This window comes from Delphinapterus leucas, chromosome X (genome assembly GCF_059928025.1).
Source record: "Delphinapterus leucas isolate spDelLeu-1000000601 "Yukka" chromosome X, BTC_Dleu_Yukka2, whole genome shotgun sequence".
NCBI lineage: Eukaryota > Metazoa > Chordata > Mammalia > Artiodactyla > Monodontidae > Delphinapterus > Delphinapterus leucas.
The window spans coordinates 13,257,866-13,402,044 of record NC_143150.1 but is presented as its reverse complement, the minus strand read 5'-3'; the positions used below and the strand labels follow the sequence as shown (position 1 = coordinate 13,402,044).

At 39.8% G+C, this 144,179-nt stretch overlaps 2 protein-coding genes, 2 non-coding genes and 1 pseudogene across 5 annotated transcripts; 3 read left to right on the top strand and 2 right to left on the bottom strand.

Moving 5' to 3' along the window:
* The first annotated feature begins 31,345 nt into the window (after nt 1–31,345).
* Nucleotides 31,346–59,515, top strand: F9 (coagulation factor IX). 2 transcript variants are annotated; one of them, XM_022554284.3, is made up of 8 exons: nt 31,346–31,433; nt 36,314–36,477; nt 36,680–36,704; nt 41,358–41,471; nt 47,759–47,887; nt 50,341–50,546; nt 57,881–57,995; nt 58,662–59,515. In XM_022554284.3, the coding sequence occupies exons 1-8, from the start codon at nt 31,346–31,348 to the stop codon at nt 59,207–59,209; spliced, it is 1,389 nt and encodes a 462-aa protein (XP_022409992.1). In that variant the 3' UTR covers nt 59,210–59,515. The 2 variants fall into 2 exon arrangements, with proteins under 2 accessions (XP_022409992.1, XP_089760176.1); XM_089904050.1 differs by lacking the exon at nt 41,358–41,471.
* Nucleotides 49,773–49,845, top strand: TRNAK-CUU (transfer RNA lysine (anticodon CUU)). The gene has a single exon. It is a non-coding gene; the product is annotated as a tRNA-Lys (tRNA).
* An 11,513-nt stretch (nt 59,516–71,028) lies between the features above and the next one.
* MCF2 (MCF.2 cell line derived transforming sequence) lies at nt 71,029–142,943 on the bottom strand. The gene is given in 33 exon segments (XM_089904049.1): nt 71,029–71,645; nt 71,648–71,659; nt 76,463–76,512; nt 76,858–76,917; nt 77,829–77,904; nt 77,907–77,940; nt 80,811–80,920; nt 82,495–82,604; nt 85,521–85,581; nt 86,144–86,222; nt 87,710–87,802; nt 94,480–94,701; nt 95,354–95,479; nt 96,217–96,309; nt 100,316–100,408; nt 102,221–102,290; nt 102,406–102,521; nt 103,158–103,224; nt 104,450–104,538; nt 105,810–105,847; nt 108,650–108,697; nt 110,206–110,377; nt 111,670–111,861; nt 113,674–113,865; nt 115,622–115,741; nt 118,652–118,766; nt 119,073–119,206; nt 121,852–122,001; nt 123,480–123,596; nt 124,396–124,515; nt 136,904–136,994; nt 138,331–138,445; nt 142,904–142,943. Coding segments are annotated over 33 exon segments (3,222 nt in total). The 5' UTR covers nt 142,929–142,943; the 3' UTR covers nt 71,029–71,613.
* LOC115803315 (U4 spliceosomal RNA) lies at nt 103,504–103,630 on the bottom strand (annotated as a pseudogene).
* On the top strand, nt 111,301–111,373 carry TRNAA-UGC (transfer RNA alanine (anticodon UGC)). Its single transcript has one exon. It is a non-coding gene; the product is annotated as a tRNA-Ala (tRNA).
* Nucleotides 142,944–144,179: the final 1,236 nt, after the last annotated feature.

The window sequence follows — 144,179 nt, the reverse complement described above, 5'->3', positions numbered from 1 at the left end:
CTATGAGGTCAGAGAGTTTTTTCCTATCTTGTTCTCTGCTTCATCCATAGGACACAGAACAGTACCTAGCACACAGTGGGTGCTCGATAAATATTCTCTGAATAAAGAATTAAAATCCCAAGGCAACCAGTCAATTCAGAATAAAAATAAGGCAAATGTATTGAAGTAGCTATACACTGAATAAAATGTTCACTCCAGCCAATTATTTGGGGACTGTGCGCATGTGTGTATAGACAGAGACAGAGAACCTACACCAGTTACCGATGAAGCAGTAGACACAGGAATTGGGGTGGGGTGGCTGAGCAGAGGTGCTCCCAGCCCCTAGGGCACGGCCAAGGCCTAATGCTTTATAAAAATACCTTGCAAAGCTTATGATGAAGTACTACTGACAATTCAATTAGCCACACAAAAAAGGCAGATTCACCTAACCCCTGGCAGAAAACTTTTCATTTTGCTACATAAAATGGCCATACTCGGTTATAGACGTAAACAGAATTACCGAGTCTGATTATTTTTTTATCTGATAGTTCATCATCAATAGAAAAACAGACTAGGCTCAATAGAAGGGAAAGGACAGATGCTACAGGAGGAAAACGCGGTTTACTAATGAATTAATAAGCATGTTTGTCCTCTCTACTATAAAGTCTTCCCTGTCTCACCACTCATTTCTGTCATTTGAACGGGAAAGCTGTCTTTGCAAGAATTTTTTTTCAAGTCAGGCACTTCATCTCAACCTGCATTTTTTTTTTTTTACCTTTTGATATTTTTCTTCCCAGATATATTTTACTGTGACAGGATCTCTCAGATGAAAGCAGAGTTCAAGGTAGGTTACTATATACAAGTCTAATAAAATATTTGAGAAAATAGGCCTTTTGATCCAGCAAGAATTCAAAACTTTATTCATTTCCCTTCTAGTATACTAAAAACTGAAATATGGGGGGTTTAAGATGGCTGAACAAATAATAACTAAGCTAGTCCCAACATAAACTTAGCTTCTGGGGTGGCAGAGTGAAATAAAGGCAAGAACAGTGGCCAGGAACAGAGTCTTGGTTTCCTACCTATAAGACAGATATTAACTCTTTTCCCTGCCTAGTTCAAAGGATTACTGTGAGACCCAAATACGAAAATGAGTGGGAGTGGGCTCTGTCAATTTTAAAATGCTGTCCCTGTGGAAGTCAAATGACTGGGAGAACTAGGAGGAAGCTGCTTCTACCTTATGCCCAAGATGGGAGAGCAAATGGAATTGTTAACATGTAGAAACTTTTGGCTCCAAAAGAAAATGAAATGCTTTAAAAAGCAAAAGAACACTGTTGTGTTGAACCACTCAAAAATTCCTTTTATGTTTCATCTGGTATGGTGTATTATCTTTGGAGGCAATATGATGCTCCTCTTCTAAAAATGTCACAGCTTTGAGGATAATAATTTAAGAATTTCAGACAAGCCAATGAATTTCTCTTAGAACATCCTTTTTGAAAAATGACCAAGTATAAATCCTCTACTCTCAATCCGTGTCATGACAATCGATAACCAAAGCGGCTGTCTGATGTATAATTGGCTATATCCTACCAATATGGCTCTTGATTGCAGAATGCAGGGGAGCAGCAACTACTTTTACAAGAACCTGAGATACATACTGAAAGCCAGATCCTTATATAACACTATTTTCTCTTTTTGTTCTCCCTCCCCACCCTCCCACCACCCCCCAGCCCTCACCCCGGCCAGGACCTGTGCCATGCGGGATCTTAATTCCCTGACCAGGGACCAAACCCGTGCTGCCCCCTGCAGTGGAAGTGCGGAGTCTTAACCACTGGATCGCCAGGAAAGTCCCTAACACTATTTTCTTATATGTCAAAAACCTTATTAATCTAACTTGGGTAGAATGGTGTCCTCCCTGCTGCCTTGTATCCATGTGGTCACATTATGTTGTACGATTGCACCTCATTTTCCCTGGGCTCCTTTGCTCATTTGCAGATTCTTACACAGAGAGGATGCTAAGTAATTATCATGGCATTCTCCAGATGAATTCATAAATAGATTAAGTACAGCTTAACACACTTCTGCCACTGAAATATGACAGTGGTTACTTTACAAATCATTCACTGGTGTAACCCAAATCTCAAAATCATAGAATGAAAAAAGTCTAATCTTCATGCTGTCAACTACAAGCCTGAGCTCTAGTAAACCTGTATAAGTAGGTCAGCCAGTTGTGCCTCAACATCTCAGCTCTGTAGCCTTCCCTGATGCTTTCTCCTACTCCCTCTATTAAAAGGCAGGCAAAAATGTCTGATAATAGGTACAGATTTTAGCCTCCACCCTAGAATGATACAGAGTTGACAGGAATCAAAGAGTCAAGAGGTAAATGTACCATTAATTTTATCAAGGACCTACAATGTGACCAGCTATTTAGAGATATTATCTCCCTTAATCATTCATTCATTTATTCACAAATAACCTATAAATGTCAGACAACCCAAAATCAGCAAAGCAGATAATGTTCCTACTTTCATGTAGCTTACAAATGAGCTCAAGAAAGAGACATTTAAAAATAATCACACAGGGGCTTCCCTGGTGGCACAGTGGTTAAGAATCGGCCTGCCAATGCAGGGGACACAGGTTCAAGCCCTGGTCCGGGAAGATCCCACATGCCATGGAGCAACTAAGCCTGTGTGCCACAACTACGGAGCCTGCGCTCTAGAGCCCATGAGTCACAACTACTGAAGCCCGCAAGCCTAGAGCCCGTGCTTCGCAACAAGAGAAGCCACCACAGTGAGAAGCCCGTGCACTGGAATGAAGAGCAGCCCCCACTTGACACAACTAGAGAAAGCCCTAGCACAGCAACGAAGACCCAACACAGCCAAAAATAAATAAATAAATAAAATAAATTTAAAACAATAATAATAATAATCACACAACTTCTACTTCCAGGTAAAATGTAACAGACTGCAGCAAATAAATACTCCTGCTGTAATAACTAATTAAATATGGATACATTATTAAAAATCATATTTTAAATGTCTGAGAGAGCTTCAGTAACAATTAGGACTAGATGACCTAATATTCTAGAGAGTATACAAACATTCCAAGACCTGCACTACAAGAAGAATAGGGGGAGTCCCTGCGACAGAAGAAAAGGATCCCAGACAGAAGCATACAAATGCAGGAAGGAATGAAGAACCCAAGAATGAACTAATATGTGGGTAAATGTAAATAAATATTGACTTCACAAAGTAATAATAACACTGTCTTGTAGAATTCACATTAAATGACAAAAATAACAAAATAATAATAACAGAGAGGTGAATGAAGTTTATAGGTTCTAAGGGTCTATTGGTTATGAGGCCACGGCAAAACAATAATTTGTATTATAATAAAATAATTCATGAATGAATGTTATAATCTCTACAGTAACAACTAAAAGAGCAAAAAGTGTATGTAACTAACAAATTATCAGAAGAAAAAACCCAGCACAATATATTTTTATATTAATCCAAACGAAAGTATCAATAAGAAAAGGTAATAAAAGGAATATAAAATGGATGGACCAGGAAAGAAATAAATAACATGATATATCAGTAATTACAATAAATGTAAAGGAACTAACTACTCCAAGTAAAAGACCAAGATTATAAAGCCAGACAAAAACAAAACATGGCTATATACATTATAAAACCAGACAAAGACTTCACAAGAAAATAAACCAACAGATCAATATATCTTATGAATGAATATAGGTGCCAAAATTCTCAATGATATACTAGTAAAGTAAATTCAGCAACATATAAAAAGGACTATACACCATAAGAGATTTATCTCAGGAGTTCTGGCTGATTTAACATATGCAAGCCAATGTAATGTACCATATTAATATAATAAAGGAAAAAAAATTACATGATCATCTCAACAGATGCAAAAACAAAAAGCACCTGACAAAATTCAATACTCTTTTCTGATTAAAAACACTCAGTATACTAGGAATAGAAAAGAGCTTTATCAACCTGAAAAAGGACATCTATGAATAACCTACTCATCATGCTACTGAAAAAAATTAATGTTTTCTCCCTAACATCAGGAACAAGACAAGGATGTATATATACTCTCATTGCTTCTATTCAGCATTTTACTATCAATTCTAGCCATAGCAATTAGGCAAGAAAATGAAATGAAAGTCATCAAGTTGAAAAGGAAGAAATAAAACTATATATATTCACCGATGACACAATCATATACAAGAAATCCTATGGGATCCCCACCAAAAAAATATTAGAACTAATAAGAGGGTTCAGCAAAGTTGCAGGTTAAAGATCAATTTACAGTAATCAATTGTAATTCTACACTAATGCACATCCTAAAATTATGAGCACAATTCCATTTATAATAGTATGAGAAAGAATGCTTATGAAAGAATTTTTCAAGAGGAGTGCAAATGATACATTAAACAAGATGGACTTAATTGATATTTATAGGACATTCCATCCAAAACCAACAGAATACACTTTCTTCTCAAGTGCTCATGGAACATTCTCTAGGATAGATCATATCTTCGTTCACAAATCAAGCCTTGGTAAATTTAAGAAAATTGAAATCACATCAAGTATCTTTTCCGACCACAACGCTATGAGACTAGATATCAATTACAGGAAAAGATCTGTAAAAAATACTAATACATGGAGGCTAAACAATACACTACAAATTAAACAAGAGATCCCCGAGGAAATCAAAAAATACTTAGAAACAAATGACAATAAAAACACGATGACCCAAAACCTATGGGATGCAGCAAAAGCAGTTCTAAGAGGGAAGTTTATAGCAATACAATCCTACTTCAAGAAACAAGAAACACCTCAAATAAACAACTGAACCTTACACCTAAAGCAATCAGAGAAAGAACAAAAAAACCCCAAAGTTAGCAGAAGGAAAGAAATCATAAAGATCAGATCAGAAATAAATGAAAAAGAAATGACAGAAATAATAGCAAAGATCAATAAAACTATAAGCTGCTTCTTTGAGAAGATAAATAAAATTGATAAACCATTAGCCAGACTCATCAAGAAAAAAAGGGAGAAGACTCAAATCAATAGAATTAGAAACCAAACAGGAGAAGTAACAACTGACACTGCAGAAATACAAAAGATCATGAGAGATTACCACAAGCAACTTGATGCCAATAAAATGGACAACCTGGAAGATATGGACAAATTCTTAGAAAAGCACACCTTCTGAGAATGAACTACGAAGAAATAGAAAATATAAACAGACCAATCACATGCACTGAAATTGAGACTGTGATTAAAAATCTTCCAACAAACAAAAGCCCAGGACCAGAGGGCTTCACAGGCGAGCTCTATCAAACATTTAGAGAAGAGAGCTAACATCTATCCTTCTCAAACTCTTCCAAAATATAGCAGAGGGAGGAACACTCCCAAACTCATTCTACGAGGACACCATCACCCTGATACCAAAACCAGACAAAGATGTCACAAAGAAAGAAAACTACAGGCCAATATCACTGATGAACATAGATGCAAAAATCCTCAACAAAATACTAGCAAACAGAATCCAACAGCACATTAAAAGGTTCACACACCATGATCAAGTGGCGTTTACCCCAGGAATGCAAGGATTCTTCAATATATGCAAATCAATCAATGTGATACACCATATTAACAAATTGAAGAATAAAAACCATATGATCATCTCAATAGATGTAGAAAAAGCTTTCAACAAAATTCAACACCCATTTATGATAAAAATCCTCCAGAAAGTAAGCAAAGAGGGAACTTACCTCAACATAATAAAGGCCATATATGACAAATCCACAGCCAACATCGTTCTCAATGGTGAAAAACTGAAACCATTTCCTCTAAGATCAAAACAAGACAAGGTTATCCACTCTCACCACTATGATTCAACATAGTTTTGGAAGTTTTAGCCACAGCAATCAAAGAAACAGAAATAAAAGGAATCCATATCAGAAAAGAAGAAGTAAAACTGTCACTGTTTGCAGATGACATTATACTATACACAGGGAATCCTAAAGATGCTACCAAAAAACATCTAGAGCTGACCAATGAATCTGGTAAAGTAGCAGGGTACAAAATTAATGCACAGAAATCTCTTGCATTCCTATACACTAACGGTGAAAAATCTGAAAGAGAACTTAAGGAAACGCTCCCATTTACCACTGCAACAAAAAGAATAAAATGCCTAGGAATACACCTACCTAAGGAGACAAAAGACCTGTATGCAGAAAACTATAAGACACTGATGAAAGAAATTAAAGATGATACCAACAGATGGAGAGATATACCATGTTCTTGGATTGGAAGAATCAACATTGTGAAAATGAATCTACTACCCAAAGCAATCTACAGATTCAGTGCAATCCCTATCAAACTACCAATGGCATTTTTCACAGAACTAGAACAAAAATTTTCACAATTTGCATGGAAACATAAAAGACCCCAAATCGCCAAAGCAATCTTGAGAAAGAAAAACGGAGGTGGAGGAATCAGGCTCCCTGACATCAGACTATACTACAAAGCTACAGTAATCAAGACAGTATGGTACTGGCACAAAAACAGAAAGATCAATGGAACAGAGTAGAAAGCCCAGAGGTAAACCCACACACGTATGGTCCCCTTATTTTTGATAAAGGAGGCCAGAATATACAGTGGAGAAAAGACAGCCTCTTCAATAAGTGGTGCTGGGTAAACTGGACAGCTACATGTAAAAGAATGAAAGTAGAACACTCCCTAACACCATACACAAAAATAAACCCAAAATGAATTAAAGACCTAAATGTGAGGCCAGATACCATAAAACTCTTAGAGGAAAACATAGGCAGAACACTCTATGAGGTAAATCACAGCAAGATCCTTTTTGACCCACCTCCTAGAGAAATGGAAATAAAAACAAAAATAAACAAATGGGACCTAATGAAACTTCAAAGCTTTTGCACAGCAAAGGAAACCATAAACAAGACGAAAAGACAACCCTCAGAATGGGAGAAAATATTTGCAAACTAATCAACGGACAAAGGATTAATCTCCAAAATATATAAACAGCTCATGCAGCTCAATATTAAAAAAACAAACAACCTAATCCAAAAATGGGCAGAAGACCTAAACAGACATTTGTCCAAAGAAGACATACAGATGGCCAACAAACACATGAAAGAACGCTCAACGTCACTAATCATTAGCGAAATGCAAATCAAAACTACAATGAGGTATCACTTCACACCGGTCAGAATGGCCAGCATCAAAAAATCTACAAACAATAAATGCTGGAGAGGGTGTGGAGAAGAGGGAACCCTCTTGCACTGTTGGTGGGAATGTAAATTTATACAGCCACTATGGAGAACAGTATGGAGGTTCCTTAAAAAACTAAAAGTAGAACTACCATACAAGCCAGCAATCCCACTACTGGGCATACACCCTGAGAAAACCATAATTCAAAAAGAGTCATGTATCACAATGTTCATTGCAGCTCCATTTACAATAGCCAGGACATGGAAGCAACCTAAGTGTCCATCGACAGATGAATGGATAAAGAATATGGGGCACATATATACAATGGAATATTACTCAGTCATAAAAAGAAACAAAATTGAGTTATTTGTAGTGAGGTGGATGGACCTAGAGACTGTCATACAGAGTGAAGTAAGTCAGAAGGAGAAAAACAAATACCGTATGCTAACACATATATATGGAATCTAAAAAAAAAAAGAAAAAATAGTTCTGAAGAACCTAGGGACAGGACTGGAAGAAAGACGCAGACGTAGAGAATGGACTTGAGGACACGGGGAGGGGGAAGGGTAAGATGGGACGAAGTGAGAGAGTGGCATGGACATATATACACTACCAAATGTAAAATGGATGGCTAGTGGGAAGCAGCCGCATAGCACAGGGAGATCAGCTCGGTGCTTTGTGACACCTAGAGGGGTGGGATAGGGAGGATGGGAGGGAGACGCAAGAGGGAGGAGATATGGGGATATATGTATATGTGTAGCTGTTTCACTTTGTTATAAAGCAGAAACTAACACACCATTGTAAAGCAATTATACTCCAATAAAGATGTTAAAAAAAAAAAGTGCAAAAGCTGTATACTGAAAACTATAAGACATTTTGAAAGAAATTTTAAAAGACCTAAATAAATGGGAATACATCCCATGTTCTTGGATTGGACAATTAATATTGTTGAAATGGCAATATTCCCCAAATTTATCTATAGATTCAATGCAATTCCTGTCAATCACAGCCAGTTTTTGTGCAACAATTGACAAGTTCATCCCAAAATTCATATGGAAATGCAAGGGACCTAGAATAACCACAACACTCACAAAAAAGAACAAAGATGGACGACTCATTCTTCTTGATTTCAAATTTTACTACAAAGCTACAAGAATTAAGACACTGTGATACTGACATATGGATAGACATATAGATCAATGGAACAGAATTGCAAGCTCAACAGTTTTGACAGTTCCTGAAAGTATTAAACATAGAATTACCATATAACCCACCAATCCCACTCCTAAGTGTATACCAAAAGAACTGAATACATATGCCCATATAAAGCCCTTACATGAATGTCCACAGCAGCATCACTCACGATAACCAAAAAGTGGCAACAACCCAAATGTCCATCACCTAATAAGTGGGTAAACAAAATATTGTATATACATACATTGGGATATTTTTCAGCCATAAAAAGGAATAAAGGATTGATAAATGCTACAACATGGATGACCTTATAAACATTATGCTAAGTGAAAGAGGCCAAACATGAAAGACCATATTTTATATGATTATGTTTATATAAAATGTTCCCATTAGTCAAACCCATAGATACAGAAAGAGGATTATATTTTCTAGGGTCTTGGGGTGAAAAAGAATTCGAAGAGACTAATGGATGCAAAGTTTCTTTTGGGGGTGATGAAAATGTTTTAAAATTAGTGGTAATGGTTTCACAACTCTGTGGATATGCGAAAAACCACTGAGTTGTACACTTATACACAAGAATATTATAGTATGTAAATTATATATTAGTAAAGCTGTTATAATTTTTTTTTTTTTTTTTTTGCGGTACACAGGCCTCTCACCGTTGTGGCCTCTCCCGTTGCAGAGCACAGGCTCCGGACGCGCAGGCCCAGCGGCCATGGCTCACGGGCCCAGCCGCTCCGCAGCACGTGGGATCCTCCCGAACCGGGGCACGAACCCGCGTCCCCTGCATCGGCAGGCGGACTCTCAACCACTGCGCCACCAGGGAAGCCCTGTTATAATTTTTTAAAGATAACTATAATACACTTATAGAAACACTTTTAAAAAATATAAAGACACAGAAAGGTCTAAATTAAAAGGATAGATAAAATACATCATTCAAACATTAACCAAAAGAAGTCTGGCATAACTACAGTAATATCAGGCAAAGTAAATTTTAAGGTAGTAAGCATTATTAGAGATAAAGAGCAACATCTTGTAGCGATAAAGAGGTCAATAACCAGGAGTGGAACTGCTGGGTCACATGGTAGTTCTATTTTTAGTTTTTTTGAGAAACCTCCATACTGTCTTCCACAGTGGCTGCACCAATTCACATTCCCACCAACAGTGCACAAGGGTTCCCTTTTCTCCACACCCTCGCCAACACTTGTTATTTGTGGTCTTTTTGATGACAGCAATTCTGACAGGTGTGAGGTGATATTGCACTGTGGTTTTGATTTGCATTTCCTGATGATTAGATGTTCAGCATCTTTTCATGTGCCTGTTGGCCATCTGCATTTCTTCTTTGGAAAAACGTCTATTCAGGTGTTTTGCCCATTTTTCAATCAAGTTATTTTTTTTTCTGATGTTGAGTAGTATGAACTGTTTATATACGTTGGATATTAATCCCTTATTGGTCATATCATTTACAAATATTGTCTCCCATTCAATAGGTTGTCTTTTTGTTTTGTCAATGGTTTCTTTTGTTGTGCAAAAGCTTTTAAGTTTAATTAGGTCCTATTTGTTTACCCAGCAATTCCACTCCTGGATATATATCTGAAAAAAACTAAAACACAAATTTGAAAAGACAAATACACTCCAATGTTCACAGCAGCATTATTTACCATTGCCAAAATTTGGGAGAAACCTAAGTGTCCATCAACAGATGAATGGACAAAGAAGATGTGGTGTGTGTGTGTGTGTGTGTGTATATACATATACACACACACACACAATGGAATATTACCCAGCCATAAAAAAGAACAAAATAATGCTATTTGCAGCAACATGGATAGGCTTGGAGGGCATTGTGTTAAGTGAAATAAGTCAGAGAAAGACAAATACTGTATGATATCACTTATATGTGGAATCTAAAAACTACAACAAACTAGTGAATATAACAAAAAAGAAGCAGACTCACAGATGCAGAGAACAAACTAGTGGTTACCAGTGGGGAGAGGGGGGAGGGGCAATGTAGGAGTGGCGGAGTGGAAACTACAACCTATTGGGTGTAAGACAGGCTCAAGAATGTATTGTACAGCATGGGGAATATAGCCAATGTTTTGTAATAACTGTAAATGGAAAGTAACCTTTAAAACTGTATAAAAATTTTAAAAATTAAAAAATAAATAAAATTTTAAAAAAATTTAAAAGAGGTCAATACCTCTTCAATATCTTTATAATGATAAAGAGCTCAATACCATCAGTAAAAAGATATCACTATCCTAAAACTGTATACACATAATAATATAGCTTCTAAGTATATTATATATATCAAAAATCCTGAGAAAACTAAAGAGAAATAGACAGCACAATCATAAAGGAATACTTAGCCATCAATATTTTTTAATTGAGGTATAGTTGATTTACATGTTAATTTCTGCTGTACAGAAAAGTGACTCAGTTATACATATATATACATTCTTTTTTATATTATTTTCCCTTATGGTTTATCCCAGGATATTGAATATAGTTCCCTGTGCTACACAGTGGAACCTCACTGTCCATCTCCATCAATCTTCATAGCTAATAAAACAGGCAGACAAAACTATCAGTATATACATAAAAGTTCTGAAGAGCACAATTAACAAACTCGATGTAATATTCATTTATAGAGCTCTGCATCCAAAAAAGCCAGAATTCACATTTTTTTCAAGGGCACATGGAGCAGTTATTAAAATCCACTATATGCTGAGCCATGAAAAAAACCTCAACACATTATAAAATATTAAAACCATTCAGAATATGTTTTCTAACCAAAATAGAAATTAATAACAAAAATATAAATAGAAATTAATAACAGAAATAAAATAATAGAAATTTAAAACAGGCAAAAACCCCAACTGAGCAGAAATTATATAATACAAACAAAATAAACATGGCCCATGCATGACTGTGGTTTAACCATCAATCAGTTCAAGTCTTTAAGCCTTTGCTCTGCTCCTTTGAGTCTGCTCTGTAACTATATGGTTCGAGGGTCAGCTTGAGACTTTCCTGGTGTTCATACACAGAATTAGGAGATCCCTTTCTCCAGCTCTCCCCTCTGGGAATTATACCTCACTCTCTAGTCATGGATGCCTGGATTTCTTTCCCTGGTTCTCCTAGCCAGAAAGCACCATTTCTTTTTTTTTTTTTTTTTTTTTTTTTTGCTGTACGCGGGCCTCCCACTGCTGTGGCCTCTCCCGCTGCGGAGCACAGGCTCCGGACGCGCAGGCTCAGCGGCCATGGCTCACGGGCCCAGCCGCTCTGCGGCACGCGGGATCTTCCCGGACTGGGGCACGAACCCCTGTCCCTCGCATCAGCAGGCGGACTCTCAACCACTGCGCCACCAGGGAAGCCCACCATTTCTTTTTTTATTTATTTTTATTTTGGGCTGCGTTGGATCTTCATTGCTGCGCGCAGGCTCTCTCCAGCTGCGGCGAGCGAAGCCCACTCCTCGCTGCAGTGCACAGGCCTCTCACCGCGGCGGCCTCTCCCGCTGCGGAGCACGGGCTCCAGGCATGCGGGCTCAGCAGTTGTGGCGCACGGGCCCAGCCGCTCCGTGGCCCGCGGGACCCTCCTGGACCAGGGCCCGAACCCGTGTCCCCTATATCGGCAGGTGGACTCCCAACCACTGTGCCACCAGGGAAGCCCCCAGAAAGCACCATTTCTATCAGAATTGAAGCCGCTTTTGCTGCCCTGTCTCACTGAACAACTGATGCCTGCCCTTGGGGCAAAGCCACAAAGACAAAAATAAATAGCACAAAACTGATGCCCATGCACATTGCTTCTGCGAATTTCAGCTCTTCTCCGCAGTTTGTCTGCCTATATTTTAAAATCAGAATCCTCAGGTAGCTGTTTTTTGTATTTTGTCAAGTAAATATTTACCTCTATAACTCCTCTATCGAGGGGTTATACCACTACTTCAGAAGTTACAGGTCCCACTCTGGGATTTTAATTTGCATTTATCTGATGACAGTGAAGCAGGATGACCATAGATTTCTCATCAGAAAATATGAAGACTATAGACAGTGGAGTAGCATACTGAAAGTGATAAAAGAAAAAAAGACAGGTCACCCACAATTCTATATCCAGTGAAAATATCCCTTAGGAATGAAGGTAAAATAAACAAATTTTTAGAAAAAGGAGAACTAAGAAGACACATTGCAGTGTTCTTTAGACTGAAGGGAAATAGTACTGGAAGGAAGCTTGGATCTTCAAGAACAAATGAGAAGCATTAGAAATGGTTTACTTCTTGGGGCTTCCCTGGTGGCGCAGTGGTTAAGAATCCGCCTGCCAATGCAGGAGACACGGGTTCGAGCCCTGGTCCGGGAAGATCCCACATGCCGCGGAGCAACTAAGCCCACACGCCACAACTACTGAGCCTGCGCTCTAGAGCCCCCGAGCCACAACTACTGAAGGCCACTGCAATGAGACGCCCGCACGCCTTAACGAAGAGTAGCCCCCACTCACCGCAACTAGGGAAAGCCCACGCCCAGCAACGAAGACCCAATGCAGCCAAAAATTAAGTAAAGAAATAAATTTATTAAAAAAAAAGAAATGGTTTACTTCTTAAATTCTTTAAAACATATATGATTGTTTAAAGAAAAAGTATAATATTTTCTTGTGTGATTTTGAAAGTAGGTAGATGTAATACATAGGTAATTATAACATAAAGGATGAGAATGGGGATTAAGGGGACCTATATGGTTAAAAAGTTTCTACATTTTACATGAAATGGTATGATATTAATTCTAAATAGATTGGTAAAGTTTAGGAATTTATATTTTAACTGCTAGTACAACCACTAAAAACTAACACATTACTATAGCTAAAAAGCCAATAGATAAAATAGAATACTAAAATACATTCAAATAATCAAAATGAAAGCAGAAAACAGGATAGGAACAACAACAAAAAAGAAACAAGAGACAAACAGGAAACAAAAAATAAAATGGCAAACCTAAATCCAACCATATCAATAGTTACATTAAACCGTAATGGTATAAGCATTTCAATTAAAGGAACAGATTCTCAGAATGGATAAAAAAGCAAAACTGAACCATATGCTGGCAACAAGAGACAACCTAAAAATAAAAACACTGACAGGTCAAAAGTAAATGACTGGGAAAAAAATATACCGTGTAAACAGTAAGCATAAGATGGCTGGAGGGACGGAGGTATAGTGACCATATATATCCTGTTTGCTTGGGAGGCTCTGGGTCCTAACCACTGGACCGCCAGGGAATTCCCCCCAAGTAACTATTAACCTAGAATTCTATAGCCTACAGAAATACTTTTTCTGAATCAATGCAAAACAGAGACAACTACAGGCAATTATAATAATAATATTAATAATAATTGCCATTATTAGCCTATACTTTTACTAAAAAGTATTCACTAATAAAGACTTATTTAAAGCCAAAAATATATACACCAGATGGAATATCTGAGGTGTAAAAAAGAATGAAGAATAAAGTAATAAAAATGTGGGCAAATATAAATGAACACTGACTAAAAAGCAATAATAATAATGTCTAGTGGTATTAAAAAGAGAAATGAAACATGATAGATTTTAATACCAGGCAATAAAATATATAAGCTTGAGGTGGGGAGGAGAGGGCAAAATATGAGTTCCAAAATTCCTGCAGTATCTGGGAGTAGGAGAAAGGTTTTGACTCACTTTAGACTTTCATGTTATTTATCCATGTTATAATTTACAGGCTAACAGCTAAATAAATAGAAAGTATATAACTTTCTAAATGGTAAAGAGAAAATAATAGAATGATTAAAAATAATTAACTGAAAGAAAGGCAAGGAAGAAAACAAAGAACACAATAAAAATAAATTTAATCCCAAATATATCTGTAAATACATTAAATATAAGTGGGCCAAATGTTCCAATAATAGACAAAGACAGTCAGATTGGGGTTTTTAAAAATCAGTAGTTTGGGGGTGGTGTTATTGCGATGAAGCTGAGATTCAAAAAGGTTAATTAATTTGCCCAAGTTCACCTAGCCATTAAGTGGCTAAACTGAGATCTGAACCCAGGTTGTCTAACTAAAGTCCATGCTCTTTTCACTACTACACGCTGCCTCCTCATGCATGGATTTGGCTGTAATCACATGTGTAATGTTTGATTTTCTATACACTAAGTCACAGAGCCACAGCTTAACCTAGCATATGAAACTCCACTATTTGTCTTAAAAGCAACGATCAGTTGGTGGTCAGACTTTTTGGCCACCAGATGTCCTGATGCCCTGATGCATTTTTTCACACATGAGAAACAGAACATAAAATTCTATTCATAAAATTTCATAACTCACAAGGTTCTCCCCTACAGGATAAAGAGCAGTTCACAAAACATTTTCACATCCATTCTTTCATTTAATCTTCTCACCACTATCGTGAGGTATATAGCCATTATCACCCCCATTTTTATAGATGAGGAAACTAGGATCCAGCAAGGTGAGGCATCTTACCCAAGGTCCCACACAATTAATAACAGATCTGCAACTTGAACCCATGTCTTCTGTCCCAACAGTCTGCCCTGAGTTCACTACTACACCGAAAGTTATGAGACCTGTCACTACATGGCATGTAAAAGAGAAGCTGTTCCAACTCACATAAAAGGTGTGAAGAAAAAGACAGTTGCTAGCTGTGATTAGACAAATCCATTTCTTCCTGTTGTCTCCATGATACCACAACACCTCCATCACAGCACAGAGATGGCTGAATACCTGTCTATGCAACATGACCTATAAGCAGTGCAAGTTCAGACAGGAGCCATACAGGACCTCTACAGTGAGCTAGTTGAGGGGAGAAGAAAGCTGTGAACAGGCAAAAGTCTGGTCTCTGAACAGAGTGGTGGACAGTCCACCACACATAGCCCAAAGGCTCATGGGGAGATATGATTCTCAAGTACAGCCAGCCTCCACAGGCCAATGCAGCTGCAGCACACATCAGCACCTCAGAAGTAGAAACTGTGAGCACCTGAGATTAAAAGGGCCAGGGCCAGGCTCCGGGGAAAGAGTGGGTAAAGGACTACAGACTGGTAGAAGATGGATTAGAGGAGCATGGAGAACTGGTGGGCCAGGTGGAGGGAAATGAGGCAACAGCCCAGTCACATGGCCTGGTTGGATGGGTTCACCTCAGGCATAGTGGATATAAGCCTGGTAACAAAAGTAGGTCCAGACCTCACCTGATGGTAGGGATGGGACGACTTAATATCCTTTCTGCCTCATAGTGGACTGAGGCTGAGTCCATGGGCTGGAGGCTGGAGAAGGCAGAGGCTGACAATCAGAGCTGTCTTTGGGCAGAAAGAATGCTCAGCGGTTTACTGAACAGAAGGAAATAATATGGTTTCCCTGCAGAGTTTGATATATGGGGTTGGAACAATTCTGTGACCTACTGTTTTGCCCCTGTAACATAAACTCACCTCTAAAAACCAGTGCAATGACTTCTAAGACATTCCTCCATCGTTTCTTATGGCTGCTTCTCTTGGAGAAACGCAGGAGAGTGTTCTAGGGGACACCAACAGAGACAGAATGCTGGAGGCTTTGTCTCCCTGAGCGAGGCAAGACCCAGAGAGAAGTAAAAAGGATGAGATTAAATTCTGCCAGCGAAGCCTCTGGAGAGCATCCTTGGCATGAGATTCCCTTGCCCAGCTGCGCAGGCCCACTCTTTGGGCTTTCACCTTCCAAGTACACTGGTTTGTCTTGCTAACCAGGAGGCCATTTGACAGCAATAATTATTTCCCAGGTATATTGCAGCATGCGGCTTATTTTGTGGATGGCTAAGCGAATTTGGGAGGATAAACCCAGCACCATTTTTTCTTCTTAGTAACTCAGTTGTTCCAACACCATTTTCAGTAATTGTTTTTTCAACCTCCAAATACAGGGTACTTTCATTTATTTTAGTATTCTTTGTATATTTAACCATCATTCCCATTCCATACACTTTGGTGAAGAAAAGTAACTATAGTTATCAACTGTTTCTATTCAAAAACTCTTCTTTATGAGTTGATTATAACTGCTTCCCTTTTACAGGCCTCACTGTTCAGGACTCTGAGTTATTTAGATCATGAAAGTGTAATGTGGGAATTTCTCAGGGTCACACTTTGATGTATCCCCCTTTGAACTCTGAGCATGCTCCTGAGAGCTGTGTCTACATTAAATTCGGAAGCAACTTCTGATCCCATTTTGCAGCCAGAGATCAGAACTGGTGGTTGACAAAGACTTAGAGCATTTAATAACCCCAGATTTCCTCCAATTGATTATGCCACTCTATGGAAAAACTGAACAAATCAGTTTCAATAAAAGTTACTACGGTCCTTGGAGATTTGTGGTCGCAGCCAAAACTCTTTAGCAGGAACTCTGGATGGATCCATTTAAATTATGGCCTAGTGCATGGAGAGTATTATTTCTACAGTACAACATGTGGGTGAGGTACAGAAATAACCGCAGGAATTTGGTCTTACAGGGAGGCAAAAAGGTGGAGTGCAAAAAGCTTAGGTTTTGGAAATCATCCAAAACTAGATGCAAGTTTCTACTTCTGCTATGTCCTAACTGTGACTTTAAACAATTTACCTCATCTCTCTGAGGCTCAGTCTCATCTGTAAATTGGGGAGAGCAAAAATACCAACTTTATACAGCCACCATGGAGAACAGTATGGAGGTTCCTTAAAAAAACTAAAAATAGAGCTACCATATGATCCTACAATCCCACTCCTGAGCATATATCCAGGGAAAACCATAATTTGAAAAAATACATGCACCCCAATGTTCATAGCAGCACTATTTATAATAGCCAAGACATGGAAGCAACCTAAGTGTCCATCAACAGATGAATGGATAAAGAAGATGTGGTATATATACACAATGGAATATTACTCAGCCATAAAAAGGAATGAAATAATGCCATTTGCAGCAACATGGATGGACCTAGAGATTATCATACTAAGTGAAGTAAGTCAGACAAAGACAAATACCATGTGATATCACTTACACGTGGAATCTAAAAAAACGATACAAATGAACTTATTTACAAAACAGAAATGGACTCATAGACATAGAAAACAAACTTGTGGTTACCAAAGGGGAAAGAGGGGGAGGGATAAATTAGGAGTTTGGGATTAACAGATACACACTACTATATATGAAATAGATCCTACTGTATAGCACAGGGAGCTATATTCAATATACTGTAATAACATAATGGAAGAGAATGTAAAAAAGAATATATTTATATATACATATAATTAAATCACTTTGCTGTATATCTGAAACTAACACAATATTGTAAATATTGTAAATATTTCAATAAATTTTTTTTAAAATACCAACTTTACAATGTTCTCAGATAAAAAGAGAATAAATCAGAACACTTGAGAAAAGACTCTGACATATGGTTCACATTCAATAAATGAGCATCACTAATACAGTTAAAACTATCTTACTTATTCATAGGTCCTGCAGGGAGTTGTTCACACATCCTGTATTCCAGTCAACCTCAACTACTTGGAAAGCAGAATAGTAGTGGTGGTGGTGATGCTGGTTATAGCAGTTGCCCTTTATTGAGCTATTTATGTTTAGCACTCTGCTAAGTACCTTACATGTATTATCTTATTTAATCTTGACAACAACTCTAAGAGGTAGGTGTCAACATAGAGGTTAACCCAAAGGGTTCTGAAATCAGAAAGTGCTGGATTTGAATTGTGGGACCCCCACTTAATATCTGTGTGGCCTTGGACAAGCTATAGAGCCTGTCTAACTATGGAGTGTCAATTTCCACATCTGTAAAACATATCATTCCTACTTCACGGGTTGCCAAGGTTTAAGGAGACAGCGTATATAAAGTTCCTGGCACATAACAGGTGTTTAATGTTACACTTCCTTTAAATTTAATAAGAAAAGGACAAATGAGTGAGTTTGTATATTATCTCATCACTCCTTAAATCTGAAAATTAAACCAAGATTTGTAGGAAGCAATATAGTAGAGAAAAAAATAATAAAAAACCAAGCCATCTTGGAAGAAGTGTTGGAGGGGGGGGATGGAAAGAAAGCTGAAAGGAGGTTTTTATTTTAGCTTTTTCCAGTACTAGTCCTGAAAATAGTGCTATTTGTATTTGAATTATGTGTTATTTCTCAATTTTACTCACTTGACAACTGCTTCAATAGTTCTTCATTGGGGTCATGGTTACTGGAAGAAAGCATACTGTGACATTTGAATAAACCATTTTTAGCGGCTCCATTTTGGCCAAATGGAGACAATGTAGATGTCAGGCAGAGTCAGAAATCAATCCAGTGGCTAACTCCATCTTAATGGTAACAAGCCACGACTGCCAATTCCCAGAGATTCTCTACCTGGCCTTTTCCCAGGAGGATGCAGGGTGCAGCCCTGTATAGAACTTTAACAAGCTGCCCCTGCCACAATCTGCCACATGTCCAGTGTGCACAAACCCATTTCCTCAACACTCCATCCTCCCTCACTCCATACCTTGTTCCTCACTCTGACTTCTTTCATCCACTGGCCCCTGACCATTCCAATTTCAAATCACCCCCTCAGCTGGACAGATAATCTAGTCCATCCAAACTTTCAGCCTTGGCTTCCCTCCTGGCCAAATGTTTCTATCATCTCTCCCTCTGGCACATGCTGATAACTCGTAGGGTAGCGCCCTTTTTGGACGAATCTGGTTCCACAGAAAATTCTATCCACACACTGACCTTGCACACAGCTTTGCAAACCTCTCTGCCACAGCTTGTGCACAGCCCTGGCTTGACAGGGATGATTAAGAGAGGGAACCCAAGGGACTTCCCTGGTGGCCCAGTGGGTAAGACTCTGTGCTCCCAATGCAGGGGGCCCAGGTTCAATCCCTTGTCAGGGAACGAGATCCCACATGCAGGCTGCAACTAAGAAGCCCGCATGCCACAACAAAGAAGTCCTCACGCCACAACTAAAGATCCCATGTGCTGCAACGAAGATCCCGTGTGCCACAACGAAGACCTGGCACAGCATAAACAAACAAACAGATAAATAAAACTTAAAATAAAAAAGAGAGAGGAAACCCAAGAATGATTCTCAGCAACCCAAGAATCATCCCCGCAGAAAGGCTGAACCTGAGGACAAACAGGATTCTTATGAAATAACCCTTCCTCCCAGGGCCCCTCCATCTCTGTTTTCCCTCCTCCTCCTGTGTTGTACCAGTTCTAGTTCCTTTTAAGAGCAATCCCCACCACCACCCAAACTTCATGCCTCCTCTCTAACTCTTATTGTCAGCACCTAGCCATGTGGCCTGCTATTCCCATGAGCCAAGGCAGGTGACAGCCACAAAAGAACTACCTTTGAGTCACTACTGAACACACCATCTCTTCAGTAGGTTCAAATGGTTCAGCACAACACCTACCTTTCCATCCAAGAAAAATGCTTTGACTTCTACGGGCACAGCTACAAGGCTCACTTTGAGACTCCCGTAGCATTCAAACAAGTTATTTATACTCCTCCTTGCTACCAAAAGGATTTAAGGTAGCTTATTATATGATACGATATATTTTTATTTATTTTATTTCATGATAAAATTGAAAGTGTAAATAAGAAGGTAAAAGGTCAGGAAATCAACGTAAGGTGAAAAAAATGGTAGAGGGCTTCCCTGGTGGCGCAGTGGTTAAGAATCACCTACCAATGCAGGGGACACGGGTTCAAGCCCTGGTCCAGGAAGATCCCATATGTGGCAGAGCAACTAAGCCCATGCACCACAACTACTGAGCCTGCGAGCCACAACTACTGAGCCCACACACCACAACTACTGAAGCCCGCATGCCTAGAGCCCATGCTCCGCAACAAGAGAAGCCACCACAATGAGAAGCCGGAGCACCACAACGAAGAGTAGCCCCCGCTCGCCGCAACTAGAGAAAGCCCGTGTGCAGCAACGAAGACCCAACGCAGCCAAAAATAAATAAATTAAATAAATAAATTTATACTTTAAAAAATGGTATAAAGGTAAAAACAGGGTTAGGAGTAAAGTTAATACACAAAACATCTACTGAAAGTACGGAACACTTGCATAAAATCAGCCCGTGTGAAGGAAGAAAAGCAGTGACATGGTGCCTCCAGGAAATAAGCCAAACAAGAGAAGCAGGTATTTCTGGTACCGAGACCAGACATTACATTACATGATCCACAAGCAACACGCTTCATAGCGCTGTTTCCTATAGGATCACTCGCTGTACGCTGATGACTTCAGGTCAAAGCACTTCTACAGGGAGCCAGAGAGATGGGAGCCGGGTAACCAGCTCTACCAAGGTCTGGCTTACAGAGAGGTTTTAGCATTTCTTTAGGAATGGATAGATGACATAACTTATAGGCCATTCTCCATAAATATGTTACCAACAACTGAGTTTTGGGTTTTGGCATCAGCAATTCCTAGGAAATGTTCCCTGACAAGTCACTGAAATGGAGCTCTTTTAGACAACCAGCTAAGCATGTGCTTTAGCAGTGAGTTCAGCTACAGTAAGTCAAATACTCATGTTAGTTATTTTAAAAACATGAAACAATCATGAAATGTCTAATCTAGGACAGTATAAATGTCTGGTATATAATTTAAAATAAATCACAAGTGTGGCTGATAAATAAATCATAAAGTTCCCCGTGATGCCCTCCTCCGAGTAGCCACCTTCTTATATAATCCCTTCACCCTGAGTGTGGGTTGGGCCTGTGACTTGTTTCTGAATAATACAAGGGGCCAAAGTGATGGGAGGTTGCGCCTGTGATTAGGTTTCATTGTAGAAGACTTCATTCTGTCAGCAGTTGGGCTTTAGAGACTCCTTACTAGCTTGAAGAAGTAAGTAGCCATTTGGGGGAAACCCACAGAGCAAGAAACTATGAGCAGCCCCTAGGAGCTGAGGGCGGCCGACATAAAGCCAGGGGACCTTCTGTCCTCACATCCCAAAGGGAATGAACTTTGACAACCACCTGCATGAGCTGCTTGGAAGCAGATTCTTCCCCAGTTAAGTCTCCACATGCCTACACGGTCTGGCTGGGACCTGTTCCTGACTGTAACCTGGTAAGACCCTAAGCAGAGGATTCAGCTTAGGTATGCCTAGACTTCTGACCCACAAAAACGGTGAGATAGTAAATGTGTGTTGTTTTAAGCCATTAAGTTTGTGGCAATTTGTGGTGCAGAAAAAGGCACTCAATATAAAAAGATAGACTTGTTTTAAAATATGTGGCAAAATAGCAGTTCATTTCTTAATTATAAAACAGTTAAATGGTGGGGGCCGCCTGCCAAAGATAAAACCTTTGGTTTTAGAATAAAATACAGAATATCTTTCTGGCTACCAATAGATAGCAGGGCTAGCTGATGATTCAAGTCTCTCCTGGATTCTGCCAATTCAACCGTTTCATCCACACTGGCTGTGTCCTTGCTGTGTGCAAAGCACTGTTACTGAGCTCTGGGAGAGCATGAACAGGAAGAAAAGCCAAGATCCCATACCCGGGGGTGGGGGGGGAGGGGCGGGGGGCGGCTCACAAGGGGCTCCAGGAGAGCAAACATATACAAATGAAACAACTTGTGAACAAATGCAAAACAACAAGTCACTTGTACTAATGCAAATTAACAAGGATGTAGGGAATTCAATGAGACAAATAATAGGCATTGTTAAGTGCATTTCCATTCAGCTTTAGGTGTTTGGGATGATTTTACATTTGATCGTGGATATGCCCGCTGTTCTGAGAGTTCACCTAAAAACAAAAAGAAGCGCCACCACGCTGTGCCTGTTACCCGTCCCCCACCCGCTTTCCCCCACTCCAACTCCGGACAAAGAGTAGGCTCATTCTTTCCTATCAATGATGCAAGCTCTGTCTACCCTCACACTGGTCCTGGAACAGAGGACACAGATATTCAGGGGAAAAGCTGAAGTTTGATGGACTTTTTCTCCTTCCTCAGTGCCACTGTATTTGAGTACAGAAGTGTTAGCAATTTTCTTAATTTAAGAAAATTATATGCTCATTACAAAAAAAAAAAAAGAAAAGAAAAGAATTATAAACGAGGAAAAAAGGAAAATAAAAACCTGTAATCGAGCCCCAGGAAAAAAACACTGAAAATTCTGGAGTAATCTACTGTGACTATAAGTGTGCATGCATGTGTTAACATCGTTTACACACACAGGAACACATACATGAGAATACAATCACACTACCGTGCTGCTGTTTTCTCCTCACGTAAGAATTGACAACATCTGTCCATGTCAAACACACTTCCCCATCATTGTTTTTAAAACCCTAACCCCAAGCTTTGTTTATTTTAAGCTTTGGTGAAAAGAAAACAAATATTCCAGTTTAAAAATCACTGTAAACCGTATTATTTTTTAGATCTAGTTCACTTGTTTTCATAAGCTGACTGAGATATAATTCACATGCCATACTATTCACCAGTTTAAAGTGTACAATTTAAGTTTTTAGTATATTCACAGAGTTGTGGAACCATCACTACAATCAATTTTTTGGAACATTTTTTATCACTACAATCAGTTTTAAAACATTTTGATCACCCTAAAAAGAAACCCTGTACCTATTAGTAGTAACTCTCCATTTTCCCTTTACCAAAGCCCTCAGCAACCTGGATTTACCTATTCTCATTTCATATAAATAGCATCATATAATATGTGGTCTTTTTTTTTTTCTTTTTGGCCACACCACATGGCATGTGGATCTTCCCTGACCAGGGATCGAACCCATGCCCCCTGTGGTGGAAGTGCAGAGTCTTAACCACTGGACCACCAGGGAAGTCCTAATACATGGCCTTTTATGATTGGCTTCTGTCAGTTAGCTTAATGTTTTCAAGGTTTATCCATATTGTAGCATGTATGGATGCTATATTCATTCCTTTTCATGGCTGAATAATATTCCAGTGTGTGGATATACCACATTGTGCTTAGGCATTCATCTGCCAATAGCATTTTTTGGCTATCATGAATAATGCTATTAACATTCATGTACAAATTTTTGTGTGGACATATATTTTCATTTCTCCTGAGTATATACCTAGGAGTAGAATTCTTGGGTCACATGGTAACTCTGTGTTTAACTTTTTAAGGAACAAAAAAATTGTTTTCCATAAAGGCTGTACCAAGAGCAATGTACGAGGGTCCCAATTTCTCCACATCCTCACCAGACTTATCTTCTGTTTTGTTGATTATACCCATCCTATTGGGTTTGAAGTTGTCTCTAACTGTTAATTTGATTTGTATTTCCCTAATGACTAATGAAGCTGAGCATCTTTTCATGTCCTTATTGGTCATTTGTATACATTCTTCAGAGAAATCTCTACTCAGCTCTTCTGCCAATTTTTAATTGGGCTATTTGTGTTTTTTATGTTGAGCTGCAAGAGTTCTTTATATATCCTATTAAAAATCCCTTATCAGATATGATTGGCAATTTTTTTCTCCTATTCTGTGGGTTATCCTTTCACTATTTTAATAGCACCTTCTGATGCAGAAGAGTTTTTAATTTTGATGAGATTCAATTTATTCTTTTTTTCCTTTGGTTGTTTGAGCTTTAGGTGTCATATTTAAGAAACCATTGCCTAATCCAAGATCATGAAGATTTACACCTATGTTTTCTTCTAAGAGTTTTATAGTTTTAGTTCTGTGGTCGATTTCTGAGTTAATTTTTGTGTATGATGTGAGGTAGGGATTCAACTTCATTCTTTTTCACACGGGTATCCAATTGTCCCAAAACCAATTCTTGAAAAGACTGTTCTTTGCCCCATCAAATTTTCTCAATACCCTTGTCAAAATCAATGACCATAAAATTGAGGATTTATCTATGGACACTCAATTCTAATCTATTGATATATATGGTAGGCTTAATACTGGCCCCCAAATATGCCCACATCCAGAAATGATGAATATGTTACCTTACATTTGGCAAAAAAGACTGCAGATGTGATTGAGGATCTTAAGATGTGGAGATTTTCCAGGATTAGTCAGTGTGCCCAATGTAATTACAAGAACCCTTATAAGAGAGAGGCAGTAGGATCACAGTCAGTAGGAGATACGATGATGGAAGCAAGAGCTTGGAGTAATATAAGGAAGGGGCTATGAGCCAGAAATTCAGGTGGCATCTAGAAGCTGAAAAAGACAGGGAACTGGACTGTTCTCTCTGAACTTCCATAAATAACCAGATCTGACAACACCCTGACTTTGACCCAGTGAGATCGATTTTGAACTTCTGACCCCTTCAGAAGCATAAGATAATAAATTTTTTATTTTAAGCCACTGAATTTGTAGCAACTTGTTACAGCAGTAATAGGAAACTAATTCAATCTGTCTATCCACGTGCCAGTACTACACTTTCTTGATTACTATGGCTTTGTAGCAATTTTATTTATTATTTATTATTATAGGCATAATGATGTACGGCTGAACTCTAGAACCTATTTTTCAGGCATAACTGAAATTTTATACCCATTGAACAACAATTCCCCACTGTTTTGGCTATTCTGGCAAGCTGTATCATGTTATAGTTCAACATACCATTATTTAATTGCTACCATAATTCTTACTGTTGGATATTTGGGTTATTTTCAGTATTTTACTACTATAATAAGTGCAAAAACTATAGTTTGAGGTAAATTCTTTGTTCATTTATAATTATCAACTTAATTTCTATGTCAAAAGAATGAATTTTTGAGGCTTTTGATAAGACATAAATGACCTCCAGAACTCTGTACACACACAACAGTAAATGTGAGTACTCTTCCCCCACACTCTCATCAACCTTGTTATCAAATTTTAGACACAGATTAGACTATAAATTTAGATGTGAAAGATAAAGCTATAAAGTTAGTATAAAAAATATAAGAGAGGGGCTTCCCTGGTGGAGCAGTGGTTGAGGGTCCACCTGCCGATGCAGGGGACATGGGTTCGTGCTCCGGTCTGGGATGATCCCACATGCCGCGGAGCGGCTGGGCCCGTGAGCCATGGCCGCTGGGCCTGCGCGTCCAGAGCCTGTGCTCCACAACGGGAGAGGCGACAGCAGTGAGAGGCCCACGTACCGCAAAAAATTAATTAATTAATTAATTAATTAAAATATATATATATATATATGAGAATATTTTTTTGACCTGGGGCAGGGAAATATTTCTCAAACAAAACTTTAAAAACACAGATTATAAAAGAAAAAACTGATGAATTTAATAAATTCAAATTGAGGATGTCTATTCAACAAGGTATAAGAAAATCACAAAGTTAGTTGACATATGACAGAATGGGAAAAATTAATTATTTACAATGTCTAAAATTGATAATGGATTAATATCTAGAATATTCAGGGAAAGCCTTCAAATTAACAACCCCAGAAGAAAAATGGGCAATGGTCATAAGCAGGCAATTTATAAAAGGGGAAATTCAGAAGTCTGAAAAGTATACAGAGACATGTTCTAACTCATAACAATAAGGCAAACATCAATTAAAACAAGATAGCACTTTAACTCTTTTAAATTATTAAAAATTATAAAGGGATAATTCCAAGAATTGGCATGAATGTGCAGATATAGAAATCTATACGCACTGCTGGTGGGAGTGTAGATTGGTGCAGCCAACCTGGAGAACAATCTGTCGGTGCTTAGACAAATCAGGAATAAGAATACCCTAAGACCCAGACATTCTGCTCCTGAGTATATATCCTAAGTAAATTACCACATTATTCCATAAGGGTACTCAAAAGAAGGTGTCCACTGTGGCAATATCTGTGGAATCAGAGTATTTTAAGCAATCTAGATGTCAATCACTGGGAGAAAAGCTAGGAAAAAATGTGGTACATATACACCAGGCAGCAGTTAGAAAAGCATTAGACTAGATGTGTGCATAGCAATAAAAATGGATCTTAAAATGATGGGTTTGAATTTAAAAATTAAAGAAACACAAAATTTATAATATACTCCCATTCATATAAATTAAAACGTATGCAAACTGAACAGAATAGAGAGTTCAGCAATAAACTCACATGTACAGAGCCAACTGATTTCTGACAAAGGTAGCAAGGTAATATGATGGGAAAGAATAGTCTTATCAATCAATAGTGCTGGAGAAATCCATATTCATAAAGAACAAAAACTTAACCTCAAATGTTAACCTCACTTCATATACAAGATTTATCCAAGATATATCACAGACTAAAACATAAAAGCTAAAACTATAAAGCTTTTATAATCTCAAATTAGTGTTCTCAAGACGGTATTTGTTTACCCTCCCAGAGGCACCAACAGTTCAAACAGAACTTCAAGAAGAAAGCAATGCTTAGCACAAACGAAAACACTAATGATGGAGTGTTAGTTTTCTACTGTCACATAACAAATTTCCACAACCACAGTGGCTTAAAACAATACCCATTTATTATGTCTCAGTTTGGTAAACAGAAGAGCAAGTGATCTCAAGTGAGATCTCAGCTTAGTGTCTCCCAAGGCTGCAGTCAAGATGTCAGCCAGCTAGGCTCCTATCTGGGGGCTCTGGGGGATAACCCATTTTCAGACTCATTAAGGTTGTTGATAGGATTAAATCCCATTTGGCTATAGGTCTGAAATCTTTGATTTATTGCTGGCTCTCAGCCAGGAATGGCTCTCAGCCTCTAGAGACCACTCTTTCCACATGCCCCACCACCTCCCATGCAACTTCAAAGCCACCAATGCTTCATCAAATCTGTCATGTACTTTGAACATCTCTGACTTCTCCTTTTGCTATCAGTTGGAGAAAACTCTCTGTTTTTAAAGGATATGCCTGACAGGCCCACCCAGATAGTCTCCATATCATAATATCAACTGACTTGGAACTTTAATTACCAAAATAATCCCACAAAGGATCTAAAAGTTAAATTGGAATTGGAATCACAGCCCAGAAAAATAGGCCAGGACCTGTGTGATAGGTCTAACAGAGTGACTGCCTGCTAAATAGGACCCAGAGTCTACTAACATAATAGACAAAATGTCCAGAATACAACTGAAAACCACTCATCATGCTAAGAACCAAAAAAATCACAATTTGAATGAGAAAAGATGATCAAGTGACACTAATACTGAAATGAATCAGATGTTGGAATTATCTGAGAGGGATATTAAAGCTGGCATCATAAAAATGTTTCAATAATCAATTACAGATTATCTCAGAAAAAAATTTAAAAAGTAGAAAACCTCAGCAAAAATGTAAAAGCTATTTTTTAAAAAAGAAGAAAATGGAAAATATAAAGCTGAAAAGAATAACTTTAAAAAAAAAAAAACCTCTCTGGAGAGGCTCAATAGCAGAGTGCAGATGACAGAAGATCAACTCAGTAAACTTAAAAGAGAACTCAACAGAAATCACCAAACAATAGTGAATTCACAGAATTTACTTAATAAGAGAGAAAATAGACTAATATAAATGAAAAGAGACTCAGAGACCTGTGGGACAATAAAATACATGCAACACTGGTGTCATTAGAATCCCAGATGGAGAGGAAAAAGAAAGTGGGGCCAAAGATATAATAGCTGAAAATTTCCCAATTTTGGCAAAACACACAAATTTACAGATTCAAGAAGCTGAGTGAACCCCAAACAGTATAATGCCAAAGGAATCCATGCCAAAGCACATCATAACTAAACTTGTGAAAACTAAAGACAAAGAAAAAAAACTTGATAGCTGCCAGAGAAATCTGACACAATACCTGTAGAGGAGGACCAATTTGAATGACAGATTTCTCATCTGAAAACATGGAGGCCAGAAGGAAGTGGTACATTTTTCAAGTACTGGGGGGAAAAAAACAGTCCAATACAAATTCTATATCCAGTAAAACTATCCTTCAAGCATGAATGGGAAACAGAGGCATTTTCAGACCTATCTTAAAAGAATGGCTAAGGGACGTTCTTCAATGAGAAGCAAATGATAAAAGAATTGGATAGGAAGATCTAGCAATGCAAAGAGAAGACTATGGATATATTCATTAGACTACGCTTCTCCTCATGAGTTTTATAAATGATATTTGATAATTAAAACAAAAAATAGCACTATCTGGTTATCACAACAATGATATTTAAAAGTGGAGAAGGTTAATGGACCAAAATCAAAGTAAGGCTTCATATTTCACTTGAAGTGTTAAAATACTGATACCAGTAGACTGTGACAAGTCACATGTGTACATGGTAAAACCCGGAGCAAAAGCTACAATAATTATACAATAAGATACACTTTTTTAAAAACCCTATAAATAAATCAAGAGGGAATTCTAAAAATTTTTTCAAGTAACCCACCAACAGGCATGTAAAGAGAACAGAGAAATGAGAACAAGAGGAGGGAAAAAGAGACAAATAATAAAATGGCAGACTCTTATAAAGCAGAAACTAACACACCATTGTAAAGCAATTATACTCCAATAAAGATGTTAAAAAAATGGCAGACTAAACCACTAACATATTAATAGCTATCTTCAATATAAATGGTCTAAATACATACCTATCAGAATGTCTAAAATAAAAAGCAGTGATAACACCAAACGCTTGCAAGGATGCAGAGAAACTAGACCACTCATCCATCGCGGTCGGAATGTAAAGTGGTACAGCCGTCTTGGAATATAGTTTGGCGGTTTATTTAAAAACCAAATATTCAACTCTCACATGACCCAGAAAATGCATTCCTGTGCATTTATCCCAGAGAAATGAAAAAGTTACATCCACATAGAAACCTGTACATGAATGTTGAAAGCACATTATTGCAATAGCAAAAAACTGGAAACAATCAAAATGTCCCTCAGTAAGTGAATAGTTAAACAAACTGGCATATCCATACTCCTCAGCGATAAAAAGCAACTACTAAAACATGTGGTAATCTAGATGGACCTCAAAGGCATTGTGCTGAATGAAGAGAGCCAATCTCAAAAGGTCACATACTCTATGATTCCATTTATACCACATTCTCACTATAGAGACCAAAAACTGATCAGTAGCGCCAGGCGTTAGGAATAATTGGAAGGAGGGGGAGGGGTGTGATTATAAAATAGCAGCACAAGGGAGACCTTTGTGGTGACATAATTGTTAATTATAATTGTTCTGTATATTAATTATAGTGGTGGTCACATAAATCTATGCATGTGATAAAATCACTCAGAATTATACACATACAATAGACCAATGTCCACTACCTGGTTTTGATATTATATTACTATATTTATGTAAGATATAAACATTGTGAAAGGTATATGGGACTTCTCTGTATTGTTTTTGCAATTTCCCATAACTGTAATTATTTTAAAACAAAATTTTGAAAAATAAGATCCAAGAATTTTCCTAGTTTTAATGCCACAGATCCAAGAATCTCAATGAACCCCAAGAATACCTTGGCTCATTGTAGTCCAACTGCTGAAAAGAAATGATAAGAATATTCACTGCCTTCTCATCAGAAACAATGCATGCCAAAAGGCAACAGGATGACTTCTTTAATGTGCTGAAAGAAAAAAAATGTCAACCTAGAATTGTATATACAGCCAAATTACTTTTTTTAAATGAAGGTAAAATGGAGACATTTTCAAATAAACGAAAGTTGAGAAAATTCATCAAAAGATGACCTACGCTATCAAAATTATTAAAGAAAATTCTTCACAATAATGAAAAACTGTAACAGACTGAAATTTGGGTCCTCACAAAGAAATGAAGAAAATGTGACTAAATATAAAATCTTTCCCCATTTTAAAATTTCTTTGAAAGACTGTTGACTGCTTGAGGCAGAATAAGGTAATATAGGGTTTACTGGGAGATCAGGATGGACATATATACACTACCATGCATAAAATAGATAGCTAGGGGCTTCCCTGGTGGCGCAGTGGTTGAGAGTCCGCCTGCCGATGCAGGGGACACGGGTTCGTGCCCCGGTCCGGAAAGATCCCACATGCCGCGGAGGGGCTGGGCCCGTGAGCCATGGCCACTGAGCCTGCGCGTCCGGAGCCTGTGCTCCGCAACAGGAGAGCCGTGGGAGTGAGAGGCCCGCGTACCGAAAAAAAAAAAAAAAAAGCTAGCTAGTGGGAACATGCTATAAAGCACAGATGGGTGGGATGGGAGGGGGAGGTCCAAGAGGGAGGGGATATAGGTATACATATAGCTGATTCACTTCATTGTACAGCAGAAACTAACACAACATTGTAAAGCAATCATACTCCAATAAAAAATTTTTTTTAATTTAGAAATAAAATGTATCACAACAACAGCACAAAGAATGGTAGGTAAATGTTGGTATGCTATTATGAGTTTTTTATAGTACATGTGAAGTGGTATATCAATATGAACTATTACATAATAATATTTATAACATTTATTTTCTATACATAAGTATATATGCATATACATACATGTGTTCTGAGACAGGGCCCATATGTTTCACCATATGGGTACACAGCACAACAAAGTTTATAAGCTCCTTGTTACGAGGAGGAACATAAAGGATCCACCAGGTGACTCGAGATTATCAGCAGTGGAGACGTTTTAAGGTGGGTGACAAAATGACTTCATTCTTTCCATCTCTTTACCTTTCAACTATAAGACATTAATGCTCCCTGACAAGGATAAGATGGATCCTATGATGAATTTTGCTGCCACAGCAACTGCAGCCACATTATACCTCCCCCTATTCTAATGATGGGTCACTTCCTGTTTCAGCCTCAGATCAGCCACAGTGACAGAAGCCCATGGAATCAGAGGTGAAGTTTAACAATGGCCACTGCCTCCTCTCTTCATTTAACCCAAGAGGACATCGGAAACAGCCCAAAGACCCACTGAGGGAGATGGACATTGTTTCCCAGAAGTAAATACAGCTCAGCTTGTACTTTGGAACAATTGTGAACCTTGCTACTTGCACAATCTACTAGCAAAGGTTATGCGGTGCCTGAACATGATCATGGCAGAATCACCGGGCCTCGTCACCATCTGCCTTTTAGGATATCTACTCAGTGCTGAATGTACAGGTTTGTTTCCTTTATAAAGATACATTCAATGTGCTTGGCTTTTAGATATAGAAACGTCTGGGGCTGTCTTCTTCATTAAATAATGATCACAGGATTTGACCACAATGTTTAAGATTCTACTAGTTAGCATGTAACCGGGTTGGTGAGTACTAGTTCTCTGGTGCTGGTTCTTCCTCATTTTTAAAACTAAATAGATTTACAATGTTTATAGTACATTTTTTTAATGGACACTGTTGGGCTTATGATTTGACAATGTAATTCCTTGGAAAAGTCATCTCCTTGGTTAAAAAAATAAATAAAAGGGGGAAATGTTTTAACAAGGAAACAGCCGAATGTGGAGAAAAAATTAACTGTCATTTTGTGGGGTTTTAACTCATTATTTTGAAATCAAAATGGGAAACATTAAAGCAAAAACAATGGTTTTATTTACACACAAAGTTTGATTTTAAGACATGATGTGATTCAAAATTTTATAACTATTTAATGAGTCATGCCTCTAATTTTTAGTCTATAAAATTATATACCTTCAATTGAAAGTTTTAGTTAAAATACAAACCTTTCATTAGTAAGTTGTTATTTATCACTGAAGTTTTCCATGGGTGAGGAAGAAACTATTTTGTCTGATTCTAAACATCTCGGAGTTAATAGAGGGGGAAACTCAGTACTCACTTGAGCTCTTAGGACAGCAAAGCAAGTACAAGAATTGATGTCAAGTAGGAACTTAGTTAAAGCGATTTACATCACTTGGTTTTTTTTCACAACTTTACTGACTTTATGCATTCCCCAAAGGCAGGCACATAGGGAAGAAATTACCCCATTTAGACAAACAGCATGTTCTCACAGGAAGCATTTATCACACTTACTTGTCAACCTATTATGATCAAATCTAGTAGCTGACAGTGGAGGATCAGGGGTGCCAACCCTAAGCATCCCCAGAAAGCAGACTGGCCCGAGGTTCCCACTCCAGACATGATGTCACACTGAAATGCAGAAATAATGGTGCGAGAATGCAGAGGTTAAATCAAGCCAGCAAACTGGCTAGAGTCAAACAATAAAGAAATTCAGCATGAACACTCACAAAGTAGGACAGAATGCTAACTCTTTACACACATCTCATCAGTGTGAAATCTAGGAGGACAAAGGATCCAAACCCTTCCTTCAAGATAAGTGCTGAGATGATGGAGTAAATTTTAAGAGGACTGCTGCCCCCTTGAAGACCTCAGATGTAGGAAAAAGGATAGATCCAGAGAAAAAAAGAAGGACTAGGATTTCAGAGCTTGGGAAATAATGACTAGAAGAGATAAGCCCGAAGGGAGGTGAAATATATGACCCTCAGACAATGGTGAGGAGAAAGGCAGTGTGATTCCAGAGTCACCTTAGTCAGAGATAATAGGTCCTTGAGCAGAGCACCAAGGCGCCTTCCCTAAGGACGGACAGTGTTGATGCAGTGCTCTCCTCTACTGTTGAACCACCACTGGCTTCTAAAAGCAGTTTCTATGAATGATTTTCTGAGATGTTGCATTTTCATGGCTGCTGCCCTTAGATATTATTGTATCAATTTAGAATTTTGAAATCAAATGTGTTCCATAAAACCAATTCAGTTTTGTAAAGCATATGGACCCAACCTGTCTTTCATTTAGAATGAATGAATGAAATAAATGAAAGACAGCTTCAGTCCACACGCTTTACAAAACTTTACAAAACTAGGTGACTACTACGGTGCCAGGTACTGTGGCAAGGTACTAGGGGCTTGGGGATAAACCAGATTCCCTCTTTGACCTAAAGCACCATGAGGTCAGCTGAGAGATTTCAACATAACACGAGGAGATGTATACCAGCTGCTAAAGGGGCACAGAGAAAGGAACACATTAACTGGGGAGACACTGACAGAGAGACCATATTTTGAGCTGGGTCTTAAAAAATAAGTAGGTACTCTCTCCTTAAATGACTGATCTAGGTCATCCTGTGAAGAGAGGATCACTCACGTGCAGAGATCCAGATCCACAAAGAATGTGAGGTCTTTCAGGAACTAAGTATGTTTTCAATATTGAATATGACAGGTGAGGCAGGGTCAGGTCATCAGATGAGGAAGGCCCTAAATGAAGGAGTTTGGACAACGGAATGCAATGTGGAGTCATCAGAAGTGTAAACATGAATACCACTGATGGCTGACTCGGGCTGCTCAGCCTGGCAACGTTCTCATGAACTGTGTGAGGAAGGGGCGGCCAGACAAGGGGAGAGCAGTCTTGAGGCTACTGTAATCATCCAGGGAAGGCATGAGGGCCTGAACCTGGACATTAGCTGCACAGACAGAGAAGAGGGAATGGAATGCAAGTGACACTGAGGAAGTAGAAATGATATGACTTAACCACCTGGGTATGGAAGGGGAACGGGTTTAGAGGAAGTGGAAAGACCATGTCTTGAGCATTTAGGATACAGCACAGTGCCTAAGAGCATGGACTGTGCGGTCTGACTGCCAATGTCTAAATTCTGGCTCTGACACTTTAATATATCACTTGGGGCAAATCACTTAACCTCTCTGAACCTCCGTGTTTTTGATTTACGAAAATGAGACGACAGCACCTCTCTCATGGGACTGCCGTGAGAAGGGAATGAAATAATGGATGCGAAGCACCAAGCACATTGTTCAGCACATCAGAAGCATTAAATAAACATCAGCTGTTATCAGCCACATGACAATGGACAGTTACAAAGTTGGAAAGACAATCTGGAATTCCGAAGATATATCTGACTGGAGATGGATATTCGGAACTCACTGTCCTATAGACAGTAGTTACAACCACGTGTGTGAGGATCCAGGGAGTGAGCATGGATCTTGTGGCACCTAGTACAGTGCCTGGCAGTAGTGAGCGCTCAGAAAATTGTGTTGAGTCGGGGCTGGACTAGGGTGAGGCAAGCAGGGCATAAACATACTTGCACACACTGAGAGAGAGAGTGACTCCGTAGATTCTGTGCCCTAGGGGCCTTGTTTACCTCACCCCAGCCCTGGCCCTAGCAAGGATGTATGGAGTGAAGAGGGACAAGGCTGAAGCTGGAGGCTGGAGCCTGGGAGAACTCTGAACATATAAGGGGCAAGCAGAAGAAGGGGAATGAATGGATGCAAGTGGTGGATGAATAACAAGAATCAGAGCGAAGAGGAGAACCAGGAGAGAGTGATTTCATGAAAAGAGCACCCTGAAGAGGGAAAGATCAACAATTAGAAATGTTTCAGAGCAGGCAGGAGATACAGAAGCTCAAAATTACCCTTAGGGAGGCAGACCAGACAGAGGAGTAGAAAGGAAGAGAGAAAACCAACATACACCAGCCTGTACACATGATCTCACTGATCCTGTCAGCAACGCTGGGAGGTAGGCAGTCTGATGATACTACTGTTATACCCATTTACACTTGACAAAGTTAAGCTGCAGAGATTACGTGACCTGCCTGAGGTCTCACTGCCAATAGCTGGTAGACATGTGACTCAAATCCAGGTGTGTCTGCTCTGACTCCAAACCCCTATTTTTCCACTAGACCACACTGTAAATGGATACAGGCACAGATGCTACTGTAGGAGCGCCCAGGGCCAAGCACATGAACTGGCAAGCAGAGAGGAGGGCCTGGTGGAGGCTGGAAGGTGTCGATATGCCATGGCACCCAATTGCAGCTTGTGGCTTTCTCCCAGGGCGCCTGGCTGCCTGGGAAGGGAAGGAAGAGGCAGCTGGCGGCACTAACCTAGTGGTTGGGATTGCGGGGTATTGCAGCACTGAAGAAGGGGTGAAGGGAACTGAGAAGGTTGGCAAGGGAAGAGTTGAAGAGAAAAAGTCTAAGCTAAATTCAGGGAAAAAGTAAAGCCCAAGGGGACTTGAAGAGCAAGAGAAAAGTGAGAGGCCGTTAAGGGACTAGAAGGCTCCATAAAGTGAACAGCTGCAATGGAAATAAGGAACTTCGGTTTGTTTCTTTTCCTTTTTTTTTTTTTTTTTTTTTTGGCGCTAATGAGAAAACAGTCCCAAAATGCCCTGGAGAGTTCACGTTATAAACACCTGGTCCTGTTGAGATGGTATCAGACAGTCTCTAGAAGAAAGGAATAACTCCAGGCAGCTTCTTGAGTTCCTGTTATTAGTTATAGATATAGATACTACATCTATATCTGTCTATCTAGAGAGAAATACGCACAGAGACAGAGAGTGAAACAGAAAGAAGAGGCTGAGGTATGCAGAGTGGCGGGGAGGGGCTGGGGTGGAGAATTAGGTTAGGGACCTCAATCCCAGAGTTCAGGAGTGCGTTCCTAACAGGCTAGACAGTCAGAGCTAAAATAAACCACATCCTGAATCCCAGAGAAAGACTTATGTCACTGGTATTCCTAGAACACGTGCCAACTTAAGGTGCTGTGAGTCTGAAGGTTAAAAAAACATGAATGCAGTGGTTTTTCTTTAATATCTAGTGAGAGACAGCAGGGTTGCATTTAGGCTTCTGCTCTTCCAAGGGAAATGTGCTCCGAAGTCATTTGGGCAACTGCGTCCTGTAAACACAGCCCGGCCAGCGTGATGGATCACCTTGCAAGGATCTGCAATTAGTTATTTTCAAATGATGACAAAGTGTGAAGTTAACTGCTTTTATCTCAGAACTTTCCTTTTCATCCAGAGCAAATTCAAATATGATTGAAAATCTGACCTTTCATTACCAGAGTTCTCTTGACTAAGAGTAAAATTGAATTTTAATTCCTAAATCTCCATGTGTATACAGTGCCATGAGAACATCATAGATTTTGGCTCCGTGCCCCAAAGATAAATTGGCTTTGGGATTACTTGGATTAAAAAGAAAGCCTTTCTTAAGAGATGTATTTAATTTTCATGATGTTTTCTTTTTCTTTTAAATTTCAGTTTTTCTTGATCGTGAAAATGCCACCAAAATTCTGAATCGGCCAAAGAGGTATAATTCAGGTAAATTGGAAGAGTTTGTTCGAGGGAACCTTGAGAGAGAATGTATAGAAGAAAAGTGTAGTTTTGAAGAAGCCCGAGAAGTTTTTGAAAACACTGAGAAAACTGTGAGTATTTCCACATAACATCCTTCAGATGCAGAGCAAAGAATAGAAAACCTTTAAAAAGAAAAGGTGGGGGGACCATACTTCTCTTTGGAACTTTAAAATATCTATACATACACGTGTTTTACAAATGTTATAATAGAGAAGGAATCAAATCGAAAACATTTTAAATAGTACCATTAACTTGTCTTCTTTTTCGTTATAGACTGAATTTTGGAAGCAATATGTTGGTAAGCAATTCATTTTATCCTCTAGTATACGAAACATTTGAGAATTATGTATTTTTTTCTTCTGTGTAAACAGATAATATATTAAACTGTGTCAAAAGGGCTCAGAAAAATAAGTCCAACTCTTTTTACCCAAAATTGAACGGTGAGAGACTCCAGGTTTATGCCAGCGTGGGAGGTATCCTCTGGCAGATACGCTTACTTCTTCCTAGGGCTTCAAAAGGAACATCGTTCCACCCCAGGAATCTGGAAGGGAGAGACCAAAGAGAATTGCATCTGGGACTGAATGAGAGTTTGCCATCCTCAGCAGAGAATCAGAGAATGCTGACTGACTTACATGTCTACTGCTTAAAAGTGCTCCTCCTTCTGGCGGCCTGCAAGGCCCTCCTGATTGCCCAGCCCCTCCCTCCCCGCTGCCCCTCTGACCTCCTCTCCTCCTCACACATCCTGGGCTGCTGCGGCTCCTTGCATGCTCTAGGAGTGCTTCCATTTCAAAGTCTTAGACCTGATTGTTCCTTTACTGTGGAAGGTTCCTCTGCCAGGTTCCCCTAGGCTCACTCACTCACCTCCTTCAGGTCTTTACCCAAATGTCACCCTCTCAATGAAGCCTGCCTTGATCATCTATTAATACTTCGACCTGCCCCCCCATAACCCCATCACTTTAGACACAGTATCCTGCTCTATTATTTTTCATAGCACTTTTCACCACTGAGGTATCAATATAATGGTCTTACGTATACTATTTATGTCTCCCACCTCACTAGAATGCAAGCTTCATGTTGGCAGGGGTATTCAACTGTTTTGTTTATTGATGTAGTCCTAGTACCTCGAGCAGTATCTGGTACAGAAGCACTGAGTAAATATTTGTTGAATGAATTGACCAAAAGGAGGAAAAGTCAAAACTTTAATGACAACTAAGTTTTAAAACTAATTTAAAATCCAGCAGCAGGATTTTGAGGCAGTGTAACTTTCCCAGCTTGATTTACCTAAGACCATTTGCATGGACAGAAACTAACCTGGACAGCCAATTCACTGAATTCCATCAGTTCTACTTTCCCAGATTCTATTCTGTAGACACTAATGGACTTATTCATACTCTTGTAACTCATAATTTCTCCACTTTGTTTTTAAATCATGAGGGAAGAAGAGGTCCATTCTGTTACATTTGCTTTATCTGCCTTTCCTCGTTCTTAGTAATGAATGCCACCACGCCAACTCTCTACTAAGGTACTGCCCTACAGTTAGTCCAAACAAGTCTTTTTATTCTCTATTTCTAATCTATTTAAAATTTTGAATCTTGTATTTTAAAGCAAATCAATTTCTACCTTTCCTCCCCAAATATTCCTGGCTGCATTTAAACTCTCATGGTCCCTTCATTGCCCACCCCCCCACCCAGTTGGCCCCCCACCTGTGAGTAGAGGTTCATCAGTACCTCTTAAACACCATATTTTGAAGTTGGCTGCCTACCTTCTAGGTCATAGGCTGTGTTGTTTACTGTAACTCAGGTAAAGATACCTGGAAAACATCAAGGGCATGATTCTGTTGTTGACCTGAAACAAACAGACTCCAGCAAAGATGGGTTTATTCAGGATCAGCAGAGAATTGCAATTCAGGGTCTACAACAACCATGAGCCACGTGCAAGTCCCTGCATGGTAGGGGACAGACAACTCCTTTAGAGAGGGGAAAAGGAAGTAAGGAGGGCTACAGTAAACAAAGAGTCCCTGGCTTTTCATTGGCTGAGTCCTTGCCAGGAAAGGAGCCTGTCTTCTTCCTGTTGGGCTCTGCTATTGTCATAGAGCATGAGAGCTCTGCCCTCCAGTCTCTTGACTCTTTTTTTTTAAAATAAATTTATTTATTTATTTTTTGCTGCGTTGGGTCTTCGTTGCTGCAGGCGGGCTTTCTCCAGTTGCGGCGAGTGGGGGCTACTCTTCCTCGTGGTGCGCAGGCTTCTCACTGCGGTGGCTTCTCTTGTTGAGGAGCACGGGATCTAGGCGCGAGGGCTTCAGTAGTTGTGGCACATGGGCTCAGTACTTGCGGCTCGCGGGCTCTAGAGCGCAGGCTCAGTAGTTGTGGCGCACGAGCTTAGTTGCTCCGCGGCATGTGGGATCTTCCCAGACCAGGGCTCGAACCCGTGTCCCTTGCACTGGCAGGTGGATTCTAAACCACTGCGCCACCAGGGAAGTCCCTCTTGACTCTACTTAACTGAGGTTTCCGTTTATTAATTTTTTACACTGTCACTACTGCTTTGTCTGCTAAAAATAAAACAAAAACAAGAAAAGAGAAAAAGAAAACCCAACTCCACGGCTTCTTTTCACTCTGCAGTCGAGATTCCCAACCGCCCCCAAAATAGCCTATGCTGTTTCTCCCTGTATGGGCTTTCTCACATGGTAGGGTTGCAGGCCCCTCACTCCTGCCCTACTCTCTTCCATCATCTCACCAAGTAAGGAGCCTGGTGAAGAGGAAACATCACCCAACCACATTAACCAGCATCTGCCCAGCCCTTTACAGAGTGCCTGTCACCTTTAATCCTCACACCAACCCTGTGAGCAAAGCACTATGAACCTCATTTTACAGAAGAAGAAACTGAGATTTAGGGAGGTTAAATGACTTGTCAAAGGTCACCCAGCTAGGGAGTCATGGAGCCCAGAAGAGCAGCCAAATTCTCCACTGCCCAATCCCCACTTTCTCTATTACCCCTCCCGGCCTTCAAATCTAAATGCAGTTATTCATTAAACCACCACCTGGTAGGCTTAAACAGGAAGCTCTCACTTGGCAAGGTCTTGCCCCTTGTTGTCTTTGACCCCTACAGTCTGTGGCTTTGCTTCAGCCCGAAGTACACACAGACAAGCACCCAAAGGAGGACTAAATGCGGGATGAAATGACACTCATTTTAAAGATATGTCTCAGCAAATGAGTTGCTGTGTAGCTGGCTGCAAGCCCAGAGCCTTTCAGTGAAACATCCTAAATAATTCAGCTCCGTTGGTCTGTAATATAAAGTGCAAATGTGGCTCGTTTTTTTAGACCAGTTCTGAACATCAATAATAATAAACCAGAGATAACGTATTTTGTTTTTGGAATTGGAACAAACTGAAGTATCTGTGCAAAAGCACACTGGATCAAGGGACAGAGGGGGCAAGGTCTAATTTTTACAACAAGCAGTTTTCCAGAGAGGGACTATTCCTAAGAAAGGGGTGCTAACCCCCAGCCAGTGGGACCTAGACACATGCTCCTGACAGCGAGCACGACAGACACTCTCCTGCTGTCCCTAGAGCAGGCAGGGGGCCACACACTAGATGTCACGGAGCTTGGCTCTAAAATATGAACGACCATTAGAAATTTCTCTTAAATTGCCCCCTTTCGTTCACTGTTTTATTCTTACACCATCTTTATCATTTACTCTTTTGTTACTCATATATTAAGCCTTGCTGATCTCGCTCCCAGTTTTCTTCAGGGCTGTCTCTCAGCTCACAGTGCACACCAGCCTCCCTTCTGGCTCTATGCATCCCTTTCTCCTGAAGCTTCCTTAGAAGTACGGATGGAGGCAGAGCTCTCAGAAACCAGACTTAAAGGCTCCCTCCACATCCTGACCCTTCCCCTCTTACCTATTCCTTCCTGCTGTTTTCTGATGACCAGTATCCTCAAAGGCTCTCCAGAACTCTGCAAATGTAGAAACTTCAGGAAAGGTGGGAAGGAAACATAACCAATCTATATATAAATAAAGCACATTTTCAGAACTTTTTCTTTTTTAATTCTTTGTATTGAAAGTTGTTTCTCACTTTACCAAACCATCTGGGACCTAATCACAGACAGTAGAATATCTTTCAGGAGTAAAGCATCTTTTGTACTGTTTGGAACGATCACTGCATACTCTGCTTAAAAGTGAAGTGATAGGGGCTTCCCTGGTGGCGCAGTGGTTGAGAGTCCGCCTGCCGATGCAGGGGACGCGGGTTCGTGCCCTGGTCCGGGAAGATCCCACATGCCGCGGAGCGGCTGGGCCCGTGAGCCATGGCCGCTGGGCCTGCGCGTCCAGAGCCTGTGCTCCGCAACGGGAGAGGCCACAACAGTGAGAGGCCCGCGTACCGCAAAAAAATAAATAAATAAATAAAAGTGAAGTGATAAGATGAGGAAGTGGATGCATGTGCGCCATGCCTAGGCTGCCAGGTCCCTGAGTGGAGTTGCTATCTGTTACCAAGCTCATGAGTGGAGTTGCTGTTACCTAGCTCAGCTTGCTCTACAAGACCTGTGACAGAGCAAGCCTTGTACAACACAGAGATGATTGTTGAAGCAATGTGATTTCATTGAGAATTAACTCCATCATCGTTCGATAATGAAGGATTGAAAATTCTTCTCACACTCTGCTGATAGAGTACATCTCTATATTCAGACGTTCTTTTCCCTCTTCCTCCTCCCTTCAGTTACATAAACAATGTACATGCCTTCCTCGGGGCCATTTCCTAGGACAATGTTAGCCTAAGAACCTTTACTTGTTTTTAGAAACTTAGGAAGACAGGGACATCCCATAAGCAGCTGGTTTCCAGGTCAGCAGTCTTGCTCTGACCCTAAAATCAGGCTCCCCTCTCCATGAGTCTGTGCAGGGAAGACTAAGCATTCTAGGCAATGGATCTGCTAATTCACCTTCTTAATCTATCTCGAAGATGGAGATCAGTGTGAGTCCAATCCATGTTTAAATGGTGGCCTGTGCAAGGATGACATTAATTCCTATGAATGTTGGTGTCAAGTTGGATTTGAAGGAAAAAACTGTGAATTAGGTAAGTAACTATCTTTGGATTACTCGTGGTTCAAAATTTCCCTTTGAAACCAGATGCAACTGGAAAATGCAATGTGTATGTATCATAATTTTCTCTTAAATTATGGTAAAGAACCATTTACATGAGATCTACACTCAACAAATTTTGAAGTGTATGATACAGTACCGCTAACTCTAGGCTCTATGCTGTACAGCAGACATCTAGACCTTATTCCTCTTGCATAACTGAAACTTGATACCTGCTAAACAACAACTCCCCATTTTCCCCTCCCCCTGGCCCCTGGCAAGCACCATTGTATTCTCTGCTTCTATGTGTTGGACTATTTTTAGACATCTCATATAAGTGGAATCATGCAGCATTTGTCCTTCTACGACTGGCTTGTTTCATTTACCATAATGTCCTTCAGGCTCATCCATGTTGTTGATTATGACAGAATTTCCTTCTTTTTGAAGGCTGAATAATATTCCATTGTATAAAACATACTTTCAAAGCTTATAAACATTCATTTTATCTGCAGTCATAGTTTCCAGGATGTGCTCAAGAAACTAGATGAAGAATAGTAAGATTTGGTAGCTAGTAGGAAGTGGTAATGATGTTCCGTTAGCATATTCATCCTCGATACAACCACATGTAGTCAGCACCATTACCCTCTCCGTTCTACGCAAATGAGAAAAGTGCAGCTCAAACAGCTCAAAAATCACAGAAGCAGTAAACAGTTGAGCCAGGACTTGAACTTCAGTTGGTTTGGCCAAAACCCATTCTTCTAACTGCTACCCACAAAACACAAAGAAAACTGACCCATAACATTGTGAGAACTCGTGACTAAATTGCTATCAACAAAAGCAGTGGAAGTCAACTAAGTAAAGAATTGGGGTATGGGAAGGCCAATTCTCCCATATACTAGGCACTTCTCCACACATACGAACCACTTCACATATGAAATTTGTTGACAAAAATCAAAACTCATTCCTGAATTTGACTATACTGATTACGCTGAAAGAATTACATAGAAAATCTAGGATCATTGTGCATCTTTTCTTTGCATATCCTAGAATTTTTTTGTTCTGAGATTTAGGCAACTGGAACAGTAAACCCCAAAGTCCTTTACCTACTTGTTTATTACCTCTAGATGCAGGATTACTGGTATCTGATTGTGAAAAGCATACAGTGCTAATGACGGATTCTCTTTCTCCTCTGAAACTCCAGAAGAATAGAGATGCAGTCCTAGGGAAAGAATTTAACGCCACAGGCTACATGACTAACACCACAGGCTACATGACTAAGGGCAAAGAGTAGAAAATTAGCAAGACTCTATTAAGGCGTTATGGCAACCCACCTGACACACAGATGAAAAGGGCATAAAACAAAATGAAACGCAGCAGCTGCACTTGTCCTATTGAGAAGGGAAAAAGTCATCTCTAATGCTGTTCAGAAATCCTTTCAGTGCTAAAGAGAAATCCATTGATCATCTTCCTTTGAGATCCAAAAGATAAAAAGGAATAGAAGATAGGAAAAAGAAAAGGTGGCAGGGCAAAAACATTAAAAAAAAAAAAGAAAAAAGGAGATGCAGGTGGATGAACTGTACCCCAGGCTTGGACTCCCACTCCTGCAGGCTTCCCAGCATGGGGACAAACCGATGTCTGGGTTCCCTTTCCTATGGGTGTGTTCATTGGCTCAACACCTCTGAAGTGCTACTTTCATCTGAAAGGTTATAATTTCAAGTTCAGATTGACCTAGATAAATCCGATCCTGCTATTATGGAAACCTACAGAAACTGATGGAGTATCAGCTTAAATAATATAACTATTGGAGCTCAGGGAATGAAGGACTCAACTGGTCTCCGTTAAGAATGAAGGGCATGTGGTAGCAAAGTATAACTGAAAACAGTGTTTAGTATTAAATATTCCTAAATGTCTTTAGTTTAAAAATAAAGACACTTTAAAAGAGGCAAAGAGCCCTGAGCAATGTAGCTATAAGCACAAAACTGCTATAACAGGTTTTGCTACGTGTGTGAGGCTACAGTCTACACAGCAAGAGTGCTAAGTCTACAACGGGCACCATCTCAGGCCTCTCGGGTTCCCCACGTTTTGGTTTGGTCAGGGCTCTGCAGTGACACTGCAGCCACCACTACACCTGGCCTCTAGGGTGTCTTGAGCTCCCCCAGCCCATCTGATCAAGGTTTAGAAAAATCCTCCCAGCTTCTTAGTTCAGGAACAAAGTGGGAATTCTCTCAAAAAGCTCTTTATCTCAGACACTAGAGGAAAGCAAAAGCATATACAAACTCCCATTTAAGCTGTTGCTTCAAACTGAACTAAGAACTAATCTCAAAAGCCGCTAGAAAAACAACACAGTTTATGGAGTATCTGGGCCCCAAGTCCCTTGCTTCACCCTGTCTCGGAAAGGGAATGAGATTTCCACTGTTAAATCCTTGTTGTTTTCCTCTTCTCTTGTTCATCAGGCTCCTCTCCAGGGGAGAGAGGTGCAAATATTCAGGGCACGCTTTCTAGTTAGAACAATTAATTGGCTATTGTGTCCCTTTGGCTGGAATAAAGACCACTGTATGTGCCCAGCTACACATCACATCTGAGTCCTTTTCAGATAAATCAAAGTCTATAAGAACTTGGTCATTCCTGTCCCTTCTAAAGAGTACAAGAGGCATTTCCCCACAGTAACAGACGATGGAAAGAAAATCAGCATATAAACACTTTTTAATCTTTTTTCGTTTTGCTAACACGTCACAGACACTACTAATTTACTGCGTATTTCTGTGGAGTAGAAAAAAGAAAATATCTTGAGTTTAGCCGAACAACAACATATTCTGTGATACACTGGTTAAACAGAACATCTTTTGTCCAAGCTTTGGTTTTCCCATCCCTGAATATACCAGGGAAGATGAAGGCAGAGTAAAATGAAGCAGAACACGATAACTTTGTAGTAGGCATGAGGGGAATTAGAAAGAGGTATCTGTGCTAGCTGACACGGAGGGAGAAGAACAGATGCTCTGACATGTCCTTCCACAGATATTCTAGGCACTGAGATCAGCCCCAGGACCAGGGAGAACCCACACCCAACACAGTGCCTGACGTCCGAGTGCTCAAGAAGCAATTGATGAATGAGGCCCACAGTGACTGCCCCTGAGGTCCAGGACTACAGACCTCTCAACTGGAACTCCTCGTGCTGTTATTCTCTTTCCAGACTCGAGTTCTTTACCTGAGGTCAAAAGACTGCTGGTCGGACAGCAATATTTCCCACCGCGTGTGCAAACCAAGCCAGAGGACAGCAACAGCGGCAACACACTGGGCTGCAAAGAGCAATGACGAATGAGGAAAATGACAGAGAGGTCTAGTTACCTAGCCAAGGACGCCGCATCAGAATCGGGGAAAGCACCCTGACTTTACCCATTCCCGTTGTGCGTGGCCTGGACCAAAGTAGTCAGCACCTACCACCCACCTCTGTGAACTTAGCACAATCTCATATTGACTGAACACTCCCTGCAGGTGGTATTTGATTTGGCTGAACACTCTAGTATTGCTTTGTAGCAACAAAATGATTGCTAGTAACATGAGAAGAGCTCAGGGATGTAATCACCAATAGTGTAATCACCAATAGTGAGGAGAAAGGTCTTTAAAAAATAAATACATAAATAAAAAGGATCAAGTGCCACCTTTTTGGATCATGCACTTAGTGGATTATTGGTAGCGAAGGTTAAAGCTCAGGCTGGTTCCTTTGTCCACCTAGTAACAGTTGATTTGCCTCCCCTTATTTCTTGAAGTATCAGTAAGGAACATGAGTGAATCATTACATTAGCCTATGCTACCTATGTAAAATGTAATTAGAAAATTTAGATCTGTCACTCAAAAATCCATAATATACTCCAAAACCATATAGTCACTCGGTTAGCCTGGAATCCCCCAGGAAAAAAGAGTCTCTGACACAAGCTTATCTATTAGGGTGTGCAATTCTAGGGGGGCAAAAGTAAGGGATGGGGGGAGCAAGGCAGTAAGGAAAGGAGAACCAAGAGTAAAAGGAGTCATCCACCCTCATCTGCAACTGACTGTTTGATCTCCGGGGACTGTTTTCCAAGAAGCCACGTGAGCTGGCCTCAGGAGAGTCAGCCTCGGAGGGAGAAGAGGTGAAAGAATCTGTCCATCAGCACCCTTCTCCAGATGGTCAGTACTTCAGCCTGTGCGGCTTTAACTCCCCTGCATCACCAGGCTGCACACGCTGGGGCCCCCTAGAGGTCACGCGGCATCCCAGGCCTCAGCATCAACCCGGGAACGCCAAGCTAAGAGGCGAGAGGCACACAGTGCAGATCTGAGCCCAGGCCATTCAAGGCTGCACCTGGACAAGGCCAGCGGAAGTCCATGCAGAGCTGATCACCAGGGTGCTGGGGACGGACGTGGGTGAGGCTGGTGGGGACTAAGGTGGTGCACAAAGAGGTGGCTAACACAGTCGCTCATGTTCAAACTCTCCATGTTCTAACTGCACTGACAAGTGAGCATTTCTCTTGAAGGCTGTACTGCTGTTGAGCCTGCAGGTAAGGGGGAAGGTGCCTTCCATTCACTGTGTTCCTATGCTGCTCTAGAGACAGAAATAGGCCCAAGGGCAGAGCCTGTTTCTCTTAACTCAGCAGGTCTCAGCCAGCAAGTCCTAAACCTGCTACTTCCTGTTATTGAGATCGCATCAGAGAAACAAAGGGAAAGCACGCAAATTAGAAAATGGAAAATAAGATGGCAGGAACAAGCCAAATATATCAGGAATCACAGTTATAAAACTCTACCAGGAGGCTAAAATAAAAGGATGTGAAAACATTTGCCAGGTAAATGCTAACAAAAAGAAACTGGCAAAGCTATCTTAATATCAGATAAAACAGAATCCCGACAAAAGGCATTGTATGAGACAAAGAAAGATATTTTATATTAATAAGGGAGATTGTATAGGAGAGTAAAGAAAATATGAGCCAGTAGAATGCTTATCATTGTCAAAACATAGCGTTTCAGGCATTTAGCTCCCTTAAAGGACCCTATTTCATTCTCTTGTGTTGACACATACTCACGTCAGCCAGCTTCAAGTTTGCTTTGAAAAACTGGATTATATTAAAACCAGGCACTTCTATTCAGCAAAATATACTATTTAGGGTGAAAAGGTAAGTCAAGAGTGGGAGAAGATATCCGCAATACATATATCCAGTAACTGGAACTCTCATACGCTGATGGTGGGAATCCAAACCTGTACAATTATCTTAGAAGACTACTTGGCAGTATCTACTAAACCTGAACACATGGTCCAATCATTGCACTCATGAGTATATATCCAGTAAATATGCAAGCATATGTTACCAAAAGATATGTACAAGAATGTTCATTACAGCATTATACATAAGAGCCAAAAACTGGAAACTCAACTCAAATATTCACCCACAGTAAAATGGATGAATGAAGGTAGTAATATTCATACAATGGAATATACTACACAGCACGCAGATGAACTATAGCTATACAAAACAACATGGATGAAGCTCACAGACAAAATGTTAACTGAAAGACACAGAGGAGTACATATTGGGAGCTTCTCCTTATATAAACTTCATGAACAGGCAAAACTAATGCCCTGTTAGAAGTCAGGATAATGGTAACTTTGGGAAGGAGGAAATAGTGACCAGAAGGGGGAATCAGGAGAGCTTCTGGGGCGTTGATAACGTCCTATGTACTGATCTGTTTACTGTTTAAACAAGTGCAGTCACCTTGTGAAAACTTATTCCAAAATTCTGGGTACTTTTTGGAATATGTTATACTCTAATAAACAGCTTTTTTCATTGCACTCTATGACTCTGTGAAAGTAGTATATCTACAACTTCAGTTTTATGCCAAATCACATATATTGCTGCCACCATTTTTATGCCTTATTAAGAATTTTATCTTTTTTTTCCTACTCTTAGCTCAAGCTTAGCTTCACACACTTCTCTCCATGAATGCCCCCAGCTTATATCTGACCTGTACAGGAGTCAGTAGTTTCATGTACTTTTTAGAAATGCATGTTAAATGATGCTATTGCTGGGACTTCCCTGGCGGTCCAGTGGTTAAGACTTCCCCTTCCAATGCAGGGGGTGTGGGTTCGATCCCTGGTCAGGGAGCTAAGATGCCACATGTCTCGTGGCCAAAAAACCAAAACATAAAGCAGAAGCAATACTGTAACAAATTCAATAAAGACTTTAAAAATGGTCCACATCAAAGAAATCTTTAAAAAAAATACATGATGCTATTGCTGTTGGTTCTGCTTTCTTTCAGATGCGACATGCAGCATTAAGAATGGCAGATGCAAGCAGTTTTGTAAAAAGGGCGCTGATAACAAGGTGGTTTGTTCCTGTACTGCCGGATACCGACTTGCAGAAGACCAAAAGTCCTGCGAACCAGCAGGTCAAAATCTAAATAAGTTTTTTTTTTAAGCTCGGCAGATACATTCTCCAAATCCATATTTGAACTTTTTGCATTATAACTAACCTACATAATTTTATGCCCTACTTGTTTCTACTTCCTTTTGAAATCATAGAAAAGACTAGTAGCTTGGACAAATTAATTTTTCAAAATGCATCATCATTTTAAATAGAAATTCTGCAACTGTCTTCAGTTTGAATTCTTTTCTGTCTGATTTTTTTCTCTGACCTTTATATCATGAAGCAATCGATTTGTGTGATTTCTGTATGCCTATTTGTAATTCCCCAAGTCAAATTAATGTAGTAATCCCATAACATAAAAGATACGTACGTGACTGACTGATAGGCTTCTAGTACAAGGATAGTGAATTTTTTTTTTTTTTTGCGGTACGCGGGCCTCTCACTGCTGTGGCCTCTCCCGCTGCGGAGCACAGGCTCCAGACGCGCAGGCCCAGCGGCCATGGCTCACGGGCCCAGCCGCTCCGGGGCATGTGGGATCCTCCCGGACCGGGGCACGAACCCGCGTCCCCTGCATCGGCAGGCGGACTCCCAACCACTGCGCCACCAGGGAAGCCCAAGGATAGTGAATTTTAAGCATGATCTGTCCGGTTGTGTCTGGCTTACTCCAAGAAAGTTATTTCCTATCCTTGGGTCTCAGCTGAGTTTACACGCTTGGCATCACAACAGTTCCGACAACCATCTGTTTTAAGTTGTATCAGGCTGATCAGCACAGTCCGTCTATACAGCAGTGGACAAAGCAATGTTTCCCACTCATGCCAACCATGCCACCATGTTGACAGCTGACTGGTGTGTTCAGAGCATCTCCACTCCAAACTCATACTACTCTTCTCTGAAAAAGAAGGCAGTAGAAACTTGGATTTTGAAAAAAGCAGGTTCTGCGGGACCAATTACATTTGATAAATGAGGGGTCTTTTTGAAGCAAACTAGATATAATTTCTTTTGCATTTCTAAAGCCTGATATCTTATTAAATTGGTACATTAAATCACGCACCATTCCTCTGTAACTGGGTTCGATACCTATCTCAGCAATGCACCCGGCAGAGGAAATTAAAGGCAGCATCAGAAGCCAAGAGTATACATGCTGCACTAAAATGAAGAGTCTCTAATGCTTCAGGGGCCTGCCTGCCTCCTGTCCTTCTACCTGGTTCTTGACATACACTGCTTCAAATTAGCCTACCTAGGGAGGAGTGTGTGCGTATATCTGTTTTAACCTTCGAAACCTAACTTCCAGTGTAGACAGATAGCATACATAGTAGCTAAACCCTTATAAGCCCTTCTCTGTTATAAGCGAGGAAAAAAAATGGAGAACCACCTCCAACTATTAAGTGTTATATTTGAATATAGCCTTAGCTTTAGCAGAATAAATAGGCCAAACCTAAAATAAACTTTTCTGCCTTTCAATAGTAATGGTCCCTTTTCTCTAGCTATTGTTGATGATTTATATTTATACATAAGTATTTTGAACTAATTTCTTGTTTTCCCAACCACATGCTGTCTTCATGATACTCTGCCGCAGCTGGTTGCTATAGAAATGTCTGTTATAAGGAATGTGGATAGAAGGAAAGTGAGAAATGAAATGTGAGGTGACTTTGCTGGACTACAAATTTCCATTCTGGTTGTCCCCAGTGTTTCAGTAGATGATTTCTTTTCCTTAGGAAATAAACCAGCCCAAGGTAAAAGGTGGCCAGTGCCCAGGTAGATGTGGCTGTAATAATCATATCAATAACTTATTTGGTTAACACTCAACAGCCAGGTAATTAAATCACGATGATCTCTCTCCAATGGATACCTAAAGTCCACCTTGGAATCTAGAAGGCATTCTGGTCTACAAAAGAAACCCTGGGAATTCCCTGGTGGTCCAGTGGTTAGGACTCTGCACTCTTACTGCTGAGGGCCTGGGTTCGATCCCTAGTCAGGGAACTAAAATCCCATAAGCCACGTGGTGCGGCCAAAAAAAAAAAAAAAGAAAGAAAGAAAGAAAGAAGTCCTGTTAACAATAAGCAGCAGACATCCCATTTACCTAATTCTAAAATCAAAGTTACATGGCACCAGATTTCCCTTCAGGGACAGTACTTGAGAGTAAGGCTTTTTAGCAAAGAAACTAAACAGAACGTCATTAGACTTTATAAAAGTCTTACAAAATTCAATTCTGGAACACCTCTTTTATTTCCATAAAGATGATGGATTCCTGAGCCAAATGTCCTTTTCATGAAGGGTTTGAAAACTTTCCATGAAAATAATTCAATTAACCTTTTAGTTTTAGACTATATTCATTGATTTGATTTTTAAAAAAATATCGACGGGCCTACTTCTCAGAAGTGACAAGGATGGGCCTCATTTTCGATTTTTGTAATACAAGTTCTGCTTGCCAATGAGAAATACCAGAACACTCATTTTTTTTTTCCATTTGTCTAGTGCCATTTCCCTGTGGAAGAGTTTCTGTCTCAAACACTCGTATGAAGTTCACCCGTGCTGAGACTATTTTTTCCAATATGGACTATGAAAATTCTACTGAAGCTGAAATAATTTTCGATAACATCACTCAAAGCAACCAATCATCCAATGATGTCACTCGCATTGTTGGTGGAGAAGACGCCGTAAGAGGTCAATTCCCTTGGCAGGTACTCTATATTTATGGTGTGTCAAAACCGGAGCCCAGCGGGCAAGGGCCAGGCCAGGTGGGAGGCTGAGGCTAGGACATCAGACAGACTTATTGGGATGAGGGAAGTATTTAGGCAAGTTTCAACACTAAGCCGGATGAGGAAGCCCCGACAGGTGAGTAGCCGGTGAGAGAGAAGTCCAGGGACAGCTACCATACAAGGTCAAGAAGAGTTTGGCGTCAAGGAAATAGCACAGCAGGATTTCAGACAAGCAACAGGGAGGTCTGGAAGCGAGGTCACTGGTGCTGGGCTTCTGGGTATTACTTCAGCTTCAGCCCCTGGGAGAACTGATGAGAGTCAGAAAGTCTCTAGGTCCAGAGAAACTGAATTATTTCGAAGGCATTTTTAAAAGGACTCAGGAAGGATTAAGACAAGAACTGGGTTACTGGAACCAGGGCATATGAGACAGGGGCTTGGTCAAAGGCTGTAGTTCTCAAAGTGTGGTAGCATCAGATTCACCTGGGAACTTGTGAGGAATGTAAATTTTCATGCTACGCCTCAGACCTACTGAATCAGCATCTCTGAGGGTGAGGCCAGCAGTCTGTGCACTAACAAGCCCTTCAGGTGATTCTGACGCACTCTACGATTTGAAACGCACTGGTCCAAAGGAAACAAACTTGTTATAGAAGCTAGGCTCCAAAACACCAAACAGTAGACTCGTGGTACCTAGTCCCACATTTCTCCAGGTGTGATCTGCAGACAACCCACATGAAAATCACCTGTGCACATTTTTGAGGTAACAGCCAAGGGCTAGATTTGATACCCATCATTTCAAATCGTTTCACGTCCTCCGTGCTGCACACTTAGTGTACCTGTTGTCTCCTTCCTATGGAGCCCAGCTAAGATCATTAGGAATGTTCAAGATCACTCATCCACACCTGTGCACATACAGGTTCACTCGCTATTTCATCCATATGAAGTAAGATTACTGACTGAAGAGGTACCAAGCGCTACGTTTTAGTTTTTTCCAAAAGTGAAGAGCTGTGCTACTTGCTAGGATACTTGAGAAAGACCCTGCCATACTTTCACACTGATGCCTTCCTCACCAGAGAACCGTCTCTCCACACCCACCTCCACCCAGTTTCTCACAAAAGGTTACTGGGTTTCAAAAATAGGAGACAAACTGAGTGTGCAAAAGTCACTTTTAGACAAAATAAGAAAGAAAACCAACCAGAATCTCTCCCCGTTTGTGGATGAGTCAGCTCGACCATGTCACCATCAATCTGCAAGGTGGAAATGCTTGATCTGATTGCAGACAAGACTGCAACACACCTGCTGCAGCCCAGGCATCAAGAGAAAGCTAGCAACAGCTGGGGTTTCAATGGCCAAACTAGATCTGTGGCTCTGACATAGGAAATACTGTTTAGCAATATCACCTAGCAAAAAAGTGATTCAAAATGCTGATGCGTCAATAAAAGGGGATGGGAAATAACGCGACCACGTGGGTGAAGCAATTCCACAAAGCAGCACAGACAGAGTTCACTTTCCTCTGGGGTAACAAACAGTTTGAACGAACTGGAAATGTCTAGTCTGTTAAAGAAAAAGTTTAGGTGAGCTGTTTGCGAGACCTAGAGGGCCACAAGAGAAAGGGGACGACAACTTTTTCTTTGTAGACTTACGGGTGAAAGTTCCAGGCAGGCAGGTCGATACTGGCCCCAGTTAAGAAAGCCCTTTCCAACCACTTGGGTCGGCCGCGTGGGCTGGGCAGCTCGGGGAGGAGATTTGGTTCAACATATGTTCGTGGAATTGTTGACTCGAGCTGCTCTGTCACTGGGACGACAGCAGCGGGACAACCCCATCCCGGAGAGCATCGAGGGCTCGGGCTCCCCTGGTGGGAGATGAGACAAGACAGGCTAGGGACCGCAGCCACCCCGTGCAACTCTGAGACCCTAAGAAGCGAGCTTCACCTTCCGCGCAGCTTGTCCGCGGCCGCGTGCATTTCTTACCTTATTCTAGGGCTTTCGTCTCCGCTTCCCGGCTAGAGGAGAAGCCGCCGCCGCCGCCACAGCCACAGCCGCGCCGGGTCAGCCACAGACGCTTCCCAGAAGCCCCTGCGCTTCCGGCCGCCTTAACCCCCGACCCCCAAGGCCAAAGGTGAAGGCAGACTTGCCTGACCTCTGACCTCTGACCCCACATCACAGTGACAGAACACCCAAGAAAGGAGCGGAGGGAGGTGTGAGGCCAGTTTCCTTCATTTTCCCTCCAGATGCCCAGCGCTGGGCTCAGAGCCCCTGGAGAGCTCTGGGGACGGGAAGCAGGGACTCTGCAGGGCCACTTAGGAGCAGAGAGAGGAAGCTAGAGGGTTAACTCTTATATAGGAACAGAAAGGCTATTTCCTAGAGTCGGTATATCCTTAGCAGAGTGGGAAACTGAAACAGAACTCGGGGCTTCCCTAGTGGCGCAGTGGTTGAGAGTCTGCCTGCCGATGCAGGGGACGCAGGTTCGTGCCCCGGTCCGGGAAGATCCCACATGCCGCGGAGCGGCTGGGCTCGTGAGCCATGGCCGCTGAGCCTGCACGTCCGGAGCCTGTGCTCCGCATCGGGAGAGGCCACAACAGTGAGAGGCCCCGCGTACCACAAAAAAAACCCAAAAAAAACAGAACTCGAATTTCATACAGCTACAAAGGGAAACAATGAAAAATGTGAACATTAGAGTTGGGAAATCGCAACACCTGTACCATGAGACCACCTTCATCAACAGCTTAATAGTGAGAGATGTGAGGAAGTAGCACTGTGTTTCGGCTTTCTAAAGCTTTTATTGGGTTTTGGTCCCATGCACTTGACCCTGCCAGCCCACAATTCTGAGCATGCGCAAGCCTGCCCCCAAGAGCTCTGTCCTCCTCTTCTGCTTTGAGTTAGGATCCGACTGGCCCTGTGTGTGAAGTACCAGATCTTTCTCTTTTGTTTTATCATGGGCCTCAGACTCTGTATTAGCCATAATTATTGTACATTTAATAATTTGAAGATCATTCTATGAGACTGATAAAAACGGAATACAATGGAAACCAAGTAGTTAAGCTTTCCTTAATCCTTTATATTAGGCTGTATCTATGCAATTGCCTGTATTTAACCATTTTACCCAGCAAAATATGTCTTGAGAGGCAGTCTGTCTATTCCTTATTCTATTCTTGGCCTAAACAATCTTTAAAATGTCTTAGCATTTTCCCCAGTCTTGGCTTTCCTCAGCTTTGGGCTGAAGCTATCCTTAAAGGTACCCGAGCACTTGACCTATACAGCTACCTACACAGACCCAAACCTCTCATGTGATTAGGATACACCCCCATAGCAGACAACATGCAGTTACCATCTGTACGAACCAGAACTTCCTCTTTTTTTGCGGGGGGGTGGGGGGGGCGGGGGGGCTGGGAGGAAGATGCTACAGGAAGGTCCTAAGGCTATAGATATATCTTCACTTGGAAAGGTGATCCTCTATTTTTCCTAGCTCAGATGATACAGCTCCAATTAGCAGAAATGAAAACATAACATATGTAATCTCATCTGGCCTCACAAAACTATTTTGAACAGAACATTTAGACAATTATTCTCTAGGATGGTTTGATGAAGTCTCTTTCAATGACAAGTCTAGTTAACCATTAAAAGCCAAAAGTGAGCATCCCCTCTGTGCCCAGAAAAATGAAGTAGGGCCAAGGGCTGGGCGAATCACACCTGTGGGTATAATAAGCTGTGCATCATGTAGAAATGGTTTTGCTCTTCATATGAAAGAGAACAAGTGTGCAAAGAAAAAATGTTACTGTAAAGCTGGAGGTGGCTAGGTAGGGAGAGTGAGGGTTTACTGAAATCACAGGGAAAGGCCAAGTTTGAGTTAAAAGGTTAGGAAGGGAACAACAGGGCAGCAGCTATCACTCTAGGCTGGCATTGTCAGTGAAGAACGTCAGAACAGATATGTGAATGTGTGTTTTGCAGATGTGTGTGGGTGTGTGGGTGTCTGAAAGAGAAAACAGGCTCCTGTTAGGATGTGACAAACATGAAAATGTTTGACAGATCAGAACTCCGACATCCTTGCTCAGAACATATGCTTTCCCATTTTTCCCAACATTCTCCAAAGTGATGTCATACAAGAACTTGTCCTTCGCCAAGCAGACAGCTCATACCCAAACAGCTAATATTTAGATAGCTGTGATCCTGAGGTAGCCAAGCAAACATTCCAAAACCAAGTTGCTTGTAATATCTTTAAATGCAAATGTATTTTAGGGCTTTTTCTCGGCAAAGATGTTTGCTAAAATTTCTAATACCAATCAGGAATGGGCAAAAAAACGCACTTCGGGCTTAGAAGAATACAACTGTATTTCTCAGTCATGCACCAGAACATCGTGGATGCTCCGGGCAGCAAATCTTTGGCAGGAGTCAGACTAGCTACATCAGATTAGTCTCTGTGCCCAGGGGCTGTGGCTATCATTCACTCTGGCCTAACTAGCCCATTAAGCTGAGAGCTGTCCAATTCACCTCTCATATAGAGGAGAAGCACCATTATATCATTGCATGTGAATGCTTAACTCCAGTTACTTGAGTAAATGTATTCAGTTGTAATCATTAGGCCCAGTAAAGAACAGTGTTACACAAATTTGCTTGGTGACGAAACTCACCTGAGGTCTGGGCCAGCTCCATGAGCTGGCGACCAAGTGCACTTGCACAGGGCCCTGTCTTCAAAAGGTTCCCGCATTTGTAGTTCAATGCTTTGCATTTGTGTTTTGTAACTCAAGTTCAATGAGACAATGGAGCATGCGTGTGCTGGGGACCTGGAACCTCAAGTCACCACACTCTTACCTCTCAGCACCACCCAGGGATGGATTCTTGACCTCCCTCTCCCCTGTCCTGTGGTGCCTTGGCTAGCTCTGTCTCCCCTTTCCACAGCTGCCCAGTGACCACTACCACCCCCAACCCCTGGCTCACTGGCAGATGCCACCTCCTCACCCTCAACAGCTACCATTGTCATCCTCCTTCGGCACAGGCACAGGGAGGGTTGAGGCTGGGTGCACAGACTCTATGCCATTTGGGGACAGGGCGTGGCCACATGGCATCTCAGGACCAGAAATGCATCATAGCACATTTGGAGGGTGAATGGCAGGGGCAAACCTCTTGTCCACCTTCATTCCAGGACCTGAACATATCCTGGCAGGGAAGTTGAAATCCCTTGGGAGTCACTGCTTGCTGTTGATTGCTACAGTGGACCAGTGGGAAAGACTGACTTACCCTTCCCCCCCGCTGGGGCACAGGGCATCAGCACAGGGCTGGCGGAAGAGGGGACCTGGCAGCTGAGGGCTGCGTTTGTGCTTGCGTGCTCGATTTCAGGCTGTAGTCCCTGGGCACCTGTGAGGATCTGTGCTCGCCCAGCGAATATCCCCCATACCCGAGGAAGCACAACTTTGAATAGTAAATTCAGAACACCATGATAGGTTGTGAGAGACCACAGAAGAAAAGAAAAAGTTTTGCATTTTAGTATCTTCCGTGACACTTTTTCCTCGCTTTTGAACAAGGGACCCTGCATTTTCATTTTGCAACAAGCCCTACAAATTATGTAGCCAGCCCTGCCTGGAGTGAGCACTTTTAAAACAGAAAGGTCACCAAGCCTTGGGAATTCTGAAACCGAATTTCTCAAATTTAATTATGCATAAGGATATTCTGGAGATCTTCATTTTCTCCCATCCCAGCCACCAAATATTCTGATTAAGTCTGGGTGGGCTTCCAAAGCTGCATTTTACAAGCATCCCAGATGATTCTACAGCAGTCGGCCCACCAAGCACACTTGGAGAAATACTGGGTGCTTAGAAGCCTAGACTCTGAAGCCAGGCTGACTAGGGTTTGCATCACAGCCTCACCACGAACTAACCTTAACTAACTAACTGCATAGCTAAACTTCAGTTTGCTCATCTGTATATGGATATGTTACTGTCACTCCACAGAGTACATAAAACACTTAGCACAGTGATTATCCATAGTAAGCAATCAATACAGGTTCAAAAAAAAATTAAGATTGTTAAATCTGGGCAATGGGTACACTGGTGTTTATTATATTGTGTGAGTTTTCCTATATTTTTACTTTTCAACATAAGAAGCAACAGCTAGAATGAGAGGGAAACCTGAGTATGGAAAAGAGGGTCAGAGCCTTGCAGTGAGTCAGGCCCATAGGTCTCCAGGTAGGAGGCTAGTGCTTTGGTGTCTAGGATTTAGCAAGTGTTCCATAAACTGAATTCAGGACAAAAAGAATCTTCACTAGAATATGCCCCCAAGGACCTTCTCAGACTCACACTTGAAAGGAGTGACCACACCCCTTCCCTAGTTTATTATGAATGGGTTTATGCCTGGGGCTATGTGTGCTTTAGTAAAAGGTCAGCAGTTCACAAGGGCTAGTCAGGGCCCACAAAGGGTTTACCAAATGTTAGTGTGCCCTCTAGTGTTCACACTTCTCAGATGGATCAAGGCCCTTGCATACACAAGAAGTGAAATTCTCCAACTTGATCTAGACATTGAGGTGGTAAAAATATTCATGAACCACTCTGGCTATACAATGAATGTACAGATGAAAGAATGGATTGGCCTCTTATCTAATAATGTCCAGGGTCAAAGCAGCACCCAAACACTTTTGTCTGCTTTGTCCCCAAATCAAACATAGCTTAATAGACCTTTTAGGACAGAGGCAGCTTACGGATCCAGTTGGGGGAGGAGAATAGAGTTGGGGGAGACCGGAAGGAGTAGGCGAGTTCTTCTGTTGCTCACTGCCTGGATGGCCATAGCACAGCCCTTAGGGATGCCATAGGTCTCATTTCATGTCATTCTGGTTTAGAAAGGGCTTGAAAAGACGTCCTGGAAAAATCAATAGTTTTTCTCTTTCAAATGATCTGTAGCAAGGAGATTTCCTCGTGCAGGGACAGAAGACTCGGTAATAACTATTGATCCCCAGGAGTCAAATAAGTGCGTTTCTGAATGTACCTGCCATATCCCCGTGAAGCAATTCGTGCTATCAGAGAACCTGACTCACCTGGAAAAGGAATCCAAGGGCCCTGAATCATCAAAAGAAGCCATTTCCTCACAGTTGCCTCATCTAGTGCTCCCCCTGGCTATCACTGTTCATTCTGTTCAAGAGTTTCAGAAATGGCTTTTTTGATTGTGCTCCAGAAACACTAATTCATCTTCAAAGCTGACACTTTCCAGAAACACTCCACTTCTGCCAGCACCTAGAAGCCAATATTTTGCCCACTCCTCTAAACAGCACACATGGGTTTTTTTGTTCTGCATCAAATATATTATGTAGTAAGATTCATAATTTTGTTTCCACAGGTCCTTTTGAGTGATGAAATTGATGGGTTCTGTGGAGGTTCCATCATTAATGAAAAATGGGTTGTAACTGCAGCCCACTGTCTCAAACCTGGTGTTAAAATTACTGTTGTCGCAGGTAAATAAAGAATGATAGACGTCTGCAACATCCCTAGATCTTCTGCATGACTGCTAGATCATACTTTACTAAGGTTTAATAAGCTCATTGCTAAATAAGTTGAACTAGTGGTAGGGGGGCCATCTTTTCAAAATCCAATGTGTTCCATCCTCCAAGCCCCCCATCGTTCTTTTGGCGGACCTTTCATGTCAGTGCAGTACAATTAATCTATTGATGTGTCCGTTTCCCCACCAGACTGCGCCTTCCCAAAAGCCGTGTCATATCACTGATTCTTGTATCCTTGCACCTGGCACAAGCTGCAACCTGCCCTCAGTTAACATTGAATGAATGACCAAATGAATGTATTATCTGTGCTCAAAAAAGCGGCCAAAATCTTTGAAGTTGGGAACGTCTAGGATAATTCATAACAAGTCGATTCATTATCGCCTGTGAACCATGTAAGACTTGTAACAGCATGGGTGAACAGCTCCATCTATCCGATGGTCCTGAATGGCTTTTTGGTCTGAAAAGTATGCATCGGCCCTCATTACATTTTACCAAAATCGTAACAATATAAGATCTTTGACACTTGACTGCCAGGTACTTCAATGATGCTAGGTGGACACTTGGAAAACGTGTTTCTTTGTGGGAAAGACTGTGATTGAAAAAGAAATTTCTTTTCAATAGGTGAGCATAACACCGAGGAGACAGAACCTACAGAGCAAAAGCGAAACGTGATCCGTGCTATTCCTCACCACAGCTACAACGCATCTGTTAATAAGTACAGCCATGACATTGCCCTTCTGGAACTGGATGAACCCTTAATGCTAAATAGCTACGTAACCCCTATTTGCATTGCTGACAGGGAATACACGAACATCTTCCTCAAATTTGGATATGGTTATGTGAGTGGCTGGGGGAGAGTCTTCAACAGAGGGAGATCGGCTTCAATTCTTCAGTACCTGAAAGTTCCACTTGTTGACCGAGCTACATGCCTCCGATCCACAAAGTTCACCATCTATAATCACATGTTCTGTGCCGGCTTCCATGAGGGAGGTAAAGATTCATGCCAAGGAGACAGTGGGGGACCCCATGTTACCGAAGTGGAAGGTACCAGTTTCTTAACTGGAATTATTAGCTGGGGCGAAGAGTGTGCAGTGAAAGGGAAATATGGAATATATACCAAGGTATCCCGGTATGTCAACTGGATTAAGGAAAAAACAAAGCTCACTTAAAGAAAAATGTATTTCCAAGGCTGGTATATTTGGGATTGAACATGGACAAGGTCCTTTACTCACTAATCACTTTCCCATCTCTTTAGATTTGAATATATACATTCTATGAATACTGCTTTTTCTCTTTACCGGAAGAAGTCTAACTAGAATTCATATTTTACTAGAATAAGTAGATTAGAAAATGTGATCACTAGAGAAATATACTGTGGTGGGAAATTGTGCCCATTCCTCCAGGTCCAGCCCTTGACAGAACTGTGAAGTTAAGTTCTTCATCCTGTGCATCAGGCATTATGTTTCTCCACTGAGGCGACTCCCTGCTTCCCCGTCCTTAGCAGCATTCCATGTGCCAGATCTTTCTCACCTCTCCCATCAAAACGTTAAAATGTATTAGATCCGTATCCAGGATATTTGGTCTAGTCCATCACAAGGCCAGCACCACACTCAAACAGGAAGAACACAGGAGCAGCTGACAGGTTAAAACTCATGGAAAACCCTACTTTTTTTTTTCGGTACCCTTATTCCTGCATCCTTTGTCCTTGCCAACTCCTAATCCCCAAATCAGTTCTGCTCTTTCTCTCTCCCTCTCTCCCCTTTTCCTTACATAGGCATTAAAGGAGGAAAGGGGAACATCATACTGTTTTACTGCTGTGCACAATTATATATACCCATCAAACCCAGACTTGCTCTCAGTTTGGTCTTGGACTTGCTTTTCATCACATAGGGATGAAGTAAGGTGCCTGAACTTGGAGGAAAAGTTCCTCTCAGACAGTCACATTATTAAAATACATACATAATGGAAGGAACGACCCATCAGAATAGTTTCCTAAGGGCTTTAATTGTGTTGTTATGGAGGTTTGACTAGACATGCTTCCATGAAGGCAAACCGGCATGTCATTGCACCCTAGAAAGCGGACATCAACCCAGGTGTTTTGTCCCCTGTCAGAACAGTCGGTTTGCAACTAGAGCTAATAGTCTTCAAGAAAGAATTTGTTGGTGTGTCTCCAGTGTTGTCCAGGGCTAAGGAAGAAGTTGCCCAGACCAGAGAAGATAGGCATCATGCCTCCTCAACTGGTGTATCACCACAGTGAAGAGGGATGCACTCATTCCAATGAGCCAACCAACTCCCTTTTTCTGGTTCATGCTCCCCAAGCCACTTTTTGATTATAATTAGGCCTTCTATATTGTATCTTCTAGAGGGTTACTAACCAACCAACACATCAATCACATCAATACTTCGATCTGTTAGACTATTTCCCTTTGTGAGTTAAACTGGTGTTCTGATTCAGACCTTGGCTTTTCACGAATTTGGGTGATGTGAATCATTTACCCTGCATGTGATTACATGTGGAACTACTGACATCATGTTTTGGACCACTTTGACCCCACCAAGCTGCTGCTGCTCCTGCCCTCATCTCACCTCCGCCAGGCCTTACACTTGCTGATTTCTTTCAAGTTACTCTAGTTAATCCCTTTTTCCTTTAGTCTTTCAAACATAAGTATCAATAAATGTAGTTTTCAATTTCTCAAAGTGTTTCTTGTTGAATCATTCCCAGAGAGAGCTCCCAAACCCTACATTCAGCAGGACACTCAGAAGAATGTGTCCAAGTGCCATATGACACAGCAGAGATTTGATGGTCTGCTGTCACCCAGCTTTCATGGGAGGCAGCATGTGTGTGTCCTGGTGAGGACAGTGGTCTGGATCCACACGGGAGGATTGAGTCTAAACAGCTGTGAATATGCCCTTGGATAAGTCACTCCACATTTTATGCTTTGATTTCTCCATTGTGCAATGAGGGAGTTTGACAGGATGCTCTCCAAAGGCCCTTGTTGACCCTGTGGTAGTCGGTGGGTTCGTGTTCTTCCATTCCTTTATTCAACAAATATTCAAGGAGTGATTACTGTATGCCAAACACCAAGAGTGTTCATTACAATTTAAGTTCACATTTATATATTTTGTGAGTTAACTAAAATAATGTATGTGAATTGCCTTGTCAGTGCCTACTACACTACTACACACTGCTCAGTAAATGTTAGCTGAATCCGAACCCATGTTTATCCCACAACAGGAATTAGTCTTGTATTGAGTATCAGGGGAAGAGGACATACTTAAATAAAAAGAATGCCTGGGATTGAGGTTTCATGAACAAACAAAAGAAATCAGTTCAGCTATTGTTGGCTAAAGGAGAGAGAGGAGACACTGCAATGGTCCGCCTTAGGGTAAGGAGGGTACTGATTCATGCATGGAAACACATTACTTCAAATTTGAATGAGGAAAGGTCTGTAGGCCCAGGGCTCTGCAATTGATAAAAGGGAGCCACTCTGGCCTTGTTGCCATGGAGACCACCCCTTACAAAGGCAGCCATGGGGGCATGGCCTTATACCTCCTGTGATTGGTCTTCCCTGTGGCAGAGGGAGGAGCTCCTGGGCCCATCAGTCTGAAATCCACAGCCTTTTTCCCCATAAGCTCAAAAATGACTGGATTCATTAGGACCCACGTGTGGCATGTTGCCACCACTAAACATATGGGGCCTTTAAGCCCACCTAAGAGCCAGCGGCTTTGGATCCAGGCCCTCGCTAGATTCTACCTAGAGCATTTGCAGTCGCCATATAAGAATCATTAATGCTTTCAAAAATCGCTGTAGCTACTTAACCTAAATTGGCTGAAATATGCTGCTGCAACAATATTGAGAGTGACAGATTAAAATAGAACTCCTGCTGAGTGAAGAAAAGTGTGTTAATGTAGTGCGGTCATTTCAACTTGCTGTTTAAGTATGACTGTTTTGGGTTCTTTTGAATATTAGTTGCTAAATGCTGACAGGAACAAAGTGTCCAATTTTCTCTGCCAAGGGAGAAAGAAAGGTTTTCTCCCCAACTTTCCTGTACCATGACAGACCAGTTCGCAAAATTGCTTAATTATAATTTCTAAACCACTTCTGAAGGCTTACAGTCCAATCTAAGAATGTCTGAGCTGCAAAGGCCCTTAGACACCATCCAAACTCCTCTACCCATTTAACAGATGAGGAAATTGAGGCCAAGATAATGCCAGGCCCAAAGTAACACAATGTCAAGAGCCAGGACTAGAACTCAGGTGTCCCACTCCACACTGTGAAAGTACAGTGCTTTCAATTAGAGCCCTGTCTATATTTTTAGGGCCGCTGGGGCATTCTGCATTGGTGGCAATCCTTTCGGCAAACCTGGGAGTGAAAACTGCCTGAAATTCTTACTAGTGATGCTCTAATTGACAAACAGGTGACCAAATCAAGAAGACCAACAGGTAGCGGGGAAGGCAGAGTGGCGGTCGAATAGCAAACTGGAACCGCAGTCCTGGACTCAGGGCAGCACATGTGGAATGAACCTGCGGTGCTGGTGCCTGGTTTTTAGCCCAGCTGTGAGCACTGGGCCTTCCAGATGTGACATTTGACTTCTAGAGCAAGTTCATCAGTGTCATCTGGCACACAGTCATCCCGGCAACATTTCAACTCGATTCATTGCAGCTGCGCAGGGTAAAACAGGCAGCACGCCGAGACAGCAGCCTACCCCAGAAACTGCTGTTTGAGAGTTGAAGGAATGCTTCAAAGGCCCGCTGAATCTGGGATGCTAACAATGCCGCCCAGCCCTGGGTGTCGGGAAAACAGACTTCAGCAGCTGACAGGCCTGTCTGAGCAAAGCACTCAGGAATTAGGGCTCTTTTTGAATCTGAGGCTGATGCCATTTAGAAACCTCAGGGTTTAAAAAAAAATGCTAGGATCAGTGGATTCATACAAAATTAAAACTTGGGGGAAAAAATCTCATGGTTAAAGCCACAAAAATCATGTTCTGGAAACTATGGAGTCACAGCAGGCAAAAGACTATGGGACCCCTGCCCTTTCCAACCAATCCAGGTACACAGATCACTCATTTTCTCCAAGAGTACTTTCAAGGCAGACCTCTTCCACCGTGTCCGTGGAGTTATGGCTTGCCTTGAGATTTCCAGAGTTAATCTCAACCTCTTGTATGGAGAAAGGTATCAGAAGGGAAGAACAGCAAGCAGACACTTTCTTATAGGTAAAGAGGCAACGGCTTCTGGAAGACAGCCAAGACCCCCTCACAGAATGAGAGTACTATTTCGAACTCCTGGCCAGATCATTTCACCTTGGAAGGAGACTGACCGCTTTTCTGCCCCCTGAACCCCACCCCCACCCTATCCCCAAGAGTTACCTCTTGATTGGAGAAGGATGGAAATAGGAATATTTCCTATATTTTGAACCCGTGTCCCCTGCATTGGCAGGCGGATTCTTAACCACTGCGCCACCAGGGAAGCCCTACTGCAAGCATTTCTAGAAGTATAAGAGTGACAGCATGCAGGGCTTCCCTGGTGGCGCAGTGGTTAAGAATCCGCCTGCCAATGCAGGGGACACGGGCTCGAGCCCTGGTCCGGGAAGATCCCACATGCCGCGGAGCAACTAAGACCGTGCGCCACAACTACTGAGCCTGCGCTCTAGAGCTCACGAGCCACAACTACTGAAGCCTGCGTACTCTAGGGCCCGCGTCCCACAACTACTGAGCCAGTGTGCTGCAACTACTGAAGCCCGCGCGCCTAGAGCCGGTGCTCCACAACAAGAGAAGCCACCACAATGAGAAGCCCGCACACCGCAACGAAGACCCAATGCAGCCCAAAATAAATAAATTTATTAATAAATCTATTTTTTTTAAGTTTTAAAAAAAAAGAAATGCTGCAGTAGATAGCTTCTCCAGATCAATAACCGTGTAGTGGCTTAGGTGCTGACCTCACAAAGTTAAGGGGTCTCACGATTTACACATGACATGCTTTAGTGAAGATCTATATATAAAAATCTATTTTCCTCTTGGAATATATTACAAAAATAAACATGCATTTTCATGATATTAAAACTCAGCTCTGAAAGTAAGTAGCCAGGTCTCTGAGAAACTCAGTGCATGCTTGTTGAATGAACCAATGGGTGAATGAAATGGAAGAAAAACAAGCCATTACTGACTACCTCAGAGCAAAACACGGTTATCTAGGGTAGGAACGAGATATTCAACCTGAACACATAGGGAATATGCCATAGAAAGGAAGAGAGACAAATACAAATACATTCATGTCCTTCCAAGGATTATGAGAGGAGTTATTACTAATGTCTAGGAAATGTAAAAAAGAATCACCCATAAGACCATTGTTTTAGCCTTTTCCTCTCCTGTTAACATTTTTTGCTTTTGTGTTTGTGTTCTCCAGAAGCCATATTTACCTCTCTTATCTGTGCTTTGTATCCTTATTTAGGTAGGTATTTTATTGTTGTACCTTGGTTTTATAGTCAGCTCTTGGCTTTCATTTGGATTTCAAAGTTTTATATCTGAATCAAACTGCTGTTCTTCGCCACAGGGATTTAATTTCTCTCAATATGCCTCCCATATTTTTCATTGCCCACACTCTCTTCCATATGTTGTTTTAGATGATTGTGCTTGAGATCACAATCTACTTTTTTACTTTAGAAATGTAAATTTGGGTAATTGATACGGCTAAAAGCATAGCTACACATTACCTAATGGTGGGTTATAATTCGGAAATCTTAGCACATAAGGAATAAGGAATTTTACTGAACATTTACTATGGGCCTAGCACTGTGTCTGTTTCATAAGATAAAATCAGCCATGTGCTGGAACTGGCTTATACCAACTCACAAATGTGAATTTTGCACATCTCTTTCCAACGTCCAGTTCAGTGACTTCATGTCAGTAGCTTGAAATCCACCATGATAGGGGTATTTACACAACAGATATTGACAAATACTACAAATACTTTTTTTTAAGAGAGCCAGTTGTTCAACATACCAATTGACACAATCTAATTATTTGATTTAAAAAATTCATCATTTTTACAGTCCTGCTACTCAATTATTGCTGAGTGAGCACTAAATACACTGTGAATTAAAATATAAAAGTTGTTTAAGGAAGCAGAGTATTTATGACCTAGAAATATTTAAAAATCAGACCTTTAAAGTTGTTCTCAGGTGGCAACAAGTAGTTATTTTGTTGCAAAATAAAACAATTTTTTTTCAACTTTTCTTTTTTTTTTTTGGCTGTGTCACGCAGCATACCAGATCTTAGTTCCCCAACCAGGGATCGAACCTGTGCCCCTTGCAGTGGAAGCACAGAGTCTTAACCACTGGACTGCCAGGGAAGTCCCATAACATTTCTTAAGTGCAAATATTTCTCCTATACAACACATTTACAATCACACATTGTGAAGTCAGTGAAGGATTATTCTATGGTAGTTTTCTGCTGGTATGTTAGTTCATAGTAATTTCTTAAGATATTTATGAAGACTGCATAAAAGAGTTCGTGATAGTTATTCTCAGCTAGCAAGTAAGATTTAAAAAAAAAAATCCCACAAGGATGTATGGAAGGTAAGTTTGGTGTAGATTTTCACTATACTTCAATCATCAGGGGACAAGACGTTATAATCCACTTTTCCGGTACTGAATTAAAGTAAGCAGAATTTTTTACAGCATGAAATGTTTCAGACATAAAAATAGAGAGAGGATAATATTCAATATCATAAACTCCCTCTGTCTCTGTTTCTGTCTCTCCCCGCCCCCCACCCCATCTTCAGAGGTAGGTGGCTACCATCCTTAATTTGGTGTTCATCATTAGCCAGCATATGCATATTTTACTCTAAATTATCCATTAGAAGTATAGAGTTTTGCACTTTTTAAAACTATACAAATGCTATCATCTTGCATGTCTTGCAAGGTTCATTGACGTTGACAGGTGAAGCCTGAGATCATTCATTTTAACTTCTAGATAGTATTTTATTGTATGATATTTCATCATCTAGTTATCTATTCTTCTGTTCATGGTCATTAATGTTGTCTCCAAATTTTTTACTCTTCCAAACAATGCTGTTATAAACATTCTGGCACATATGTCTCCTTGAGCACATGTGTGAGTGTTTCTCTGGGGGAGACACTTAGAAGTGGAACTGCTAAGCCATACAGTATTCACTTCAACTTTATTTGGTATTAGCAAATTGTTCATCAAAGGGTTGTACCAATTTATGCACCAGTAGCACCAAGTAAGAGTTCTTGCTTCATATTTTTTTCTAACACTTGGTATTTTTAGAAATACAGGCAGATTTTAAAGCTACTAATACTCATGTAAAATGGCTGTTTTGCATTGAATTCAGGTATTTTGAAACTAGTTCTAAATGTATAGGTATAGCTCTGTGTCTTCTCTAAGGTCAGTAAAGAGACCACTTTAGCTTCTAACATTAGATTCCAAAACATCCACTAGGATTTTTCCCTTTTAAGTCATTTTTGTCATGGTTGAAAAGTTACAGTTCACTTAGTTACTAAAATTTTATTTGTTCTCATAGCTTGCCATGTAAAAGAGCACATTCACTACCAAACTGAGATAAAAAGGAAATATTGACTTAGATAACTCTCAGCACGTCGAGCTCTCTTCATGCTTCAGATCTTTCTGACTTTCACTCCAGCCCGGTTTTATTTGTTTGGTTATTTTTGGAGTAATTGAGTTAGTGAGTCTATCTCAGAAATACTTAGATGAAACGTATCTTTGAAACAGTTTACATTTTATTTGGGTTTGGGCTTAAGGAAAGTTTCATTTACCTTAAGGAATTCATCTTCACAAAGTCCAGCTTCATTGGCTGTTCTCAATGCACATTATTAGTCCTATTTGGTGTACATTTGCTGAAATTATCTCTTCAGAATTTAAAGTGCAAATTCATATATGTGAAAATGAGGTGATCAACAAATATTAGGTAGTCCCTCACCCAGTACAAGGGAAAACTTTAGACTTGAGTGTGTCATGAGCTTTAATATAGAAAATACATTTTGAACTAAAAAGGAATTACTTTTTTTTAAAAAGACTATTGTCACTTCTATTAATTTCCTTTTGAACAATATAAAGGGTTTACGTTTTGTCTGTGACACTGGTTGGTTTGTTTGTTTGCTGTCCTTGGGCAGGCCCCGTAAGACCAACTGCAAACTGATCATTCCAAATCAACGCAGGGAAGTGTACTGAAAGGTAATAAAAATGACTTGTTTTGACAATTAATTGCTTGACACTTGATTCACTGAGCACTCTGGAGTCTACTGCTCCTAAGGGAAGCACGTTCCTGTGTTCTAATACCTACTACTAACAAGCATTTTTTTCAGAGAAAGTCTGTTAAGTGAAACTGGATTGATTTCTGACTAAACCTCAGACAAAATCACTGACCTAATTTCTTTTCAGGTGGAGCATTTCTCATACTCCCTTACACCTTCAAATATATACTCTGAAACTTTCTCTCTTCTTAAGAGAATACTGTAGCCTGGAAGTTGGGGAGGCTTTTAAAACAACTACATACTCTATATTGTGAGATTCATGTGTAATTTTGGAAATGTCAACAATAATACTTACTCTTCAGCCAACACAGGAATAAAGACTTGAATACACATTTTAATTTTCAAGGAGTTCTTTTTTTTATTTTTTGGCTGCCGCGTGGCATGCGGAACTTCCCCACCCAGGGATTGAGCCTATGTCCCCTGCAGTGGAAGCGTGGAGTCTTAATCACTGGACCACCAGGGAAGTCCTCAAGGAGTTCTTGAAGATGGATTAAATGCTTGAGTAAGTAGTTCACCAACGGTGCTTCCTCAAAAAAGCTCAAAATAGGGCTTCCCCGCTGGCGCAGTGGTTGAGAGTCCGCCTGCAGATGCAGGGGACACGGGTTCGTGCCCCGGTCCGGGAAGATCCCACATGCCGCGGAGCGGCTGGGCCCGTGAGCCATGGCCGCTGAGCCTGCGCCTCCGGAGCCTGTGCTCCGCAACGGGAGAGGCCCGCGTACCGCAAAAAAAAAAAAAAAAAGCTCAAAATAAAATTAAAGGCAAAAAGGAATAGTTGATCCTGTCATGGGATGTTCATTAAGACATCCGAAACAATCTGAGTTTTTGAGAAATGGAAGATTCAACCAAACCAGTTTGATAGGCTTTGATTCCCCCTCTATATTAAGGCATACTTCTAGCTCCCTAATGGGCTGTGGAACAGATTAAGTCTGGCAAACCCAACTAAGAGCCCTTTGCAAAAGCAAGCAACGGTTCAGAAAACAACTGTGGGTATCTAAATGCTTTCCAGCTTTCCTTGGGCTCCATCACATGGAAGCAGATTTTTTCAGTGTGTGGAAATATCCACTCATAAACATGGCTATCTAACCCCTGAAACTGCTATCCTACAAATTTGGGTAAAGAAATTTTTTAAGCAAAATATTTTATCCTAGTTCTGGTCAGATCTCTGTGTCTCTGTGTCTCTCTGTCTCTGTCTCTCTCAGAGAAGCAAGGCTGAAAGTAAACATTTCTTTCTACATTTCCTAGCATCATTTATTAAACAGTCCCTTATTTCCCCACATGCAATGCGACATCCATCAATACAGCAAATTAAATATATGTAAGACTGTTTCTGGGTTTTCTTTGTTCTATTGTATTTTGTCTATCATTGAGCTCATTCTCTTTCTTTATTACAGCTTTATGACAAATCTGAAGGTAAGCATTTAACTCAAAATACTTACTGTGTCTTTACTGTATCACTAATAAATGAAAGGACAGGAGTTTTCCATTCTTTGACATAAATCGTACCAATGTTTTCTTAGGTCAGTCTCCCAAGGCAATAGAAATAAAAACAAAAATAAACAAATGGGACCTAATCAAACTTACAAACTTTTGCACAGCAAAGGAAACCATAAACAAAACGAAAAGACAACCTACAAACTGGGAGAACATACGTGCAAATGATGCAACAGACAAGGGCCTAATTTCCAATATATACAAACAGCTCATACAACTCAACAACAATCAAAAAAAAAGAGAAAACAACCCATTCAAAAATGGGCAGAAGACCTAAATAGACATTTCCACAAAGAAGAAGTACAGATGGCCAATAGGCACATGAAAAGATGTTCAACATCACTAATTATTAGAGAAATGCAAATCAAAACTACAATGAGATATCACCTCACACCAGTCAGAATGGCCATCATGAAAAAGTCTACAAATAACAAATGCTAGAGAAGGTGTGGAGAAAAAGGAACCCTCCTACACTGTTGGTGGGAATATAAATTGGTGCGGCCACTATGGAAAACAGTGTGGAGGTTCCTCAGAAAACTAAAAATAGAATCACCATATGATCTAGCAATCCCACTCCTGGGCATATATCCAAAAAGATACATGCAGCCCTATGTTCATAGCGGCACTATTCACAACAGCCAAGACATGGAAACAACCTAAATGTCCATGGACAGATGGACGGGTAAAGAAGATGTGGTACATATATATAATGGAATACTACTCAACCATAAAAGAGAATGAAATAATGCCATTTGCAGCAACATGAATGGACCCAGAGATTATCATACTAAGTGAAGTAAGTCAGAAAGAGCAAGACAAATATCATACATCACTTATATGCGGAATCTAAAATAAGACACAAATGAACCTATCTATGAAACAGAAACAGAATCAAGGACATGGAGAACAGACTTGTGGTTGCCAAGGGTGAGGGGGTGGGAGAGGGAGGGATTGGGAGGTTGGGGTTAGCAGATGCAAACTATTATACATAGGATGGATAAACAACGAGGTCCTAGTGTACAGCACAGAGAACTGTATTCAGTATCCTGTGATAAACCATATGGAGAAGAACATATATTATACATAAAAAAGAATATATACATGTGTAACTGAATCACTTTGTTGCACAGCAGTAATTAACACAGCATTGGAAATCAACTATGCTTCAATAAAAAAAAAAAGGAAAGCAGTTTTCAATGATACTATACTAAACCGAAAAAAATACATGAGTGAGTTTAAGGTTGGATATTTTTAATGTGGAATTAATGCAAGTACATTTACTTTTTAAGTACATTTATAACATAATTAAAACTTGAAGACTTAAAGGGAAATTGCTGCTATGTTTCATAGTAACACACATTTATAAACCTGAAAAAATTAATACAGTGCAGTTACATATACAAATACATGTACAAATATAGCATTCATTGTACAGTGATTAAAACATTAAAAGACTACACTGTATGTTTGAATACATAGAACTCAGTACTGTCTTAAATGATTAAAATCCCTAGTTTAATACCATGAAAATAAAATGCCTTGTGCAGAGGGGCATCATTATTCAAAGATTTTATCTCCTAGTTCTCTCTTCTAACCACAGGGTCAGCACACAAAAGAAATGTATTTTAATATCATTTTGTTGTTGTTGTTATTGTTGCAGAAGCATTCATTGAAATATCAAACGTATGGACATTTTCATGAGTCAGTTATAAATCAACCATCACAAATTCCAGCAATTTGACATTAGAAGATTTATAATTTACAGGTAACTTTGAATAAAATACAATCGGTTTGTCATATAAATGGTGACATCTAACGATACCACTGAAATAAACTATGATTTGACATGATACACAAACCTACTTAAAAGATAATTTATGTATTATATAGTTATTGTGTTGTTTTCTGTAAAACCAATCATCAAAAACCATGCACCTAATATGCCAACTTGATAGTAAAACTCACGATCCATGATTCAAAAGGCAGCAATTTCAAACCATTGTCTTCAGTGCTTTAAAACAAGTGATCTCACTGTTTACATATTTAAAAGAAGGGCATCTATACACATATTATCAAAGAAAAACCACAGGAAGGAACACAATATAACTTAAGAAAACCTGCACTAGAATAGATTTTTCTAGAAAATTCAAAAGCAAGTAAAGACACTGGAAAGCAGAGCTTTGTTACAGGAACACCTCTTGTGCAAATATGAATATTTAACTTAAAGCTGTGATGTATCTAAATTTCAATGCATAAAGTGTAAACTTCAACACATCCTAATTGCAGGATTTTTAGCTTTGGGTCTTTTTAGAACCACTAAGACAGCTCTGACAACCCTAAATACCAGTCCAAGTGCAAAAGAGGTCCTTCAGAACGTATCCCTTTGGTACATTATAGTCACATAGTTAACAAAATTAAATAATAACATATCCTAACAATTACCAAAGGGGTTTAAAATCTCTGATTATCTCGCTTCTCTCTTTGGATTTTTGTTTTTTGTTTTGTTTAGACAGAATCTGAATGCATGCCATGAAAAACCCTACTTGGAAACAAAATAACACCGCACTTTTCACCTGGGGGGATTGGAAGGTGTGAAGATGGCTTCTTGCAAGAATGAGACAAACTGTGAATGACGAAGTCCACCTCAGTCCTGAGGAAGTTCTGTGAATGTCATGGGTAGCATAGGATCATCCTGACTCTTGTGCTGTTTATCTGTAACACTTTTAAGAACTGTAATCTAGTTCATACCTTCAAAGGAAATCTTATTTTTTAAAGTCTATTCATTCTCCTTTAATTCAAGGGGAACTTAGTTTCCTTGTGTTACTCACAGCAGCATCTACAAAATAATGAAGAATGATGTTAATACTCGTGACTTTTAAGGCCAAAAATGTTGTCTGTGCTATGACTTCTAACAATAAATGTGAGGATTCAAAAGGTCCATCATAAATTCAAGGGTGATGTCTTTTGGTTGTTTATTTTAATTTGAAAGTCGTTATTCTGTTACATAGTGATTTATTAAAAGCATCTATTTCATGAATGGCATAACTTCACTAGAAGCAAAATAAACAGAATTCACATCTCCTAAAACCAGATTTCCCGAATATTGTATGAATTATGCTGTGTGCATATAGATGAAACATGTTAAGCACATAATTAACGGAGAGACCTTTACATTCCATTTGCCAGATTTCAAATAAGATACTCTAATACATATTTTGAAACCTAAGTGCTGTTGACAGTTGCATATGCGATCAACCTTCATTTCCTAATCCATTAACTGACACACAGTACAATATATTTTTGTAGGCCACATTATACTATTTTGCTCTAGGCAATGTGATGAGGAACAGATCTCAATCAAGACCACTTGATATAGCATTCAACCAAAATCTACCAAGTACTGATTTGTCAATTCGATCTGTCATAAATCCATGTTATTTGAAAGTAATGTATATTTTTAAAACTTCCGAAGTCAGAACTTTCTAGAGAACAGGGAACTATGGGACCTTGTCACCTTATCTAGTAGCATGTCACACCAAGAGAGTAATACATGCTTTAAATGCTGATGGTATATCAATCCATTACACTTAACTCTCCTGATGACACTGCAAAAAAGAAAAGGATATTGAAAAAGTGTACTGATGGTAGAAAATAAAACTGAAAAGAATAATGTTATTTTTTCCAAATAAAGTGTATGTATGTTAACAAATGTATAGTAAGCCCTTCACTGACTGAAAAATAAGCACAAGCCCTAAATCTACTGTGATTAGTTACAGTAATGGAATCATTTCAAATTAAAACTAATCATATATGTAATTTTACACGTCCTGCATTACTGTTAGCTAAAATTGAATGTAATTAACTTTGTCCTGAATTAACTATGAGGACATCTGGCTCTATATTTAAAATGATGATGATAAAATTTATGGAAAACCTACTGAGTGTTCCTAATGTTGAATACAAATGCTAATATTATATGGAAGTTAGATGAATACACTTGGTGTTTTCAATTTTGAAATTTGGAGACCTGAGTACAAGAAAGGCCATTATTTTCTAGTATATACACTGCACTCTTATTTCATGGCTTTATTGGTTTATAAAATATGCTTCATTAAAAAATGATTTATATAGTTAATTTACACAGCTCTTTGAGCACGTATTTTAAGTGACTCATGTGTTTCTTTGCCTCTCTCTCATTAACCACTTAAATAAGCATAAAGCAGTTGGCAGAAAGCTGGCCATATTTATTTTCAAACTTAACTCTTTAATGTGTAAGATGGAATCAGTTAATTTGAGGGGAATATATGATTCATTACAACTATCTGGCTTTTGAAAGTGTTCAAAATGTCACTATCTTAGGTTTTACCTTATTCGAACACATATACATTTTTAAAGTGTAAAGTGCTCAATTCAGCATGTGCAATGTTTCTTTGTGTTTGTCCGATACTCTTCTTTTATGGTTAGTACTTTTTCTGCCCTGTATAATTTACAAGAAAGAAATGGTTAACTGCTCAAAGGCATGAAGATGTTGTCCTGTGCTTTTAGAAGCTTTATGATTCTAGCTTTTATGTTCAGGTCTATGATGCAACTGAAATTAATTTTTGTGTATGGAGTGAGGTGTAGGGATGGAGGCTCATTTTTTTTTTAATGTGGATACCCAGTTGCTCCTGCACAATTTGCTAAAACAACCTTCCTTTCCCCATTCAGTTGACTTGACACCTTGATTAAACATTAATCAGTTATATATATGTGGGTCTATTTTTTGTAATTCTTTTAAAATTTTATTTTATTTATTTATCTTTGGCTGTGTTGGGTCTTCATTGCTGCGCGCTGGCTTTCTCTAGTTGCCGCGAGCGGGGGCTACTCTTTGTTACGGTGCGTGGACTTCTCATTGCGGGGGGCTTCTCTTGCTGTGGAGCATGGGCTCTAGGTGCGTGGGCTTCAGTAGTTGTGGCGTGTGGGCTCAGTAGTTGTGGCTCACGGGCTCTGGAGCGCAGGCTCAGTAGCTGTGGCGCATGGGCTTCGTTGCTCCACGGCACATAGGATCTTCCCAGACCAGGGCTCAAACCCGTGTCCCCTGCATTGGCAGGCGGATTCTTAACCACTACGCCACCAGGGAAGTCCCTGTGGGTCTATTTTTCTTTTTTCTTTTTTTTTTTTTTTGCAGTATGCGGGCCTCTCACTGCTGTGGCCTCTCCCGTTGCGGAGCACAGGCTCCGGACGTGCAGGCTCAGCGGCCATGGCTCACGGGCCCAGCCGCTCCGCGGCATGTGGGATCTTCCCGGACCAGGGCACGAACCAGTGTCCCCTGCATTGGCAGGCGGACTCTCAACCACTGCGCCACCAGGGAAGCCCCCTGTGGGTCTATTTTTGAACTCTATTTTTCTATACTTAAACCAATACCACACTGTATTCATTACTGTAGCCTTTTAGTAGGTTTTGAAATCAGGTACGTAAATCCTCAAGATTTCTGAGATTCCTCTGTTCTAGGTTGTTTTTTGCCTTCCATATACATTTTAGAATATACTTGTCTTTATTTTTTCTTCCAAAAGGGCTTGCTGAGATTTTGACTTCATTAACTGTCAATTTGGGGACAATGGATTTCTTAACAATGAGATTTCCAATCCTCGAATATGGTACATCTCTCCTTTTAGTAGGTCATCTTAAATATACCCCAGCAATTATTTGTGGTTGTCAGTATAGAAGCCTTAGACATCTGTTGTTAGATTTATTCATATTTATTTTATATTTTATATTACTAATGTAAATGGTATTTTTTATTTCTTTTTTTTCTAATTCTTTGTTGCTAGGATATAGAATTACAGTTTATTTTTTATAATTATTTTATATACCATGGCCTTATAAAATTCACTTATTACTTCTAATAGGGTCTTTTTGTGTAGAGATTCCCAACGGTTTCATACATACACATGATCTGCTAAGCATGACAGCGTTGTCTCTTTTCTAATATTTTGGTTCTTTTCTCTCTTTATCTTCAGTTATGGCACTGGCTAGGACTTCCAATATAATGTTAAATAGAAATGGTGAGAATGAATATCCTTGGCTTATTCCCAATCTTAGGGGCAAAAGCTTCCAATATTTCATCATTAAGAATGAGGTTAACTGTGATTTTTCACAAGCACACATTATTCCCTTTATTCCTAGTGTGGTGAGAGTTGTTATCATGAATGAGTATGGAGTTTTGTCAAGTGCTTTTCTGTATCTACTGAAATGATTATATAATTTTCCAATTCATTATATTAATATGGCAAATTATACCGACTTTTGAAGCATGTAATACAAGTACTTAATTTAAAGCTATACAATTCCCTACATTTCCTTCCCTCTTGAGCTGCATCCCCAAATTTTGATATGTCACATTTCATTTTCATCCAATTTTAAATCATTATAATTACTCTTGTGATTTCCTCTTTGTCCCACGTGTTGTTTAGATGTGTATTATTTAATATCCAAATATTTAGGGATAATCTATTTCTAATATAATATCTTTTGAGACTTTATATGATTCCTATCTTCTGAAATTTATTATTTCTTTTGTGATCCAACGTATAATCTATCTTGGTGAATGTTCCATGTATACTTAAAAATAATGGTGTATCCTGCAGTTGTTGGGTGTCAATTTTGAATAAATGCCAACTGGTTCAGGTTGTTGGCCTATCAGACTTTTCTGATTACTAACTGTCTAAATAATTCAGTAGTTCAATAATTATCCAAAAAAAAAACCTTTGAAAGGTGGCCCAGATTTAGAGAAACAAACAAACAAACAAACAAAAACACAAACAAGAAGTGACTCTATTTTGGGGATTCCCATGTGACCCAATATTTATATTGAGCCCTATCACCCTTAGATTTTGTTTCATGTCATAAATGAAATTTAGAACCAAGTAAGTTACTTCTGGCCTATTAGATTCATTTAAACACAAGGTAACATCACCTAGAATTCAAATACAAGTCCAAAACTAGGAATTCAAAGGAAATATGTACATATAATAATAATAATCTTGTTCACAAACAAATCTGTTGTTGTTGTGCTGCCTTTTTATAGATAGCTCAGTATCAGGTGAAAAATTTATAAGAACACTGGTTTGTGTACAGAAATTTCATGTACTAATGCTTGGGTTAATAGAAAGGAACATTCTCATTGCTTCGTAATATCTTCACACATTAAGTCTTGGGAACAGACACAGGGTATGTTTGTGTGCGTGTGCGGGCGCACGCGCATGCACAAACGTGTAGCAGAAACCTACCATAAGGAAATACATGCTCTTAGAACTGAGTAAAAACACACTGGTGAAGCATTCTTGGACAGTAAGGCTGGTTCCTTAAAATCATATCATCAGTATTTAGTTCTGAAGGATCTCTTGTAAGACAGCACTGTACGTGAAACTTCCTTTCAAACCTATCAACCTTGTAGAGAAAAGTTTAACATGTTTAAAACATCTCTATTCATTAATTTAAAACTATTAAGGGAAAAAATTAAATCCCAGCTAACATAATATGCTTGCAGCTCTATTTCTAAGTGCAGAGAGGTTCTTACCCTATGCCAATTACATATTTGGTGGAGCTTTAAGATTTTTAGCCTTTAAACAAATAGCATACAGTCAAGTTCATATTATACCTGTAACTTTGGCATTCTGAAACCTATAGTCACCGATTAAAACCTGCAAACTGGGGCTTCCCTGGTGGCACAGTGGTTAAGAATCCACCTGCCAATGAAAGGGACATGGGTTCGATCCCTGGTCTGGGAAGATCCCACATGCCGCGGAGCAACTAAGCCCGTGTGCCACAACTACTGAGCCTGCGCTCCAGAGCCCGTGAGCCACAACTCCTGAAGCCCAGGCACCTAGAGCCCATGCTCCACAACAAGAGAAGCCACCGCAATGAGAAGCCCGCGCACCGCAACAGAGTAGCCCCCGCTCGCCACAACCAGAGAAAGCCTGCACGCACTGACAAAGACCCAACGCAGCCAAAAATAAATAAATTAATTAAAAGAAACAAACAAACAAACAAAACCCCTGCAAACTGTTCCCTGGAATCAGATCTTCTTTTCTTCTGTTTAGATTTTTCACCAACCTAAATAATAAACTAATTAGTAGCCAATAATGGTAATATAAGGTAATAAAATTAACATATACATTGCATTAAAGCTCAGATTTTCACAAACTATTGCACATATTCAAAGACCTTCATGACACTGTGCTTGAGTCCTCTGAGTAATCTACAAAAGACTTAGCTCACTAGCAAAAATGGTTATTATGTTAATGATCCATCATTAATTTCACCGTCAGGTGTACACCCTTCCCCCTTTAGGGTCAGAGTACACAGTCAATGTAGCACTTCAGTTAAAGTTATTGACACAATGAAGGCAGAATTATTTCATATAAAATTTCCAAAAGCTTTATGGAAGTTTCATTCAGTCCTCTTCCAAATAATATTTCCTTCTTGCTTTGGGTTCTCTATAATTAAACAGCATTATCTGGCAGAAGCATCTTTGCAATCAGTGCTGTATAAAGTCAAACGCATGAGGATAGAATGATAAGACTAAAAAGTCAGTATTCGAACTGATAAAGCAAAGTGTGGCTATGTTGTAAAGTAGCGAACATGGTCCCTGGCACATAGTGGGCATTCATTAAACATGTGATGAATTAATGAATGACTTAAACGACCTAATGTAATGTGATCTGTAGCCATTACAAAGCCTGATGTATCAGCTGAAACATCTGAGCCAAAGGTAAACCACAAAAGAGCATGCAAGACTCATAGCATTTCATTCTTTCAAAGCATTTTTCACTCACCAAAGGTTAACATTCCTTTCAGTGAGCTATACAGACATGGCTGAAGCAATGAAAATGAAACACTGATAAGAAATGTGTTATTTCTGCTTCTTGAGACTGTATAACAAAGATACAAGTAAAGCAGAACAATTGATTAGATATCCGTGGGCCCCAGGCGGAGGTCAACATAGTCATGGAGAATTCACCTACCATTGACCCTCAGCATCCTCATGGAGAAGCTGAATGACATCTCCATTTCTAATCAGGAGGTCTTCTGAGCCTCTCTCCTGCAATCTGCTAGGGCTTTATATTTGCCTGGAGACTGTAAGGTTGTTTTGAAAAATGACATTACAAATTTGAATGCAAAACTACTTGCGTAAGTGCCTGTTCTGTGACGTACAGACCTCATTCTTTACTTCAATGGTAAATGTGGTTAGCTGCAGCAGCTTTGCAGTAACAAACAAACATAGAGCAGTTTGTGATGGCAAAAAAAAAAAAGCAGGACATGTGTTTATTTAACCTGAAGAATTAATTTTTATTTGCAAAAAGAGCATTACAGCATGAATTACACAGAAAATAACAGAGCACAACTGATTTAAGTTACATGAATAATAAACATAAATCCAGAAAAAAAACAAGCATGAAAATAATTTTTAAATACTGTTATTTGTAAACTACTCTCATTAAAAATAATTATCTTGGCACATAAAAAAGGCAATGGCCCTGAACAAAGATTTACTAACGCCCCCAAAAGGATTCCTGTGCTTTGTTATCGTTTTGCACAGGTAAAAATAATGGGCACAAAAGCTGAGTCCAACAAAAGCATATTAAACCATAATGTTGTGCTTTACTTGGCCTTAATCTTTTTGCAGCTATAATTTTAACTTGATTCATTAATAAGCTAAATAATCCAAGGCACACTGATTGCATTTGGTTACAAGGTAGACAGAGAAGAAATAGTAATCTTCAAGTCCAAACGTATTCTGAGATGAGAATTTTTCCAGCACAGTATCTTACACATTGAATATATGATTTTAAAGAGTAAGAGTACCATAATTAAAACTTTTTTAAAATAAAAGGAAAGAAATAATTATGTGGTGTTGATTCTTTGCACGTCCAAAGGAATTAACCTGAAAACATTATCCGCATCACTCGGGCTGAACGTCTTTTGAGCAGTATTTTTATCAAATGGGCCGAGGAGCAGGCAGGAAAGAGCTACTTGCCATTTAACAGAGTAGCTTCATTAAAATAGGACAGCCATCTCCGACACAGGCCTCTACAAGGGAAGCAGCACCCATTATTTCTTGTTTTTGACTTGATAAAGCGAGGCTAAAAGATCAGCTCATTCCAACCTGTTTTGCTTTTTTAGGTTGGGGGTTATTTAATTGAGGGGGTATGGAATGCACTATATTGTCCCTTGTATGTTTTCCTTAGTAGCACAACTCAGGGAATTCTTGGGAGAAGAGAGCTAGTAGGTTTTTCTACATTCCCATCCCCTATGATGAAAGCATTCATCAATTTTGCATATTTGCTTTATTTTCTGACACCATAGCTGGAAAAATGCTTACTGAAGGCTTTCTCGGTTCTTGACAATCCCTTCATAGAGCATCATTTACAGCAAACATTGAAATCCCAACTGGCTTCCCTTGACTTACTGCTCACATCTGAACAACGACCCCTCCTGTCCTCAGATAATGTTACTTCAGGAAATGAAGTTCTTTTTATTTATTCGTCTAAATCAGCAATTCTCAAAGTTTGGGAGGCTGACCGTTGGGAGTTCCAAGGGTCTGCAAGGGTCAAAGCTAAATATATTATTTGCCTTTTTCACTCTCGTCCTCTCACAAGTCTACAGGGGAGTTTTCAAGAGGCCACCGAATGTGTGATAGCACAACAGATTGAATGCAAACGCAAATATGAGAATCCAGCTGTCTTTTCTGAAGCCAGATGTTAAAGAAATTTGCAAAAATATTTCATTTATTATTATTATTTTTATTGGTTGCACTGTGCAGCTTGCGGGATACCACTTCCCTGACCAGGGGTCGAACCCATGCCCCCTGCAGTGGAAGCGCAGAGTCCTAACCACCGGACCGCCAGGGAAGTCCCTTATTTACTTTTTATTTTTTAGGCTGCAAAAATATTTCAAATGCCACTCTTCTCACTAGATTTTTTTGGTTTCAAAAATGTAAATTCATTAAAACGTTTGAGCACTGCCAGTCTAGACAACGAACGCTGGACAAAACCCTTACCAGCTCTGAGCTTCGGTCTCCTCCTCCACCAGTTGGAGGGAATAAAGCCTCACTAAGACTATGACTATTCAGTGTGAAATCACTTTGAAAACTGTAAATGACCATACAAATATGAATTATGGTCACTGTCTTATTAGTGGAAAGAATATTCTGTTGCTTTTTAAAAGAAAGCATTCCAGCGTCGATGCAGCTTTGGGATTCTCCATGCCATTACTCCCTTACCCCAACACCAGAACTGCCAAACTGAATTTATTCCTCTGAAAAGCACCAAGGAACAGTCCACTACAAAGCATCGTTCCCACCTTCCACCCTGGTGACTTCAGAAAATTGGAGATTTATCCTAAACAGTCCTGACTCCCCTGTAATAATCCACCAGGATCCTAACACTGCAAACTAGTTCGTCTATAAAACACTTCCTTTTACCCTAAAGCAACCTTTACTTTCATGGGGTGCCCTCTTGCTGTGATATGCTGAGATCTGTAGCATTAGCATGTTTTTTGACAGCCCACTAAAATATATTCCCCAGATGGTATTAAATAGTTTTTAATGTGTAATGTTTATTTCCTATACTTTCTAATCTGGAATCTAAACTGATTTCTGAGTATATCTGAACCTCCTTTGTGCTCTGATTTTATCTCACATGCCCAGATTGAAAACAGAGTGGTGAAGCTCAATTAAAGATAAAATTGGTCACGATATGGGACTTGGAATGATTGACTATCTCATCAACTTCAGTAGGAGCTCCATGTATAGCTCAAACAAGTTCTCACAGAGGTAAAAGTGCTTACTGAATGTTCACAGTAAGACTTGCTTCAAATCTTTTGGCTGTGGAAATGACCTCATGACCTCAAGGATACTGACAAAGGATTGCCCCTATGTGCCTCACCTATTTCATCAATAAAATTGCTTGAAGGGTTTTTATTTATCTTAATATGTCATTACTAACCATTAGAGGCCTTTCTTCTTCATTGTCATCATAAGAAGAGTAGAAATAGTTACTGGACCATTCCTCAGGCTCAACAGAGATTTCTGCAGGTGACGACATCTCAGTCCAAACTGTAAGAAAAACATGGAGGGTGGCAGTTACTGGTCCACCACAAGGAGAGAAGTAAAATGAAGTGTAATAATCAAGGCCATACCCTTCAATGGTCCAAGAATAATATCTTTTGTAATAAAACCTCCAATTAGGTTGTACTAGTTTAGAATTTCTGATATTTCAGAAAGGGCCTAGAATATCTACACTTCTTTTACTTTTCAGAATAGTTTCCTGTTGGGGGTGGTGGGAGTTATTACAGATAATAATAAGTTAAATAACATTCCAGAGAACATTTACCCCTTCTTATAGAAAATCATCTCTTCCAAAAATTCTTTCTATAGCATTCTTCTTGGTCCCACTTAAATAGCACTTATAACATTCTACCTGGTGATATTGTTATTTCGGACTTGTCGTATCTCTTTTATTAGGCAGGAACCATGTGTTACACATTGTGTGTCTCATAAGAGCCTGCCTGCAAGAGATGCTTAATTAATAAAATGCATTGAACTGGTATGGAAGAAGCAATCTGATGTAGGCAGAGAAATGACACAGCATTTCATCTTGGCCACACTAAACTATTCATGTAACCTTGGAAGAGTCATGTTAACTTTCTCTGACTTGGTTTCCTCATCTGTCAAATGAAGGCAGTGGTACTAGGCTCTCTCCTGATGGCTCAGGGGGCCACAGTATAGATGACCTGAGGGAAGTGACACGTAAATGGAGAACTGAAGCTGAGCAAGGTTGTTGTTCCTTGTTTCTCCTCAGCTAGTAGAGAAGTCTTCCAGATTAAGGAACATCATATTTAAGCATTGAGTATCAGGCACCCCGTTAGGCATTTCTTCAGGGAAGTCTATGCTGTTGATCCCAGAGTTGTTGAGGTGACCCTTGCAGGTGCTTCGGAAGCGCCTTCCCTGTTATCACACTATCAAATTGAATTTTCATTGCTTGTTGCATTATCTTTCTACACTCCTAGCTTCATGGGGATGGCAGCTGAGCGTATCTCAGTTAGACTGTATGCCCAGAGTACTGCACAGTTCCTGGCACACAGGCTGCTATGTTTGTTAAATTAAACAAATTGTTTTAAATCCCTTTAAATGACCCAATTTGAAAAATAAAAAGAAATATTCCTGGGCTGTAAATGACTCTTTTCTATTCATTAAACTTACAGTGACTCAAGCAGGTGTGCATCCCTTGATGCAGGATGTGTTTTATTCACCTCTGTATCCTGTGTAGGAGGGGCTCCCAAACTTGAGAAGGTTCCAGAAAGAATCACATGAAGAACTTGTTACATTACAGCTGGCTGGGTCTCACTCCCAGAGTTTTTGATTCAGAAGGTCTGGGATGGAGCCAGAGCATTTGCCTTCTTAACAAGTTCCCAGGTGATGCTGAAGCTACTGGTCCACGGACCACACTTTGACAACCTCTGCTCAGCCGAGTATCTTGCATATACACAGGACAGAAGAGTCGTCTAAAAATGGGTTAACTTTGTTTTCTCCATATAAAGTGAATAGATGGGTAGATTTCTCAAATTAACAACGGGAGGAAACAATTTGCACAGCCATGAATTCTGCCTTCAGATGAGCACTACACATACCTGTATTTGCTTCTGCCCGAACTGACGCGATGGCCTCACCAACTTCCACCATAGCGCTGGTGTGCTCCAAGTCAGTTTCCTCAGCACCTATAAAAGCTCCCTGTTGCCTTCTGAAATAGTAAATATGTAAAAACTGGTAAGCTTTTTTTCAGTTTAAGAGTAATAAGAAATTTTAAATGGTATTTCTTCTACTAATACCATGTGTTAAGAACATAGTCTAAGAATCCATTCAAACAGAGCTGATTTTCCCCCTTATTTAAGTCTGTGTGATTGATAACAGCTCATAATATACAAAAGCTTTAATCCTGGGATCCAAGCCAGCATGGAAAGAAAAGGCTCCTTTCTGGACCCAAGGCAGGTATATTGTTTAAAATCCCTGTTTCATATTATATTGTATATCCAAAATTTGCTAAGAGGTAAATGCTAAATGTTCTCACCACAGACACAAAAAAGGATAACTATGTGAGGTGATAGATATGTCAATTAGCTTGATTGTGTTGATTATTTCACAGTGTATATGTATGTCAAATCATCAAATTTTACTCTTTTTTAAAAATATCTTTATTGGAGTATAATTGCTTTACAATGGTGTGTTAGTTTCTGCTGTATAACAAAGTGAAATCAGCTATACATATACATATATCCCCATATCTCCTCCCTCTTGCATCTCCCTCCCACCCTCCCTATCCCACCCCTCTAGGTGGTCACAAAGCACGAGCTGATCTCCCTGTGCTATGTGGCTGCTTCCCACTAGCTATCTATTTTACATTTGGTAGTGTATATATGTCCATGCCACTCTCTCACTTCGTCCCAGCTTACCCTTCCCCCTCCCCATGTCCTCAGGTCCATTCTCTACGTCTGCATCTTTATTCCTGTCCTGCCCCTAGGTTCTTCAGAACCTTTTTTTTTTTTTTAGATTCCACATATATGTGTTAGCATATGGTATCAAATTGTACTCTTTAAACGTATATAATTTTAATTGTCAACTATAACTCAATAAGTTGGAAAAATATAAACAACAAAAAAAACCCTATTGTTCTATGAACTTTTAACTTCAATGAATTAGGCAAAGTGTATATGAATGACAATGAAACCTCAATCTGATTAATACTGTTGAGTTGTATCAGCTACTATAGAGTCAATTGCTCCATGAAATCTAAAGACTTTACTTCCAGAACACATGATAAAACACTGAGTATTGTGAACCATGGAAAATAAAGACTTCCACCGTGATTTTAAAATGGTTCTCCTGCGGCTTCCCTGGTGGCGCAGTGGTTAAGAATCCACCTGCCAATGCAGGGGACACAGGTTCGAGGCCTGGTCCGGGAAGATCTCACATGCCGTGGAGCAACTAAGCCCGTGTGCCACAACTACCGAAGCCTGTGCGCCTAGAGCCCGTGCTCTGCAACAAGAGAAGCCACCGCAGTGAGAAGCCCGCGCACTGCAACGAACAGTAGCCCCCGCTCGCCACAACTACAGAAAGCCTGTCCGCAGCAACAAAGACCCAACGCAGCCAAAAATAAATAAATAAAAAATAAACTAAAATGGTTCTCCTAAAGCCTCAGATGAATCAACATACTTTGCACCTGATCTTAGCTACCTGTGAAAGATGATGTGCAACAGAGAAAAAGAGTATTTTTATTTTTATTGGAGTACAGTTGATGTACAATGTCGTGTTAGTTTCTGCTCTACAGCACAGTGACTCAGTCATACATATACCTATACCCACTCTTTTTTAGACTCTTTTCCCAGATAGGTCATTAGATAGTATTGAGTAGAGCTCCCTGTGCAGTAAGTCCTTATTAGTTATCTATTTTATCTATAGTCGTATGTATATGTCAGTCCCAATCCCCCAATTTATCCCTCCCTCACCTGCCCCCCACCCCGTAACAGTAAGTGTATTTTCTACATCTGTGACTCTATTACTGTTTTGTAAATAAGGTCATTTGTACCATTGAAAAAGAGTACTTTTAATAAGTCCTTCAGTGATCCCTACATCATGCAGATGCTGCGTGGTGAATTTCTGTGCCAAGGCTTTGGAATCACCGTGAGGATTCTTTCTGCATATATGTAAATGTTGTATGGAAACTCCACCTTTTAAGATTCCTAGAGGCGGAATACAATGGCCACATCTCTAAACCAGCAGCAAAGCTATCATTGAGGACGGCTGCCTTCCTCAAAGACGTCGTGGTTGTGTCCAGGCACAGCCCCCGCCCCACAGCCCCCGCCCCCGGGATCCAGACCTCCTCTCTAGCTACACAGAGAGGCCAAGTCACCAGCAAGTGGTCTCCATCAAGGGACCACAAAGCTGCAGGCCAGTATTAGCTGCCAGTACTTCATCATTCTTATACCTCTCCTTCTCCAATCAGATTGAAGGTGCCCAGAAATATTTTGAAGAGAAAGCCATGAGTGTAGCCGCTTTTGCTAGCAGCCTACATGCAACTCCCCCCAGGGTATACTGAGAACAAAGCACTTATAATCGTGTTTAAAAATTAGCCCAGGCTATTTTTTTTTTTTTTGAGGCAAGGAAGACGACTTTATTTGGAAAGCTGGCAGACCGAGAAGATGGCAGACTAATGTCTCAAAATAACCATCTTATCAGGGTCTGGATGCCAGTTTCTTTTATAGAATCCGAGAGGGAAATAAAGTAAAAAGGCATAATAGTGAGAGGCGGGGAGGAAGTAAAGTAAAAAGGGCCATCAGTCTTGCAAAACATCTCCTGGGGGAGGGGATGTGTTAATTTCTTCTTTCTTGCCGCCATCCACACGTGGACGGGTCAAGATGTTTCCCTGAACAAAGGCACTTCCTTATATTCTTTTTAACATCAGGGGGACAGTGGGATAACTACTAAGGACTATCAGGCTCCAAGTCCAAGGACAGAACTGAGAAAATGTGTTTATAGAATTTGATGAGCTATTGCTAAAAGGCCAGGTAATTTTTGTCTGATAGTTTAATTACATTGTTTCATGTTATATACAGAAAACAGAAGATTGGAGAGTGGTATTTCTTAAAGTATAATCACTTACTCATTCCGCTGAGAAGAAAGATTCTGTTCTGTTAACTGATTATGTTGTTCTTGTTTTTTAACTGTGAAATAAAACAAAGATTATATAAGCATTGTTCGGAAGCCACACTTCTTACTTCCCTGAGGACCAATGACCTTCACATATGCACACACACACACCCCAATCCCATTTGAGTTCACCTTCACAGACTTGAAACAGCCAGAGGGAAGGCCAGTCTGAATTTGGAATATAGAAAAGGGTCGAACCATGTAATATTTTATTCAAGAAATTCAAGTTTATAACTAGCACCACCCCCAGGCCAACATTACCAAGCACTGATTACTGAGGTCCTAAGCAGAGTTGCCTCATGGGAAGCATTTAGAATTGACACATTCAGATTGCTCTATCACTGCACCACTGCTTCTCAGGCACTAGAGCTCATCTTCCATTGTAAAATTCATTCTCCAAAATAGTTTAAACAGCCTCCTGCATCTTGATCTCCTACTAATGAGTTGAGCAAACCATTTCATTATAAATAGTAGAAAGTAAATATCAGCCCCATTCCCTGTAAAAATTATCACAGAATCTGAGTCACTGAGCCGTTCTTGTACTTCTTGTTCTGGAGAATGCGTGCTTGAACTTACCTGTCATAAGTTCCTGTTGCTTCAACAAAATACTTCTGATTTCTTTTAACCACGTCATCTTCACATCTACATTTGAAGCCTAAAGATTTAAAAAGCAGGGGGGGAGAGGACATGTTTCCTTTTTAGAACGATGCTTTAATAATAAAACAAATGTCACTAAGTATATCAAACACGATTTACATCCTGAACCACCATAATCCAACTCTAACATTTTGATTCTTAAAACTTCTAAGAAGCAAATAAGTAGCCATCGGATTAGATGAAATAACAGCCCAAAGCATTTCGAAACTGGCCTTCAAGAATAACGCTCAGAGAAGCGTGAAATATAAATCTCACTTATTTTTTCTGTGTAGGAGGGTTCTTTTAAATATATAAATGTTTTTATGTTTAATTCTGGTAAAACAAAACAAGTTCTACTGTTTCTGAAAAGACAATCTATTGTAGGGACTTCCCTGGCGGTCCAGTGGTTAGGACTCGGTGCTTTCACAGCCGAGGGCCGGGGTTCAATCCCTGGTCAGGGAACTAAGATCCTGAAAGCCATGTGGTACGGCCAAAAAAAAAAAGACTCTTTGAAATGACAATAATCTCTTGAAATGTTCTAATTCCTCTCTTCTTCCGTGAGACAGGTTGAAGCTTACAGCGCGTCTGGCCAGGACTTTAACCACATTCTTTAGAAAAAACAATCCGATCTGAATCATCACATCGCCCTGTCTCGTAATCAGGTCCTCTCTGAATGCTGAGCACAAGAGGAACTCAGAACTGTTATAAATCTGTAACTCAAGAGACTTGATGGGGACAGAGAAGCACCGGCCAAGCTCTTGGCTATCAGCTCTTGTTGATAAGTCTCCTGGTGTCGTGGTGAAAACTTAAAGCCATAGAAAGCATCACAGACATATCTCAAGTTAAAGAAAACTTCTGCCAAGACATGGAAGTAACCTAAGTGTCCTTCGACAGATGAACGGATTTGGAAGATATGGTACATATATACAATGGAATACTACTCAGCCATAAAAAAGTATGAAATAATGCCATTTGCAGCAACACGGATGGACCTAGAGATTATATATGGAACCTTAAAAATAAACAAACTAGTGAATATAACAAAAAAGAAGCAGACTCACAGATACAGAGAACAAACTAGTGGTTACCAGTGGGGAGAGGGAAGGGGGAAGGGGCAATATGGCAGTAGGGGATTAATAGGTACAAACTATTAGATATAAAATGAGCTACAAGGATATATTGTACAGCACAGGGAATATAGCCAATATTTTATAATAACTATAAATGGAGTATAACCTTTAAAAATTGTGAATCACTATATTGTACATCTGTAATACATAATATTATACAGCAACTATACGTCAATAAAAGAAAAAAAAGAAAACTTGGTAACTGAGAAAATGTTCAATTGTATCACAAAGAATAAGAATCAAATAATATTTAGGTAACCTACAGGAAAGGACTGAGAACTTTTGTAATGTAACCAAAATTATTTTTGTCTGTAAATTCAGACTTCTGTATCTTAAGGCAGGTTATGGTTTCTAGAATAATTCTTAAGTGACCGACCTGGACAATATAAACTTCTTCCTTCCCAGCGTACCAGATTTCAAACTTGCGGTTGTCTCCTTTTACATATTCAGTGATTCCAACTTCATCCATCTACAATAAATGAGTCACCATTTTCATGAGCATTTTATTAGGAAAATGAAATTACATTAAATCTACCCCCATCATATTCTAAATGAAACAGAATTTCTCACTTCTGCAAAATATATGTTTTATAATCAAAGAATATGAAATGATAAATACAGAGACCTGAGTGTTTATACGCTTTCATTAAACTATGCACTTATATAGTACAGACTACATGCTCCATTCCAGTGAGTGAAACAAATGTTTCAAATCTGAGCATCCAAGTAGTCCATGTAAGATTGAATTCCATTATAAATTAACTGTACAGTATAAAAACAAATTATTGTGTCAAACACAGAAGTAAAACTAATTGAACATTGTGGAAAAGGTCATCCAAAATTAATTTAAATGGTTCTTTTTAATAACTTTATGCCAGATAAGTTAATCTCACAAATTACTACGTATGTCTATAGAAGCCCTACAAGTTATAGACATCCAATTTATGGGTCAGGGGAGAACCAACCAGGTACACAGAAATCCCCTCTATTTCCACCAATCTCTTGGCCTCTCTAGGAAACAACCTGTCATGGGACAGTGATGTCTTCTTGTAGCCAGTGAAAATTAGGTATGCAATATCCCTTCCCTACCATAGTTTTTATTCTCTTTCATATGATTGTGCAAAGCACAAACTCTTCCATTTTCTTTCATCCAGTGCTACTAGTAGCTTGGTTAATTTCATTTTGAGCAACTTCACTCCCTTGTACACACACTCTCTTTCAGTTTCCTTCTGCCTTCTCTTTCCTTTCAATCCTTTCCTAATTAACTAAAGGAATATCTCACTCTCTGTTCCATTTACATGCCTCCCAAATGACCCTAATTAGAGCTGATAAGCATTTAAAGTAGTGCTAGTGAGATCCCCATATCAAGGAAAAGAAAAAGGATTATACTTAGAAATGAAAGAGCCTGTGACATCTACCCTGAATGTACCCAGAAGTTACTTTCAGAATATCCAAAAATATCTTTACATTCCTACTCAACCACTCTAACTAACCTACTTTTGCTCAAACATCAGGTTTTAAGATAAACAATAATCTCATATTCAATCTCTATTTAAATTGATTTTGTTTCAATACATGGTTTTGTTTTAACAGCATGATAAGATGGAAAGCCCATGCGCTAGCTATGTGTGCTGGTACAAGTTGCTTAACCTTTCTGAATTTCAGTTTCCTCAACTATAAAGTGGGAAGAGTACCTATCTCATAGAGTTGATATAAGGATTAAATAGCATGCACTAAAGGCTTAGATAACATGATGAGTTTTTAAAAGTATGAGTTTGCTTTCTCAACTTTCCCTTATTTGAATAGCAATGGTTTTGCCATTTTTCATTGTATACATAGAGCACAGCATTATAGAGTAAATGAGCTTTTTTGAGTTACTCTGGAAACCTAACCATGATCTCTATCAGGCAACACTGTTCTTAGTTCTAAACAATTCACTACAAATGATCCACTGTAATACAATCCATTTGTAATTCATGGATTGTAGATATTTACTCAAATAACACAATATAAAGGTTTTATCAAAAGGTTTTTATTCTACTTATTAAATATTTACTATACCATGAAAACTTACCTTTAGAACCTAGAGGCAGAGTTAAAGCTCTAACTATATGAATATAGTTATATGATATATTATATAATAAGTAATATATATAAAAGAACGAGGCTGATTCTATAGTTATACCCTAACTGTGGCCTCCGCCTCACCCTTCACATTTTCACTGATGATTTCTGGTAGCTATGAATATATTTTCTTTATTTTAAAGCATTTTATCTGAAGACATCTTGTTGTATCAAGTGCTCAGGGCCCCAACTTTTAACCTAATTTTCTGTCTTCAGGGTAGTGAGAAGATGTCAACTACCTTGTTAAAAGTCACCCAGTGGGTCAGAACTCTGGGATTATAACCAATAACTACCTATCTTAAGACTTTTATTAGGCAGATCGGCTCGGTGCTTTGCGATGACCTAGAGAGGTGGGATAGGGAGGGTGGGAGGGAGGCTCAAGAGGGAGGGGATATGGGGACATGTGTATGTATATGGCTGATTCACTTTGTTGTACAACAGAAACTAACACCGTATTGTGAAGCAATTATATTCCAATAAAGATCTATTAAAAAAAACTACTTGAATATTGGGAGGGAAAGCACTTGATATATTAAATGAAAAGTCCATGTTATAAAACTGAAGAAAAAAGACTTTTATTTCTGTATCTGGGATATATAATAGTTACTTCTTGGGTCAGTATTATGAAAAAATTGATCTTGGACTTCCCTGGCAGTCCAGTGGGTAACACTCTGCACTTCCAATGCAGGGGGCACGGGTTTGATCCCTGGTCAGGGAACTAGGATCCCACATGCCACGTGGTACAGCAAAAAAAAAAAAAAAAACTGATCTTGGTTCACAATAACAACACCAATAAAAAAATGTAGCTAGGTTGAACTGCCGTGAAGCAGTTAGAAACAAGATACTGGGTATAAAACAGTAACATAACTGTATCTTGAAAATAGTTTCTGGGATCAAAAAAAGAAAGAAAATGAGAATTATAACAGAATACTATTTATATAAATTAAAACTAAATGGGGGGGCTTCCCTGGTGGCACAGTGGTTGAGAGTCTGCCTGCCAATGCAGGGGACATGAGTTTGAGCCTTGGTCCGGGAAGATCCCACACACCGCAGAGCAACTAAGCCCGTGTGCCACAACTACTGAGCCTGAGCTCTAGAGCCCGCGAGCCACAACTACTGAAGCCCACGTGCCACAACTACTGAAGCCCGTGTGCCTAGAGCCTGTGCTCCATAACAAGAGAAGCCACTGCAATGAGAAGCCCGTGCACCGCAACGAAGAGCAGCCCCCGCTCGCCGCAACTAGAGAGAGCCCGTGTGCAGCAATGAAGACCCAATGCAACCAAAAATAAATAAATAAAATAAAATAAAATAATTAATTAATTTTTTAAAAACTAAATGGGCACAGAACATTAGTGTATACTTAAAAAGAACACACAAACTGAAGGATGTACATCAAATAATACAGGGGTAGAGAGGAGAGTAAATGTGGGGAATGATAAAAAGGAAGGAATGAAGGAATGAAAGAATAAACAAGCAAGAACAAGTCCTGCCAGCACGGCGCAGTGGTTACAATCATGGAGACCGAAGCCATCTGCCCGGGTTTGAATCTGTGCTGCACCACTTACTAGCCATGCTCTTGGATGAATTATTCACCTCTCTGGAACTTGGCTTTCTCATCTTCAAAATGGGGTTAATAATAGTTCCTACTTCATATAAAGTTGCTATGTGGATTAAATGAATTAACACTGATATTCATAAACACTTAGAACAGCTCCTAGCAAACAGTGAGTACTACATGTATGTTTGTTAAACTTAAAAACATAGATGATAATAATAAACACACGAACTGAGGAATCTGTAGAACTCAAATGTCTCCATTTGACTAACTGTGACTTTAGGGCCTTTCCTTTGCACAGGGGCAGCCGACTTAAAACATAGCACACAATCATAGTGCAGCTGTGGGGCTACGAGATTCCAGCTTGGTACGATGAACTCACGGCAACAGTCCCCTGAAAGTGCATCTGCATTGATCGTATCTACCAAGGGGAAGATTCTGAAACCAGGAACCCAAACTGTTAGGTAACACACTGACTAGTCCTACTAGTAATTATTTAATCCTGGACTCTCATATAAGCAAGAGGAAGAAAGCATGGTGAGGCTTATAAGAGATAGCCTAATTTCCATCTTTCTCTGTCAGCGACATCACCATTTTCCTAGTAATCCCGGTCTAAATCCTTGCAGGCATCACTGACTAATCTCTTTTATTAAGGACACTAGGCATTATTGGGGAATCAAAGAAAAATCAGGCTGATTTTTTTCCTTCAAATGTCAGGTATTATTTATTTTCAGTATCTAGTAAGTCAATAAGCCTGCCTGTTTACCTGCCATGGAAGTGTTTCTTGCATCTATCCCACCCTCTGTTTCCACAGTAGCCACTGTAGTTCGAAATCTCACAAATTGGTTACCTCATACCAGTCTGTCCTTACTGTGATGTACTTTAGAAGCACTCTGTTGGTGTGCCCATCATTGTGACAAATTAAAGGTAAAAAAAGAAAAATAGATACAAGCCAGAAATAGTATATTAGGTAGTAACTAGGTCACACCTAAATGCCCATTGACAGACGAATGGATAAAGAAGATGTGGTACATATATACAATGGAATATTACTCAGCCATAAAAAGGAACGAAATTGGGTCATTTGTTGAGACGTGGGTGGATCTAGAGACTGCCATACAGAGTGAAGTAAGACAGAAAGAGAAAAACAAATATCGTGTATTAACGCATATATGTGGAACCTAGAAAAATGGTACAGATGAACCGGTTTGCAGGGCAGAAATTGAGACACATGTAGAGAACAAACGTATGGGGACCAAGGGGGGTAAAGTGGCGGGGGCAGGGGGGTGGTGTGATGAATTGGGAGATTGGGATTGACGTGTATACACTAATATGTATAAAATGGATAACTATAAGAACGTGCTGTATAAAAGAATAAATTAAATTAAATTTAAAAATTAAAAAAAAAAAGTGAACCAAATGGATTTGGGTCCAACGTGGCTATGAAGATAAAGTACCCTCCTCTGGAATAAATACACAGACAGCAAGACATCTGAACCCTGTCTGAGGTCAATTACAAATTCTTGCTTCTCGACAGATGTTTATTAGAGACATAAAAGATCCTTGGAGATTTTGGGGGCTTAGAGGTGGGCGAATATCAAAGGAGCAACTGGGAGACTTCCCTGGTGGCGCAGTGGTCAAGAATCCGCCTGCCAATGCAGGGGACACGGGTTCGCGCCCTGGTCCCAGAAGATCCCACATGCCGCGGAGCAACTAAGCCCATATGCCACAACTACTGAGCCTGTGCTCTAGAGCCCACGAGCCACAACTACTGAGCCCGCATGCCACAACTACTGAAGCCCACACGCCTAAAGCCCGTGCTCCGCAACAAGAGAAGCCACCACAATGAGAAGCCCACGCACCGCAATGTAAAGTAGCCGCCGCTCGCCGCAACTAGAGAAAGCCCGCGCACAGCAACGAAGACCCAACACAACCAAAAATTAATTAATTTTTTAAAAGGAGCAACTGGGCATTTGTTATGAAAACAGTGAGGTTTTTGAACAGTCACTGCTGTGGGTTCAGAAGTGAAGCAGGGAAAGTAGACAGTAGGAAGAAGTCAGAGACCTAACCCTGGGCAGGAACCCCATTAGGAACAGCATGGGGTCGTTGGCCTCTGGGAAGAATCAAAAGCAGGGCCTGCTTCTCCGGTGGCCTCCTGACACAAAGCCCTCGGGCCTGGCTCAGGACACATGGCACGCCCTCTCCATTACCACTGCTGGACATCGCATCAATTCTCAACATGCTAACAACCAAGAAACAGTGGTTGGGGAGTCGAGGGTCATAATTTTCTCCATTTTCCAAATTTTCTTCAGCAAATGCCATACCGCTTTTACAATGTAGAACTTGAAAGATAAAATTAATTAGGTGTGAAAAAAAATCAAATTTGCCAATTACAGACTCATGTGGATTGGAGGTTCCTCTTGTCAAATGTCAAAACCAGCTGGGAGTGTCACTGGATTGGCAGTAACTTCCTCAAACAATACTGCTCTCATTTTAATACCAAACTAACATTAGGACACAATGGCAGTTTGGGTTATGGGAGAGAAGAAAGTAATTTCTAAGGATCGGACAGGACAGGTGTGGGCAGGATTCAGCGGTAGGTGGCTTTGCACACTCAGGAAGGGAGGGGATGGAGGAGGGATACAATGGGAATGTGCTAACCATAAAAGTGATCCATTTTTAAATCACACGGAAAAAAAGGAAGAAACCCTTTCCTCCTTGACTCTCCCGTATGAGAAAAGCTCCTTGCTACCAAGACCAAGAACTCCACCTGGAGCCATTGGTAAGAGAGTGCTAATGGGGGAGCCTGTGTCACTGCCCACAATTTCAAACTGCGCCGTGCAGGAGTCTAGGGCGCCCCCTTGGGGACTGCCTGGGACTGAAGTGAGAGAGGAAAGGAAGGAGGCCACGGTCTGCCCTCCGTGGCTCTCATTTCAGGCAGAAAAGTTCTGCTTCACCTGACTTCTCTCTAAGACTTCTACTTAAGGTTCCATGGGTGGGAGCGTGCGAAATGGGTGGTGAAGGGGGAGTCAAAGGGTACAAACTTCCCGTTATAAAATAAGTCCTAGGGCTGTAATGCACAGCATGGTGACTATGGGTACCACGGTTAATAATACTGTACTTCATATTTGAAACTTGCTAACAGATTAGATCTTAAAAGTTCCCATCACAAGAAAAAAAGGTTTGTAACTATGTGTGGTGATGGATGTTACTTGTGGTGATCATTTCACAACATATACAAATATTGAATCATTACACTGTACACCTGAAACTAATGTAATGTTATATGTCAGTTATACCTCAATTTAAAAAAAAAAGATTTTCTTCTAAAAAAAGATGTGCAACTAAAGTATAAGAGTATATATACTTTTTCAGCCCAGTCATCTGAGCTGAAAAAGTATACAAACTGGAATACAGTATATGTGTATATGAAAGACTATTACATTACACAATTCAAACAGTCTTACTTTCAAACAGTGCTTAAAACTGTATGACGGGTATCGATCGGAGCCTTCTCTGCTTTCAACACGCCTTTTACAAAAAACAATGGCTTTTTCGTACAAGAAAAGGTGCCGCTGCATTGGCTTGAATCTAGCAAAATCCTTCATCTTTGTAGCACCTTTCTTGTGTCCAATCCAAACGCTGAATGCACCCTGCGTTATCATCTTGCCCAGCTCATTTAAGTTTCCCTGGAATGGAAAACCCAAACTCATTAGTACAAGGCAGAGCAACATTCAGATCTCTGACATCAATATTACAGTGTTTAGATTGAGTTACTAAAACCCTGAAGCGTATATTTATAGTTTTTAAAGTTTCATTCATCATAACTTTTCACAGGAAAACATGCCATGTGTCACCCAGTTACAAAATGACTGTGGGACCAGGAGATAGAAGAAGCCTCCTTTTCCCTGGCTTCATGTTTCCATTATTTCCTCAATCCTAATCGGTAAATGACCTCTCCCAGTCCAAGTTTTCCCACGGGGGGCAGTTAACTCTAAAGATTTGATCTCTTTCTTCCATCTCTATCCTGGACTGAGGCAAAGAGCAATTCTGGGACCATATGCCTCCTTAGAATAGACCCAAACATTCCAGCAAGCGGGATCTCCCAAGGTCTGCACTTGGGGGTAGGCCTTGTTAGGGACAAGGGGAATGTCGTAAATTCATCTGGCTGCTGATCTGAAGCCAATTTTCCACTTAGCATCATAAGTAATAATGCTGACATTCGGATCCTTCATTTGTCTGCCTCTTACATCTTATTTCTCAGTTGATTCCAGGAGAGGAAGAAAGAGATGTTAACATGCTTACCCTGTAAAACTGCAACAATCGTTATGATCTACTTACGATATAGCCATTTATTGCAATCTGATGCATTGAGTCATTAACTGACTTCAGTAAATCCAGTATCATGTCAAGTGCCTCCTTTAATTGCACAGATCCTTCGCAGTCTTTGCTATATTTTAATAGCTCCTGTAATTAGAAGTCAAGGATTAATATTAGGCTGATATTAATAACTAGAGAAAATGAATACATTTTTGGCTAACACGCTTTCGAGGAGGAATCCAAAGATAATGGCAGTTTTTCGAGTAATTTCTTTCATATGCTATTTGTCACGTTAATACTATATTTAATAACAATGTCAAAACTGGGGAAGAAATGGAATAGTGACTAAACAGTAGAAAGCAAAGGGCATTCAATGCTTCTGGAGCTGGAGAACTATAGGTATTAGGACACGCTAGAGATCTGTTTTTAAAGCAATTACGCATTTTTTGGTCCTCCACTTACAGCAATTCATTTTATTCATTATGCATATACCATAGAACGTTGTAAAAAGACATTTTAAAACAGGCTATGTTGTATTTATACTTAACGTGACATTTTTGGAATCCTTTCACATTACTCAGAGGTGTGCCATCTTCATTTTTCATTGAGAAGGCCCACAGGAAATACAGTCTCAAAACTATATTTGTTTAGTTCTGCTTAACAACAGTAAAAGTTCTGCAGTCAGGGTTATCCATGTATCAGTGTAACTTGTATGGACGATTGAATAGCTAGGGGCATTGATTCAACTGCTAAATCCAGCTGTCCCAGTCAGGAAGCCTACCTATTTCTAGTGCTTACTAGTCAGCTGCTTCCGTTTTAATGGCTTTGCCACATTTGACCCAAAGAAGTAAGGAAAGAAAGAAACAAATGTTTCATGCACTTACCTTCAACAGTAACTGATATTTAGTAATCCGTTGCACTGGTTTCAGTAAATAGGAATCTAGACCAAGTCTGTGTTTTAATTTTCTTTGACATTCCTGTCATTAAAATACAATGATCAATAAATTTAAATTGACATTTACCTATGAAAATGTCAAATGTTCATTGATTAGACCCAATGCACGCATGTTTCTTACATCTCAAGGAAAAGTTACCAGAAAAATTGCTGTTATATATGGTATGGAAATTGTGAGAGGCAGTATGTCTAAAACACTACAGTAAACTTTATTTCAAGGATCGGAGAGGTAGAAAATCCTCAAATTTCAAAGACTAAAAAGTTTTTATATATAAATTCACAATGACGTAGAATGCTTAAAAAGTAAGAAAGCAGGGCTTCCCTGGTGGCGCAGTGATTGAGAGTCCGCCTGCCGATGCAGGGGACGCGGGTTCGTGCCCCGGTCTGGGAAGATCCCACATGCCACGGAGCGGCTGGGCCCGTGAGCCATGGCCGCTGAGCCTGCGCGTCCGGAGCCTGTGCTCCGCAACGGGAGAGGCCATAGCAGTGAGAGGCCGCGTACCGCAAAAAAAAAAAAAAAAAAAAAAAAAGTAAGAAAGCAATGAATGACCATAGGTTAACATGACCACAAAGTACTTCAAAGTATCCAAGAAAATTAACAAAAGGCTCAGCTCTGCAAGCCAAGACCCAGAAAAGAAATAGGTTGTACTGAATATAAATCAGACTGGGTATGAGAAGAGTTTTTTAAATGTCACAAGAAAAATACAGCCCTTATCAACTGGTGCTACATTTCATCTGATTATTGGCTTGCTGCCACTATAAATACAAGAGCCATGACTTTGGGTCCTGGGAACATTGTAGGGTCCATAATTAGGGCAAGATGGAGCTGTTTAGGATGAAATCTGCGTATAGGAAGTGCAGAACACAAAGGGAATGGGAGAGGAGATATCTATGGAAGATCCAGGACCCTCCTCTGTATGTGATAAAATCCAATACATAATCTAATTCGATTATCAACTTTTATGGTTAAAAATGGTGGACTGATACATGTATTTAGCTCTCCACTCATGAAACCCAATTAAAGTGATGGAAAAGTTATTTTTACAACGAAAAACCCAAAGTTACAAAGATGAAAGAGGGAAAAACATTGACAAAATTTGGAAACTGGCAGAGGGAAAAGCCAAGGAACAACTCAATTTATGTTAAAGAACACACTTCCCCCTCCTCCACAAAGACTCCAGAATCAAGTACCTCTGGAAGTTGGAGATGAAGGTGGGGTTTGAAAAAAGATAGCTGTTTAAGAAGTAATTTTAAAAGTTTGTTTAAGAAGCAATTAGATACTAACCAGTGTTGGTAGAGGTGTGGAGCAATCAGGCCCCTCATACACCGTTGGCAGGAATGTAAAAAGGTGCAGCAACTTTGGAAAACAACCCAACAGTTCTTCAAAAAGTTAACAGAATTACCATATGACCTAGCAATTTCACACCCAGGTCTATGGCAAAGAGAAATGAAAATAATGCCCACACAAAAACTTGTACACAAAAGGTGGAGACAACCCAAATGTCCATCAACTGATGAATGGGTAAATAAAATGTGGAATATCCATCCATACAATGGAATATTATTAGGCCATAAAATGGAATGAAGTTCTGACACTTGCTACAACATGGATGAACCATGAAAACATGATGCTGAGTGGAAGGAGCCAGACACAGAAGGTCATGTATTTTAAGATTCCATTTATATGAAATGTTCAGAACAGGCAAATCTATAGTGACAGAAAGTAGCTTCGTAATTGCAGAGAGCAATTGGGGCTTGGGGGAAAGTGGGAGGTGACTGTTAAAAGAGAATTGTTTTTGGAGTGATGAATATAGTGAAACTACTGAATTGTACATTTTAAAAGGGTGAATTTTGTGTTATTTTAATTATATCTCAACAAAGCTGTTACCAAAAAAAAAAAAAAAAAGAATTAAATGAGCATTAAATCTAAACAAAGCAGCACCGGAGGCGGCAGCAACAGTAAGCATCTTAGACAGCATGCCACTGTGCAAAACTGGGTGGCTGCTGCCCTTGTCCCCATAGCACAAGAAAGGATGTTTATCTGAAAAGAGTAAAACAGAGGGCCTTTGGACTAGGGAATACCAGGTCCAGCTGACGGCATCATACCATATTGAAAGCAAAGAGATTACCTGAATATTTATGTACCAACTAAGAGACTCTCAACCTTTCCCCCCACTTGGCTACCAGAACACTGGCAGTCAGATCCTTATTCTCCAGGTAGCAGAATGGAGAATCTGACCAGCCTGAGCAAAAGGACCTAAACATACAGGTCTTGGGGATCCTCCAAGGACCCAACAGTGAGGACCATGGTCAATAAACCCACACAAGCACAGGAAACTTCCAGTGACCTTTTTAGTGCTTATTCCTAACGCAAGTGGACAACCAAATATCACCAGACATTTGAGGAAAGTGACAGAAACAAAAAAAAGAAAAGAAAAGAAAAGAAAGAAGAAAAGCAATATGAAGACAACAGAAACTCTGCAAGGAGGAGAAAGCTATTTTTAAAAGGAAAATCTATGATAATTCTCCTCATAGAGATAAGTAAAGATATTGAATTCATGAAACATAAACAGGGTTGTACTGAAAGGAACATTCAGAGAACAAAAAGGGGTAGAGGCTCTTCAAAATTAATAACATGACGGCAGAAACAAAACCCTCAACAGAAGGACTGGAAGATAAGTCCCAGAAGATACAGCAACAAGACAAAGACCCAGAACATAGAAAGAAAAGATAATTAGAGGACTGGTCCAGAATCTCCAACATCTGTACAATAGAAATTCCAGAAAGAGAAAATGGAGAAAATTGTGTGGAGAAAATCAAAGGAAAAAAAATCCAACTAAATTTGGACAAGGGGTTCCAAATTCAAAGGGATCACCATAAGATTGGATAATGGTACAGCACTGTGATATTTCAGAACCCTGAGGATAAAGGAAGCTCCCATAAGCTTTCACAGAGAGGACAAAACTAGGTCACATGCAAAGGAACAAAAATCAAAATGGCATAAGATTTCTTAACAGCAACACTGGAAACTAGAAAACAATGGAGCAAATACCTTCAAAATTCTGAGGAAAATTATTTCTTACATAGAACTCTATACCCAGTCAAGCTAGCAATCAAGTGTTAGGGTAGAATAAAGACATTCGCAGACATGCACGCTCTCAGAAACATTTACCTATCATGCACACTTTCTCAGTAAAGCTACTGGAGGATGTATTCCGCTGAACAAGTTAATAAAACAAGGAAGAGACAGATATGGCACCTAGGAAACGGGAGAGCCTGGGCAAGAGACACGTGAACAGGCTCCCCGAAATTGATATTCACCAACATTCCAAGATGGCAGCTGCACAACGGGCTTAGTGAGTCTAGATGAGCAGGTCAGAAGACTCCAGGGGAGATTTTTTCAAGATGAAATTCAGAGAAAATATAATGTTTAAATGTACTAAGAAGAGATTGATGTAACTCTCACAACTGGGAGAGTTTGGGGTAGAATAGGGATAAGTACCTAGAAAATTAAGTGAGTAAAAAAGACACTTGTAAGAAAAATAATAAGGAAGGAAAAGCAACCGTCTTATTCCACATTATTCACCTGAGCACAGAAATTACACAGTCTTAATAATATAACACTGTATATCAATCTAACCAGAGTTACACAATATAACTAGATTGGACTATTTGGAGGAAAAGGGGTGTGTGTGTGTGTGTGTGTGTGTGTGTGTGTGTGTGTTGGGGAGCCAAGGACAATGAAAGAAAGCTAAATCCCCATCTTCCATCATGGGAAGCAGCAACATGGGTATGATATTTGGAGGTATGGAGGTAAATACCGAAAGAAGTAGCTAAAAGAGCAGAAAATAGTTGCCTCTGGGGAGCAGCATATATGTTTGTGTGCGTGTATGCATATTTTGGGGTGGGTCAAACCGCTCTTTTATATATATATATAACTTAGTTAAAGCAGAAAATGAATTTATAAATAAGAAATACCCCAGTATCTTCCACAGAGAGTACATCCAATACCTGAACAATTACTATACCTGGAAAAAGGTGCATTCTGAATACTTCTTCCAAATTGCCTCTGACCTGGGCTTATTCTGACAATATTTTGCATACATTTGAAAATCATCTTTCTGTGATAAAAAGAAAATTCAAGGGTATTAGCAATTTGTGAGCATGTACTTTTCTTATCAAGGAAGCCTGAGCAAGGGTTAGTATGGCCAAGCATCACAGGGAATGTGGCCTAAAGGGCCTGTCACACTGGCAGCTGGTCAGAAGCCCTTTTTATATTCCAAGAACAGCATGCCCATCAGACCAGGTACAGGGACACATAATTATCCAAGGAATTTCATAACTTCCATTTACCAAGTTTAAGAGTTAGAGGGAGAAAAGAAAAGTCAGAGGGAGAAAAGCCTTCTTTGAATGAACTATGAAAACAGACTACTTTTTTCACTACTATGAGGTAATAGGATACCAAGAAATGCGCTCTTTCTATGCTTTCAGTCTCTCGACTCCCTAGTGAATGAACTTATAGTAACTCCCGAGGTCTTTGGTTCCTCGGAGCATCATCATTGTACCATAACACTGCGAGGCATCTGCCCATGCTATTCTCTCTCCCTGGAATCATCTTTATTCGACCCTCATGTAATGGGCTACCTCCTACTCACTCATTAACATTCATCTCATGAGTCATCTCTTCTATACAACCATCACTTACACCTCCAGTCAATAGCAGATGCACCTCTTCTTGGCTCCTATAGGACCCTTTGTATATCTCTAATATACCACATCTCACACTGTACACAATGGATTCCCTGTCTTTCTATGCGGATGGTCTTGGTATTCCGCATTGCCTAGTAAAGTGCTTGGCACAGAGTAGGTATTCAGTAGATGGCTGTCGAATGAATGAACAGACCAACAGGCACTTATTAAACCCCTACTGATCGCCAAGAACCATGCTGACCTTATTAGAGATACAAAAATACATGGGATATGGACCCTGCCTCAATGAGCTTTCCATCTAGTTGGAGCAGATTTCATGAATATGTGTAAAGATGCGTAGTAATGTAAAATTCCCAATGAGTAGCACAGACATTAAGTACTACAGTTCAAAGGAAAGAGAGGTTGCTGTTGCTTAGGGAAGTTGGGGAGGAATTTGGCCATGGTTTAACTGCGTTTGAAGTTTGGATATGTTGAGAAAGGTTCTGCCTTATCCTTATTATTTTCTCACGCCATAAACGCTTTCTGAGACAAGATATCTCCTTGGAAGCTTTCAGTGATCACCTCTATCAAACTGACTCTCAAATCAAGACAAAACTGATCTTTCAAGAAGAGGAGGAACTAGATAAGCAGAGAACATTGTGAGAGAAAACTCTAATGGAAGAGAGTATGATTACAAAGCCTGGGAAGTCAATTGTACTAAGTACACTCTTAGGACGTAGAGAATGAGCCTCCCTGAATGATCTTGTAGAATAAAAGGAACACACAGCTCCCCATTTTGCAAAGTTCCTGTGATAGATGCCTTGGTGTCTGAAAGCCAGACTCCATTTGATTCAAAGACTTCACGTGTATTAGAGGGGAATATCAAGGCATCTCTTAGGCTAAAAATTAACCACGCCAAGAATGGTTGCGCTGAGATGATCCCAAATCTTCCATCTTCACAGCCAGGATGGTCCTTGGACTCCTGGGATCACCCAGGGGTCAGTGGACACAAGCTGAGCCATTGTAGCATTTGATAGCACAGAATACAATGGCCATTTGCACGTTCGAATACCCCATTCCTGTAACAAAACGTGGTTTAGCCTCAAATACTTGCTGGAGTGATGTGTTTCCTCCAAAAACATAAAGACATAAAAAATAATGCCTACCTTGTCTCTAAATCTGTAAAATGACCTGCTCTTTTGGTGGCCTATATTTATCTATTTTGAAATAATCATTGGACTAACCCTTTCCAGGAAACAAGGTCCCACTCTTTCTGGAGCAACAACGCAATCTTCCAGACTCCTCATGAAAATGCTGTAAAAATTTCAAAGAAAAAAATGATATGATTTTGTGTGAAATACGCTAAATTGATCAATAACCTTTTAAATAAAAATCACGAAAAAGAAAATTCAATTCAGCAATTACATACTTGTTATGGAATTCATATATTTCTGCCATATTTCCAAAGAGAACATCCTTTTTATTTCTCAGGAGAGGTGGTATAAGGTCAAACATCTCTGGATTATCCATCTCCTCTCTATAGCCCTACCCAAAATAAATACATTTATTCATTTTAAAAATATTTACATCAACATTTGATTGGGCCACCAAAGATATAGGTATAGCAGAACATATATGGGATTAATGGGTAAAGTTGTTTAAATTTTAACATTTTCTAGTTCCCAAAGTTATCCACTATTATTATTATTATTATTTTAGATAGTAGAACAAGGAAGTCAAGGTTTTCTACTCAATGGGTAGAATAAAGTGACAGCTCTTTGGCCTTCAGGGTAGCTTATAGGAAAACAAAATAGAGACAAAATAGAAACCAGGTATGAAAAATGATATTACAGGCCATTAACTTCTCCTTAAACAGGCAATAATTGTTTAGTTTTTTTCAGACCAAATTAATATTATGACATTTGTATCAAGAGAATGTTTTTCTCCCAACTTAATGCTTTACATCACAATCTCTAAAGAGCACCCTGGGAATAATGATAACAATCTGCTGTATTCCTAAGGGAACAGCTTATCTGTTCTGTAACAAATTCTGAACCCACAATTCTCACTGCTGAGGGAGAACCTGAATATGCACATTTAACAATCAAGGAAGGAGACAAAAAGAGAAGTCTGCCCGAAGCACTTCCTAAAAGACAGGAAGATACGATCTGAGTCACTTACCAACAAAACAGCAAATAGTTCCCGAACATACACCTTCTCTGTCTGTACCAGCTCATTTAGGACGTGGCTAAAATGAAAGGACCACATCTGTCAGTTATTTTATGGCTTTAGAATTGTATTGCAACATTTCACTTATTATCATTATAAATTGTCAAAGATGAAAACTAATAATGCAGGGGAACTACCAATGGTTTGGTTTTATCATCAAAATATAAAATTAATTCTATGGTTTCTAGAGTAAGTACTACGCACAAGACTCTTAAAAATTGTTTTTAAAAAAGAGGAGCGGGGCTCAGGAGTTATTTTTAAAGAGAAAAAAAACCCATCTTATTTCTAACTCACTAAGCTTAAGAATCATTTACTAAAAATTCACAAAATCTATTCCTAAAAATCTGGGGAATACTTTTTTCAATTAGCAATAATCGTGCCTCGAATAAACCTCATTGGCTATGATACTGCCACTGCGCAAAAGCTGGGAATACTTTTCTGAACAGCACAGTTTCTGTGCTATAGTTCCCTCTCTCTCGCTCAGAAAAAAATAATATGAGCATTTTAGGCACAATTTTTCCTTTTTTTCCCAGTAATGTTCTGAAATTTTCCAAGACATGATTATACTGGTTTTCTCAAATATAGATCATACTTAAGTTTCTGTAGTAATTTTTTTACTGTCTTTTTAAAATAAAATACATTTTCCTTCCAATGTGATTTCTAATTGACATCATATTTAAAATTTATTTCCTCACTCCCCAATATAAGTTACCCATTTAATTTAACTTCTATCCTTGGCTTCTTTTAAATTTTTACACTTTTAAGAATTAACATTTAACAGTCTTTGACTATATACATAACTTGCTCCAAAATACTGGTTACTTACTCAAAAGTCTGTGATATAAAGTTTAAAATGTGAATATTCATATGTGTGGAATATTAACATAATAATATAAAAGTGAACAAAACAATGATTTTTATTAGCACCTGTAAAACCACATTGTATATCTACATAATCCTTTGTAGTTTTTGAAACACTGACCCATTCACTCTCACCTCTTTCATAAAAGAGGAGACTAAGATTCTGAAAAGATCTGGTTAATTTTCAAGTCACATAAACAGAATATAGGTTGGCCAGGCCTAAATCCAGGACTTCTGACACCTTCTCTAGTGTACTTTTCATCACATCCAGTAGAACCCCATTCTGTGAACTCAAAATTCTAAGCACATTGGCCTTGAACACTGAATCAGAGCCTCCTACTGGTAGATGTATATATGGGTGTATGTTAATAAATAAAAGATACTTCTTTAAAATATCCAGGCTATTGTCATTGTCCAAACTGGAGGACTGAGCAGAACTTCTCTTCTCCTGACAATCATGCACCACTTCAATCTGAAATGAAAATAAAAGTGAAATTAGCATCTACGTAGGTATAGTTCTTTTTCATGGAACTCTAACTCAAATTAAGTTTTCTTCTGTCTACGTTCTAACTGTATAGATAAACTGAAAAGTAACACTATGAGTATGATTTTTTCAGAAATAACTTTGATATGTACTAGTTAAAAAAATTATTTTAGTTGCCTAAGAGGACAGATTTAAGATATTCATTACCATTTACTTTATATGTTAAGTAATGTTTCATTTCTTTGGCACTTCGGAAAAATGAGGTTAATTCATAAAAAGTTGATTGTACTGGGACATCCCTGGCGGTCCAGTGGCTAAGACTCCGTGTTTCCACTGCAGAGGGCACAGGTTCGATCCCTGGTTGAGGAACTAAGATCCCACATGCCGGGATTTCCCTGGTGGTGCAGTGGTTAAGAATCCGCCTGCCAATGCAGGGGACATGGGTTCAATCTCTGGTCCGGGAAGGTCCCACATGCCTCGGAGCAACTAAGCCCGCATGCCACAGCTACTGAGCCTGCACTCTAGAGCCCGTGAGCCACAACTACTGAGCCCACGTGCTGCAACTACTGAAGCTGGCGCGCCTAGAGCCCGTGCTCTGCAGCAAGAGAAGCCACTGCAATGAGAAGCCTTCACACCGCAACAACGAGTAGCCCCCGCTCGCCGCAACTAGAGAAAGCCCGCGCACAGCAACGAAGACCCAATGCAGCCCCAAATTAATTAATTAATTATTTTTAAAAAAGAACACACAAAGAAAACGTAGGGTGCTGCAGTTTTGAGGAGGCTACTCTCTGCAGATACCAGAATATCATGGCTAACTGAGAAGGAATCTTAAATCTATCAAGAAATGGATAGATGTCTGTTTTGAGGCAAGGGGATGGTCCATTAGAATCTGTCCTTTGTCCATGTTTCGTACTTGCAGGACTGGAATCACTTAGGAAAGAAATCTCCTTTTGTAAGAAGATGCAACAATTGTTTAGGTGAATTGAGGTGGGGGCAGGAATGAGAAGCTGGAACTTATGTGAGATGTTCTACAGCAATTATTCTGAACTTGAGCCAAGACCTGAGAAACTGCTCATATATCTGGGGCTACGCCAGTACTGCAATTAGACACAATGCAACAGCAGCTTTTTCTTTTCGATGAAATTGGCTTTCAAATGCACAATATTGGTTTAGTGAATGAAAAAATATGGTTTTAGTCCCTATCCCAATTCTGCAACTACAGCAATAAGGCCAACTTTGAATTAATTAATGATATTTACTTTTATGTTGCTCTGATTTTGTCTCCAAGTCTTCCTCCCTGGTAGAGAAATATGAAAGAAGAATTTCAAACGAGAATTAAAATCAACACTTTTCATAAAAATACGTGCATGTGTGTTACAGAGACATTAATGTTCCATCATGTTTATGTTAGTATTTTTAAATCACACTATACATAACAGATGATTTAGTTAGACTTATCTATATGATTTCAACTTCTTACAGAGCACGATTTGCTATGTATTCACCCATTCTCTCATTCATCAAACATTTGCTGGATTGCCGAGCAAGCACGAAGCTAGGTGTTAGTACCCATGATTATTCGCAGGTTTAGTGTTCATTCTGATAACATAAGCATTTAATCACATGGTAGCTCACTGATTAACTGAATCAAAAAGAATTTCGGGAAAAAATCTCAATTTAACTAACAATTATAGCCTCTGACATTTATTTGGCACTTACTACATGCCAGGCACTATTCTAAGCCCTACACGTGCATTTTCTTCTTTAACCCTCAAATCGACCCTAAGCAATAAGTACTACTTCTATCCCCATTTTATAGGTGACTAAGCTTAATATCTTGTCCAAGAAGCAAAAGTGGTACCCAAATCCATAAAGTCTACTATCAGAATCCGTGTTTCTAACCACTATATAAAACAACATTTCTGGGCTTCCCTGGTGGCGCAGTGGTTGAGAGTCCGCCTGCCGATTCAGGGGACACGGGTTCATGCCCCGGTCCGGGAAGATCCCACATGCCACGGAGCGGCTGGGCCCGTGAGCCATGGCCGCTGAGCCTGCGCGTCCGGAGCCTGTGCTCCGCAACGGGAGAGGCCACAACAGTGAGAGGCCCGCGTACCGCAAAAAAAAAAAAAGACAAGGCCGTTTAGGCTCCTAATTCTCAGGGCTGCTGGAAGGAATAGACTTTTTGTCCTTTCCTCTTCGGTGGGAGCCATGACAAGGCCCACTCAGGGAAAGACTCTGTTGTTAAGTTCTCTAAATCTTATCCTTCACTTTCATTTACTTAAAAATATATTCTATATGGGAATATTTACCTTTACACGATATATATGTAAATAGATAAATATAAATTAGACTTAGTGGCAATTACCATATAAAATCAATTTCTCAATAAATACTGATACCCATCACTTTAAAGAAACTTGATATACAGACATCCAAAGATACTTTTAAAGGAAACTTAGGGAGCTTTACTTATTGGCTGTACTAATTAATTCTTTGCAAATACATTAAGAGATGAAAAAGGAATATATACACAACTTATGAAGAATGCATCTTTTTCTGAAAAGCAAGGTAGATGTATTCATTCTTTTAACAATATGACTGTATATATATATATATATATATAATATATATAATATATATATAATATATATATATATATATATAATTCTTAAGCACCTATACTCTCTGCTAAGCTTTGTGTCTGGTGCTGGGCATACAAACGTGAACTGCACACAGTCCCTGCTCTGACAGAGCTTACAGTCTAGCAAGAGAGACAGGAAACAGGCAACGACGCTAAAGCTGAGAAGAAATGAAGAGGGGCTTGTTATGCCATGGCATGAACACCTGACCGAACTGGGGTGCAGGGGAGGAGGAGAGGCAGGAAGGAAAAGCTTACCTGAAGGAAGAGGCCTAGAGATAGGAAATCTGATGGCGGAGTAGGAGAGAACAGTAGGTGTAAAGTCCAAAAGGCAAGACAACTAGGGGCATTTAAGAAAAGAAAGTGGGAAACAGGGAGACTGTTGTAGTTGCCAAGGCAACAGATGGTTGTTAGGCTGGATTCCGGAAGTGGCAGTGGGGGCTAGCAGGGCGGATGGAAACAAGTGGGTTTTTTGGACTGATTAGAGGTCAGGAATGAGTGAGAAAGGGGAGCAGGAGAAATGGCATCAGTTTTGGGGTTCGCTGAGACTGAGCTGCCGGTAGGAAATTCAAGGAGGCAAATTGGAAACGCAGACTCTGAAGTTCAGGAGAAAGATCTAGACTAGAGCTACAGATTTGGGAGCTCAAACCACATCTTACCCCTCGCACACAATGTTCTTCCATAACTTCCCTCTGTATGAAATGTTAATTCAGCAAATAGTTACTACATCCTGCTAGGTGCCAGACACTGTGTTAGATACAAGATTCTATTTGATGCAAATTAATGAAAATAAACAAACAAAAACAACAAAAAAACAGTTTGACTTATTTTATAAAAAATTAACATTTATGCCTTGATTTGACCAAATCTTTTTTTTTTTTTTAACCAAATCTTATATATTTGGCTTAGCAATTAAAAGTCTTGAAGAATTATTTGGAACTGATTGTCAGAATCCCCACTACTCACAGACCAATTAGGTAAAATGAACAGTGTTTGTAGCATAAATAATGCTCTGATTTAATTTAGAAACCATGATGGATAACAGATAAAATCATTTATCCATCCATGTCATTTATTCAGTAAGCTGCCTTCTTCCTTATAAATACATTAGGCAGTTCTAAACCGAGGCAAATTCAAGCTACTCCCAACAAATAGTTTTATTCTGGGTGACAGAGAGTCCCTACAATGAAAGCAAGCTTGATTTATTTTAACATGGCCAATTGTTTTCGTCTTATGAGTGGTCACTTGATGAAAGGGAATAACCTACTTTTTATATAGTTATTTTCCAAGGTAAGTTTAGTACTGAGAGAATAATGGATATGCTTATTATGAAAAAAAGGAGAAAGTTAATCCTAGGCAGAATGCAAGAATGAATTGCTGCTGGTTTTAGATGCCAAACTGGTTTTTCACACGTACACAAACTCAGAAAATGTACTGATGAAAAGTAATAAAGATGGGTACCTTTTGAAAAAAGTTTACATGCTTGAAAGAAAGAGTATCCAACTCCCACTGCAGAAAGAAAGTGTAACGCCATTAAATAAGAATATCAGAAAGAAAAAAAATGAAACAACACAAAACAAAATGTACTTTTAGTGACTAAGGCCTTGAGTGGGTCTTAGGCAGTCTTCTCAGAGCTCTGTTCCTCAACCTGAGGCATGCCGCTTTCGGAACGCCTTCAGAGGAGTTGAGCTTTTAGAAGACCATAAAGCAAGAGGCCTTAGTCATAAGGGAAAGAATAGTCTAGTTTATTGAGTATTTTTTTATATTCTACAATTTTTTTCCACTTTGTCTTCACAACACTTTGAAATAAGTAGGTATTATTGTTCCTATTTTACAGACAAGGAAACCAAGGCAAAACCAACAAAGGAGGTTAAGTGAACTGCCCAAGGTCACATAACCCATGAATGGAGCCAGAAATCTGAGCTCTGTCTTCTGTTCAGGAATATCAACCTACTCTATTTTTATTCTCATAGCTATTGGTTTTTATCCCCTATTGGTTGTTTGTTCTTTTTATTCTTTTTCCCAGTATCTTCTTAGTATAATTTATTTATGGCATTGTTCATGGTTTTACTTGTGAGTATATTTTTATATTTAATAACTATTAACTATATAACTTTCATCATCTTAGCCTAGTTATCTGCTTTCATCACCTCGTTTTAATCTGATCCATGCTGGGGCTGAGCTGGATTTTTATATTCATTATGCCTGGCTCAGGCTTTCTCTGATTTTTCAAAGCAGTTCCCATCATTAATGAAGCCTCTGATTCTCTCAGATCAAAGAGACCGAATTTAGTCCCATGTTCACCCACTCAACTAACTTAGGGCCCCAAAGGCCAAATTTCTTTCCCCTAAGAGGCCCCAGAGGCAGCTCAAGAAAAACCTTGGGGCAATAGTCATCTTATTTCCAAAGTAGCTCAACATCACAGTGAGGATAATTCTTTTTATCCCATAGAACGTAGAAAACAGAAATGGATATTACATGTTTAACACTAGTCTACAAAGATTAAAACGAGTAAATGAACTTTGTAACAGTTAATTACCAGTGAAACTACTCAATTTACCTGTGCCTATTTAGAAAAGGCAATTCATTCGATTATCTATCTATCTATCTTATCATTCACTTACTAGAAGCTTATAAGAACCAAGTAATAGTTTATTCCAAGAAGTGGTAAATACATGCGTGTATATACCAGTTTCATATACGTTCCTCTACCTGCTGAAGAAAAGGGTGAGTTTGATGCTAGTACAATGTTCATATTCATTGCAAGACTGGGCAATTCAGTCCAGATGTGCATCATCCTGTACTATACTATACTACTACTATGTTTAATTATTGTACGATAATCTCTATCACAACTCCTGTCTTGTGCAATATAATTTGTACATGACCAAGGACGCTAAAAATAAAATTTCAGTTTCTCGGGACTGAAGAATGAGTTCAGTATTTACATCAAGAGTAACAAAGTAAACAATAGCAGGGAAAGAAGAGATAGAAAAGGGGAATGTAAGATACTCTACCTTGTTTAGGTGAAAAAAATGGTTCTCTAGATCTGATCAAACTGTCAGAAGCAGGTACTACAAATGGAATTGGCCTCACGTGCTTATCAGTCAGGTTTCTGAAACCGGCTTGTTGGTTCTCAAATAAACTTCGGATGTTTTCAAGCTTGAGTTGTATGGTCTGCATTTGAACCTGCAGGTTGCATAAGAATTCTATGAAATAGTTTCTGAAATGGGGGTCATTACAAATCCTATTACATTTCTCAGACTCAGACAGATAAAAAATTAATATAGAGTTTAATATATAACTAGAAATTTAGGAAAGTAATGGGAAACAGATTAATGCATTATTTCATATGGTTATAAAACCAGAAGGTCTCAGCCAAAACAACTTGAAGAAGAAATTTATCAAGCAGTCATGAAATAGGTCACTGCGTAAAGTGATTTACCCTTCATTGGGTGAAAGGGGATCAAGGCCTGAAAAGAAGGCGTGTTTGGTACGAGAAAGCCACCAGGTTAAGCGTTATCACGGTAGTTTGTTATATTTTAGCCTGCAGGACATTCTATAGTTCACCATGTTGTAAAAGGTTCCTCAGAGCCACTGATGATTTGAGGCAGCTAGAGAATCACTTGGTTATCGCCATGTTTCTGATCTTCTGGAGTATTCCCCTCAGATCTGCAGCTAAGAATGGATTTAGATACTGCTCCAAACTTAAGGGTCAATGAGACATTTTAGCAGCAAATAGCATCACAAATCCTCTTATCTACAATGTGGAGACAGGGCTTCACGGCAGCTGCAACAGGGTGGTGCTGAACTAACCTATAGCTCTCTCCCCTGCCAACACCAGCCTCTGCTGCTCCCCCTTCCCCAAGAAGACACAGATCCTTCCCTCATCTCTTCATCCTCAAACTGAGTAGGAAAGCCAGATCTGTGTCCCCAGAGCATCTGCTGGTAGTCACTGCAGCACAAAGGAAAGACGTTTTGGGTAGAGTGTTCTTGATATGGGTCCAATATTCTAGGACAGTTTTGGGCCTTAGTCCAAGGATGCACAAGAAAATGTATGTGAGAGCTCCTAGTATGTGAAAAGAGTTGAAAAATAAGGCAGTCATGGGACTTCCCTGGTGGTCCAGTGGTTAAGACTCTGCGCTTGCACTGCAGGGGGCACGGGTTCGATCCCTGGTCGGGGAACTAAGATCCTACGTGCCGCGCGGTGTGGCCAAAAAAATAAAAATAAACAATAAATTAAAAAATTAAAAATACTGCAGTCAGAGCTCAGAAAGGAAATTACTCTTCATTATAAGGCAAACATAAGCCTTTGGATTCTTTGACGCCTAACAGTGGCTCTGATACAACCCCTAATCCTTAAGAGAACTGTGTAATTGCAACGTGATACAAAGTTACCTGTGAAGCAGTAAAACTCTTATCAACACTAATGCAATTATAGTTTTTTAAAGTTTGTTTACTTGCCCCCAAAAGCCTCTTACCTTGAGTTCAGGGGATAAAACCACATCAAATTCATACTGCAGGGTTTCAGGATCATAATTTATAAAGGGTAGAGCCATTTCAAGAAAATTTTCGATGTCCTGGAGGGCTTTCTGAGCATCTTTTTTAGACTGAAACTTATTTATTTCTTGATTAGCCAGAAGGCACTCTCCTTCTTCACAGCACTGGTGAGCCTGGTGAGCAAATCACACACATGCACAAACCATGAATGAATAAAGAAGAAATATGTTTGTCCCTTAGGAGAGTGTTTATCAGCTCTGGCTTCTGTGAATCAGAGTTGTTTTCAGAGCTGTTAAAAAAAAAAAAAAGATATCCGGTTTCTACCCCCAGAAATTCTGATTCAGTAGCTCTGGGCTGTAAGCCAGGCATTTATATTTTTACAGCATTCCACAGGTACTCTTTTTTTAAAATTTATTTATTTATTTGTTTATTTTTGTCTGTGTTGTCTTCATTGCTGTGCACGGGCTTCCTCTGGTTGCAGTGAGTGGGGGCTGCTCTTTTTCGTTACAGTGCGTGGGTTTCTCATTGCAGTGGCTTCTCTTGTTGCACAGCACGGCCTCTAGGCGCGTGGGCTTCAGTAGTTGTGGCACGCGGGCTCAGAAGTTGTGGTGCACAGGCTTAGTTGCTCTGCGGCATGTGGGATCTTCCCGGACCAGGGCTCGAACCTGTGTCCCCTGCATTGGCAGGCGGATTCTTAACCACTGTAAAGTCCCTTCCTTTTATTTTATTTTATTTTTTTTTTGGTACGCGGGCCTCTCACTGTGTGTGGCCTCTCCCGTTGCGGAGCACAGGCTCCGGACGCGCAGGCTCAGCGGCCATGGCTCACGGGCCCAGCCGCTCTGCGGCATGTGGGATCTTCCCGAACCGGGGCACGAACCCGCGTCCCCTGCATCGGCAGGCGGACTCTCAACCACTGCGCCACCCGGGAAGCCCCCCTCTTCTTTCTTTTTAATTGAAGTATAGTTGATTTACAATGTTGTGTTAATTTCTGCTGTACAGCAATGTGATTCAGTTATACATATACATACATTCTTTTTCATATTCTTTTCCATTATGGTTTATTACAGGATATTGAATATAGTTCCCTGTGCTATACAGTAGGGGCTTGTTGTTTATCCATCCTATATGTAATAGTTTGCATCTGCTAATCTGAAACTTCCACTCCATCCCTCCCTCACCCCCCCCTCCGCCTTGGCAACCACAAGTCTCTGTGTCTCCACAGGTATTTCTGACACCCAGCCAAGTATGGGAAGTGCTGCACTCATTTCGTAATGAGGAATTCATTCTGCAGCAGGTGTCTGACCATTCTCTCAACACCAGCACTTCAGCTGCACGTTATTTTCCCAAAATCAATAATTGAAATATGAAACTCCTCGCAAAATATCAAGTGTAATATAAATGCATAATGATTGCCAAGGACAAGGATAAAAGTTTCCTTGCCAGAGAAGGAGATGTACAGATTAGAATGCTCACATTCAGATCCGATGCCTATAAGTGATACCCCTATTTTACATTCCACTGCCATGATCACAACTTCTCTTCACCGCCTAATCAACAAAGGGGTCAGACCCACAAGCCATGGAGGAATAGTTTCCAATCACTGTTTAATTTGTTATTGCTGTAACTATGAAATGTGGAATGAGTGTCAGGCTTTAGCAAAATGCCCCCAGGGCTTTTTTAAGTGTTCTGATTGCAAACTATCGCCAGGGCAGAGGCTACAGAGCTGGACCCAAAATAGAGAGGAAGCCACTGCCACCACCACGTCAATATTCAGAACAGAGGCCAAAATTCGTACAATACTGGACCTGCTCTGAATACTGCAAAGTAGACGGAGTAAACAAGCATAATCAAACTCAGTCCTTCAGACTTCCTACAAATTTAATTCCAAAGCTATACCAGACCTTAGCCCCATAGCCTCTGAGAAGGACCCGGGGAAAAAAAAAGTATCTTCTCTTTCAGAAATGCACCATGTCCCATGACACTACCTGCTGTAGGATTTTATGCATTTTAAAGGTCCTGCTGAGCTGTATCCGTTTGGTTTTGATCTCATTCACCAAAATATCAGAAAGGTAACGTAGCTCATTGCACCTCTGGCAGATCAAATCCAGGGCGTAATGGTGACTTGCTGCGAGCCTGTGTCCATGTAGTATCACGAACTGGGCCTTTGCTAACAGGTCCTGATTTTTAAGAAAGAACGGAAACAAAAACTGCATGATCTCTTTCTGAATAGAGGGGGAGAAAAGAATGCAATTAAACAAGCATAAATGGTCGAACCAGAGACATATATTGCCAAATATACAGTTTGTTGTCATACTTCTGCTGGCTGCAAAAAAAGCCTCCAGTTACAGTCACTAGCTATGGCAGTGATGTCATCAGAAGCTCATGCACTTCTGGTCACAGAAACAGAAAATTAACCAGCCTGCCCAGAATGTGGATTAGATTTGTTCCTCTTGGTATGTACAGATTTAGAACAGAACCGCATATATCAAATGAGGTACACAAAAGCCAAGTGAAAGCTAAGGGATTTCATATCACTTCAGTCTTGGAAAACCCATTAGGTCTAGTCAGCATCTACCTGAGTACTTTACACACATGAAGTGACCGTCACAGGGTTTCCCTGTCAAAAGGGATCTCAGCAGCCTAGTCTCTGCTCTATCAACTACTGACCGTCCCCCAGCCCCACCCAGTATAGTGCAAGATGAAAAAGTTCTGGAGATCTGTTATACAACAACGTGAATACACTCAATGAACTGTACACTTCAAAATGGTGAAGATGGTAAATTTTATGTTGTGTGTCTTTTACCACAATTAAAACTAAAAATTATTCAAAACAAAACAAAACAAAATGAAAACAAACAAAACAAAGCCAAACAAAAAATTCAAAGCTCCCTAGTTTGCAAGCCAGTTTGCCTTCTCTTTCTCCTATACCATAAAGATTTGTAAGTTGCCCCATGATCACAAAGATCTACAAGCACAATTTCAGAACTAGGCACCACAACTGCTGCCTCTCAATTTTGGTTTTTAGATGCTTGTGGTACACCCATAAATCTATTTGTTTGCTGAGAACACACCCTAAAAACAAGGGCCTTACTCTCACATACGAGACAGGAGAGCAAAGCTAGAATGTGCTGAGTATTAAAGCCATGAGTCCAAGCTTTAAGACCAGCAGAACAATGATAGCTGGCTCTTGTGGGTACTTACTATATATCCATATATCCCAGGTACTGTGCTAAGTGTTTTATCTACAGCATCTAAATAAATCCTCACAATCACTCTGAAAAGTAGGTCATTACATCCCCAATGTATAGATGAGGACAACTGGTAAGGCTAAGTAGATCTATCTGTATGAATTTATGTTTGGTTCAACTGCATATATCAAATGATGGTTATTTAAGGAATTATGTTGTTATGTTTCCATCATTTTCAAATACCAAATAGCATTCTTTTTTTTTTTTTTTTTGCGGTACACGGGCCTCTCACTGCTGTGGCCTCTCCCGTTGCAGAGCACAGGCTCCGGACGCGCGGGCTCCGCGGCCATGACTCACGGGCCCAACCGCTCCGTGGCATGTGGGATCTTCCCGGACCGGGGCACGAACCCATGTCCCCTGCATCGGCAGGCAGACTCTCAACCACTGCACCACCAGGGAAGCCCGCAAATAGCATTCTTGATAGACAATTTTCTAGCTTCTTCAAAATGATTTATGCTCTTGTTCCTATTGGTGGGCCTGCAACAGTTACAACTACATAACATAACTGCAGAGTCAACTCAGGCCCACATTGAACAAAACAGAATATAGACCAATATTACTGAACCAATTATACAGATTGTTGCTATGAGAGATTAATCATAATAAGGGTTTATATTACTAAAAAACATCAAAATGTGACTATTATACCCCATAAATATAGAGAACATCTAAAATGTAATCTTACCTGAGAATTTTCATCTAAGTTTTCCAACTTTTTAATTTTTTGTTTTACTTGAGCTATATTCCCTGTTACATCTGCCAACTCTGCTTGTTGGTTTAAAAGAAGTTCAGCTTCACTCACGAGCTAAAAATAAGGGGGAGAAAAAGTCTTAAAAGCGTATAAATTATTAAGCATTTTCCCTTAATAATCAAGTTTTGTAGTAAATGGTAGTAATTAAGAACATCAATATGGAAAAATCGCACATATGGAAAATGTCTTCAGTTATTTTATTCACAGAAATCAATTTTATCTGTTAAAATTTAACCTGCTAGACATCAGTGTGTACTGATGATTTATAAAAGATCACTATGTACATGTAAGGGCATGTGTATATGGACAGGTATGGAAGTATATATACGTGTATATACATGCATATATATTCCCTAGCTCTATGGTGAATGGTTCTAGAAACAAAGACCCTTCAGTAGCAATGAGCACACCTAGCACCCAGATCTTGGTCTTTAATATCATTTCCCAGAAAAAGAAAGTGGGGCTTTGCAGGAAATTGGCTGGTTCCGGGGCTGAAGCAGAGTAGGAATAAGATTAGTTTGGAACATCTCTTTATGCCAGGAAGTAAAGAAGTGATCAAAATGTTTGGACATGTCACAAGGACACAGCAGCCAGGTGGAAACACCAAAACAGTTAAGAACAGTAATGAATTAAAAACTAGGAAGCCATGAGCCCAATAAATAGATAAACACCAAACAGCATTCTTTTTTTTTTTTAAACCCCCCTTCATTTATGTATTTATTTGGCCACACTGCACAGCTTGTGGGACCTTTGTTCCCCAACCAGGGATTGAACCCGGGCCCTCAGCTGTGAGAGCGCAGAGTCCTAACCACTGGAATGCTAGGGAACTCCCCCAGACAGTATTCTTGATAGACAATTTTCTAGCTTCTTGAAAATGATTTGTACTCTTGTTCCTATTGGTGGGCCTGAAACAGTTACAACTCCATGACATATCTACACTGAGATATGAAGATCAGCATTTCACAACCATCATACTTTGAAGCAAGAATCATCAATTGATGCTAAACTGGATGGGGAATTTTTGATGAGGAACAAGGTATTTGCATGGCTTTAAATTTTCTCCCCACATATTGTCTACTAGTTGCAAGAGGGAGAAAAGTAACTATACTCTGGAGAAATTCAACAACACTCTGACAGGGTGATCAAAACCCCTACCAACAATGAGGGGCAGATGGACCTCATCTACCTGCAGATGTGATACCCTCCAAAGGAAACATCACTTATGCAGTGTTCTTGCTGGTCATGCGGAGATTAATCTGATCATGAGACAATGTCAGACAAACTCAAAATGGTGAATATTTTATTTTAAAAATGACTGTATTTTTCCGAAATGTCAGTGTCATAAAAGACAAAGAAAGGCTATGGAAATGTTATAGATTAAAGGAGACTAAAGACACATGACAACTTAATGCAATACCCGACTCTCTAGACTGGATCCTGTGCTGAGGGGGGAAAATGATATAAATGGCATGATTGAGTCAATTGACAAAATCGGAATACTGATGGCAGATAATTAGAAAACTATTGCGTTATTCGTAAATGTACAAAATTTGATCGCTGTACTGTGATTATGCAAGAAAATATTCCTATTCTGTACGTTATCTGAAGTTTGAGAATATTCAATTTTTTCTTGTAAGTTTGAATTGCCAATTAAGCCTTTATTTAGTTAATTCCTAAATAGCCAGAACCCACTACGAGAGACAGATCGTGTCAGTGAGATTACAATCCAAGACAAACAACAGCAATACCAATCGGAGGCAACAATGACTTCATGAAACAGACTATAACCACAGGGCAAGAATTTAACCTGGAGGCAAATTAACATATAAGTAGAGGCGCAATGGGTCTATTCAGGAAAAGTGTTGTTTTTGCATGTGTGTGGTTGGGGAGGAGGGACCGACACAAATAATCTGGAAGGCCCAAGAGCAATTTGACCTATTCTCTCTTTAAGAAAGGTTTCACGGAGAGCACGGCACTTCAAAATCTGAATCACTGGAGGGAAAAGGCTGGTAGTAACTGAGCCTTGGGTTCAGAACGCAGTGCCCCTCCCCCAACTGATTCTGTCAGACGAGTCAGCCACTCATGGGTAGAAACAAGCTGACCACGTGCAAGAGAGAGAAGTGAGTTTTCCTTGGATCCGTGGGAAAATACTATGACAGAGACTGGGAGAAGCTTGGATGCTGACCATTAAAGAAAAGAAGAAAATAAATCCATATGGGATGGATTTTTCAGAAGGATGGAACTAGAATATACTTATAACCTTTTAAATAATGTATAATTAAACATGATTTAATTTCATCCATCAGGCTTTTCACAGAAAATAAATTGCTGGATCAGAAAAAAATGTTTCGTTAGATTATATTAAATATGGTCAGCATAGATATATGGTATTTAAAAAATCATGAAGGGGCTTCCCTAGTGGCGCAGTGGTTGAGAGTCCGCCTGCCAATCCAGGGGACACGGGTTCGTGCCCCGGTCCGGGAAGATCCCACATGCCACGGAGCGGCTAGGCCTGTGAGCCATGGCCGCTGAGCCTGCACATCCGGAGCCTGTGCTCCGCAACGGGAGAGGCCACAACAGTGAGAGGCCCGCGTACCGGAAAAAAAAAAAAATCATGAAGGAAGTTGGTATTATTTCCTTGGAAAGTTATCCCATAGTCCAAAAGCATTTTGTATCTAAAATAAATTTGAATATCAAACATCAGTGTAGATAGCAACTTTATCCCTGTCATCTGTGTTAGGACTTAAGTGCTTTCTCATAAGAAATGAGTTTAAGCCAGAGAAGTAGGTGTCTTGGCATTTTCGAAGCTGTTTTCTTCATTCTAAGTCAAGGTTCACTCACACTTGCCTCTTTTCACCTCTCTGGGGGTATAAATGGGCACCTTGCAAGACTGTTTCTGATGATCAAGGAGTAAGAACCTCCAGCATAATGAGAAACACCGTATCAAGGGAAGTTTTAACTGACCTCTTGAAAATCCTGCTCAAACTTCCAGAGCTGCAGATATTGCTCCATTTTTAGCTGGTGTTTTTCCCAAAATCCATCAAAAGCTATTTCCATATCATGTACTTGAGTGAGCAACCTTAACAAAGCAAAGTCATAATTAAAACAACGATTTGTGTTGCAGGTATGCAGATAAACGTGGTCTGGATGTTAAGAATTATAGGCAAAGTCACAGCCCATGACATCTGGTCCAGGTAGAGACCATCAGTGTGCACAGAACCTCCTCTCTGAGCAAACTAAGCTCCGTGAAACATCTCAGGAAGGAGTTCTCAGATTCCCAGAGGTCCAGGAATACTTTCACACTTAACAGGTAGCAGCAAAAATGTATAATTCCCTTTCAAAGGTATAAAATAAGTAACCCTAAACCCAAAAGAGTACTACTCACTTATTAATAGTTTGCCAGTCACCACAAATTTGCTGATGATTTTCAAGTCTTGAACTCACGGCATCTTGGGCATCAGGCACTTCCAGATTTGTTAGCAGGATTTTTCCTTCTTTGGTTACAGCTGTAATATCCTTCTGTACAAAGGCAAAATAGGATGAATCAGCCTGCTGGGAACCTATTCTGAATGACCTGGGGAAAAGGAAGCATACAGCAACAGCATGCAGAATAGAAACAGCAGTTCTAGAACGGCCTTTGCTTTCATAAGTGAAAAATCAAGGAATACCTCATTACCACAGAATCCAAAAGCCGTGAGGATCTCCAAGAAGACCTGCCTATTGAGATGGATTTGCAATCACTAATTTTATAAGATCTTTACAGACAGAAGTACCCCATGCTCGGTTTGTAGCCTCTTTCTGTCACAGGTAGAAAGTTCTAATTTAGGGACTTCCCTGGTGGCACAGTGGTTAAGAATCCGCCTGCCAATGCAGGGCACATGGGTTCGAGCCCTGGTCCCAGAAGATCCCACATGCCGCGGAGCAACTAAGCCCGTGCACCACGATTACTGAACCTGCACTCTCAAGACACAACTCCTGAACCCGTGTGCCACAACTACTGAAGCCTGAGCACCTACAGCCCATGCACTGCAACAAAGACAAGCCACTGCAATGAGAAGCCCGCGCACCGAAACGAGGAGTAGCCCCCGCTCCCTGTAGCTAGAGAAAGCCCACACGCAGCAACGAAGACCCAATACAGCCATAAATAAATTAATTAATTAATAAAAAAAAGAAAGTTCTAATTTAATGTGGAAACAACCTAAGTATCCATCAACAGGTGAATGGATAAAGAAGATGTGGTATATATATACAATGGAATATTACTCAGCCATTAAAAAGAATGAAATTTGCCATTTGCAACAACATGGATGGACCTGGAGGGTATTATGCTAAGTGAGGTAAGTCTGACAAAGAAAGACAAATACTGTATGATATCACTTATACGTGGAATCTAAAAAGTATAACAAACTAGTGAACATAGCAAAAAAGAAACAGCCTCACACATACAGACAACAAACTAGTGGTTACCAGTGGGGAGAGGGCAGGGGGGAGGGGCAAAATAGGGGTAGGTAATTAAGAGGTACAAACTACTATGAATAAAATGAGCTACAAGGATACAGCACGGGGAATATAGCCAATATTTTACAATAACTATAAATGGAGCATAACCTTTAAAAATTGTGAATCACTATGCTGTACACCTGAAACGAATATAGTATTGTAAATCAACTATACCTCAATAAAAAAAGAAAGTTCTAATTTATTCTATTCTATTTTGCTAATATTTTTAATGTGCTCCAATAAAGCAGTAGTACTGTAATAAAGACTACCACACTAGAAAGCATACAGTTACAAATAATATTTAATGCATATTCAGATATAGTTAGATACCTTTCCTACAAATCCTTAATTGTTACCAATCACCGCCGGCCAGAAGTACTCTGTTACTTCACGTTTGGATTAATGAATTCACCATGAAGCATGTACTTCTATTCAGAAGGTCTTAACCTTAGAAGGATCTTGATCCTTTAGGGATCTAAGAGTGATCTATCACTCCCTTCAGGAGATGCAAAGGCCCTCTGAAACTTTAAGGAAAAATTTGGGTGCCCATGTATTTTCTGGGAACAGGTTCCAAGATACCAACACGAAATAAGAACATAAACGTTAAGAGCTACTGTTTATGAAGTGCCAACTATGTGTCAAACACTGTTTGACATACATCAGATACTTACTTCATTTCATCCTCACGACAGCCCTACAAGGTATGCATGTATCATCATCAACCCCATCGTACATATAAGGAAACTGAGACTCAGAGAGGGTAAGCAAATGACCAAGTCACTCAACTTGTGAGGGACAGAGCTTTTTTTCCTTGAATAGAGTTTTGCTTTTAGATTATGATTCAAAATTCCCATTTCTCTCCTCTTCTTAACATAAAAATGTCACTTCCACATAGAGCTTGTATCTGTCAGTGCCCCCAGCATGCCTGTTATCATACAAAGGACATGAGTTTTACAGGGATGCCTGGTGCTTGTTCAGATCATGCTCAAACTTTTGGGGGAAAGTGAATCTAAAAGCATTTGGTGACTGTCTGAAACGTGACTCGGAATCCTTCACAACACAACCCTCCAGACAACTGGGGAGGAGAGTAAGATCAACTTGCTAGCTATGGTCTATTGTAGAAGACATCAGGAACTAGTACTCTGTGGAAAAGAAAGCTTGTAATCAATTTAGCAATGTTTGGCTCGGTCACAATGCTAGTGTATGGCAGAGTTGGGACAAGAAACCAGGCCTCCTGACTCCTCATCAAGTTCTCCTTCTCCATTTCACAGTGTACCTCTGCTGGATGTTGAAACAGAACACCTGTCTGCCTCTTGACCCTCACTCTAGCTTTCCAAATGAGAGGGCCTTTCTATAAGATACAGAATGCATGGCAACAAAAATGACTGTGGATCTCTTATTCTGGAGCAGTGATAAACTATTCTATTTACAAATAAACAGCTGCTCAAGAGAATGCACCATTTAAACAAGGGACACTTCGATTCCACATATCCAGGACATCTTCCTCTTGTAAAGTACTCTTTTTTTTTAATAGTGTGCTTTATAATATATAAATATCTCCTTTGTCTCCCTACCCAGCAATCTGTGTGAAATGGACACTCAACATCTCTCTATCAAAAGAAAGACCATGGGAAATTTTGGTTTGTCCCCTCTATCAGACATACCTTTAACAGGTGGTACCTTTCAGCACGAATTGCAAGGATTTCTTCTATTGCGGGAATATCATCTGGTAGTTCTGTCTCAGCCAGTTCAGTTCCAAAGGACTGTAACATCTGAGCCATGTCTTTCACTGTGAGGGCAAAATTTTCTATAGCCTGTAAAGAGCCCGTGATGCTTTTAATTGTATGGAAGTTCTGCCAGCATATCAAAACCTAGACCAGCAATCGTATTAACTTTCATTTAGGTATGACAGCAAACACATATACTATGAACTCTGCTGAGGAAAGCTGGCAATGCCCTTGACAATCAACTCTAACTTTGCATCTAAGCCCCTAAGAAACTGAAGTGAGGTAGGAAGTCTTCTCAAATGTCTTTTACCTAAACTTCTGTACTTATTTCTCGAACACCGATGAAAACTCTTTCTTAAAGATGCCATGTAAAGAGTAATTTGTTTTATTCTCTTGCAAAACACAGTGTTTCCTTATTCTATTAAATTCTGAAACTGCAAAATTATTTGATAATAACTTTACTTCTGAAGAGAAATGAGAACATCAAAGCCACTTTATATTTATTATCATTTATGAGCAAGTATTAGCATTTCAAACAAGGCAATGGACTAAGGTGACAGAGGAATATTAGTCACAACAGTTCATTTCAGGTACTGGGGAAGATTTGAAATTGTGACCCCCAAAGGCTCTGCTGCCCTAAAATGTCAAGTAAGGTTGGGTTGTTTATTTTGTTTCCAAAATCAATGACTCAGAGAAAGAAGGACAACATATAGAGACCATATTAACCCGTTGTTTACCATGCAACTCAAGGTGTCTGCTCTTTTATTTATAGCTTTATAGGTTATTAAAGGCAAGGCACTGCTTATTTTGACAATACACTTTCATACGAGTGAACAGGACTGCTGAATGAAAATAAGGATGAGGAAAATAGAATCCTGATTGAATTAAATATCATTATTTCCTTCAGAAGGGTTCCCATATCTCTGGGATTTGGAGTAAAGATTTTTATAGGACAGATTCACACCTGTGAGGCACCCGGCCCTTGCCTATTCGTACATTTCTGAAACAGAAGGCATCTTTGCTACAAATCTAACTGCCCCAGGAGAATCACTAAGCTGATGAGATTAATAAGATTACTTGCATTTTTTGAGGGTGGACCATAGGCCAGGCACAATGCCAAACATTTTACATCTGTAATCTCATTTAATCTTCCTGATATTCCTATGAGGTAAAGTCTTATTCTTCCCATTTTATACTTGGAAAAACTGAGGCTGAGAGAGCTTTTACAACTTGCACAAAGTTATATCCCTAAAAATCAGCACTGCTAGGATTTGAACCCAAACCCTTGGTTTCTTCAAGTTACTACATGGCCACAGGAGGGGGTGGGTAGAGTAGGATCTCCTTACTCCCTATAGGCCTCTCACTCAAATGCCATCCTCAGTGACTCTGCATCATTTCTAGATACTTCCTAGGGAATAAAATCAAGATGTTGAATTATACATGTTTTTGTAAAATAGGAGCCCCAGAAACCTGTTTTTCCCAAGGAGGAAAACAAACAACTCTAGAACTAGATTTCAAAGCTAACACAAACTATAGGCTCTACGGTAAGGGCAAAAGAAACATACATTTCTGAAGATGATCCATTCACTGTGGCAGTACTGCAAGGTGCCGCCTAACTCAGGGGTTAACTGCTCGTCATCAATGTATGTCAGCAAATCACTAACTGAGCTCAGCATAACAACCTACATAAATAAGCAAGAAAGATACTGTTAACTGCCCTCCGTGGCATCCCTCCACACAGCCGTACAATGAACTTTAGCATTCATTTAGCAGAATGTTACCTTTTATAAATGGTTCTAACAATTCTCTCCTGTACATCCCCTCCCACGTGGATATACTACCTTCCCTCAGGGAATAACAGTTGTCATTTACAAAACATTTCTCTGTAAAGTGAAAGTAATCTCCATAGAAACCCAAACACCTGATTCCCCCTGATCTAAAATTTTGCACTGTCAATGGTCAACCTTCTGAAAGAATGTTAAGCCCATAACAAAGTAAAAGGGCTTTCTGCAGTAAATTATAATTTATCAGGAGGGACTGATCTTTGCAAAAGTACCCAAATTTATGAGCACTCTATTCCTAACTCTAAAAACGTATAAAAATATCTTTTGAAAAAAAAATGTTACTCTGAACTAGCTCAGGATGTAAGTTCATGGGAGTTCAAATACATAAAACACACACTCATTTTTTTCTCTAAAAATAAAATGTCCTGATTTTATACACATGCACACATACATATATACACATATACAACATATGTGACATACATCTTTTTCAAAAGGAACTGCTTTGTTACAAGTTGATTAATCTTTTCCTCTATTTTAACAGTAGGAGCAGAAGACTTTTAGGCATTTTGATTTTACATTTTGGGAAGATAAATTCTATTTTTTTCTTTTACATGCTCTGTGACCACATGTAAAACATCAGTAGCATGGTGCAAAGTCTTCATGAGAAAGGGACAAAACATTTAAATACTCTTACTGGTAATTTGAGTATGAAATCTTCCTGACTAAATCGAAATCCAATGTCTGTGAAAGTTCGTTGGAGAAAACTGGTAGGACGAAGGACCAAAACCAAGTGCAAGTTCCCAGGGAAGGAAGCCTATAGAAAGACCACAGGAAAGCAAGAAAAAATTGTCAAAACATGCATTCAAGTGAGCACATGGCAGAAAATATATAGTTAAAGAAAACAAATTCTAAAGTCATAAAAGCCACTAAAAGGATAAAACTTTAAAAAATGGATATTGATAAAATCTAAAAACACAAAAATAGAAATAAAACTAATGTAAGGTCATCAGGTCAGATCCTTGCAGTTCTCGTGGCCTGGAATTTTCTCACACTAAAGTCAATCCCAAGTTATGAAAAATTATACTCTTAAACTTCATTTTAAACTTAGTTGTTTGCACTCAAATTGCATTTAATCCCTGTAAAACAGAATTAGGAGGCAGGTTTCTAGGATAACCCTAAATGCCAAAGGGAGCTGAAATATTGAATACCTGCAGTAAACAATGGAAGAAAACTATTTTATGGACTCACATTTTTAGTTCAGTCAAGCAACATTCACAGAATATCTTCTACGTGTCTACCCCATGTATTTAACTGAATGATTATCAGGCACTGTTAACACTTGGTGTACACAAATTAATAAAATATAGTCCCTACCCAGCTTGCAAGAAAATGACAATCTAATAGTAGAGTCCATTAGTATCATTTACTCTATAGGACGATAAGTTGATAAATGAAACAAGGGAATTAGAATAATATACAACAGGAAGTGGTAGCACAGAGCATCCTAGGCCTAGGAATGTCAAAAAGGTCTCCCATAAAGAGGAATAAATTGGATTAGAATCTTGTTCTGGTGCACCCATGTTTCCCAGCTTCTTAGAATACTGGCGCATAGTAGGTGGTCAAGAAATAATCATTAAATGAAAGAATGCAAAAGACAAGGAGGGCACTATGCAGAATTTGCAAGGGGTGGAATAGTATAGCCTGATATAAATGATAAAACACCACATATCAAATGCTTACTGTATACGAAGTATTTTGCCAACATTATCACAGTTCCTCTTCATAATAATCCTGTGAATTAGTTAGGCTATCCTCTTTTACAAACAAAAAATAGTGAGGCTTGTAGAGTTTAAGTATAACTTGACCCAGCTGGTAAAGTCTGAGTCGGCACCCGAGTCTGCCCCACATCAAGAGGTCCCAGTCCAGAAAGCTAGAGGAAAATGCTGATGGGAGTGGAGGGGTGCAGCAATGGGAGATGGTGCTAGAAAGATGAGCAGGAGCCAGATCGGGAAAGACCTTGGGTTTTTTCCTGGCGGCAAAGGGAGACTCAAGAGTTTTTAAGCAGCAGAGCAACACGATCAGATCTGCATTTTAGAAGGATCACTTTGGCTTTGGAAAAGGACAGGATTTGGACAAGAGTGGAAGCAAACAGATGAGCCTGAAGGCTGAACAGTCCTCCAAGCCAGGGATGGTGAGTTTCTGAACTGGAGCAACAATAGCAGGGATGAGGGTAGAATTTAGGAGGTACTCTCTGCAAGGCATGATGACTGGCTGTGTCTGATGAGAAAGGAAAGACTAGGACAATCAATTTCCAGATTTTTGGCTTGAGTAACTGGGTGAATGGTACGACCCTCACTGACATGGGAACACAAGAGAAGCAGGTTTTCAGGAGGGGGATATGATACTGATTCCCATTCCTTGACCTGTTGGAAGGGTCATTAGGACAATCTGATGATGTCCATCGACAAATGGACATACAAGTAAGGAGGGAAAGAAGCCTACACCGGGAATGTAGAGTTCGGAGTCATCAGTCTCAGAACAGTGGGTTAAAGCGTAATAAAGCAAAATATGTCCAAAATGTTTAAAATACAGTCATCTTTTAGGAATGCTGGAATATTAATAATTGAAGAAAACTATAAAACAAAAATTAATAAGATACTGTGGAGGCAGGGGTATATGGGAACTCTGTACTTTCTGCTCAATTTGCTGTGAACCTAATCCTGCTCTAAAAAATAAAGTCTATTAAAAAAAAAGAATAACTTTCATAGAGGGATAAGACCTAGACTCTGAAATGACATTCAAAACTGGAGATTTTTAAAATTCAACTTGAGATGATGATAAAAACATAAACAAGTGGCGATGAGAACTACAGTCAGGGAAAGAGAACTGAGTGTGATACAAATAGGTAAAAGAAAGGAGCACAAAATTAAATCAATAAACTAAAGAATGATTACAAATAGACACAAATCGGGATGGCTATCTACCTGAAAACTCCTCTAGGTGGCCATATCTGTACTACCCTCTCCCTTCATGAGAAACTACTTCCCCTCCCCTCAAAATTCATATGTTGAAACTTAACCCACAAAGTGAAGGTATCTGGTGGTGGGAGCTTCAGGAGATGATTAGGGCATGAAGGTGGAGCCCTCATGAATGGGATTAGTGCCCTTACAAAAGAGACCCCAGAGAGCTCCCTCACACCTTATGCCATGTGAGGACACAGAGAAAAGATGGCCATCTATGAACCAACCAGGAAGTAGGCTCTCACCAGACACCGAATCTGCTGGCACCTTGATCTTGGACTCCAGACTCTAGAGCTGTGAGAAATAAATTTCTGTTGTTTATAAGCCACACAGTCTATGGTATTCTGTTATAGCAGCCCATAAGGACTAAGACAACCTCCTATTATTCTTTTTTTTTAAACAAATTTATTTGTTTTATTTATTTATTATTTTTGGCTGCGTTGGGTCTTCGTTGCTGCACGTGGGCTTTCTATAGTTGTGGCAAGCGGGGGCTACTCTTCGTTGTGGTGCGCGGGCTTCTCATTGTGGTGGCTTCTGTTGTGAAGCACGGGCTCTAGGCGTGTGGCCTTCAGTAGTTGTGGCACGCAGACTTCAGTAATTGTGGCTCGGGGGCTCTAGAGTGCAGGCTCAGTAGTTGTGGCGCACGGGCTTAGTTACTCCGCGGCATGTGGGATCTTACCGGACCAGGGCTCAAACCCGTGTCCCCTGCATTGGCAGGCAGATTCTTAAGCACTGTGCCACCGGGGAAGCCCAACCTCTTATTATTCTTAATATTGGTTTCTAATGAGAACTGTCCTCTTTCTTCATGACCTTGCCCTTCTAACACACAATGATTTGAAGTGGGATGAAAATTTAATGTAAAAAGTCCCACACTAGGGTTTTTCAAACTAGTGCTGAGGGAAGGAAACTTTGAGGATGCAGTTCCAGAGCTACTGATAGCCATGACCCCTGCTGCTAGAGGAAGCTTATTCCAAAGAACAAAGCCAACAATGTATAGAGAACTGGAAGTAGAGACAGAGAGCCCCAATGATAATGTGTATCCTACCATCTATTATGCACATAATGTCTATTATATTTTATGCTAAGAATGGTACATACTTGCCATAGTTATTATAAGAATTAAAAGAAATAATGACTATCAAGCTACTCTGTCAACTCTAAAAAAGTTAATAAGATAGTTTTTTTAATTTATCTTGGGTTCTTGGACCTAAAGAAGAACAAGCAGACTTAGGTAGAAAACTTTTTCGGGATATGGATAAAGGCTTGCTTAAGGGGAAACTCTGACAGAGACTTGTGAGAACTCTGGACCTACTTCTACACTGACAGCACTAAGTGTATTTCTATCCTATTCACTTTAGGAGTTAAGCCTTTCCTTCTCCTTCACATGGGCATATTACAAGCACAATTATTATACTTAACCTGCCTTGCCCCAGCTTATTTTTTCACTTTTAAATGAAATCGAAAGCATCCTACTTTTGCCAACACTTAAAGCACTATTACTTTTATTGTTTCATGGATTCTAGGTTGATCTGCTCTCATTGTCTTTTTGTCTCTGACTTTCCTTAATGTCATATTCTCTGGTATTGCATTGGAAATCTCTAGATGCAACACCCTGGCGATGACTAACTTAAAGCCTGGAATACTGACCCACCTCCAAAATTGGCGGGGGTGGGGTGGGGGTGGTGATACTATGGGAGCAGAGAAGACCACGTGGCAACTCTCTGCCCTGAGGTCAGGCCCTGGTCTCTAACCTGCCACTCCTAGGAGAACAAGCAGCCAGGCCCTGGGACAGCTGATCACACAGCAGGGAACAAAGTAGAGAGGAGAGAGAAGCAGAATCACTGTTCACAGCGTCCATGGGGAAGAGAGTTCAGGCAGGGTTTGCGGGTATTCAGCTGCTCCTAAGTCAGGGGTTTCATGTTGGCTGTTTTACTAAATCAGTTATTCCATCTATTTGATAAAGTGGCTTATCCCAAACATTGAAAGCTGAATAAAATGCTTCTAAAGATATTTCTACATTCTAAGGAGATCATTCTTAAGTAAAACTTCCTGATTATTTTATCATACCTTCTCCTCCCTTAATTCCTTCAAAATGTTTAGTGATTTGCTTATCACAGAAAACCTATAGGACTTCCCTGGTGGTCCAGTGGTTAAGACTCCGAGCTCACAATGCAGGGGGTCTCGGTTCAATCCCTGGTCAGGAAACTAGATCCCACGTGTTGCAACTAAGACCCAATGCAGCCAAATAAATAAATAAATACATATTTTTAAAAGCCCACAAATATTTGCATTTCTAAAGAAAATGCCCTATCAAGGATGAACACTTCATTTATTGCCTGTATAATTACATTTGCAATGTTGTTCCTTATAGGATAATTTTAGAATCTTTATTGAGCTGCCATGCAAATCTTCCTAGAATACATGGATTCTGTTAACCCAATAGCTACTCTCAAATCTAAGCCATTTGAAGGAATAAATAACTTGTAGGCAACAGCTATTATTTAGTAGGCAAAACTACTAAACAATTGGGTGGCACTCAAACAATTCATGTGATTTGTCAGTTTTTTTTTAGAAAACTAAATCATACAGTTCAGACCAGGCATATTGTTTCTATGCCTCACATGCATTAGATCCCATGTATGAATCCCAGTCCCACTCACTTACCCAAATTTAAATAGGTGCCAAACTAGTTATAGTAAAACCACAACCTCATGTGAATGACTTTTAATAGCTTCTCTCCAGCATAATATATATATATATACACACACACACACACACACACACACGTGCATATATTTACATGTATTCAGGACCCCTCAAAGCCTTAAGGTAGGGACAGGAGATTGGCTAGCTGGCCATGGGTGGGAGTGTTGCGTTTTATTGAATGACTATTATGAGAATTATCCTCATTATGATAGTATGACATCATACTAAGTATTTTACATGCAACAGGTTCTTTTATCCTCATTTCACAACTAGTCAGTTCCAGCTAAACGCTGTCATGTGGGAAGGTGGGCCCAGCTCTGCCAAATCTGTGATTTCTCAAAAGCCAGAAATCCAGACTTCTGTGGGAAACACGATTTTCAAAGATGGGAAACAAATGGAAAGTTTGTTAAAGCACTGGATGGTCTCAACAAAACACATGTATGGACTACCAGTTTGCAACCTTGGAACTAAAGCTTCATACATCTGAACCTGGGCCAGTATCAACGCTCTGTCCACTTCTCTGGCTGTGATCGCTGGCTATGAGAGTCTGGAGGGGACAGGGCACTCTTGAGAAATTTTAACCTGAAAGGCCATTTTGGCTTTAGGGTCAGTCTGCATGTGTTTGCATGTGAGCATACAAATAGGTATAGAGACAGATTCTATTCTTTATATACGGATGTTTGCATAACTAAAAGATTCAAGATAATCTATTTTAAAGCCGCTATTGAAATGAACATTCAAACAGCATATCACATATCATAAACAGGATCAGATGCACATATCTTATAGCAAATATAGCGCAAGCCCCCTGAGGTTTCCCATTCGGTTTGGGGAAACTACATTTCTACATTCTCTGGTATGCTGCCTTAAAGATCTCTAATCTGGATGGTTATATAAACATGAAAAGGCACAGTTCCTATTTTCTCCAAAATCAAACCCTAGATTTTCAAGCTATAAATCATTTTTGAGAGCCTGTCAAAAAAGCAAAAAGATGTGAGCAAGGGTCAGCCTTGTTTTCTTTTATTGCTTTCTTCTTTACCAAAAAAAAAGCATGCAGCATGAGAGAGGAAACAGCATTGGTTTTAGGCACTGGTTGCAGGCTTTTTTTTTTTTGGAGTTCCAACATGTGACTGCTTAAAGGCGCCTCAGTAAAAATGAACATGCTGCCTGTCTTCATAGGGCTCAGAGCCATTTCTCCCGTTTCTGAGCACGGCCCCACCCCAGCCCTCCGCAGCAGCTCCGACCGGTTCTTCAAGTTAAGGCGCACAGAATTCGTTTTCTCTCCCCTTCCCCTCCTGGAGAAGACATTTACTCCCTTCTCCTCATGCCTGTCTTCAGATCACCCAGTTATATGGCCTCACGGCAGTTTGGACAACAATAACAATGACAAAAGGCATCGCTTTTTCACTACTGAAGTCTGGAAATTAACCTTGTTTAATATTCTTTTGTGCGGCATCTCAGACAGGCAATTCATACACCCCCTGCTCGCTTTTCAGTTATTCTAGTTATTTCTTTAAAAACGCTTACAGTGGCTGATGCCACATAAAAATTTGATTATTTTACTATGAAAACAATTTATATTCCTAGAGCTTTTTCTTTGCATCCTTAGGGCAGAGAAATGCAGTCACAATAAGAGGGAAACCAGGCCAGTCTGAATGCTAAGGACAAGCTCTTTCCTGGACCCTTAACCCTTCCCAGGACACGTACTTAACGCACAGGCTGAATGCAAACTCAGACTTGCTGCCTGGCATTTAGGAATAACTTGACCTTGGCATCTAGAAAATAGGACAAATATTAACAGCAAAAACAAATGTTTGAAACAATTTAGCATCGTGGAGCCTACTGAACAAAACTATTATAATTTCATATTACTATAGTTACAGAATATAACTGTTACAGAATATAAAATACTGAATTGTTGGCAATGTGACTGACCTCGATAAGGTCCACACTATCACGTTAGAATAAGCTGGGAAACATCTCGTGACCTCAAACTACAGAGAAGAGTTTCCAAGGCCGTGAGCTACTCCCGCACTCTTCCCACATACCCCACCCTTAAAGAGTATAGAAAGGAAGAGTTACTCCCCAGATAGCCAAATAACTTGCCAAGTGATCTCAGGAGTGGGACAGTCCCAGGCAATACTCTTTTCCTTGTGATTCGCCCTTCTTGTCCCATATCCATTCTCAACCCCCTCACTTGTTCACACTCATTGCAATTTCCACCAAGTAGCCAGTTTAAGCCTCTCTTTGGACTTTAAATCCACTGCTACCATCCTTCCAGGTGCTACCTATCATAGCCTCTAGAATCAGCCCAACTCCAGAGATCCTTCCAAGTCAAACTATGGTGTCACCAACTGAGTTGCAAATTTTTCACTCTGGTCAGCCCCTATGCATGCAAGCAGAACAAATTTGTCTTCCACCATAGTTCTGGGCTTCAGGCTTAATCCAATCAATTTCATTTCAAGCTAGCTGTTCATAGGGACCACTTAAAGTAATTCATTTGAGAGAAAAAGAGAAGAAAGAAACCAAGAAAGGTAATAGACACATATGCTCTTCCTTAAGGTCCAAACAAACGTCATCTCCTTCGTGAGCCCTTCCCTACCAACTAGAAGTCCTTTCATAATAGTTATTTAATAGTTATTTATGAACATGTCCTACCTTCTCTACTAGATTGAAAGCTCCTTCAGCTCTGTAGCCATTCCATGTTTACCTTTGTAACCCATGTTGTGTGTGGCACAGTACTAGATATATCTATTCACTGAGTACGTGTGCGCTGTATTAATTTGTGTGTATATTAAGGGATGTGCACCTACACGAAACAAAGTTCAGAACTGAGAAAACATCTATGCATATAAAGGAATTAGGAACTTTCTGAAAGCTTAAGTAAATTACTTTTGATAACATAAGTACTAATGTCAGTTGCACCCAGTATTGCAAAGCATATACACAGGCATCTCTTGTGCACCATGAATTGTCTGTTAAAAGTCTGAAGCTATTATTCCCATAATACAAAATCACGTGTAGAGCTGGAGATAAAAGATTCATATCCTAAACTGTAATTTTTAATATACCATTTTGTGCCAAGAGCTTTATTAGAAAATAAACCGTTTACTCACCCATTGATGTTACTGTCATTCAACAACAATAAAATTCTTACTGGTTTATTTCCCTGATCTTACTTTTGATTCCAAGTGTCATTTTTTTCTATGACTGATTTTCACTTTCTTATTTTTTGTGTGTTGTCTTGATTATTTAAATAAGCAAGTATTATATTTTAAATCATAACATCAAGAACATTACCTTAAGTTTTTTTTTTTTTTTACCTTAAGTTTTGAAAGAAAAAGAGTAGCCCTGAAAACCTTGCTGATGACCAGTTAGTTATCAGATTAGCTAGTGTTACTTCGTATCTCTCCAAAATACATCTAAATATCCCTTCAGAAATTTGCTGGGAATTTAGTATACAAGTGAACCAACGATGGGAAAATTTGAAAATGTATCTGAAAGGAGAGATTTCTAAATTCTAGCTTATAAAGAACAGTGAGTCATTTTTTTTCCTTTAAGAAACAGTTGTCAACAGGCTAGAAATCTGCGTCTTTCAAGTTTGAATATGGGGAAGAAATGAAATCAGAAAGATTTCAGATCATCAGACTTCAACATTTTTTCACTTGTCCGGTAACACCCAGGAAGGGCTGCCTTTTTAAATGCTGATGAAGTCGTCTCCAGGTCTGTCCATGATATCATACTCTACTTGACCATGGTGAAAGGAAGGACGAATCCTTTTGTTAGATATTATTTTAACTGGTCACTTAAAGCTACTCTGCCCAACGATTCAAAATTGCTCATACAGTCTTGAACAAGTACCATGATGGATGGTGCTTCCTCATAAACTTGATCACGTTTAGATTTTGAAATTACATTCTACCTCCTTGGCCTTAACATTCCCCTATGTCCGTATCACAGGAATCACATCAATGCAGTCCATGCAAACACAAGACTCCATTCTCGCCCTCTGTCCTTAAAAGCCCCATTCAGCAGTTTGTGCTATAGCACCATGCTGCCGCATCCCTGCACTTGAACTTGGGAATAGGCTTTCCAGGACTGCAGGCAGAGCCCTTACCGCATTCCTTCTGAACCTCATCTTGCCTCTCGGGGGAGTTGCTTCTGCCATCTCGCCTATACACAATAACACTCTTCTTTTCCAATTGTCAATGCCACATTGATGAAATATGAGCCGCTTCTTAGGTAGTATTTAAAAGCGGCAGCCAAAAATCTCTATCAAACAAAGCTACCGTAGCTGCTTCCATTACCACCGTGGCAGCGCTGCAAAAAAACCACTATCCCTGATTCGTCAGCTGACAGAGCCTTCCCTGCTGCTCATTGTAATTCAGAGTCGACACATTCCCCCAATTACTTAGCCTGATTGAACCTCATGGATTAGCTGGTGCTGGACTGCTCAAGAAGATCAGCCTCGTCCAGGGAGTGGAGGAAAGAAAAAAAAATGACTCTCCTCCTAGGGGCTAGATGGGACTGGCTTTCTCCTCTGCGCAATTTGATTTTTAAGGTGGAATGCTAAGAATCTTTGTGAAGGTAGTATTAACTGATATCTTTAATCTTGTCCTACCCTGGTCTGTAACTTGAAATTCAATTCTGTTTGTTTTTTTTTTAAAATTAAATTCTATTCTGGGTTTAAGCCTTGTGAAAGGTTAATAGCTTGTGAAATTTTGTCCTGATGATAATCTAGAAAGAGCAGAACGTGCAAACTTTCTAAGATGGATAGGATTCTCTCCCAAATGAACATTTCCCCAAAATGTCTAACTAAAAAATAAAAAATCTTGTCTCTTATCATTATGAAGTATAGCCTAACTGCATAGTTTCTTTTGGAATCTAGAAATTAAGATCTTCAAATTGAATTATATAATTACTTCATAGACACTAGTTTAAAATAATGTACTAAAGACAGTTAGACCTATCTATACAATGGCCATTTTCACCAGAAATTCTTTCTGAATGTCAACTTTTGTTCTTGAAATTGGCTTGCATTCAATATTTACCTCTATTGCAAACAGTGTCCAATGGCTATTAATGGTTGAGATATAATTAATGTGCTTTTGAGTATGGGTATAGAAGCTCTACCATAAGCAGAAACATTTAAAATGCTAAAAAGAAACAACGCTTAAACTAATCTATAGCCAGTTACATGTCATCGTCACCTGCCGTCCCCCCACCTCCCACTCCTGCCCGACTGTTATGCAAGTAAAGCGACCTTGGGCTCAAAGCTCTTTGTTGGGCATACTTCACACTTCCCCCCTGAGAGAGCATTCCCTAGGGAAACAGAAAGGGGAGCATCACCTCCCCTTTCTGTTGGGGTCAACAAAGTCATTATTCCTTTGTTGACCCCAAATCAATAGTATCAAGACCCAATTTTGTATTTCTCTTTTGGGAAAAACAAGACCTCTGTTCTAAGCAATCTATTTGATAAATAAAAATAAAACTTTACCAAAAAACTGATGCCATGTGCCAACCAGTCACTCAATGAAAATCAATCTCATCAAGCAGGTAGTTTTGGCCAAAAGAAAAAACGCTGGGCTGGGTGATTAAAAAAATGTTTTATTGTAACAAGTGCTATATTTAGTATTAAATAATCTATTATTGTCATAAACTAAAGTCTGCTCAATAAGCCCAAGGACCGATCCTAAAGGCCAGGGCACAATAAATGCCTTTTATATGATTCAGCCCATTGATAGGGCTCAATAGTACCCGGACGCCAGATGTACTCTCTCCAAAGGAATTTTTACCTTTTTCTAAAAAAAAATTTAATGTATTTGTCTATCCACATGTCATTTAGAAAATGATAGGAAGCAGCAGGTGGAAAGGTCACCAACTGCAGTTCATGAAAATTCAATTCTTGCTCCTGACCTTGAATTCAACATGTAATCTTCCCAAAATGCGTATATCAATGTAATTCCCTCACCTATGGGACAATTATAATGATACCTGCCCACAGGAGTTAATCAGGAAATGAAGAGAATCAACATTACTTAATAAATGTGAATGCCTTTGAAAAAGCAAAAATGTATTATACAAAATCGAGGTTTTACTATTTTATTTTGGTAACTTGTATGAATGTGGTATTAACTCTTCTCTTCATTGCTTAGGATTAAACATTTCTGTTATAAAAAATAAACAAAAAACTACCTTGCTGACTTGCCCAAGATGAGGAATAATTCCTACTGGGTATGAGAAGAATAATGATCTCATTCATTTTACCATGTGAGTGCCAGTGTATTTCTTACACTCGTCAGCAAGTTAGTAGAGCAAAATGAACACTGGCTCAGAAGTCCAACAACCTAGATTTTTGTCTTGCCTTCACAACTAAACCAACTGCCTCTGCTGGCTGTGGCCTCCCGCGTGAGTCCGGAGACGAAGGAAGAATTTCAGATGGCTGATGACATTGGACTCTCAAAGAAAAACATATATTGATTCCCAGCTACTCTGGTCTGATAGAGGAAGTTGACTGCACGGCACTTTTGCAGACAGCCCCACTCTTACCAGCTCGGGAGGAGTCTATGGGTTCCTCACCTCCCTCTTCTTCTATGAAAGAGAAGTGTCAGACAATATGCACATGAGCATAATAATGTAAGAGATCATCTTGGCTGTGGGCAGAATTGCATCTCTCATATTGTCTCCTTTAGGGAAACTGTTTTTTCTCTCTGGGTCTTGGAGAGCTGGGGACTAGCTTCCAATAGGGACAACATGTCATTTTGCAGGTGACTCCCTTCCCTCTCTACCCCAGGGGAAAGAAAAGTCTAGAAAGATACACACCGAAATGTTAAAAAGTGCTTATTTCTGGACGGTTCGATTACTGACTATTGTTTTAAACCTTCTTCTTTATACTTTTCCATATATAATGAGTATACAGCAACACAGCTATTTCCATTTTTAAAACAGTTCTCATAAAAAAACTGCCTTGCTTTGAAAGGCATAGGGGACCATGAATCACTTCTCACTCAACTTGAACCATTGACTACTCATTCTTTCCTATTAGGTTTTATTTTGGGTAGAGTTGGTTAGCTCAATCTCCTCTACCAATTCGCCTCTCTAGTTTTCCACCTCCCCATTCCATCTATTTTTATTGTCTCCATCAGTATCAAAATAAGCTGTACCCCACAAACAGAAAGTATAATGCAAAACAAAGTCAAGAAGTTACTGTAGAATACAAATGTAAAACAGTTAGCTAGTGGGAAGCAGCCGCATAGCACAGGGAGATCAGCTCGGTGCTTTGTGACCACCTAGCGGGGTGGCATAGGGAGGGTGGGAGGGAGGCTCAAGAGGGAGGGGATATGGGGATATATGTATGCATATGGCTGATTCACTTTGTTGTACAACAGAAACTAACACAGCACTGTGAAGCAATTATACTCCAATAAAGATCTATTTTTAAAAAAAGAAGTTACTGTAGAATAAATTGGTACTCACTGAGATTTTTTGGAGAGAGATTTTGAGAGAAGACCAGGTATCCAGTCTTCGATCAAGAATAATGGTAAATCGGGAGTCAGATCCATTTTGCCTACAAGATGAGAGGAAATACTCTGTTTTTCTTAGTAATAACCCAACTTTGCTAGATATGTCCTTACTTCTGATTATTTCACTTACATGTGATGTCTTGCCTGAGGACAGATTTGGAAAGTTATCACAAAGTGCTACAATGGAAAGCCAATTTAATTCCATATTCCACTACTCACTATTTAAAATTTCTTTTTTGTCACTAATGTCAATCTTTTAAATAGGCAAGTAATAGTGTCATGCAGGTAGGCCACTAAAATGGATTCAGAATACTATGATTTGGGGCATGGGAAAACCTTACAGACAGCTGTCCTTCATGACGTCAGATGTAACTTCACGGCAATCCATCAGGAGTCAATGATCCATTCATTCATTCAGAAAAACACTGTTAAATACATATTCCTACCTCTTGCCTGCTCCTTGAGGGAAGGCAGTGTAATGGATAATAAAACTTTTATTTGCCCTAAAAAGACCACTTTCAAGCTTTAAGGGGTGCCGTGTAAATTTAGTTTTCTGGGATTTGATTTTTGTTCATGAGCTTCTTCACAATATTATGATTTTAGATTCCTGCCTTCTTAGTCTTCAGGATTAATAACCAGAAAATGTTTCCTTTAAAAACTTTGTTTTCAACCTAAATAAAATCTGTAAGGAAGCTTTTGAAACTTTCCCCTTAAAGCATTCTCATCTCAAATGATTTCTAATATCAAGTAACTCCTAATCCATTCTAATATCACTTTTGAGTCTATTTAACTTTCAGTCTTCTTATTTTATCCTTGGAAGAAATGAAGAATAGCTGTCTAGCTACTGGCTAGTGAGAGTTCCTTTTAGGCGAATTAAAGGCTTTATGTATGATCATCATTTTTAACCTATGTTCTTCTGCATGGGGACAAATACTTCTAGGCCTCCAATTTGGTTTTCATAGAGCCTCAGTATAATTTTTTTTTTTTTTTTTTGCAGTTACGCGGGCCTCTCACTGTTGTGGCCTCTCCCGTTGCGGAGCACAGGCTCCGGACGCGCAGGCTCAGCGGCCATGGCTCACGGGCCCAGCCGCTCCGTGGCATGTGGGATCTTCCCGGACCGGGGCACGAACCCGCGTCCCCTGCATCGGCAGGCTGACTCTCAACCACTGCGCCACCAGGGAAGCCCTCAGTATAATTTTTATAGCAATCTAGGTAGCTGTCAGCTTTCCCTTCTAAGTTATTTCTTATCTACTCTGAAGGTGAGTCTTATGATCATTTATAATAACAAAAGCCACACTAAAACACCATTTTCCTGTTACTACATTCAAATGGGTAGCCAATAGAGAGCAAACTGAAAAAGAATGTAATGAAATGCTATACCTTGCAACAGACGTCAAGTAAGTCAGCACTTTTGCTATCACCTCTTCTGGTATGCATCTGAAATTACAATTTTCCGGAAACGTAATGATCCAAGCATTGTCCTTTCCCCGGCCACCTAAAATAGTATAAAAAAACAAATTAGCATTTATGTGACAACAATGCAAGAAAGAAGATTTTAGATTTGAGAGGGGTGGTTAGAAGACAGTCTGGGGCCAATGCAACTTTTATAAGGATGATGATCTCCACAGAAACCAAAATGGCACCATGCTCCTGCTGAAGTCTAAAAAGTGGCAGGGTGGTTTTGAAATAAAAAAGGAGAAAGAAAGAAAGGGGGGGGGAGACAGAGAGAGAGAAAGAAAGAAAGAAGAAAAGGAAGGAAGAAAGAGAAGGGGGAGGGAGGGAGGAAGGAAGGAAGAAAGAAAAGGAAAGAGGGGAGGGAGCTCCGGAGTAGAGAAGGCAAAATGAGAAAAAATTTCACAGAATGTGTATAATAAATGCAGTTGAAAATAGAGCTGATCACTCATATTGGACAACCATGGGTATTGGGAAATAACTGTTTCTATACCAATGCTATGAGCCTAAATTCAAAGTGAGTCACTGACAGCTTGATAACAAGCGGAAACCTTGATAAAATTGACCACTTAGAGTCATGGTGAGCATGAAAAGAGTATAGGATACAAACTATAGGAAATAAGTGATGTTCTAACGGATTGGTGGAAGAAACAATATAAGCAATGGAATAGGAATCTTACTAATGCAAAGAAAGAAAGACCACAAATTCTCCATGGGTTAAAATTCAGTGTGCACCCCACTCCACAGCCCTCTACGCAGCCTGGAGGATTGAGAATGAAAGCCACCTAGTGCAGGGATGAGCCTTACATGTGCCTAAGGTCCCACTCTGTAGTCAGCCTAACACCTGGGCACAGAGTGGGTGCTCAATACATATTAGTGCTAAATGGAAGTTGAAAGATTATTTTAGGGGAAAAGTTGTACTGTGGCGCTTGAATTTAGCTTGCTAAAAGAATTTTTTTGAGAGGTTTAGTTGTAATTCTTATTTGGCTAAATTTAAGTGAATAAAGGTACAGGATATAAAAATATTCAATATGCAATAAAACTATGACAAAGGCAAAGGAGAGAAAGTAGAATGATAAAGCAACTAATTCCAAAAGAAAGCAAAAATGGAGGGAAAAAAACAAAGAATAGGACAAATAGAAAACAAATAGTAAATGATAGGTTTAAACTGAGCCATGAATAATCACATTAAATGTAAATGATTTTGACACCCCAATTAAAAGTTAGAGATCGTCAAATTGGATAAAACAATCAAGACACAACTATATATTGCCTACAAGAAACACACTTTAAATATAAAGGCACACAATATATATATATATATAAAGGCACAATGCATTAAAAGCAAAAAGATGGAAAAAGATATATCATGCTAAGTAGTCAAAAGGAAGGTGCCTAATTTTAGACAAAGAAGATTTCAGAATCAAGATTAAGAAGATCACTTGATAATCAAACAGCAGTAAATTCATCAAGAGGACATAACAATCCTAAGCGCTTATGTATATGATAACAGAGCTTCAAAATACATGAAACAAAAATGGATAGAGCTGCAAGGAGAAATAAACAAATCCAGAATTTTAGTCAGAAATTTCACCACCCCTCTCAATAAGTGATAGAACAAGTAGACAGGAAGTTCACTAGGAAACAGTACACCCAAATAACAATCTCAGCACTGTGACTTAATTTACGTTTCTAGAACACTCCATCCAACAAAAGCAGAACACATATTCTACACAAGTGTACTTGGGAAAGATCAAATTCATTCCTTGCCTTAATCTTTACCAACGGAAACTGAAGGGAGGTCCCCATTCCCATAGTATCTGTTGAATCAAACTAGACCAAAGTAATAAATCAAATGACGATAAATCTTTATAACATTCTAGACTTAAAGAGCAGGATGAAGAAAGATAATCATGGAAAATGATGGCACCCACCCAAGAATTTTAAAGGAACTCAAAGGAGAAACTGTACAACTCTGAACCAACAGATTAGCCAATCATGAAACAAAGGGCCTCTATAGGTATTGTATGGTGTAGAACTAGGAATATAAATAATATATAACATATAATGCTCTCTCTCTCTATATATATATATTATATATAATATAACTTAGACTTGCCAAGCAACACTTAGGCAAACTATACCTGTCAAAGGAAAGAATGTTGGTTCTTGTTAAGGACAGATTGTCATTGACTAATCTATAAACCGTTATTACTGCTGAGTACCTACAAGTGCTATACTAGGTAGTAAACATGCGAGAAAAGAACAAGGGAGATATTTATATTCTGAATTGGGGGTTTTCAGTATTTTTCCCATTGGGAACCCTTTCTTCAAAAGAAACGACAGGCATAAGCATTTTTTAAAACAACTAGAAAAATCAGATAAGGAAAGAAGTTGTGGAGCGGGATCTAGGTCTGGGAACAGGTCCTGAGGGTGGTTCTATTTGGAACACAGTTGGAAAAACACTAAGAAGCTTCAGTAAAATCCCTGAATCTCAACAGTGAAAGCATACCACACATTTATACCACTTCTAAAATAAAACATAAAACCACATTAATTAAGTCACCACAATTACCGCTAATTATAATCATTAAAGCAGAGGCCAGATTGAAGTGTCCAATTAGGATCATCTGTAAAGTAAATGTGTGTTTAGTAAACCGAGCATGTAGGTATCATTTCAGAAGAAATAATTAAACTACTTAAAAGGAATAAGATGGTCTCTTGTACTCTCAACACTTAAGAAGGATTTTCATGCAAACAATGCATATACTCATAAATTCTTCTTATCTGTGTAATACAATAAAGTTTAATGGCATAGTTCAAGTTACTCTAACACCTGAAAGGAATCTGCTTGTCTTTAGGCAAAGCTTTCCCTAGATATCTGACCAAATTAAAAAGACAAGGGTGGTTTCCCATTGCTGTATCTCTAAACATATGTAATGCTTTTGAGCAGCATTATTCACAATAGCCAAAAGGTGCAAGCAACCCAAGTGTCCATCAATGGATAAATGGATAAACAAATGTGGTCCACCCACACAACGGAATGTTATTCAGCCTTAAAAAGGAAGGAAATTCTGAAAAACGCTACAACATAGAAAGACCTTGAGGACATTAGGCTAAGTGAAATAAGCAAGTCACAAAAAGACAAATACAGCAATGATTCCACTCATATGAGGCACCTAGAATAGTCAAATACCTAGAGACAGAAAGCAGAATGGTAGTTGCCAGGGGCTAGACGGAGGAAGGAATGAGGGGTAATTTTTTAAACAGGTACAGAGTTTCAGTTTTATAAGACAAAAAGAGTTCTGGAGATGGATGGTGGTGATGGTTGCACAACAATGTGAACGTATTTAATGCCACTGAAATGTACACTTAAAAATGGGCTTCCATGGGCTTCCCTGGTGGCGCAGTGGTTGAGAGTCCGCCTGCCGATGCAAGGGACACGGGTTCGTGTCCCAGTCCGGGAAGATCCCACATGCCACAGAGCGGCTGGGCCCACGAGCCATGGCCGCTGAGCCTGCGCGTCCGCAACGGGAGAGGCCACAACAGTGAGAGGCTCGCATACCGCAAAAACAAAAAAAAAAAAAAAAAAAAAAAAGGGCTTCCATGGTGGCGCAGTGGTTAAGAATACGCCTGCCAATGCAGGGGACACGGGTTCGAGCTCTGGTCCGGGAAGATCCCACATGCCCGTGGAGCAACTAAGCCCGTGTGCCACAACTACTGAGCCCGCATGCCACAACTGCTGAAGCCCGCACGCCTAGAGCCTGTGCTCCACAACAAGAGAAGCCACTGTAATGAGAAGGCCACGCACCGCAACAAAGACTAGCCCCGGCTCACCGCAACTAGAGAAAGCCTGCACGCAGCAATGAAGACCCAATGCAGCCAAAAATTAAAATAATAAATAAATAAATAAATAAAATTTCATTAAAAAAGAAGAAAAAAGAATAGTTAAGATGGTAAATTTTATGTTATGTGTATTTCATCACAATTTTTAGAAATTATATACAAATACATATACAAATACCTATACATATTTTAGAAAAGTAAACTTTTTTATCATGTGTAAATGAAATCCTTTTAAAAAAAACTTAATACATGATGCTTAATTAGGGTGACTTGCAGCATTTGTAATGAACATTTAAGTCATCAGAGCTATGGTGGAGGGGGAAACCTCAAAGAAGCCACCTGAGTGGTTACCCTCTCACTCAGCCTGCACCCACCTAGGAGAGGTATTCCACTTTCACCCATCACAGATTGCTGAAGACTTGCCCAAACGTCCAATATACAAGACTGGTAAGACTGGTTTTAATCACATATCTAAGCATATTTCAAACCTCTAGTTATTCTCTAAATGTCCGTTTTTTAGCAACTACATGCACAATGTATGAATGTTTATTAAAATATAAAAATTATACAGCCACTTATATAAGAAGGACCAAACTAACTTTGCTAATAGATTCAAACATTCATCCGGTCTAAATATATGAAAAAGTCTACTTACCAGACAGGAAGGCAATGTCTTGCATTAAGAAATGGCTGATGTCCTTCACACGGAGGAGCACCTCGGTTTCTATGACAAACGAGAAAGGGAGAGAAACAGCGGGCACGTTAAGAGGACAGCCAGAAACGCACACGTGATTTCTCATCGTGCCGAAAAGAACTCTGGGGGTCCCGCAGATCTGCATCCCCAGACGCACTGCTGACCTTCTCCTCTCAGCCACATAAGAAGGAAATCACACTCTGGACAATATCACTGGGTAAGGAGGACCAGTGTCCTCGTTCTCACAATCTACGCCTGGGACATAAACTACTTTCACTCACCAGAAAGCCAGGGGCAAAGGTCCAAACTCCAGGACATCCAGATTTATTTATCTAAAGGGTAGATAGTCACATAGAGACACTGGCATAGTGTCTTTCACTTCTAACAATGCCTTTCACTCTGCAAAGCTTTATTAGCGACTACAAAGCACTTTTCGGATCGTTTATTGCATTGGATACTCAAAATAACCCAGAGAAAGGTATTATTATCCCACCTTACAGGTCAGGAAAATGTCAGAGAGCAAGTACAAAGTATTGGTTAAGCATGTGAGAAACCTAGATTCCAATCCCAGCTTGTTGCATTTACTGGCTGTATAAACATGTACAAGCTACTTAGCCTCTCAGAGCCTCAAGTTTCCTTACCTGTAAAATGGGCATAATATCTACCCCACAGGGTGCCTTGCCGACCAAATGCAAAATAACTGGCATAAGAGTCAGTGTTCCATGAATGGCAGCCTATTAACTCATCTTTGACCATTAGAGGTGGGACACATCCATGTGATGTTCAATATGTTTTAGTTGTCCCAGATCTTAAGTGCTAATTTGTAATGTTCGATTCTAGTGAACTCTACAGGGGCCCCAGGTCAAAGTTCACTACCTGCCTCTGGCCCATGAGCAAGGATAACTTTTTAAAAGAAAATGGGTCATCAAACTCAGCTATTCTGGATTGCTGGTTTTAACGCCTGTGACATCTCTCAGAGAAACCATGTTTTCCCCTTGCCCTCTGATACATAGGGCCTTCAAAGACCTGGTCTCTGGTGGTGTCAGACTGATGACACATTACCCTTCTTAGTGCTCTTCAGATCATACCATATGGAGGTGGTGGATCAGGGCCCATCCTGCTCAAGGGCCCTGCACAGACAAGCTCTCAATGACCCACACCAGACAGTGGAATAGGGCCTCTGTTACAGAGCCACACACACACAAGCGCACACACACACACACACGATTTGAAACAT

Excerpts from the sequence above, each read along its gene's own strand:
- F9 (XM_022554284.3), top strand. The coding sequence starts at position 31,346 with ATGCGGTGCCTGAACATGATCATGGCAGAATCACCGGGCCTCGTCACC. Across the intron at positions 36,478-36,679 it reads TTGAAAACACTGAGAAAACT|ACTGAATTTTGGAAGCAATA; the intron begins GTGAGTATTTCC and ends TTTTCGTTATAG. Across the intron at positions 50,547-57,880 it reads GAGGTCAATTCCCTTGGCAG|GTCCTTTTGAGTGATGAAAT; the intron begins GTACTCTATATT and ends TTGTTTCCACAG.